Raw genomic sequence first — 121,887 nt, 5'->3', positions numbered from 1 at the left:
GTTATGGCATTAATGGGGCTTGCTGTGCCAAATTTAGTTGAATGTTTCAGCACACGGGTAAGATGAGCATGTGTTACCTACTGTTTTTCTGGGCAGATTCTGGCAAGGGTAACAGGTACTGTTTATTTAAAGCTGCTCTTATTTAAAGCTGCTCTGTTCACCCAAAGTTCAAACAATAAGATTCACATAGGTCAAAATAAGAATTAACATAGGGAAATGTACCCTTGGACTGAAAATACTGTAGCTATTGCATTAATATGCTTGACTTGTGTACATACCGGGTGAAAGCAACTGCAAAGCATGGAGAAATTAAGCAGAAAGGCAACATCATGAAAGGGAGAACTTAAAGATTTCCCTGGAGGAAAAGCAAATTTGAACATTGTTTGAGGAAGAGTGTTGTTTCTTTGTTAACATTTTCTAAAGAATGAGGATTTATATGCATTGCTTTTGAATAAATTGTGTTGTATAAATAAGTAGTTACTAAAGAGTCTCAAAAGAGCACAACTATGATGTCCTCACATCTTAAGTCCATTATGCACTGCCAGAGACTATGTGTGGGTACTACACAGACAATAGACTTTTCTAAAAGCATATTTAGTGGCAAACAAATGTACAATGAAACTTTAAATGAAAAAGACATCTCCCTAATATAGAATTATGAAATGAATCTTCACTAGTTAGGAAGGGAATCTGTGAAAATTCTGCACTTTATTTTTTATCCATAGCAGCAAGTATTAAATGAACTAAACTAAAATTTTAAAATATCAGCAAGTTTTTGGGGACAATGAAAAGCCGGTTGTCATACTGTCATAAAATTGGTTTGTTTTCTTCAAAAAATGGTGTGAATATTTGTGATGGCATGAATAATTTGGTCCATATGATCTAGCCTTTATCATGCTAACAGCAACAATGTGATTAGTAATAAAAAATGGGCATATTGTTTTTGCATGTACAATTTATTACATGTTAAGAAAAAGTCATGTACTCTATAAATATACTAGAACAAAAAGTAAAACAAAAGCATGAAATACTGGGATAAGGCAGAAATACACCAAGTTTTGTTATTTTAATCTTCACAAAATAACTTAATTGTGGTAGAATGGTAAACAGTGTTTACTATATTAAGGAAGAACAAAAATAGAGCAAGAAAAAGATGCATACTGAAATTAAATCAACTTTCTCTTATGTGCTTATATTTGGAATAAAGGAACAAAAAATATCATGTTGCAACACTAAATCATTAATGGTAATCTCCAAGAAATTATGCAAGATGCACAATGTCTTAGAAGATTAGAGAAGAGTTACATACACTTAAATCAGATTTAACAATAAATTTAATTTGGTTTAAGAGGGGAAAACCGGATCACATAATTCAATAAAAATATAATGAGAAATAGCATTGAATTTTGACTGTGGTGAAGTGATGTTTCTTTAATGCCTGCTTTGCTAATAGTCTTATTTTTTTAGCAGTTACCCAAACAGTATTAGACTCATTATACATTGTATGCTTGCACAGCAAGAACAAGCCAGATATAAATGTAACACTATTGCACAATTCAAGAAAGCCTTACTAAACTAAAAATCCTGACAATCTTTTTATCTTTCATCTATTTGTCAGATGCCATTAACAAATAGCAGTGATTTTTATCTTGAGCAGGAGCAGAGAAAACATTTTTCAGACCCAAAATTTTTCTTTATCTGATGGGCCTATTTAATTTATATATTCACTTTTGAACTCTGTGAGGTGATATACCCTGAAACAGGCTTTGAGTAACATATTCTGTTGACTGAGATGTACACTTAAACATTTGACCCAGGAATCCACTGGATCGTTATCAGACCCTCACTTCTTGAAGTGTTCAGTATCAGCCCAGCCTGATTTCATAAACAATTTGTAGGGACAGCTGATGCTAAAACATCTTTAAGCCTTGGCTAAACATACTCCAAATTAACACCGCAATTCATTACATTGTCACTTCATTATCCCATCCATAAAATCATATATGGTCTTCTGTGTTTAACGTTCCTCTCTTATTTCTGCTATACAAACTAAAAAGACCCTTTACTATCTGTGCCTCCTAGGAATCTGTTTTCTTTTTGTAACAAAAAACCACTTTCAATAGAGGGAGAAGACTTTTCAAGTGCAAATAATGCCAAACCTGTTATTTTTTCTCTTTTAAAAGAATACCATAATCTTTGGTATGATCAAAAGATGCAGAATTACATGACATCTGAGCAGATGTTGGAAGAACTTAGCCCACAGGAGGGAAGACTAGAGCAAGACGTGATAACAGTCTGCAAAGATGTAAAACATTGCTGCATGAAGGAAGGTCATAAATTACCCTACATAAAAACTTGGGGAAGGACAAGAAATACTGGAAAAGAAACAATGGAATCAGTTTAGCAAGGGAGAATTTGGTACCAGGAAAAAAGTTTCTTAATAGCAGAATTAAGTATTTGGACAGATTAATTACTGAGAGACTTAAAAACAAAATAGGAAAGCACTTGTCAGAAATCAGCCAAACTCATTTGTCTCTCCTGCACCAAGGATAGTCTTCAGGGTTTTCAGTTTACCTTTCTATCTCTAGAAATTTAGAAATATTTTACAAGTTTCAGTTCAACATTCACATATGCTCGTGAAAAGAAATAGAATTCTGACATTGATTTTCAATCTTTAACTGATATAACCCTTAACTCCGAAGTTAATTTTGATTCATAACTTCTCATTGGAACAGGTCTTGTCATCCATTTTGGATACCTATGACAAACTGAGCCGTTAACATGCTCTATTCTGACTCTCTTCTGTACGTGGCACTGGGGAGTCCCGGGCTGTTGATCAATACAAGTTGTTCAATACAAGTGAGTCTTGGGCACCTATGGGACACTGGGGAAAAGCATGAAAAAAGATGAGTGACTGCTACTGAAGAGCTGCCATGGGTCGCTCATGCACTTTGGTGGCCTCTCACCTGCTTTACCAGACCCACAAGGCACTAAAGCTACTCTAGGGGGAAAATATTCTGTAGTTCCTCGGGCCAGTCATCTAACCAAAGGAACGTGGGCTCAATTTAAAAAGCAAGCAAATTTGGTGAAAAACAAGACTCAGCCACCCTTTGCAACGTGAGCAAGAGAAAAGTGAGTTGTGAAGGAGAGCAGATTTCAGGCTGAGGTTCACTGACAGCCGGAGTCAAACCTGCAACGACCTCACTGTGTCCTATACCCAGCTGGGCAGGGCCTCCCTCACCCTGGAGCTGGCACTGGGTCTATACAGAGCGCACTAAGCAGAAATGTAGTTATTTTTTCCTTAATGTGCTGAAGCATCCCATAACAAGGTCAAACTAGATCCAGAATGGGGGGTGGTGGGAGTGATGTGTATAAGGAGTTGCCCCTCACCTTTTGTAGAATATTTCAGTGGTTTATACATCCCTCAGCCTAGGGCTAAAAAATTACTTTTCTGTAATTTCTTGGTGGTGATTTTGTGAACTCCTGTCAATTAGCAACTAGAAGATATTGTATGTTCCCTTTACTGTCTGTTAGGATGGGACCTATTTCTGTCTGAAGTGTCTCAACTGACTTCAGATAATGGTGTCCTGGAGATTAAATACTTCATAACCCATAAACCAAAAGCTCTGGTGTGAAGGGCAATTCTCTAGGTCAGTTGTGCAACATCAGCTTTGGGATTGTGAGACCTAGCCAAGGTTTCCTTGGAGATAAGGAACAGCTGACTACTTGAAAATTTCTCTCTTTTTCCACAATTCTGGGATGTTAAAATGAGAATAGCATACTAAAACAAAAGAGTAAACTACAGAGGCAAAGTCGTCATCATCCTGATAGATGTCTGAGTGAAAAACAGGAGCTCAGGAGGTCTCAGTCCTTGTTTCCAGTGACAGGGCTACAGGCCTTGCATTCAAGGGAAGAAAGGCTCCCATCTGGGAAATTGCACCCAAGGGTCCATGTCACAGACACAGACATCGCCCAGCCCTGGCTGATGACCCAAGAGCATTTGAACCTCAATATTTTGGCTGAGGTACAGCAAACCAGTGTACGGTCCATGACTTGCTGATTTACAGATGCACTCATCAACCTTTTGTACTATCCCTTAACTGCTTCTTGTTAACTGAGCCTCAGTAATCATTGGAAATAATCAACATGCATCATTAGACTATTGTTTAAATAATGGATTGTGTAAGAAAAAATAACCGATCCAGCCACACTTCCTGGATTACAGTATATAGTTATAAAAATAACTGGAAAAATGCCTGTTCTTTATATTATCTCTATGATGAGTCATTGTTTTTTTCCTTAGCTTTATCACTGTTACCTTCCTTATAAAAAACCCAACCACATACCACTTACCAGAAAGAAACACCTCGAAATATTTTCCACGGGTTAATACTTCAGGGAGCATCTGGACCATGCTCTTAGTCCTATGGCTTTGTGTTATGTAGTCCTGCAAGGAGCAGGGAATTGAACTCAGTGATCCTTATCAGTCCTTTCCAATGTGAGATATTCTATGATTCTATGATAATTTTCTACACCTTTTCAATCTCTTTCTTTATGTTGATTCCCTACCATACCTAAGTGCAGCATTTGACTTGAATATTTAAGAGAAGCATATTGAAGCAGAAAAGTTGGCAGCATGAATTTAAGACTGTTTTGTTCCCCCAGTAGCTATGGATTGGTGAGGTCCGGAACATGATTTTAAATATGAGTAACAAGGATATCTAAAAAATATCCCATCTGAAAAATGTCCTAATGCCAGCTCCCCAATACCAATTCATGGTCTGACCTACCTATCAGTCTCTATGGCAGTGGGAGGTATGCAGTAGTAAGTAAAGTTTCTTTACATCAGCTGGTAAGGCAGACACTGTAGCTCTTCCCCTCCTCACGCACCTTCCAACTACAATTGTATCAAACCTATTTTCTGAAAGAGGAAGGAAATTTCATAATTAACAGCACAGAAGCAGATAGAGAGAACAGAAATTCACATGGACTGTTACCAAAGGAATCTCTTAACTACAAAACTATAAAAAGATCTGTAGGGGTCAGTTTCTTTTTTCTGGGAAGTTACACACAGTAGTTCAAGTAGAGTAAAAGGAGCTCTAAGGGCTGGCTTTAATCTGAAATAGTTTCTGGATTTCTTTGTTATGAAGGGCATCTAAATCTATCACAGCTCTTCCAGGCATAGTTTGAGCATTGTAATATCACTGCAATGCAATTAGTTCTTTTAGTTCTTTTTGGGGTTTGAATTTATAGCTCTATGAGAGCAGAAAGTGGTTTGCCTAAGGCTCATTTAGTTAAAAATCAGTTCAGTTTACCTACTTCTCAAGACTGCCTAATCCTGAAGTTATCACCTTACTTAGCCCTGGACACACTACTTTGGCCACACCATTTGTGCAAAATTTCCTGTTTTGGAGAGAAAGGCACCTATCCCTTGCCTAAAGTAATCCATAGTTAGGCAAACAGTCGTCTGCCTGCCTAACAGAGAAGCTTGGCAGCTTGAACTAACAAGCTTGAAAAGAGCTACATGGGTGATGGTCATGGTTGAGATTTATGGCTCAGATCCCATTTGTAGGACAAGTTTTGTTTGTCTAGTTTGTGCTGACAACACAAACTGCATGTGCCACAGGGAGCTGGGGACAGGGCTTCAGATCTGCTTTAGCCCAGCCACCAGCCATGGGCATGAAAATGAGCCCATGCCTCAGAGCCACAGCCTCCCTCTTGCCTCTCCTCTCTCTAACTCATCCTCTCCTTGCTGCATGGACACAAAAAGAGTGGTGCAGAGTGTTATCTCACCTAAGGTACAGCAGGTAACACATTTAGGGAACTTTTAAGGGTTTAGATTCAACTTCTTTTACCCGCTGCTGGTTTTCCACAAATACCTTGCCTTTTAAAAAATCAGGCAGTCACTAATCTGCAGCCACTGCTAACACCTTGTAACCATCTTAAAAAAGGCTTCAGCAGACCAGAGCATGAAATGCTGAAGGCATCTAATGCTTCTTGTTAAGTCCTGCCTTCCCAGGGAGGGGGTAAACACCTAGCATAAATGTACCAAGCTATTTTCTGGGGATTTATATCCAAATAAATGTAGAGATAGGGAGAAGCACCCAATATACTACTTAGCTCTCTTTTAAAATGAAACCTGAGAAAATTGAGAAAAAAATTCCTCAACCTGGGCATTTCAGACAGGAAGGCTGGATTACACCCACTAATGTCAGTAGCCTGGGGAATTATCTAATGTAGAAAAAAATTACCAGGTTCTTCTGTGCATTGTTAACCGAAAAGTAACAATTTCTTCACTAAAGCATAGACAGAGAAAGAGGAAACTTAGGAACTTGAAAAGCTGAATCTTGCCATTCCTGTTTCTGCAACTAACGAATGATAAGAGGATGGAAGAGGAAGTGAAAAATAATTAAGAATGTAGGAGCAAGCTATATGTAGAAACATCCATTTGACAGACAGCTGTGAAATGAGCTGGTCATCTACAGCTGGATTTCCATGGACAATAACAGAATCTCTATGGTGACTAAGAAAATTTTGCACAGCACAAATCTGCCCTGATTTTCAGCATATCCTGACAGAAAATGTTAGATTCGTGTGTCTGTTCCCAGCTCTGCCCTTGTCAAACCTATCAAGCCCTCCTCCTTTCCAATCAAACCATACATCCTCTAATTTTTACATCTGCACCAAGTGATGTTGTTGTGAATTCTAACTGACCTCTATAAAAATGTTTTCAGCTCCTCAGATATAAGACCTTGTGTCATGATACATAGCATTCAAAACTGCTAGGATGGTTTGAACTACCTCTAGAAAGCTGGTAAGCCTTGGTCAAAACTTCAAGTCACAGCCAGTTCCCAACTAAAGGACTATCCAAGGCCACATTCTCTGCAGCCAATGTCATGCTTGTTTTCAGTTAACACTTATCTTGAAACATTCATCTAAGTAGGCACACCATCCATCAAAGTACACTTTTCTGGATGCTGTTCATATTGCTGTGTGTACAGAGTGCTCTTAACTTAGCTGAATTTCCATATTTATGAAGCCAATGTGCATTTAAAATGAGTTTGGGCTCCTGCCCACATTTTTAGTAATCTCTCTCTTTTTCTTGGCGGCAACAGTCTACCAAACTTAGGTCTGTTCTGGAAAGCTTCAGTGCAGAATGCATTTTCCTTGTTATTTTACATGAGGTGGTGTCACTGCATTCATGAGTGGAATTCTTCATACCAAAATGTGTGCATGCACTGTTTAAAGTACGCTCTTCGTTTCAGTAACTCTTTTCCAGCTGCTTCATTAGGAGGCACGAAAAAAACATGAGATGAGTAAATATTTGCAAGATCATTTCCTATACCATCAACATTGATTAGTTCTGCACAAGTTCTGCCCAACTTTGCATAAAACAACAGTACGGATTAAAGATCAAAACCAGATGTGCTGTCTGGGCTGCAGGATTAAAGAAGATGAATTTGATTAGTCTTAACACTTAGAGACTGGAGTACTGGAGAAATTTACAGTTTTCAGCTAACGCTGCTGAAATCTAGAAAGGTTTTTAAGCATATCAGAAAACAACAAACAGTATGAGAAAAAAGAAAAACCAAGGAAATATAAGCCAGGCAGACTAATTTGAATTCCTGGAAATGTAGTAGAAAAAATGGTACTATTTGTTAATCATGAAAGGATAACTAGATAGTAAGGTATCATCGTCAAGCCCTAAGGAAAGAGCAGTGATTACCAGTTTATGTTCATAGATTCATAGATTGGTCCAGGCTGGAAGGGACCTCCAAAGGTCATCTAGTCCGACTTCCCCACAGTCAGCAGGGACACCCCCAACTAGACCAGGTTGCCCAGGGCCTCGTCGAGCTTCACCTTGAATATCTCAAGGGAAGGGGCCTCAACCACCTCCCTGGGCAACCTGTTCCAGTGCTCCACCACCCTCATGGTAAAGAACTTTTTCCTAATATCCAATCTAAATCTCCCCTTCTCCAACTTAAAACCATTGCCCCTTGTCCTGTCACTGCAGGCCTTTGTAAACAGACCCTCCCCAGCCTTCCTGTAGGCCCCCCTCAGGTACTGGAAAGCCACTATGAGGTCTCCCCGGAGCCTCCTTTTCTCCAAGCTAAACAACCCCAGCTCCCTCAGTCTGTCCTCATAGGAGAGGTGCTCCAGCCCCCTGATCATTTTGGTGGCCCTCCTCTGGACCCGCTCCATCAGGTCCATGTCCTTTCTATATTGAGGGCTCCAGACCTGCACACAGTACTCCAGGTGAGGTCTCACCAGAGCAGAGTAAAGTGGCAGAATCACCTCTCTGGATCTGCTGGCAACACTTCTTTTGATGCAGCCCAGGATGTGATTGGCCTTCTGGGCTGCGAGAGCACATTGCCTGCTCATGTCCAGCTTCTCGTCCATCAGCACCCCCAAGTCCCTTTCCTCAGGGCCGCTTTCTACTACCTCATCCCCCAGTCTGTATTTATACTGAGGATTGTTTCTTCCCAGGTGCAGAATCCTGCACTTGCTTTTGTTGAACCTCATGAGGTTCATCTGGGCCCACCTCTCCAGCCTGTCCAGGTCCCTCTGAATGACATCCCGTCCCTCTGGTGTATCGACAACACCACACAGCTTGGTGTCATCTGCAAACTTGCTGATGGTGCTCTCAATCCCTCTGTCTATGTCTTTGATAAAAATGTTAAACAGTACTGGTCCCAGGATGGACCCTTGAGGGACACCACTTGTCACTGCTCTCCATCTGGACTTAAAGCCATTAAGTACCACCCTCTGGGTGCGACCATTCAGCCAATTTCTTATCCACCGAACTTTCCACCCATCAAATCCGTATCCCTCCAATTTGGCAAGCAGGATGTTATGAGGAACCGTGTCAAAGGCCTTACAGAAGTCCAGATAGATCACATCCATAGGTCGCCCCTTGTCTACTGACCTAGTCACTTCATCATAGAAGGCCACTAGGTTAGTCAGGCAGGACTTGCCCCTAGTAAAGCCATATTGGCTGTCCTGAATCATCCCCCTGTCCTCCATGTGCCCAAGCATGGCGTCCAGAAGGATCTGCTCCATGATCTTCCCAGGCACAGAGGTGAGGCTGACAGATCGGTAGTTCCCAGGGTCCTCCTTTCTACCCTTTTTAAAAATGGGTGTGATGTTTCTTCCAGTGTGGTTGAACTTTGTTCAAAAAAAACTGTGGGTTTTTTTTTTTCATTGGTTGGACTAGATGATCTTAAAGGGTCCCTTCCAACCTAGGTGATTCTGTGATTCTGTGAACTGGAAGGTGTCCTGACAAGTGTTTTGCGGAATGATATGGTGCTGTTCTGTATGCTAACAGCTCAGATAATGGCAAAAGGTGTATTTAATATAAAACTTGGCAAAGGAACTTAAATTAAACACTGCTCAGGAAAAGGCATTACTGCAGAGCTGTCTATCCTGTAAATGGATGTTAACACGTGCCCTTCACCCATGCCAGCGAGCGCTCCCCCAAAGGGATTTCTATATGTGCAGTGTTTGAAGGACCATTCCCACGGAGCAGTTTGAACACAGCCACCGGCAGCCTGTTATGGAGCAACCAAGAGCTTATTACTACCACAGATGTGGACTACTCTCGCCCAGTTATCCTGAGGAGTTGGTGTCATTGCAAATCACACTGACATTATAAGCATAGAAGCTTTGAGTGGGTTGCCCAGGGGAGGGGTGAAACTTTATAAGAGGTTGTATCTGTCAGCAGCTGCTTAGTTTTAGCTGACACTGCCTTTGGGCAGGACCTTTTCAGTTCCCTATTTCTATTATGTATATGATAAAAGGTCCCTATTCACAGGATACATAAAATTCTAAGATCTTTAACCTCGAAATTATGTCATGCCTTCTATTGCTTACTTTAGTATTAGAAGAAACTCTGTTTGCACTTTTCTTTTGGTGGCGTCCAGAAGAGAAGAGAATATGTTCATTCAAGAATGATTGAAATCCCTCCTAAATTGTAAAATTAGATACTGTTGAAGCTTACGAATCTGAAGTGATACATTGGCTCTCAAAACAGCTAGTGTGACATGGAAGTGACACATTCCACTGTGTCTGTGTACTGAAGTTTTATATACTGCTTGTTTTTATTAGACTGTGAAGTAAAACGCAATGCTGTCAGCTAAGAACTTGACATTTCCAGCATCACACCAGATTTGCACAGATGTTGTATGTTAGGAATTATAATTGTTATTTTTGCAATTACCTTGCTGAACTTCACATTTTGAGTATCTCTGAGCGATACCACTCCTGTGTGCGGACTAGAATGGCTGGATAACTGCTTCACTCCACGTGCAGCACCATCAGCTACTTGTCCTGTCCTGACATACCAGGCGAAGCACCTCTGTGCTTTTGTCTCCTCTGTTGCCTCTGTCTCTTTGCACAGACAGGAATTATGTGAAGCACAAGACTGAATCCATGTGTGCTCCTCTGTGGCAATTTGCTTTTGCAGAGACCAGCAACTAATGGGTGCTCACTGAGTGTCCCTTCACACTGGTCTTATCATGAGGAGACTGAGGAAAACAGGGCATTGGCAAGAAATGCGCAGGGGTTAAGATACTAACAAGAAGCAGAGGACTGAGAGGTAGATACCAGTCTTGGGAGGGAATCTGACACTAGGAGACAGAAGATACTAGGAGACAGACAGAGACTGCAGGTTGACAGTACATGTACAGCATGTACCCACAACCACTCAGAAATATGAAAAGGGGGAAAATATTACTTTCAACTCCTGCCTTCCTACTTTCTTTTCTCAATTGATTTCTTTGGTTTGTTTTGTTGGTTTTGTTGGTTGTTTTTTCTCACACTGATATTGTAATTAATTTCCTGAGGACATGGCAGCCCAATTGATTGGAGCCTCACGTCTGGTTTGGACCTTGATTTGGAATACCAGCTGCAACTTTTGCAACCTAGTAGAAGCGTTCATCTAATTGACCATAGGAGTTGAATATATGAGAGCACCAACCCAGCTTTCCAAGTTGGTTAATATAGTAATCATGGCCACAGGAAGAGATCCAAGGTGAGTATCTGATACAGGACTTTCTCCAAAGAAAGTGCCAGTGAACAATAATGGGTAAAAACGCATGCATATGGAAATTAATATTTTTTTATAAGCAGGCCTCTAAGTTGCTAAATTGGTAGGAATGATGGATTTGACAACTGTGCCTCAGAAGGTAACGCTCTATTTGTGGTACCCTGCTGATGAGCCCTGCACTCACCCACACCCTGAATCTGGATCGTTTGGCTGTGATGCCAGGCACAGCTTCACCTCCAAGCTGCTCTGAGCAAAATGTCATGCAGCAGACTAGGGAATCAAGCCTTGCACATCTTCAGTCTTGATAAGGACTTCACTCAGTGGTAAATAAAAGATGCTGCAGCTCTTAAGGGCGGCAGCACGAGAGGGAAGCCACTTGTGGTCCACATGCCAGAGCCAGAGATCCAAGCCTGGCATCACCTCATTCCTGTCTGCAAGCCAAAGCCTTGTGCCCAAGCTGATCTGCTTTAAACATGGAGGAAGGTGCCAGAGAGCCCTGTGAGCCATGCCTGGCACCCACTCTCTGGAGGGGCCATGAATATCCATGCCTGCTCTCATCAGCAGACTCAGAGCTACAGCAAACTCATTCAGTCACTAGTCAAGATCAGACCATGACTTAAAGGGACAGACAGCTTTCCCTGAAACACAATAAAAATCGCACAAATATTTTAAAGCATAAGGTAATTAATTGCTTTCTTCCGTTGCTATCTCTGGCCCTTTTTCAGCCACCACAGGACTTTTCCTAAGGCATTACCAGTGGTACAATATCTTTAGCTCACGTTATCTACAGATAAATTCACAAAATAGGATGGGTCTTCTAAGTATGATTCCAGATTTCTACCATTCTTATTCTTTATCAGTAACTGTATTTATTACTCACACTGGAATTAATGTGGCTGTTTCATTTCAGATATTTTTACATATAAAAATATGTAAGGACTGTTTTCACCAATATTTAGAAGAGGTCCAGCCCTGCACTTTCTGGGAACTTACATTTCCTGATGAAGCCCAAACAGAGGGGCACAGAGGGATGGCAAGAAACGTCCATAAACATAAATGCAGAATGAACTTCATAAAGAATATACAGTAACTGGCTTGTGAAATGAAATACAAAATTGACAATTCTTGTGTAAGGAAAAACTGACCAGAGAAAGTTTCCTTTAATGAAAGCAATAGTAAAGGATAATACATACACAGAGCTACCACTGCTCTTTGCAGAAAAGTGTGAATCAACATTTTAGTTCTCTGAACTAAACCAGAATAATCTACCATTGGGATACTTACAAAAAGAGAACTGTATTTTTTTCTTCAAAGATGCTTTCTTTTACAAGTCATAAATTGAAAACCCATGAGTCAAGCTGTGTTGGCACGAGAGCAGGAATTAAGCGGGATTATAGAATGATGCTAACTCTCAGGAAAAAAAACGGTATGTCTCTTCAAGGACACCAGATCTCTGACCTAGAAAATCTTTTCACATTTTGACACTCTGCAAGTTATGTTGCACTACCCTGAACTGTTCACCCTGTGGAGCATTTAATAGGATGAATTTGTCAGAAAAGAAATAAAATTTTGAAGTGGTAAGAAAAACACAGTGAAGACAACTGCTGTCAGAAATTGTTTAGATACGTGTGAAGTATCAGAACATCCAAAAGGATTGAATAGGAAGAAAAAAAAAAAAAAGTAAGCATGCTGAAGAAATTCCAAATACTTTATTTTTTTCTAAGTATTGTAATACTATGTATTTTCTCTGCTGGTTTCCTGGGCGGTTATTTACATAGGAAAATTTTGTGACAGTATACACTGAGTGTATTAGCTAGCCTGTTGATAAGGTTCTATGTGGATTTTTTTTTCCTATTCCACGCAAATCAGGGTAAATCACCTCACATTTATTCCACATTCAAGTATGTCTATTTGAGAACTTACTGTGGAGTTGCTAGAGAACTGTAAAATTCAAACCAAAGGTTAATTGCATGCTAATTTCTATATAGAGATGAATGCCAAGCCACCACTTCTGGCTCAGGAAACCACTCAGCTGTAAATGTTGAGGCCAAGAGAGGCAAATAAGGAGCTACCGCTTGATGTTTGCCAACTATTGCGCTCTTCATTAAGCACTGTCTTTTGGACACCACTAGGGACAGGATATGAGGCTAAGCAAACCTTCGATATGACCTGGTAGAGCTGTTCAGAAGTTGTGATAAAAGGGTGCTTGTGGCATCTGTGCTTTGATCTCCTGTTAGTGGAGAGCTTAAGCCTGATGTGGGTGCTAGCACTGCCCATACGGCCCATGCATCCAGGAGAGCTGTGCTGCTTCCTAGCGCTGGCCATGCCTCATCCCTGTCTCTGCCATGTTTTCTGATCACTTTCTTTACTTTTTCCAACAATACAGGCTTTAGCTCATCAAAAGCGCACAATCCTGTATACCACTACCGACCACAAAATTAGAGAATAGTTTACACTGGAAGAGTCCTCTGAAGGTCATTTGGTTGAACATCTTGCTCAAAGCAGGGCCTCAAAGCTATATGCTGTTTCAAAGGTTTCTAAGGACCTTTTCCAGCTAAGTTTTGAGTATTTCCACAAGCAAGAAGCACATTTCCATAGAAAAATGTATCTATGTTGACACACTAAGTGTGAGAACAGGCATAAACAGTTTACAAAATTCACTCTGAATGACACTTTAATTGTTTGAGCTATCAAACACCATATGAATAATTGAGCATAAAAAATACCTTATGAATATTTAGAGTGAGTTATGATCATAGAATCATAGCATGATAAAATCTGAAACTTCTGGCACTGAAATGATTCTAGGATTCAGTGCGATTTCAGGCAAATTATAAAAGTGCACAAGAAGCAATGGAAAGTAGTTAAAGGAAGACAATTCATAGAATGTGCTTGTCTCTTGTGATTCTTTAGCTGAATGCAAATAGTTTTCATGCAAAATTTAAGGATTTCCGTCCTTATTACTTATTTCTAGCTTCCTCATTTATTTAAAATCCCTTCCCTATTTTGTGTCACTATGCTAAGTTTTTACATCATTAAATTTCACATCTTCAGTTATAATGTACACAGTTTTTAGTGGCATAATCAATTCCCTTTCATTTTTAATCCAACTAAGAATGAACAGGTTCACTGTTGTGTGCTCTAAATGTAACTGCCTTGACAAATAATTAGTCAAGAAGTTAAATGGTCTCTTCTTTCGCATACATTTGTTATCGTTGCAATGTGTGGAGATTGCACATTTCTACACTCCCATTTCCTGTTAAAAATTTGTTGTAAACAGATTTTACTCTGAATAGATCCTAAATTTTTCTTGGTTTTAAATGCATCATTATGTCAGAGTACACAGCAAACAGGGCCTTTAACAGAAGCTTACTTTCAGACAGCAACCTAACAACCATCACCATCCCATGCAGTAGCTCTGAAATTAAAAGTACTATCACCAGCAGAAAAGGCTGCTGTTCCCACTGCCCAGTAATAAAAAACAATTATCTTGTAACATGGGATGCAGGAGAAATCTTTGAGTGTATGGGAGTTGTGTAATCAAGCCTTATTACTATTCCTCCTGCCTCCTGACAGCGGGTCAAGACCTCTTGATTCATCCCACTCACTCCCCGCACTGACCACAGGCCTTGTAAAGCCAATATATCCTTCCTTTGTCCCGTTTCTCTTGTTCCTGCCTCCCCCTCCCCTTCTCCTCCCCAGAAAATAGTCCCCAAGCTGGTCAGATCCAGCAGGTGGAATTATTGGCACCTTTTACTTTTCATCAAATTGAGCATGTCCCAGGACACCAAAGGGTTTTTCATTCCCTAACAGGTTGTATAGAAAAAATTCTCTCCCCTTTCCACAGTATCTTTGCAGAGAAAGTGCTTTTCGCTAAGATTTCTCTCAGTGGCTTCTTGGGTTGCAAAACAGCCCATAGCTCATACAGTTCCTCTGTAGCTCTCCAGGAGAAACTCCTTCCTTTCCATCACCCCAGAGTCTTCCCCACAAGTCCACTTTCTGTTCCTCTCAGGAAAACCCTGTTTTCCTTCCCATTCTCTGCACTCCATCACGATGCTCCAAGTCATCTCCCCACTCCCTGTGCACAACTACCACTCTTCAAGGAGAGACCATCTCCTCATCTTCCTAGATGCCTCTGCCCTGTGCAAGACCTCAGGAGTCAGAGCAAGGCAGAGAGGCAGCCTGTCTTCTTCCCTGATCCCCAGCTGTGGCCTTTCTAAAGAACACAAAGTACCCAGGCAAATCAGGAACAAACATACAGATATCCTACACCCTCTGCCCCCTCCTTGTCTGCTCGCGTGCCCTCTCCCCTGGTCTGAATGGCGCAGTTGGACTCCTGGGGCAACAGTTCCCTTCAGCTGTTTTCTTCTCTTGGCTCTCTCCTATGCAAAGCTTCCTCACTCCGCCACTGCTCTCCCATAACCAGGAGTCCTATCATCCTTCAGGAATCGTGAACCCCCTGCACTTCTCCCAGCTGTGTCTGCATTTCCCAGCCCTTTGCTTTGCTGAGCTACTGCTGACCGTCCCAGCCTTGCCTGCCTCTCCTGGGGACAGTCAGCACTTCTGGAACAGTTCAAACTCCTTCATTTCTACTTTTGCCTTTCCCTTCAATCCGCTTTTGTTTGGATACCTCACACTCTTGCTGTTATTTTGTATTTTTGTGCCATCCTCTTACCAACCCCAGTCTATGTTTCTCACTGCACAAGCCCCTGTTCCTCCCATTACTGAATATTACTTTCTTCCATCTCTGGAACTTCTGTCCCATTATTAGCCTCTTTTGGGGGACCGTGGAGCAACTGAAAGTCCTACATGTATATTCCTGGCTGTTGACTGTAAAGGAGAATTATGTCAACTAGTTCTAAAAGTAGGTGAGATGAATTTCATCTAGCTGTCTAAATCAATATTCTGGATAAAAAGGCAGTGTAATGGTTGCACGGTGTGCATTCTCCTGAAATGAGAGCAAATATTCCCTCAGAGGAACCAGAACCGCTAACCATACCCTAAAAATGCTTTACATATCATTATTTAACAGATAGTGAATTAAAAGTTGTGCCCTGTGGAATGTTGTAGAAGAGAGAAAGCTGGATATGTCAGATAAGGGCACAGCTGAGAAGAGATAAAATGAATGTTAAACTGTTCCTGTGTCCGGATATGGCAACATCAGGACAACTTTATGCTTATGGAGCAGTTCAAACCTTTCCTATTGACCCCGGAAAATCTGGCCCTTGCCCATTGGAATCTGGCCTGAAGGCATTAGTTCATTTCACAACTATCTTTCTATTCTGTTTGTATTTATAGATCTTTCTTACATTTTGTTCCAAATTACTTTTCACTTCCTTTTTCAGTCTCCTAGTTTGAGAAACACAAATGACAAAATTAAATACTTCCAGTTCATAAACTTCTTTTTAGATGCCTGCTGTAGCCAAGGAACTGCAGCTAATATTTTGTTTTCCTGTTCTAAGTTACTAGTACCGATATTGCCAAAGAGTTTCTCTGTAAATCGGTATTGTTTCACAGAAGGAGGATGTTCCATTCTCTGTACATCTGTCTGCCATGGCTGTGTCACCGTCTGACACGACAGAAAGTTACAACGGTGAATTCCTCCACAGCTTTTCCTTCCCTAAAGACAGATACTGCTTCTCACATTGTAGTAAGTTCAAGTTGAGAATCCATCACTTTTTCAGCCATGCTATAGTTGTAATTTAGGGATATAATGGAGTGAAATAGTGAGAAAAGACAGGACATTCTTTCTGAAATACTACCCTAATATAGAGAATGAAAGGGCAAGCAACTGAAAAAGTAGGTCTCCACATCAAGTCTATGTGAAAAGGCATTTTATAAATGCTGTTATGTTGCACCTAAGCCCAATTACAGAATCTATGTGGAAGCTGGACAAATTGACAAATTGTGATTCCCCAGACCTCTGTGTACAGCAGCTTAACCCTGAAGGTTCCTAGGCCCAGTAAAAAGCTTGCTTTTAGCACTAAATTTCCCCCTTATCTGTTTCTGGATATGTGCCCAAGCACCTCGATGTGGAAAATATGGGCAGCCCAGCACCTATTTCATACCTCCATATAAACAGTGTCTTTAAACTAGGTACTAGATCTGTTTTATCTGAGGAGCGTTCTTGGATCAGGCCTATTTGCTAGGATCTGGTATAAAATACAGTGGCAGCCACAGCTTTCCTTCAGAAATCTAGCTGCAGGAGAAGAATTTGGAATCAAAAACCTGAGAGGAAACAAAAGCTTTGAGAATAAAAAATATCATTTGGTACAAACCATTTGGTTTCTTGTTTACACTGATAGGGGATCGAGATGGGGGGAAATGCAGACCATAACCAGTACTTCTTAGAAATTTTTTTTCACTAAGCTGTTATTAGTAATGGAATCAAACTATTATAATAAATAGCAAGTAACTGTTCACACAACGCCTTCACTTCTTCACTCTCTGAGTTCACTCACAATCACTCACAGCTACCTGGTTGGAGTAATATTTGGAAACCAATCCCAGCTGTATACCCCAGTTGCAGGGAGCCATGCTGGCACTCCAGGGGCGTCTCAGATGTCTGGAAAGTCCTTCAGAGGGTCTGCTCTTCATTACCAGATAGCAGCCACTGCTCTCTTGGATGTGGTTCCAAGTTGTACAATCCCCAAGTTGTACACCCCACACACAGGCTTGTGTGTGCTGGTGGCCTTGTCCAGTCCCACCAAACTCTTGGTTTGCTTCTCATAGATGCGACAGGACAACTGTAAAGCTCATCAGTCCTTGGAAACTTTCACAAACTAACTTTTCATTAGCCACCTTTCCTGTCTTTGGCCTATTGTTTTCTATCCAAACCTATAGATCCCATAGAACCAAAGCAGACAGAAGGGTTCTTTCTAGCAAGTGTTACAATGGTGGATTAATCTTTTTGATCTTCTCAGTGTTGTTAGGATCTCACCTGAAATACCTCATCCACTAGTGCATCATTCTGCCAGAAGGACCTACATACCATAGAGCAAGGTCTAGAAGGGAACAGCAAAAAGGATTAGATGTCTGTAAGATGTAGCCAGCGAAGTAAAAAGGGAAGAACTAATGTTACTATCAGAAAAATACAGAGGGAAGATGTGACAAGAGCTATCAAAGATAAAAGAATCTGTCTCAGAGATTGCTAGAACAGTACAGCACATAAGTAGCCTGAAATGACAACACCTTCATTAGACACTTATTAGGGTAAACTTTGAAATGTCAGGCATAAAGAAGCAATGAGACACACTCACAGGATGGCAAAGACAAATTGCTGCTGGTGTTTAAGAACATGCTAGATTAGGAAAAGTGGATGCTTATTTGTGTATAGAAATTTAAGAATCCTATCCCTCCTTCCTGTTATTTTTACTTTTATCATAAATTGTTCTGTTTAAGAAGACAAACTTCTACTTAGAACCAGTCCTTTAATGAAATTTAATGAAAAACCAGTCCTATTTAATGAAACAAAGTAGAATAAAAACTTATTTACATATATTTCATACACATGTAAAATATTTTAATTTAAACACAATTAAAATCTGTCAAAAGATTGTAATATCAAAAAATATCAAATTAAATAAGGACCTTCTCTAGACTGGAGCTTTGAATCATTTGATTGTTTACATTTGGCATAAAACACACTGGAAAAGTAAAAAAAAAAACCAAAACAAAACAACTATATGTGAACCTACTGTATATTTTTAGGGTTTCTGAGCCCAGAGAATATACCAGTAGTCCAATATGACATGCAATGCTATCACCTCAGTCATGATGCAAGTCTGGAATGACACTCAAAGGATTAAAACAGACTTGGACAGGGGGAATTTGGTTAGCAATTAGAAAAGACTTTCTAACGGTAAGTTTCATTAGGCTTTGAAAAAATGGCCTGAAAAAGTATGTAATCTTCACTGCTATTGGAGATTTCAAGAATAAATTTTGTGTCAATTTTTCAGGTATGAATTAAGTATAATTCATCCTGCTTATTCCCTCCCTTTTGCAGAATCCTTTGAGATCCCTATTCTGTTATGTAAATGATAAAATATTCCTATTCACAATACATTCAAACCTCATTGCTTATGTTACAGAATTATAACTGAAAAAAAAAAAAAATATTTACACTTTCCTTTCTATCAGTCATATACAGAGGAGGAAAATGTGTTAATTCTGGTATCACAGGCAACACAAAGGGCTTCTGTGAGTACCTCAGTAGCAAAAGGAAGATGTGGACTCACAGCACTGGAGCAGGCTGCCCGGCTGGGGCAGGGACCTGGTCTTGCTTTGAGCAGGGACCTGCACGGCTTGAGTTGGAGGTCCCGTCCAACCTGTGCAATTCTGCCAGCCTGCTCTGGAGATCAGGGGTGGCATTTTCAGGATTCCTACAGGTATGCTTGTACTTTTTGGAGTGTGCTAAGGAGCTTATTCTCACAGTTGCCTGTGGTGAACGTTTCTTCTTGTGCCTAAAGGTGATGCTGGACCCGTACAGAGACTGGAACTGCCTGAGTGTTCACTTAGGCAGCATAGCTCCAGGTCTATGTCTATGCTCAACAGTCCTCCCAGGTACTACTTTTGTGAGCAAATCTCTAGATCTGCCTTGCAAGATTGCTTATTCCTGCTAGTACAGAGACGAAGAAGCGTCCTGTGCAAAATGAACTAGAATTTCCGTAGGAGAAAATAATTTTGCCTTAAGAATTCTTATATTTCAGACCTTTAATTCCTTTCAAAATCAGGCCCAAGTCTACCCTGCTTATTAAACTGTCGCCTGCTCATTTTCTTCTATATTGGTAACAAGACAATTTGATTCATGAGTTCCAGGGTCACCATCACCACGGTATATGGCATTGCCAAAACTAGCTGTAAATGTTTGCCGATCACGTCTCTTTTTATACAAGAAATAGAACGCAAGACCAGTTCCTGTTAGAAGAAGGAGGACCAGCATAACAATAATCCCACCGAAGCTACTTGAGGATGTAGCAGTAACTTCATTTTTTGATGCTGTGAAAGACAAAACAGAACAATTACTACAAAGGTCCGGAGACTGCTATTGCATACAACAAACATAAGTAAACCACCTGGGTGAACTTCAAAACTACTGAACAACCATAACAGCATTAAAATTGATGCATGTTCCAGATGGACAAAGCAAAATTGGGCTCAATCTCTTCTACATTCCTTTTAAAAGGAGCACTATATTGTACCACAGCATACCATGTGTAAAGCAAAAAAAAAAAAAACCAATAAGACATCCAATTTGAGAAAAGAGCTCTCCTTTTAAACTGATTTAAAGTAAAAGCATCTGTGACAGTTAAATGAGTATTTAAACAAAACTTTTCTGGAGGTGATTTTACTTGTAAATAATAAATGCCTATAAACTTATTGAAATTTCTCTTTAATGTGCTTATAAGAAATCAACTTACCTTTATTGACAGGTGAATCATGGGTTGGTTCAACTTCAGTAACTTTAAAATTAAAAAAAAAAAAATTATACACAGTTTGCAAGCAACCATTCAAAGATTAAATAAATCCTGCATACATAATTTTTACTTTGCTTTCCTATCAAATTTTAAATAATCATAGAATGGTTAGAGTTGGAAGGGACCTTAAAGATCATCGAGTTTCAACCCCCCTGCCATGGGCAGGGACACCTCCACTAGAGCAGGTTGCTCAAAGCCCCATCCAGCCTGGCCTTAAACACTTCCAGGGATGGGGCAGCCACAACTTCCCTGGGCAACCTGTTCCAGTGCCTCACCACCCTCACAGTAAAGAATTTCCTCCTAAGATCTAATCTAAATCTCCCCTCTTCCAATTTAAAACCATTACCCCTTGTCCCTTGTCCTGTCACTACATTTCCTGACAAAGAGTCCCTCTCCGGCTCTCCTGTAGGCTCCCTTCAGATATTGGAAGGCTGCTATAAGGTCTCCCTGGAGCCTTCTCTTCTCCAGGCTGAACAACCCCAACTCTCTCAGCCTGTCTTCATAGGAGAGGTGCTCCATCCCTCTGATCATCTCTGTGGCCTTCCTCTGGACCCGCTAGAGCAAATCCACATCTTTCTTATACTGGAGGCCCCAGAGCTGAACACAGTACATGGAGATGAAAAATATATGAAACCATTTTCCCTGACAATTCAGGCTGGATCTATCAAATATTCTTATTAAAATACATTCAGAAAGAAACAAACAAACAAACTGTTGTCTCACTATTAATTGCTTTGAACACTTTTTTTGATAGGGGAGACAGATGTTCAAAGTTTTTACACTTCCACAGTGTAAAGCTTCACATTTCACACTGAAGAACTCAATGTTTTACACTTGCAAAAATAAAAAGCACATTTGTACTTAAAAGCGTTTAAGCTGTATTTTGAGGCAACTTCCTCTTCCTCCCTTAATCACTTGGGGAGTATGATTCAGATAATTGCTTGCAGGACTGGCTGGCTAGGCCCTGCAAAGCTCATGGATGACTCCATTGCCAACCTGCCAATGTGTGGAGATCCACAAGCAGGAGACTCAATTGGTTCCACATTGCATCTATTTGTGCAGTGGATCTGTTTGCCAATGGCAAATCTGGCCTATTTCAAACTCTCTCCTGGTTGATGTGTGCAAACACAGCCGAATCTGTGTCTATATGGTGAGTCATGCCAGCTGCCAAAAAAACACAGGACCAAAAGTAACCATTAAAAATGAAAAGTCCTATGCTGTTTGGTTGCTTGGCATGTCTCCCCATGCCCGTGGCAGCAGAGAAATTAACTGGGCTCCACTGCCCAGCCTCACTTGACGCTTTCTGCTTGGCCATCCAGCAGATCCCAGCACACTTCAGTGCTACCGACCCCACCAGCAGCACAGCAAATGCCAAGAAATCAATGCTTTTAAACTGAGAAGAGGAAACAGTGACAGGTTCTTCTCCAACATTGCTTCTCATTGTCCTTAACAGAAGTTACTCTTGGCTTTGATGCAGATGCACATGCATCAACATCAATACACAAAGCACACCCAGTGTATAAGCATCTTGGCTTGATGTATACTAATCATTACTTCTAAAATAACTCAGTGCACAGAAATTCAGAACTTACTTTTGGGAATTTTGCAAATAAAATTCTGGTCAACAGAGCAGTAATAGTTCCTCCAGGTTCCACTTGAGACATCCATATCAACACAGTGTTCATCAAAAATTACTGTAGGCTCTCCTTTCTCCCAGTTGACAAATTCTACTGCACTTCTGTCTATCCATATCCATTCCCCTAAAATTAAAAATATTAACTAGTGAGTGAATGAAGTGGGGAATTGCTTCTAGTCTACCAGACACAACATTGGTTATGGAATTTACTAGTTGATTAAATTAGCATCACATTGGGCTCATTTCTCACTCTTTTAACAGTCAGAGGCATTCAGATGGGAGTGTACCAAAGGTAAATGCTCACAGACAAAGTTAACTGCATCAGCTTTCAGGGCCATGGCTGTCAGTGGTGTAAGGAGGACATGCCCAGGCTGCCCAAGGACTCTTAGCTGAAGGCTGTTCCCAGAATTCATTCGTTCTAGCTGAAAACTAACAGATGAACCTGGCCCACCATGCAACAAGGTGCCTGCTGTTGCTGGTGGTGAGAGACCGGGACTTGGGCAGCCATGGCCAAGGCTACTTACTGCAGCCCTGTCAAGACTCCTTCTGGAGATGTACTCTCAAAGTCTGCCATGAAAAACAGGCTTCAGGATTACAGTGATATAGCAAACAGGATCAAATTTGCATTTTAAAAAAAAAAAAAAAAGCTAGGTGAAAATAAAAACATTCCACCCAAAATTTATGAAAAAACCCTGAAATTTAGATTAAGAAATGTTGCTAGGCAGCTTATATGAGCTGCTATCCCCTGTGTTGTTTAGAAATAAATTTCAGTTTAAGGCTGCCTCAGCTTTTAATTACAAGACAATATTTTTCTTAAAAGACTAACACTGGTTAAATGCCAAGCACTTTGTGTAAAGAGAAGTGATGGGAAACATTTTAATCAACTACTGCAGTGTTAAGTTATAACCTTTTACAGGCTGAAATATATTCTAACTATAGTAAAGATACAAAAAGCATAGCCTTCTTGGTGGTTTATGTTTTAAGTTTTTTTATCAGAAAAGCTATTAAGCATTTAACAGTTGATTTCTCTTTGATTATTTTTTTAGTATTTAGTATATTAGTATTATTATTTAATATGTTAGTGTTATTTAGTATTCTCTGGTTATTTAGTATTTATTTTCATCTCAGTATGCATTGTGAAATAATTACCATCAATATTTTTGAACAATCCTATCCAAAACTTTCTGAATTCACTTGCCATTGGGGACAAATGAAGCAAGAGAAAGTTCAATTCATCTGAATCTTCTATGGAAACCAGAGAAGCACCTAAAAACGGAAATTAAATATTATATATAACTTCAGCAAGATTTTCCGTTAGAAATTAATTATCTCAGTAAAGGATTATGACGTTTTGTGATCAACTTTTTCTTATCGTAGAAAATCTTGATAATAAATTTAATTTAGCTATAGCTTATATTTGATATATATACACACACATCCATGTATTATTTATTGGTTCTGGATTAAAGAAACAAATACACAAACAGCCTGTAAAATATCCTAATTTAAAAAAAAAGTCACTTACCCATTTGAATACATGTCATGGAAGCATCGGGCCAGCTTTCCTCAGAAGTGGTGTGAACATAGTAGCAATGACCACGGAAGGGAATCCAAGATCTGCCACGCTTTGGCTCAGGACACTTTCCAGGAAGCTGTGGTGGTTCACTAGGGATTAACTCTAGTAAGGAGACACATAGGTTTCAGTGCGGTCTTAAAAGCCAAGGGAAACTTGTACTCCTGCACCACACATCAGCCCTACCAATTTGATAGTGATTCCAATAAAAGAAATATCACAGAGATTTCACTAATGATAAAAGGTTGAACTAATCATGATAAACTAGTAATATACCATACTGGTTGGAACTGATTCTCCGATCTGCTAAAGGAGGCTTACACCAGTCTTATCAGCAAGGCAACTTTTTCTTAAAACTTGTGAAACAGGATGAGGAATGAGCCAGTATGCATAAAGGATCTTGACACCACCACCACAAGACAGTGGCATGGGTCCAGCCAGTTCATAGCAAGGTCAGCCGGAGAAGGTGTCTGTACCTGCCCTCGTATGTACTTTTTTCCTAGGCTGTGTAAAAGTAGGATTAGTAGCCTATTGCATCACCTGATTAAAGTCAAAGCAGAGCTTAAATTAATGCAAAATTTGCTGTGAAGTATGGTGCAGAGTTCATGAATTTCATATATAATATAAAATACGTTTGAAAATCAGGTGCCATATTTGAGCTCTAAAGTATCTCGGTAGAAGCTTCCCAGGATCTTTTACTTTCAAATTAATCAATTTGGCTGCTACACTGACAGAAGTTTCTTACCTCCCAATTTTACAAAAGTTACTTTAAAATGTAAAAATATATCATTGATGTATTTATAGTTAGGGTAAAACTGATCAGTTCTGCAGTTCCTGACAAACAAGGAATCAGAAAAGATCTATTGCTTGTGGCATGAAACGTTGCGGTTGTCTTCATGATGCACATGTGTTGAATGGCCTGGGAAATGAAATGTCTGGAGATCATTCAAGACAGACTGGATCTGGGAGTTCTTCCTTAACTAAAGCAATATTTTATCACAAGGCATACAGTATCACAATCTTGGCATATGTGGAAAAGTTAAATTCAAATAAGGCCATGAATTTAAATTCCAGCCCCCCAAATCACATTTCTCCCATTCACAATTTACCGTTGGATTGTTTACAGAGAGATAAAAATGTTTCATTGCAAGAGGCTGTCTTCCAAAGACCATCCAAATCTAGATAGACACAGGCTGCATTCTTATTTGGCTCTCCACTGCCCCAGTTATGATACCTGCTCCTTCTTCTGTCTGACCATACGTAATGGCCATGAGTCTAAAAGGAAATGACAATAAAGATTGTGTCACATACAATGATTAGATTGAAAGAATATTAAGATTGCCCTTGGAGGTATGTGAAAGTTTGGAAATATCAGAATCGTGGTTTCTCACACAAAATTAATTTATCCCCTCTGTCATGAATATGCAACAGTCTGTCCCAGACTTCCACTCTCCACAGCAGTTAAGGCAGTGGTTCTACAGATATTCATTTAGAACACAACTTACGTTGTTCAATTCATACCATCCATCCTCTGCAGTAGATGGGCAAAGAGCCTTGCAGTAACAAATGTTAATGCACAATTAATTTTATCAAAGGGGTCCACAAATACACACAGATCAAAGATTGCAGAGAAACTATTGTTAGCACTCCTTTAACACATGTGTCTCTATATACTTAGAAAGCAAATAGAAAAAGCTGAAGTTCCACTGGAGAAAGGAATACAAGGATGTTTTTCATGGGGCACACACCACAGACCTCTGCTGCCCATGCTAACAGGGATTATGGTAGGTTTCTAGCTCTTGCAAGGACCGGCTATTGGAGACAAGCTGAGCATGTATTTTTTCAGTGGATTTCACCACTATTTGCAGAAGACAGACAACATAAGTCACAGCCATGGCTCCTGTCATGCCATCCTGCACAGCCTAGCCCCTTCTTCCTGTGATCTTTGCAGACAGGCTCCCATCCAGCTCTTTGTGCCAGTTCCTTTCCTGACTTTTTTCCTTTGAAGTCCTTGGCCATGTTTCATCCCAGATTCCTGCCTAATCCTGGTTTCCCAGTGCCTGCCCTCACTGAATTTCAGCTCTGGTTCCTCTCACCTCAGCACCTTTGCCCCCTCTGAGCCCTGTGTCCCACCAAGCTCCGGCTCTACCTCTCTTCTTTTAATTTCCTCACAGCTCTGATTCCACAAATATCCCGCTGCTTTATTTTATGTTCTTTTTGCATGCCTCTAATAGATGCTTCCCCTTTCATGCCTTTCCACTCTTTGCTGATAGTCGGTTGACAGTTTTTCACAAGGCATTGGCTTCAGCTCCAAAAACTAGCCTAAGCTGTCCTCACCGCCAGAGATGTGCTCCAGTCCCTATGTTGCACCTTGCCATTTCCCCTGTTGCTCAGCACAAGCCCTTGTAGTGCTAGGCTGTAAGTTAAAACAAGGCTTAAAATAACCTCACGAAGAAAGAACTATTTTAAATGCAAGTTGTTTCTGTGGTGTGCTCCACAACATGTGTTCAGAAACATCAGCATGTGGTAGACTGTGGTGTAGGAAGTGGGAACTTCACAGCCACTTTCACTGATGCAGCTCCTATCTACTGCAGCTACGTCCTTGGTGGCATTTGAAATGCAGGCTGTGGCACTACGGCCAAATGTTTGGGTTTGTGTAAAACCCCTGAAGCGGAAGGTAGTCAGGTATCTCAGCAAGACTTTGATGGCTGCCACACATTCCCAGACCTGCACTCACACAGGAGCAAACAGCACCCACAGCAGTGGATCCTGTCAACCTCCGAGCGGGAAATATGGCTGATCTACGGTGGCTGATCCAGGGTAGCAATATGTTTATCACAAGCGTTCAACGGACTCACCGTGTTGCTGCTAAGACCAATCCATACAGGCTCCCCGTGCTTTAGCATTTGTAACCACAGGTAAGATTCAGCATAAGGGTCCAAAACGCTGGCGAGTTCTGCAGACTGGTCTCTGCAGTTCTTCTGTGCTTCTTCCCAGCTCATTTTGTAGTTGATGACTGCATAGCGGTCATCACCATAATTGTTAAAGCCAAACATTGGAACTATGGGTTGGGAGTTTTGCAATTTGGGGTCTGTAATGAGCAAAACAAACAAAGAAAAAAAATCACACACTTTATATAGACATACAGCACTGAGAGAAGATCTAGTGTACTAGAGCAGTCAAGTAATTAAGAGAGGCTGGAATAACAAATAAAGATGCGCCCCAACTATCACTGCAGTGATGAAAGCCATATTTTCATGTTCTGTGACAAAATTTTCTAATCCTTGTTAGAATACCCTTTCAGCATAAATACCTGTATCACCTCCAGGAACATGCCCTGCAAGCTCCAGACCTTCCCAAAGCATATTGTCACTGTGTAAGGCATTGAAGGGAACAAACATCCCCAATTTTTCCATGATATATTAGCATTTGTTGTATTTGTGACAAGGAACAGGGTACAGTAAGAACATCATAAGCAAGCAGAGGAGTGTAAATGCTGCCAATGAAATTGCCTAAGTAGGACTGTAAAGGAAATCAATGAGGGAAGTTTTTCAGAACAAAGAAGTTGCAGTGCTTTTAAGTGTAACGGTAGAATTTCAGTTTTGAAGAATTTGCCCATAGAAGGACAAACTACTGGTCTTTGTTTCTCCCTCCTGATCACCAAAAATAGTAAAATACATGATGATCCATAGGCATAATTTTTTTTATTTACTGGTCTAGTCCTTAAAATAGTGATTCTTAAGATTTTTTCTCCAAAAAGGAAAATGTGTGCTCATTTTGTTAAAAAGGTCATATTGCGTGTGATACTGACAGATTGATTTCACTTAATTCAGCCCTTTTTGGGGCTGAATATGGGAAAGTCACTTTTAACACCAGTTTGACATAACCACAATAAAACAGCTGTACTAGAAAGTGGTGAAAGAAAACTCACCAGAATTTTTCTGGCATATGTAGCTTTTGCTTGCTTTACATTCTTCATCTTTCCATTTCCCTGCCTGTTCAATAGGGTTCTTCATCATAAAAACACAGTCATCCTACAGAGGAAATGAGATTAACATGAAAAACGTGGATGTGGAGGAAATGTTCCTTCTCCTGGTGGGTATACGGACTCACTTGTTACATGTGGTCACACACAGATGAATAATATGAAGATCCAATATATGAACTCATACAAGCAATGGTCAGGGGCAGTAATAGGACAATAAGCATTTACAACTCAGCCCTAGGAAAGTTTGCACTTGGATGATGGAGGGAGCTGCAAAGCACAGCACAGAGGCGGGAAGAAGTGTCTGGGACTATCCGCATGTGTATAATCTCTGTGCAGGCACATGTGTGCGGGCAGGTAGACACGCGTGTGCTAGGTCCGGGCCACAGGACATTTCAGCTCTGTTGTTTTCCTGAAGGCTGTGGGGAAACCCTCCTCCGCACTGAAGCTCTCCTGGAGACCTGAAATCCTCTTCCTGCCCCGATCCAGCACTGGGATCCGAAGCTGTCACACAGCGCGGTAGTGTAGAGGTTGTGACCAGAAACAACATTTTGTGGGGGACACCTCCCCTTCCCCTGCAATATGGGCTCTTCACCTTCCTCCTTTGCCTCCCCCAGCATGAGAAGCTGCTGCTGTGCTCTCTGCAGCGGGAGGCAGCAGCTCTTCCCACCTCCTCTCAGCCTAACCTATGCTACCTCCAACAGCCCTCATGGGCATTAGCACAGGGCTTGGCTGTAAGTGAAGGAAGATGTATGTGCAGTGACTCATGCAGGGAAATGGGCGCAGCCTTCTACAGAAAGCGTACACGTGTGTGATGGGGAAGCCCTGGAAATCCCAAAACCCAGCTCTAGCCTGGATGGCAGCAGAGGTTGGACCTCACAGAACTTTTGCCTGGTTTAGCTGGACTCAAAACAATTCTGTTATGAAAAAGAGAGAAACTTTGTAAAGCTAGCACAGGAGTATAGAAGTATTACTATCAGGTACAGTATTCTACATTAGCCATTTTATAATTATTAAACAACACTCAGTTTTGTCTTGCGTTTAAACACAAAATGCTATAACAGAGCCAAAAGTTTCAAAGCCTGCAGAAGATGTCTTTCGGAAGGAAGACTTGATAGAAGGTATAGAGGGAGAAGACAGAAACGAGAAAGGAAGATCCAGAGTTTCCTTCTTTTGAGGATTTTGTTCAAAGCGTTTGTCTTGAAAAAATATGTATGAAGTTGAAAAAAAAATGTATCAAGTTGAAAAAAAAAATGTATGAAGGTAGATCTCCCACATGATTATTCTGCTTTTAAAAGCAACAAGATTACTAAAAGTCTTCATAAAGGAAACTTTGCAGAAAATACAGTTGTAGCTACATACATTTTAATTATCTGATAAAAATATAATGTTTAAGGGATAAATAGAAATTAATGTTTACCTTACTGTAATAACTTCGGGAACCTTTTGCCCAATTGGTATAGTAAACTGGGCTTCCATCTGTCCATAAGTATGTGTGCTCCTGATTTATGTCATTCAGTCCAATCCATGCATCAGTTTCAGCAGTTTTTAAGGGGGACATGAGGAAAGCTGAATGAAAAAATAACAATTGTACAAGAAAGGAAACTCAATGCACCTTTCCCCAACAGTGCAGACTTTAGGGTGCCTGGAACCAGGATGATCAGTTTTGGTTTTCTCTTTTTTAATAAGGTGGTAACATTATGATAAAAATAAAAAGAATAGATGGTCATCTGATGTTAAAGTCAGAAAAAGTATTTGCAAACTCAAAGATGGGCAAGTTTTGATATATAAAATTGTTTTCAAAATTTTTTATGGAATTTATGTGTATACTCTTCTATGTTGTTTACCATCTGAGGAAACAGGGAAAATGTTTTAATGGTATTACAGAAATTAACACGAGTACAGTAAACCTTGGCACATAGAAAATGAGTATACAGACTCTGCACTCCCTTTTCTTCTGTGGTAACTTCTTTCTTAACCAGACCTAATAATTTCATTTCTAAATAGGCACACAGAAACAAAACTACTTAATAAACAAGTATGTATGTACTGAGATGTCAGCTTTTTGAAGGCGAGATGCTTTTTCCCTTAGCTCCTAGGCGGACTGACTTTCCACTAAAAGAATGTCCTTTTTCTGCTATAGAAAAAAGTATAAACCACAAGCACTGATGGAGTGAGCTGGGAGATGGTCCGTGTACAGCCTTCAGGACCCGAGGCATTACATTTCCTGAGCAAACATGAGGCCTCAGTGAAAAAGCTGTAAGATGCCAAGCAGCAGCAAGGTCAGCAGGCTGAGGTCCAGCAGAGCAAGGGGTAGCAGTGAGAAGTTGAGACTCCAACACTGGAGCCTTCTTCTGCCTGAGGATGTGTCCTCCACTGACCCCCACAGCATTTGGCTCAGCAGCCGGGAGCATGATGATTTGGTTTGGATATTACTCCCTTTGGGTGCTATTTTTACATGTACACTTAGAAAAATTAAAATATGGACATGTTATCATATGACAGGCCCCTAATACAAAACCTTAATATTTGAACAGTATGAATTCTTTTGTACGTCCTATATTAACCCGAAAGCTAGGATTTTAAAAGTTAATCAAGATACTAAAACATATGCAAACATTTTTCCAAGGGTGCAGTTTCTCATTCAACATAACTTTGTATTAATATGATATAAATAATAGCATATATTGCAGAAGCTATAACATCTGTTTTAATCTGTTTACCAGGAATTACTTGATGTCTCATTCAGTATCAAAATATTGGTACTTTATACCTTGCATTTCCTTTTTTGATATAGTAGCCAGGTTTCCTCCAAAATCAATACAATTGTTCCGCGCACCATGCCATGTCAATGTTTCATTTTCATTAAGGCCAAATACTTTGAAACACTGCAAAAGAGAAGTGTGCCAAATCTGTAACTGGGTGGCGTTTTAGTTTCTGGTGCAAGCATCTCTGGTTGTAACAAACAAGATAAACTGGATATTTTAAGCAAAAAGGGAGATTAGCTAATTTAACAGTCCTTTCTAGTCTTTAGGTCTTTATGAAAGAGAAGTTCTATATTAGGAAACTAACATAAAGTCCAGTATTTTAGCATTAACTTAGAAGGAATATGTCAGTCTAACAATTTCAGTACAAATTATGTTAGAGCTTCTGAGCACACTTCTGAGGTGTGACTTAGTGGGAGGAAAATCGAAGAAGACCTCAGAAAACTAGCAAGGCCAAGACGTGGTATGGAATCTAAACCTCTCAGCTTCTGTTGCCCTGTTTGTCAAACCAGGTTTGGTTCTCACAGGATAATCACAGAAAAAGAATGATTCTGACATTACAAAAAAAACCCATGAGTTTATCATTTCTTGTAAAATGATCTGTGAGATTTAAGATGCCATCAGACAGCTTTGTCAGAATCAAGCAACATAAATGTGCTAATTAAAGCATGCAACTGAAAAGCTGATGAGGAAATTCGGGAAAAAAAAGGAGGTAGGTCCATGACAGTGGGAAGGCATGTGTAAACACTTGGAGAGGAGTCACGGAAGGAGTCACTGGAAGCTCCTCTTCTAGGAGGTGAGGAAGAAAGAGACACTTTAGCTTCGAGAGCACCATGAAAAGAAACAAACTTTGAGTTTGTGACTCTTTTCCCCAGGACTGAGAGAGGGAAGGAAAGAGAAGACAGCAGCCAGGGGATCTCTAACAGAGGAGCTCTATTACACTGAAATCATATTTTGGTTTAGCCAAAAGAAAGACAGATGGAACTAGTTGAGGCAAGTATTACCTTCACTGCTAGGTGCATTCTCAACAGTATATACTGTTGTTTTATAGCTTTTATAGCTTGATTGAAGAAAGTCTATGAATTTTCAATACTGACAGTCTCTTATCCTGAACTTTTGTCTTAGAAGGCTAATAGTGATCTTACATAATAGTGTGGTGAAGATTATAACTGGATTATTTAAAAACCTTAACAGATGTTTGGTTATAGAAAAAACCTGACAAATCCGCTCAAGGGAAGGTGCCTTAGTAGCTTAAGAGTCAGCGCATAGTAGGTGAGGGACGAACAAGTGTCCAGGCAACCTGTGTCAGCCAGATAAGCTCTGCACGGTAAACATGAACATACAACAGCTCCACACAAGGGAAGTTGCTCAGCTATCCTCGGCAACATTAAACATGAGCAAAAATATAAGATGAATCTTTCTTCTTGTATGTCTCATGACCTCCCTCATAACTGCTGTGATCCCAATAGAGGCTATGATTTCTCTTTCAGGAATCATATTTTTAGAGTTTTTAAATATACACAATCAGAACATATTTTGTGATAACTGAAAACTCCGCTACAACTGAAAAACTGAATCAAAGATGGGTTTTATTCTGCTCTTTTTAAAATGCAATATACTGACATTTCATACTGCACCTTGTTATCAAAGAGGAGCCAGTCTTCTGGACACCCACCCTTGGGTGGTGGTGAAGTGGGAGCAACACTTGGACGAATAGTATTGTTAAGCCTTTCACAGATGAATAACTCAACGCTGCCACAGTTGAGATCATTCCATGTTCCTGAAAGCAAATTAGAACAAAAGAAAAACAAAATGCAATTGAGACTGTGATAAAAAGTGTCCTTTCCTAAAGCAAATCTATCACAGGAAAGTAGAACTGGTTACAGTATTTTTATTTCTCTTCCTGACAAATAATGGATAATTTTTATGTATGTTCCCTAGAAATATTCAGGTTTCCAGCAACATTCAGAATATGAATATTTTGTCTGAGAACAGAAATATATCAATATTGCAAAATCATAGCATTGCCAAAAGGGAGTTTTAATTCAAATGCTTAATTCACCTCTCTAAGTTCTGTAAGATCTCTAGAGTCACTCTGTCTGTATGAGGTACTTGGTCCTTGTTACCTTACTACCTGAGCTTCTCACAGTCTTTTGGTCTTCTGGGTATCTTTTCTCCCTATGGGAGTGTGATGTAAGAATATAACATTAACATCATTATCCCCATTTTACAGATCAGGAATGAATAAGAAAATGGCATTCATTTCATTAGCTGCAGACACTTACAAGGTAATTATCTACAGCAGAGCTAGTCATACCTTTTATTTAATGGAGATATTGTCATTATAATTTAGTGAAGTTAAGGAAATAATTCATCTTATCTTAAGAAAGATCTCCAAAACAGGACACAATATTAACTCCCCAAAAGCGTTCACTTCCTCCCATTGATCTCTAATAGAGCCTAGGAAGATTACCTCAGCTATAGATTTTGAGACTAGAAATGTTTAAAAGTAGAAGAGATTAACTGCTACAAATAAGACTAAGGGCTTGGCTACTGTAAGCACAATTGCTTGCAATGCTCTATATTAAATGGTATTTTTTTTCTTTTTTAAATTAAAATAGTGTATAACATTGTTTAGTAATAATCAAAGCCATGCCCAAGCCCTAGATTTTTAGGAACTGCACAGACGATGACAGCTGATGCTCTCGAGAGGCAGTCATAAAAAGGACAGAGGTTAGAGGAAAAACAATACTGACTCTATTTGCTGTTCTGATGCTTAACTGATTTGTTCAAACTGCAATTTTCTGCCAAAGCCAGAAATCAGATTGCAGGTGTAACCCAACGTGTTAGCTACATAGAGCTGAATTCTTTAAAAGTGCATAAATGAAAGAAGAGGCTATGATTTATTTTCCTATGCTTTTTTAAACACTCTATGAAAACTCACCCAGCCTTGCACATGCAACCCTCCCCAGCCTGTGCCATACCATGCAGACTGAATGTTGTTACAACACCCACCTGTTTGGGCATACATGATCACACAATTTTCATCATTATTTGCAAAATTGGGCTCATTTGGAGCCCAGGCAACATAGTTCACTGGAGTTCCATCCATCCACCTGAAAGAAGCAATTTGGGGTAATAATAATTCTTAGTTGAATTAGTTAATATTTCTTTATAAAGGATGTATTAGAGGTTTGTATTTTAAGCTTCCTAGATTTTAGCTGACAAACACGTCTTGTTCTCTGGTAAAAGAAAACCAAGACCTTCCACTTGGAATTAGTAAGAAATGTCTTTATATCAACTGCCTATTCTGTTGACCTGGACCAGGTCTGAGCTAGTCCTCTCAGCTGGTGATCCCAGCCTTTCTTGGTCTCTGAGCATTGACAGCCTGCAGGAAATACACATGTGTAGCATTGGACCTGGCATTCTCTGGAGGACAGAAACAGAAACCTGAGCTTATTTAGTAATTTTCTGGGGCCAAAAGCAGTAATAAAAGATCTTGTAGGGTAAGGCAGAGCCTTGAACCACTTGACAGTTGGACCATTTTGTTAAACAAAGGAAATCTTTAATATTATACAGCTACTGCCTTCAGTCGTGCAACAATCATTTCCTAGTTTGGTGATTCACAAATTTATTCTCAAAGTGAAAAAGCCTCAGTGTGCCGGAAGGAGGAAAGTCAAGTGGGCAAACTGCCAAGATTACGAGCCTTCAGACAGCATCAGCTACAGGGCAATTTAGTGTTTTTCCAGTTTTGGAGACTAAGCAACTGTATGTGTGTTTTTTTCAAGTAAACTACAAGTAAGGAATTCAACAGGATGCCGAGCTGCTTCCACTTGCAAATCTCCTGAGCCAAATATGAAAAAGCAGTTCATAATAAATTGGAAGAAATAATATAAAGACAAATAGCAGCACCATCATCCAGCAGGGAGGAGGACGAAACTAGTGAGGGAGCAAGGAAGAGTTGGACAAACATTTTTTTTCTGAGCAGTGGATGTGATGTAAAAAGCAGCAGCTCCAGGAGATGACACTATCCAGTCTCTGTGGCTTGTGGCCAAGCAAGGCATCCTGAGAAGAAAGGCTGAAATGAAGAGGCTGAGACTCGTGACCAAGCTTCAAATCCCAGGAGAAGGCACTAGAAAAAGAAGGGGGTGGGAGGTGGGCAGGGAGATGGAGAAGAGTGCCGCAGGAGAAATGTGTCTGTAACTCATCTAAGGCTCCGTGTGAGGTATATTCCCAGGGCAATTTGTTTTCGAAGACATCTGTAGAAGAATAATGACTCCATGCAGCCTGAAGCTGTCCAGCCCTGGGCTCTGACAGTGAAACTGTCGGGAAATTACCTCCCAGACAAGGGCTTTGCAGTACTGAAGGTTCACCTGTAGAAACCAAAATGATGCCTCACTGCAGGTTTTGTAGGTTTGGTTTTTTTTCTTTTTTTTTTGATCATTTGAATATTCAGTAATGTCTGCAAGTACCATCCGGAACTTCCTAGAAACCTCCAACAAATTTTATGTTTCATCTAACAAGGAAAAGGGGATGACACTGAACTGACTGTGAGTGAACGTCTCAGCCTCAAAATACAAAAGAAGGGGAAATAGTGAAAATATTATGGGAGAAGTGCTCCCCTGAGGAAGAGTCATATTTTAAAACTTTATGTCGAGACATGGCTGTAGACAGATTTTCAGTCATTGAACTTCAACAGTCTTTTACAGGCAGCCATGCCAAATATTCACGTTATGAGTCTGAAAAACTTAATTTGTTTTTACTTACCGGAATGTCCTATCAAGGCTCACACTTAAGCCAATGTAAAAGTTGTTTCCCCAGTCTTTATAGAAAGTCTAAAACATAAAAAGTAAGAGTTTTAATGAACTGTAAGAAAACAGATTTCAAATAAAATAAGCAAGCTCTCAAAAACTGCTTTTGTTTCAGTTGTGCAACTGTACAATATGCAAAGTACAGGGAGTTGGTGGGATTATGTGTCTGAATTGCAAAACTCAACATTTTCCCCTGATTTCCAGTATTTGATTTTTTTTAAAAAAAATAAAAAAAAGTGATGAAAAAGAAATGGAGCAAAAAGCTATGTTAAGAAGCCAAGAACCTCTTAAGCAGGCCACAAAATAAAGCAATATTTTTAAGAGTTTTAGGAAAGCATAATGAGAATTTGCCAAAAGGCTACAAGTAAATGGTAGGGTTTAGTACTTAGTCATGTGGAGGAAAGGATGGAATCGTATCTGGTTTTAATAGTATGAAACTATTTCCAAAAGAGTACATCATCATCAGGGTATTCTCTTTGTATTAGAAAATATTCTGGCGTAAACCTTTCACTGAAAATCTGAATTCTGTTTTGGAAAAAAAAAAGTGAAAAGGCTTTTCTTGAATTCTGTGAAGAAAATGAGTTGGAAAACAAAACATGCGCAGTAACTAGCTTTCAGCTAAACAGAGCAAGTTTTTTGAAATTTTCACCCTGAGAGTGTTTTTGAAAAGAAGCTGAGGACTTATCTATACGTAGCAATTTATCAAGATAATGATAATGGTAAAGCTCCTAAGTAGATAACCCCATGAAGGGTGGCACTGATTTTTTTTATGATGGGGACCACTTTCTGGTACTTCATAAGCCAGCTGAAAAAGGTACCTCAGTAAAGGACAGAACAGTGCATTTTTGAAGTAAAACATGTTTCTTACGTATTTCCAAAGAAAATTTTTTTCACTTTCACTCTCAATGACAGCAAGATCACCACCATTCTTCTTACAGAAGTCCCTAGCTTTTTCCATAGGCATTGGTTCCTTGCTGATGTAGTATTCCTTGTGATTATATATTATCCAGTCATCTTCACTAGCAACATATTCATAATCTGCAGGGTAAAACATTAAGCAGTCTGTAATAGAACTTAACACCATTATATACTAATTTTATTCTGTTATTGGAAGTAGAAGACTTACTGAATGTAGAATTAGGCTCTGGTTTCAGTGGTGCTCCTGCAATGTAAATCAATATCTTAGTGTTTCATGTTTCTCAGACATTTCTCAATTAAATATATTTATAGAGTTGTTAACAATTTAAAGTTTTGTTTTAATTTCAAGTAATAAAATGAATCTTAAGGGTATGCTTATTTTTGTCACAGAATTTCTCAAAATATCTGAAAAAATGGTGTTACACTGAGCAAAATACCATATTAGAGCCAATCACAAGTTAAGCTTACAGAAACTATGCCCAACCTTAGGCTGCTGTATTTCATTTCCTCAACATGCTGGGTATAAACCCCAATTTACATGTGTATCTCAGGGATGAATTCATAGGTTTCAACTGCTTTTTTTTAAATTGAAATGTATTAAGTGTTTCATCATGCTTGATGGCACAGCTGGATATAATACATGCAGATAGTGAGATCAGACCTGGGAAGGATGTTCATATCTGTCTCTAAAAGTTGCTTAAGGAAGAAAGTCATCTTACCTTTTTTGATTTGGCAAACGTAGTCCCGCATATATTCACAAAATAAATCATTCCAGTTCATATTATTGTAGCCACTAAACACGCCACATTTTTCATTTCCATCGTAATTGTTTGGTTCTCCATGTGCCCATTTTTCAAAATTTACCTAAAGTGGAAACACAGCTTTGTTACTACTTTCCTTTTAAAGTGAAACAATTGTCTTACATCATCCTGTTAAAGAAAAGTGTACTTCATTTGATTTCATTGTCCATCTTGTGCTTTGATGCCAGACCTTGTAAGGAGAAGGACATGACCCTTGCATATCAATGATTCCTCTGTGTATTTATAAGCCATGTTAGTAAGCAAAGAAGTTCTTGCCCTCTTTGTTATCAGGAGAGATGAAGTTCTCCTGACAAGCTCTAGAAAGAAGTATCTAAGTACCATCGTCTGACCCCTGGGTTGATTATCCTGCTCTGATGTTTCAATCTGAAACAATCAATGGCAGTCAGTGCTGCCATATGAACTCGGGCCTTGCAGACCTTGATCTACTTAAGATGGGGCAGGCAATAAAGCCTAGCTTGAGTAGACATACAAAATTATATCTAACAGTAAGTGAAAAATGGGATTATAAAGATTAGTAAAACTATATTTGCTTAGATCAAGAGATATTCCATCACCTTTGGTGTTATTTCATTACTCTAAATGTCATACTGTTATCTATAACTACGAACTATCAAAAGATAAAAACTAATTCCTAGAGTGCAATCAAGTAGTAAAGACTTAAGGTCACTTGTGGCTTGTATAGGAGGAGTTGTAAGAGCTATCTGCCAAGATATACGTGGAAAATTAGACAAAAAGATGGAATAATAAATAATTTACTCACTGGTGAGCCATCACTCCATATAAACCCGCCATCGGAGTCCAAGGCACTTAAACCCATCCAGTAAGAATATTGAAGATAATCTCTCTTTCTGAATCATTACAAATATAGACAATCAGACACAGTGTGAAATAGAGAAGAATATATATCATCACAGTATTCTCAGTGTTTTTATCTTTGAAGTATCATTTGAGACAGTCATATAAAGTGATCATTCAATTGCCATGTGGGGAAAAACACCCTGGCACTGCATGTGGCAGGAAGCAGTGAAACACAGAGCTTCATGGGAAGGGTCACAGCTGTCATGAGTTCACAGATACTGAGTTAAATGGAAATATATTTTAAGGTCTTGGTTTGACCAAGTAGCTTAAGCATCCAAATTCAGACATGTTTGTACTCATAGGCCTGATTTAAACATTTATATAAGCACATCGCTAGGTCAGACTAGGCTTTCCCTAGTCTCCCAATTCTTCCCCTTAACTAAGGAAAGAAAGCAGCACAAACTATTCCTTTAATCAAGAGTATTTCATCTACTGATCAAAATGAGCTAAAAAGATCAGTTTTATCCTTTCGAACTAAAATCAGTTGAAACCAATTTTAATGATCCTTCTTTCATTTTTGTGTATGTTCAGGGCCACTTCAATGCATGGCACCACCTTCCCAGAGGCCTGCCAAGAGACCCTTCTTCTCACCTCTTTCTACCCAGTTCCTTCTGCCACTTTGCAAAGATATACACAGTCTTTGCAAGGTAGAAACTGATCACCAGAAGTCCCTTATGTCTTTCAGAAAGGTCATTTTTTAAATGTCTTTTTTTCCTCTACATTTAAATGACGCACTGTGCAGATACTTACAAGCTAATTATTAGATTTTGTTCTTCTTCACTGTGGATACATGCCAGATCTCCTCCAATGGCTCTGCAAAAATCTCTTGCACCAAACCATGTTTGCATTTTCTCCCTTCCTCCCTGAAAAATCTAGAAAAAGTGGACAATTAATACTGTGTTGGGTATTACAGAAATTTAGAAACAGCATTATGGCCTTCTATCCTTCATCTGGTCTCCTGGTCTCTAGGTTTTATCACTTACTATTTGGCTGCGCAACCATAGGCCTGTGGTCCTCTATCAAATAGGTCAAATATCAATCAAAGTTGAAATAATTTTCAACTTTGCCTTTCATACCATCACCAAGTCCCAGTGACTCCAGACTTAGTTTAAACTGCATACAGCACTTTCCAGCACTTCCCTGACACACCACCTGGGGATGGCTGGAGACGTGTTACCGCAGAGAGGTACCAGGTAGGCAGGGTAAAATCCATCTTCCACGCACACATGAAACATGTTCTCATTTGAAAAGACAAAGGTTTGCATTCAGAAGTTGAACACCTACTTTGAAGCAGAGGCTGCTCTGAGGAACAGATTGCCACCCCTCCGGGCATGATGGGAGAGGGGGCATCGTTGGAGGAGGAGGGGGAGTCACTCCCTCTACCAGCTGCTTGCAGAGAAACATGTTTGTTTCTTCACAGTTCAATATATCCCATAATCCAGCTGAAGTTCCTGTCGTCATGGCCACACAGCCTGACTCCCTTCCTGCACGAAACATAAAATTTTCAACTTTATCAATAAATAGCGGCATCTTCTCAAAGAATATGCTATTTAATTAAATGTAACCTGTCCCCACTGTGTTTGGATGCCAATAGATCGCAGTAGCTTGCATGCATCTCAATTAAAACATAAATAAACTTTATCAAATTATTTTCACATTACACTATGAATCACCACCCATCAAAACCACCAAACAACAATGAGTGATACCAGCAGACACATATAATCCCACCTGGTCTACTGGAAGGAGCTACCATGATCTCTGGTTTAATCCCTTTAGCACAAACAGAAAGTTGCAAAGTTGGTTTTTCCACTTTATGTTTCTAAACCACTATTTAGCTTCCAACCCCCCATTTCTTGGGCCTCCAGAGTAGAAATTCAGTGGCCCTCGTGGCACATACCAGGCATCCCCGTGTTCCAGTGGGTGAAGGTGACGACATCCCCGCTGGCCCACCTGAACGTCCCCTGCTCCTCTGTATCTGAGAGACCAATCCAGAAATACTTTGCTGGATTGAATCCGATTACAGAAGTCAAAAAAGCTTGTTCATATCTGTGAAGAATAAGTACCAAACTGATGTATTGCGTTTTGTTGTAATTTGTTAGTTTCTTCAAACAATTCATTGTAGTAAATCTGGTAAAGTATGGATTGAAGCAAGGGTGATGATCTTACTTTAAGAGTTCTAACTCTTATGTAAATTAATTTTTATTCTATATTTTGGTAATGTAAATCGTGTTTAGAATTTAGAGTGATTCTGTTCTCCTTTTTTACCTCACAATGAACACCACGAGCCAAACAGTACTGGTGTTAATGCATATATGCTATTCATTTTTATAAATAAGTACTACACTGTTTTACTGAGCTTTGTGATAAGGTCTAGATCTTTAAATCTTTGTTACTCTGGGGCAAAAATTCTACTCTTATTCTAAAAGTTTCAAGATCCGACTGTTACAAAGAAAAGGCTGAAAAGCTCAATTCCAGAGGAAATAAATAGTTCTGTGCTTATCTGTTAATTTTTAGTACAATAGATTTTAAAATAATCTGGCAATTTGGGGTTGTTGGGGGACTGATGCAATTTTCTAATTCTTGGAGTCAACAACAGTGCAGGCATGTGGCCTGAATGCTTGGATTGATGACATACAGGCCCCTGACATATTTTGTAATACTTCTTCAGTTCTACCATAAATTTTCCAGCCAAGGACTGGTGTCACATGGGACACTATGAACATATGTAAAGTAAGAAGGGTTTCCTGTTTGGCCCTTCCATCCTGGTTGCAAGTATGAAAGGACAGGAATTACGTTTCCATACCTGTCTCTCACAGAAGCCAGGTAACCTTTGTTTTCTTCACAGATTCTTTTTGCTTCTGAGAACGTTGCTGGTAGTTGCCCCACGGAGTAGCAGTAAAAGCCGTGCCTCATCCAGCCCTGTCAGCGTCAACAGCAGAGATGCACGGAGGGGCTGTCAGACCGTGCACCACAGCACACTTCCAAAAGCCACGTTCACACCACACCCCAAACCAAAATTAATCTCAGAAATGGTGAGAGGAAATGAAGAAGATAATCAGACACAGCTTGTGTAACCACAACTGTGTGTCTTGCCCCTTGATGGAGGACACACAAGCTGTGGTGAGCCTTCGTTGTGACTTGGAGCTGGCAAGCGTGCTCGCAGCCACTGCCTGGCTCCTTGTGTAAAGCCTGCCCTGCTTTCTCTTTGTGTAAGTCTAGCTGTTGCAAGAGGCTCCAACAAGCTGCAAAATAGTCAGCTCAAATATTCGTGCCTCCTGTGGCGGATTGATGAAACTGTGAAGGCTGCGCACAACCCAACAATGTCATGCGAAGAGCAGCTTTTGGGGGGGAAAAGTTCTGCACTGGGAGAGAGATGAGTGAAGTGTGCATGCAAGGGAGTGAAAAAAAAAATGAAGTCAATCTAAATTTTGTTTAAGTAAAGAAAACAATTTCCCCATTAGTCTGAGATGTATAAATGCAGCCAAAATTAACAGGTTTTTTAAGGCTCCATCAAGAACAGTCAAAATAATTGACTTCTGTGATGCTCACTATCATGAGGGTGAAAGCAAGATGCAACAAACTTTCACTGCTTTTCTTTTACACTTACTTTCTGGCAGCCTGGGTAAGTAACCTCAGCTTCCCCTGATTCTTCTGCCAAAGGTTTCCTTTTACAGACATAACCGAGTTTCATTTCACAAGCACTGTCAGCCCAGGATCCATCCTGAGGGTGGTAAGAAGAAACCATAAAGGGAAATGAAACCTAGAGAAAATCCAGATCCAACAGAAATATTCACCATCCTCAGAGAGAATCCTTCTCTCTTCGCATGGCTTAGACTGTCTCGTCTCTCTTCCTTGCCCTGATGCTTTCTCCAAATCAGGAGACACAATAAAGACAGTGAGGGCCACATTTCCCTAGAGCTGTGAGAGTTGCATGTATTAAAGGTTCAGTGGCTGATGGGAGCAGGAAGGAAACACACTGCTCCACTCTATTCTCACCAGCACAGTATTTATTATGAAAAATATGAAAAAATTATAGTTTAAGACTTTTTCCCCAGTATTAGTATATGTCATTTTATGCTGAGTATTAAATAAGATAGAACTTTTTGTACCTTATTTTTTGCGCCTCCAATAATATGAGCCTTCAAAGTAGCTTTAATAAACCTATATTTTAGGTGGTTTAGGGGAAACATAAGAACGTCCCTGCTCCAAGAATATAGTCTGCAGCTATGATCAGCCACTTCAACCAATTTCAGATGGCAGATTTGTTGTAACTGTTGTAGAGCAGACCAAGTCTCAGGGCAGTGCACTGCTTCTGGTGCTCCACCTTCTTCTGCTCTCCAGTCTCCCTCCACACTAAGATATTCTGAATTAAACCAAGTTCCTAAAAACCTTTAAAATCCTTGTCCCTTTTTACTTTTTTTCTTTTTCTTTTTTTTTTTTTTTTTTGTCACAGATGGGTTTTTTGGGGGGAAGCACAAAGGACAGAAGAAAGTGTGAAAGTGGGAGAGGGATTTTTACCTCCCCCTTCATAACGATGCAGTCTGCCTTATTCCGTGTATGGGTCGGCTCTCCATGATGCCATTTGGTATAAGTCACAGGTGTCCCATCACTCCATTCAAAATACATTTGAACCCTGAAGTCATTTAGACCAATCCACAGCTCATCATCTGGCTCTGGGAACACAGAGGTAAGGGTATGGCTTAACGTGGAACAATCACATCTCACACCCACTTTTGACTGAATAAGGACTTTTTAAAAAACATTTAAGCTCAAGGTTAAAATGATTAAATGAATAATAGCAATAGTACCATTCCAGATAAAAAAGTGACCTGCAGGAATACTCACTGTACCCAAGCTGAGACACTGTAAAACTGTACTCCTCAATATTATGAATACTCGCCAGCTCTCCATCTTCTTTTCTACAGGAAGACTGTGCTTCTTTCCATATTTTGGGCGTTTTGTAAATTCTGTAGCAATGACCTGCATAGGCCACCCATTCCCTGGGGCACTTAAAATGCTTTAAGTCACCTGAAAAAAGTTATTTCAAACAATTAATGAGCAGTCCTATTCAGTGCTTTCTTTTAATCAAAAAGAAAATCACCTGTACTGATATGAATTTTCAATATTGGAGCACATACAGGCAGAGGAGGAAAGCAAAGGTCTGAGAATCATAAAGATTCTGAGGTCATAAAAAATACAAACCAGATTTTTTCCATCCAAGTTGTGCTGAGAACTACTCAAAATCTCTTTTCAGTGAATGAAATAGCTACTAAGTAATTTGGCACGCAAACTTGCAGGGCACAACACCACATTAAATCCCCCTCAGTGAGGCTCTGGGTACAGCCACGTTTTACAGAAAAGCACCTCTTTTCCTGCACAGGGACTTGATCTTGGTGAGTTTTGGAGATTTTGGATGTTTTTTTCTCTGGGAACCCCAACTGCTTGGGAGTCAGTTGGAGCTCCTGTAGAGCCCAAACCATATATCAGAGAGCCCAGACATATTTACATTATACCAGACGTGTCAGAAATCCCAGCTGCACAAAAATGCCACACACTTGGTTCTGTGGCTATTTCTTGGATGTGAATTTAGCATGAGCAGCCATCTTCCACTGCTTTGAAGGTTCACGCGATCTGCACCTATAAAGTAAACTGAAGAGGGCAGGACATGTATCCAGCATTGGCGTGTGATCAACCACATCATTCAATGCTTCCTGGACCTGGTTTTGACCTGTGCAAACTCGCTTTCTCCTAGGCAACATCCAGTCACGGCTTGTTGGGTAGCATGGGTCAGAAACCGTTCCTAGTAAGATGTCTGGAAGCAGCCAGAATGTACAGGATGCCAGCTATGATGTGCCATTCATCTCCAAAACCATAAAATAATCTTATATACTAGTATATATGTAGCTGAAGGAGTTACTGTAGAGTTAGTAACATGCTGGGAATTCCCAGGTGAAGTAACTTCCATTGCCTTCACATAGATGAGATCTAGTTTGCCTCAGGTGCAAAGGGAAGTCAATTGAGAAAAGGTGCCAGCCCCATATTCTGAAATTTTCCTTTCAGAATAGAGCAAAAAGGGTCAGAGACAGCAGGGAGAACATGAACTCTGTCTCACATCTTCTTGCAGAATACATTTTTAGTGTATTTTTCAGAGCACAGGGTATTCACCAGTATTTTGTGGCCTAGATAACATGAGTAAACACATAATTCTGCCTTCTTTAGTACCCTGGGATCTTTTCAAAATTATGAACATTTAGACATCATCTTTAAAATGAACCAGAAAATTAAAGTCTTCTCAGCATTTGACCCAGTTCAACAAATGTAACCCCTTTGTTTTCACCATATATTGTCATTTCATATACGGCATCCTCCCGGTATTTCTTACTCATTGCAAATTTAGCCTTATTTTTTGACCAACTTACCAGAGGCAATAGTGGAGGAATCTGAAGAGGAGTTTCTCTTTTGGCAGATATATCCCAGTTTCCGATCACACGCCTGGTTTTCCCATTTGCCGTTCCTACCTTGGAAGGTCCCACATATTTTTCCAGATTCCATAGAGGGATTTCCTTTAGGAAAGAGGCACAACGTACAGAGAATACCTCTGTTAACACTGAAAATTTTCACGTCATTACAGGAGGGAATGCACAAATCCTTTGCAGCTGCAAACCCACTGGCGTATTATTCTTCAGAGTGATAATTCCCAAGAGAGGAGATGAGGGAGCACCACTGGGATGGCCAAGAGAGCTGACATTTCAAACACAAGACTTGCCCTTCTCCCATGAACTGCTTAAGAAGAAATTCAGCGTGTCTGAAGTACTGCACCATACAGAAAAAAAAAAAACTTCATACAAATAAAACTTTTATATAAATTCCTTGTGGGGTGGTAGTATTGCAAACAACTCAGCATCCCTTACTGTTAAATACTGGGTATGAAATGCATATTTAATTGCACAGGAGTGCTCGCCCTTTGGATTTCCCTGTAGTCACAACAGCCATTATGAAAATACATTAATATGGTAACGTGCAAGATGGTGACTTAGATCCTAAGAAAAAAGTGGAAACTTACTAAGATAATGTACATCAGATAAATGTCATAAACAGTAACTGAGTAGAACAATTGAAAATATTTGTTATGCAATGTTTCTCTTCAGGTTTTCTTCTCTTTTCTTCACATTCTCTTTATATCATTTTTCATTAGTTTAAATAATGTGCCTGATGAGAAAATTATGGGTGGAAAAAAATATGGAATGATCTGTAGATATTTGTTTTAAACTATTTTGTTAGGTGAGCTATCTGCTTTTTCTGGGAAATTCAGAATTAATGGTGATCCATTAATTGGTGTTATATATATATATATATATATATATATAGCTGGTGTTATCCCTATTACTGTAATATCCTACCGTTTCCATAAACCCCTGTAATCTGTGAAAATTCTTTGAAACCAAAGGAATAAGGTAACAGGAATTTGGGGAAAAGAAGAGAATATTGGCCCAGACACTGATTTCAGTGGTTTCAGATACGTGCACTCACCTGGAGCCCAGTTTAGGTATCTGAAAGGACTGCCCCCAACCCACTGCCAGCCACCATCAAGTGCACTGAAAAGACCGGTCCAGAGCTTTGCACTGACACCCAGGTCACTGGTGAGCCCTAATGGGCAAAAGAAACCAACAGTTATTAGATGCCTCTGATTCTATAGGCTGTTCAATAAAACTTGAAATAAAATTTTAAAGTGTGGAAAAAATGTCATAGTGATTTTTTTGGTATAGGTCAGATTTGTTCCACTATTTTAATACATTTTTTGTGAGAAAGTGACAAGCTTTTTTAAGAATGCCACTAAGACCTATTTTTACAAGATAAATATAAGAATACGTGTTATTCTGACCTACATTTTAACCATACGCTTTAATTTGTTGATTTTTTTTACTTTACCTAATAGATACATTCCTTCATGAAGGTCTGTGACACTTAATAATTCTGCATTCTGCTGCTGGCAGCTTTTTCTTGCTTGGTGCCATGTCAAAAGAGACTCTGAGTTTATCTGATAGTGCATTTCTGTCACGGGATTTGTTTTCCAAAGGTCACTGCGGATGGTGTCTATAAAACATGGTAACAGCAACTTGACGAGACAATCATACTTGCTAATGCAGAAAATAAAATCTTCATTGCAAGAGAAATGAAACTATGTACCTGTATGATTTAGTAAGTTTTTACACATACTTCCCCCATATATATACCTTGTATATTCAATGTTAATAATACATAAATGACAAAAGGAATTATTTCTCCTTACAAACATAATTTTTCTACATTCACCATGTTCTTTTTTATTTATGTAACTCGTCTACCTCTCCCACAGTTCAAGCCACATTAACCCACTCACTGATATATTCTACCTGTACACACACATTTCCCTATTCCCTACACAGAACATCTTGGTCTCTGCATCGATTTCGTATCTTGAGACCCCTCTTATGCTCTCCCAGACCTCCCAACATGACAGAAAAGATAATTTCCAGTCAGATGTGAAGCAGGCATGAAGGGGTGGGGCATTCGTGCTGGGGTTACTAGAAAGCTGTGTTAGGTGATTTGTGGGCGTAAGGAACACCAAGGACAAGTGAAGGTCACTACCCGTCTCCTGCACCCTTACATTCGCTCCAGCCCTCCTCTTCTCTGCTCCATCCTGTGATACACCACTGCCTCTTCCTTCCCTGTGTCTCACCTTCCTCATCCATCACACTTCTTTCTGCCTTTAATTTGCCGTTTTTTCTCACCTACTCCTAGGGGGTTTCTATTCCTTCTACCATCAGTCCCCATCAGACCTCACAATACTCCCTGTATGTACCAGTCTCGGGAGCGCTGCAGAACTGCTTCTCATCTCAGCTGGAAAAACAGTGAGAGTGAAGAGCAGATAGCTCATTTTATCATTGCAGAGCTCACCAGCAAACTAGGCTAGCCAGAATCCAGCGCACTGTCCAATGCCACTTCACATCCCAAGGAGATTTTGACCATGAGAGTGGATGAAACTTTTGCTCAATGCCTTTCCTGAAGTCTTCATAAATAAATTACCTTTTAGTGGGCAATTTCCAAAAAACTGGTCTTTATCAAAATCTGAGGAAGTTGCACACCAGAAAGAGCTCGCATCGTCACTGCGAGGGATGCACTCGGCATACCATCTACCGTTGAACTTAAAAGGGAACATGCAAGGTGCACCAAAGGCATTTCCTCCCAGTGTGTAGATATCTATGGAGAGAAACACAGAGCAATAGTAGTCAGTTGATGTCAGATGTTCACCACACTGTGTGCTCATAGGCAGCTCTCTATGGACACAGCTGAGTTGTGCAAGAGCTCAACACATCAGTGCTTCATTACTATAAAGCCTTCCAAGGCTGTTGTGCCAATTAGACATGACTATGGCAAGATATTCAGAATTGTGACTCTAAAAGAACCCTCATTTGGCCATCAGACTAATTTCCGACTATTTTTTTCTTTTCATTGCTGTCTGGACTGCTGTGTAAGAGATGTTTGTGACTCAGTTTCTCCCGTTGCATAAATACTTCTGTCCACGGAAAATTTTTAGGATCTTTTTTTTTGTTTTCCCCGTATGGTTGAAGAGGTTTGGAAAGGAGATATCAGAATATTTTATTAGTTTTCATAAGAGGAAGTTTTATCTTAAAATTGCATGTGACTGCTGGGAAGTGGCGCTCCCATCTCCATGCAGTCTAATTTGCTACTATCTGAACAAAATTATGACAAACTTCATTCCAGCTGGAACTATTGTAGGGCAATGCAAAAACTTCATCCCTCCTTATTTAACTTCCCACCCTACCAGAGGGATGCCCAATCTACATATCCAAGAGGGATAATAATGCAGGAAAAGGTGATCTGGCTCTCCAGCAGTCCTTTGCCAGGGCATTAGGACTTACTGCCTCCTGAGCCTTTAAACACTGTTTTTCCTTTTGCTTTTTCCTAATTCTTCTTCTCACTGGGCCTGGGAAACACCAGCTAAACACTGTTAAAAATGCATTACATCTATGCTAACAAGAAATTAACTTCTTAGAGATAGTACATGCTCAAACCAGGTAATAGCAACAACAAATATTTAAATATAGCACAATTGTCTCTTCTACAAATTGATCAGGCATATTTTGAAACATTCATAGATTTCTTCCTGCTGTTGCTGTACAAAGAGAATTCCCATTCTCCCTTATGATTACATCGTAGGCCTTTGTCATTTGATTCTTTGGTTTGGCAGAATTGCACTTTTCAAGTTATGCAGAAATGTATACAGTCATATTTGCCTTTTATTTCTACTTCCTATTTGTAGTCAGCTCCGCTACTGATGTCACTGTAACAAAAGGGTTGCTGAAGGACAGGCAGGCAGTGGAATACTTTGTAAACAGGTGCAGCCAAGTTACCTGGAAATAGAGATTAATTTTTAGTACTCACCCTCATAGCGCTGGGAGCATATGCTGTCTGCGGTTCCATGGATTTTCCACCTGCTCCCCTTGCCCGATAATTTGGACAACCTGATTTTCTTCCCCTTCCCTTTGCCATAGTTGAAAAATAAATCCTTGCCATAGGTTGCAAGTGTCCCATTTCTACATTCCCACCACTGGAGCTCATTCGTCCTGTTGCAGGATTCCAACGTGATGGCAGCCTCGTCGTCCTTGGCGAGCACTCCCAGGCACAGCTTGAGGGCCATGCTCAGCAGCTGCGTGGCAGAGACCCACCTGAACTTTTGAAACTCACTATGCTCATCACAAGTCGTAGTTATGACTGAGCTAGAGTTTTGAGCTTGGGCGCAGAGCTTGCTATCTTCATTATAGATTGAAAATATTCCGCTACCTATAAAATAAAACGAGAATGCAAACAGGAGATATTTCATAGGAGATGAGTCAGCTACTTCTATTTGACAGTCTTCTACAATAAAAAAATCGAATATACAGAGTATATAGACAAAGAAATCAAGGGAAGTTCATCATGAGTATGAAGGATATTAATCAAAATGTTCTTAAGATGGAAGCAACACAGAAGCTGAAAATATAGCTCTTTCAAGAGAAATTGCTCTTCTTCACTTCCCTCCTTAAAGCACACTGTTCTCAAAATGCCATTCAAAAATGACTTCTATTAAATTTCAGGAGTTCTTCAAAGTTCCACCACCACACAGCATATTAAACAGGCTTTAATTTTGCAAGTACAAGGGCTTTTTGCTTTAGACCTATTAAAAATGTTTTACATACTCAAAATGCAACCTTTTCTATGTGGCCCGCAATAACATTGTGGTTTTCAGCTCATCAAGCAAGTGGGGTATTTTTCATTTTTGGTTAATGCTTTGGGAAATATTTTGAAAATAATGCTTTTGCAAAAAGTCATTTCTTCACAGAATTCAGCTTGTGAGTTTCTCAGGAGGGAAGCCAGGACTTGCAGCATCATCACTTCAGTTCTGAGCACAGCTAAGTGAACTAAATATCCCGAGTGCCATTAATAGCTACACTAGTAAATAGAAGCCTGAGACTCTGCGCAACAGGGTTGTGTTTCTTAAGACCAGCTTCAAAAAAGCGGCACAACTTCAGCCTGCTCCAAACCTTCACCATTTTTTCAGCTCTCCTTGCAGCCCTGAACTCCCCTCCAGGTGACAGCAACATCAGCCAACTCGCTCTGCTATGCCATTGAGCTTTACCGACACCCAAGGTCCCTTGCCAGGGGTGGAATAGTTAAATGGGGCTTCACAGCCGCCACTCCACCCCTCAGAGCTGCCAGGGAGCGGTTGAACAGCCTAGGTGACGCTTCTCTGAAAGGCTGCAGACACGAACAAGCCAGGTGCCATTTCCCCCGGCACAGCTCTCCTGCTGCAGCAGTTCTTCAGAAGGTTAGCAGAGGATGGGTTAGAGCTAGCTTGGTCTTGCCCAAAAACATGCACATAAGAAATTCTCCTGTAGTGGATCAAATCAGCATTGTTGGCTAGTCCCTGCTGCTGTTCAAGCATTGACACTGGACTCCCTCAGTTCTCCAGCTGGGAGCTTCCTGGGGGAGAGACCTGCAGACACAGCATCGTGTTTTTTCCACTCAGCAGTAGCAGCGTATGAAACCCAACAGACAGCAACTCTTAAGACCCTTCCTAAAGCCCATCAGCTTGGAAACAGGACTCCAGTATGCAACGATTAGTGTGCCATATTCTACATGAGCTGTCTAAGAAACTCAAGGCACGCATCTGCCAGTGGTTCTGTGTATGTTGAGAGGACACTTCCCTGGCCACTGGAGCTGCACTAACCCCTCCAGTGGAGTAATTTCAGATCAGCTTTTGTCCACATCCAGCTGCCTGATTTTTCAAGAATCAGCACTGCCTAAGTTATGCCCACATCTGTTGACATATTTCTTTCACTCATACACCACCTTGAAAACTGGGCTAAGGAAACAGAATGCCTGTACAGATACCACCAAATTTAAGAGCTGAATAAAACTTTTTCATATTACATGCTGTTATTAGATCTAAACTCCCTTTCCACCAAGAAGGACATCAGGAAGGCATGAGAAAGAACTTGCAAATCTCCACACAGTCAGCAGAGGACAAAGACTTACCAGATATTTGAAGAGATGTGCTAAAGGAGAAGAGAAAAGTCAGGAGCAGGTAGACAGCCATGGCCAAATGCCTCACTCCCTTCTCCCTTCACCTCAAATTTATGCTGAAGATGAAACCCTTGCCTGGCAAGAAAACTCTTCTGCACTGAACCAGATTGACAAATCCTTCTCAGTTTTTAAGGCCCGACAGATACAGGGAAGTTCTGAGCTGCAAATAAGGAACTGCATCATGTCACATGAGTAATTTTGAAATAATACATTAATGAATAAACTTTGCTTTCTAAGCTAGTTTCTCTACTATATAAAAGTTTTCTCTTCTGTGGAAATATGAGAGCTAAAAGGTAACATTGTAGTGAGGATTTTTGGAAACATACCTTACAAATCAGGATCATTATTCTTATGAAGAAGATGACATGAATGTCTCTTTACCAGAAACAGAGCAAAGGGTAAAAAAGAAGAGGACGATTTGTCTGTATCAATAAATGATGAAAAAAGCCAGAGTGCAATGCAGTACTATGAAAACTTGGCTGAGACAGTATGCAAATGAAGTAACTATGCCATTGGATTGAAAGAGAACCAGAATTTCCAATGTCTGCAGTTCCACAGAAAAGAGAAAAGCTCTAGAAAATACAACCTGCCTTCTTCAGGAGGAACCTGTTGCTTCTTTTGCTCCATTCCTGAGTATATGCAGGAGCAATGCACTCAAACTGACAGCAACAAGTGAAGAAATTCTGAAAAGAAACCACACAACTCTAGAAAGAAGATAATTTGCAACTGGAAATTATGGATTTTCAATTATTGCATGAGAGGAAAAATTAAAGCGGTAAGGAATAATGCCACATTTTTCATCCCGCTGGTCTGTGAAAGTTTACACCCCCTAAAGTGCACACCCTCCAGGCATTCTGACAAAATTCTGGTGTTTGCTTTGAAAAAGTCATGATAGGTAAAAGAATTAGAAACATGTAGAGGGGTAGGGAAGAGAAAAGGCACTCCTGTGGAAGGTTTACATCCCTTTTTGCATATGGCCTTTGAAAAATTTCAGTTCCCAGACCTCAGGAGAGGCTGGTTTGGAATTACTTCCCCAATATTGTATTTGCAGCAAATACTCTTTAGGATCTTTCCCCGCAAATTGCTCCTGTCGTAGGCAATGAAAACCCTGGATGCCTACAGGAAGATATGGGATCCTGCTTCTATTGTTCTGACTCAGATGCAGATGGACAACTCACGGAGTCTGAAAAGGTACACAAGGAATTAGAGCAGAGTAAGAATTACAAGTGAGACAAAATAGTGGGACCTGAAGGCCAGCAGGTCCAGCTAGGCCTAAAACACGGAAAGAATGGGAGCCTGAGAAGGACACTGAGACCTGAGGAAAGTGGGAGAAAAGAGAAGGCTGCCTCAAGAAAGCAGCAGGTGGTCAATTCCTCAGGGAATTATGATGCATATGCAAAGATGGGTACACCGAGTCTGCAGTACAGCATTCTGGTACTCCTCAACGTGGGAACATCTGGCTCTGCAAGCTCAACTTTCCAACTTTCCTCGCTTCCTTGTTCAGGAGCTCCAGATGTGCAGATAGAAAAAAACATTCTTATTTAGGCAGGAGAAGTGTAACGTCTTATGGTTCTGCAGTATACAACATCTCAGCGTTTCCAAAGCTACCAGAGGCAACAAGTACAATTACAGTGGGGAAAAAGAAGAGAAATATGAAGAAAGATTGGTGTTTGGGGAAGGACTGTTATCGATGACCTGCTGAGAGAGGCTGAAAAAAGTAAAGCATACTGAGGTCAGCTTCACCTCAGTGTTTGTATGTTGCTGTGAGCAGACCCCATCACAGCCCAGAAAGTGGGAAGGAAAATCAGAGGATTGCAAAGACGCAATCCAGCGTCTTCCACTTGACAAGGCACAGCCTGAAATTTTAGAAGCGGCGAGGAAGAAAGGCTGCTGGGTTTTGTGTTGAGTCAGCATTGTTCCTCTAGCAATCTCTGCTCCCAGGCAGGAAGTTACACTCAGAGTGTGCAGATTCACCACCTTCTCTCTGAAGTCTGAACTCTTCTGGAGAAAAGGGGAAACGAAAATTAAGCGCGAAGGTATCAAGAAATGTAGCAGTGTGCAATGAGGCAAACCTTTACACGCTACTGAATACTCCTCAGCTGCCCACAGAAGTGGATGGGTGAGTCCATCCAGGTTCAACCAGATGCTTCCCTACATAAGTTAAATAATTCATTTTCAAAAAACACTGGTATTAAAATCCGAAAGAATTTTGTGATCATTCAGCCTGTTAGTCTGATATAAGATTTCAACCCAGAATCTCCACATACAGCACAATTGCAGTTTCGAACTGAAAACATTTGAAAAATAATAATAATAAAAAGACACGCTGTAAACCTCGGTAGAAATATTCTAGCCTAAAAAAACCCAGAGAGTGAATAACCTTTCTATTTCTCTAGACAGGCTCAAAACATACTGAAAGAGCAACATAAGGCACTTTCATGCTACATTTTCATGCTACATATCAATTTTTTTTCTCTTTCATTTATCTAAACCACCATGATCAAACATAAGAAATCTTGGCAGAATCAGAGGATTATGGACATGAATTATTAGTGATCAGTTTAAAATTTCCTTTTCTTTTCTATCCACCACTTATGTTTCATCTTGTTTATCAATAAATTATTTTCCTGGTTTTTAAAGCAAGACTATTTCAGAAAAGCAAGATCTCAATTCCTGTGTGAACGTATATTTATGCAACATAGAGCCTAAAACCTCCCCTAAGCAGTGGCATCTACTCAGGAGACAAAATTGGGGATCACAAGAGCAACAGGGCGGTTTTAAGGCAGCTGAGGGATCCCGAGGACTAGCAGCCCGCAGCAGAGAATGGCTAAAAGAATTGGTGATGGATCAGAACACATTAAGTGAGGGCCACAAAGATGATCAGAGAGATGGAGCACCTCCCCTATGAAGAGAGGCCGAGAGAGCTGGGGTTGTTCAGCCTGGAGAAGAGAAGGCTCCGGGGAGACCTTATAGCAGCCTTCCAATATCTGAAGGGAGCCTACAGGAGAGCCGGAGAGGGACTCTTTGTCAGGAAGCGTAGTGACAGGACAAGGGGTAATGGTTTTAAATTGGAAGAGGGGAGATTTAGATTAGATATTAGGAGGAAATTCTTTCCTGTGAAGGTGGTGAGGCACTGGAACAGGTTGCCCAGGGAAGTTGTGGATGCCCCATCCCTGGAGGGGTTCAAGGCCAGGCTGGATGGGGCTTTGAGCAACCTGCTCTAGTGGAGGTGTCCCTGCCCAGGGCAGGGGGGTTGGAACTCGATGATCTTTAAGGTCCCTTCCAACTCTAACCATTCTATTATTCTATGATTCTATGAAATTATATTGCATCTATATGAAAGTGAGCAATTTCCAAGAAGCTCCACTGCTTTCTTTTTAGTCAAATAGAGCAACACGGATAATTTCCCTGGCCCAATCTTCAAAACTTTTTTTACGCAGTCGGTCACTTGTCAGGAACATCACAGCTTGGCAACGGGAAGAGGACATAATGCCAGATCCCCAGATGGTGTTCGGTAAAACCGTTACACAAGAACTCAGTCCAGGGAAGATGGAAATAACATGAGGGTATAGAAAGAGAATACTAGTTTGGAATCTACTCTCAAATTTTTTTGAAATTGTATCATCAGTTTTGTCACGAGTACGACCAAAGGAATGACAACGGTAAAAGCCTGGGACTGGACTCTGTATTCAGTGCAATAAACCAGTTGCCGTCACTGAAAGGTACTAACCCCACCAAAACAGAAACAAAACCAGAAATCCTGCATTTTATAATGAAAAGTCCCTAGATAAAAGCCTTCCATTTAATCTTATATTAATTAGATATTGTTTAAAGTATTCAAGCTTAAAAATTTCTCTACATTCCATTGAAAAATTCCTATCAGAGTTTGTGTATAAAGTATCAGTGCTGGATTGGGAGGAGGGGACACAGCCGGGACAGCTGACCCCAGCGGACCAAAGGGATATCCCATACCATAGGGTGTCATGCTCAGTATATAAAGCCGGGGGAAGAAGGAAGGGGGGGGACATTCGGAGTGCTGGCATTATGTGTGAGGGAGCCCTGCTTTCCTGGAGATGGCTGAGCACCTGCCTGCCCATGGGAAGCAGGGAATGAATTCCTTGTTCTGCTTTGCTTGTGTGCATGGCTTTTGCTTTACCTATTAAACTGTCTTTATCTCATCTCAACCCATGAGTTTTCTCAGTTTTATTCTTCTGATTCTCTCCCCCATCCCACCATGGGGAGAGTGAGAGAGCGGCTGCGTGGTGCTCAGTTGCCAGCTGGGGTTAAACCACGACACGCTCTTCAGCTGCAAAGACCTACCTGGTAATTATGACAAAGCACCGGAAACAAGACAACCCCTCTAGTCCCACATTGGCACGTACGCATGTGATGAAACGTTATCCGGCAGAATCACTGGGAGGGCAGATACTGCCTGAAGGTTGCGTGGGGCCCCAATGCAGGACTGAACTTCTTTTGGGAGGAGAATGCACCTATTTGTTGTTCGCACGACAGGCAGTGCGGGGAGGCCAGGCCTCCAGGCAGGGCATCCCCACATCTCACCCTCCCTTTCACACACTTTTCTAGTTGGCACCACTTCTCCATCTGTTTGAAACGATGCCATCCTATACGTCATTCATCAGTCAGTCATGTTTCTGGAACATAAGGCACATCAGGTGGTGTGAAGAACCATTAGAAGTGCTAGTCCTTGAAGAGACGTGCTCAAACAACTGGGCATTAAAAACATATGAAGTAGGAGTAGGAACAGAGGCAAGGAAACAACTGGGAGAAAGGAAGCAGAGCCAGAGAAAAGTTCCAGGGCAAACTTCTCCATCTTACCTACACGTGTGTGGCATGCAGGTTTACTATGTTTTTACTAAATCAAGCGTTTTACTAAATCACTCAGCTGATATTTTTGTCTTGGTTTTAAGCAGACAATCCCTGGACAGATTCAGGAAAATATGGTCAATATCTTACCCGACCACAACTTTGGGTGGAATGTCCCCACGGTTGCATCATCTCCTTTTTAACTTTACCCTGTTACAGAGTCTTCTATAGACAAGACTATAAAATGAGAAAACCATTTAAAAAGTCAAAGTGAGTTACAGTTTATTTCATGGAACAAAACCTGAAACCACAAAACAAAACCTTGCAAACCTTTGTATGCAAGTGAGGAATCATGCATGATTTGCACGTCACAAGATTTACAAAAATTAAGGATATAAACTCCACATTGGAGAATCTAAGATTTCCATAAATAGTAACAGACCTAGCCATTTCAGAAAGGGAATAAAATCAGTAGCAACTAATAAATCAGTAAAGCTATATTGTTCTTGACTTCCAGCACACACCCCACAGACCTATGCTACTTATTGAGAGGCTGCAGGAGAGCAGCACCAACAGGCGATCACCAGCAGAGCCATCCAGTGCTCCTATAAACCTCCAGAACAGGCACGGAGCATGTTCCTCCCTCTCCTCAGTATCTGTCGTCCTGGTCAGAAGGAAGTTTGCCAGGACCTTTATTACCTCTCCCAGACAAACCCACTTGTGTCCAGCCAGAGCACTGGGAGTTAACACTAACCACACTTTTCCATTCCAGAGGTCTGCCCCCAGATTCTATCTGATTACATCCTAGAACACATAAACTACAAGAACTACATACTTGGCTCTCTATGTTGCATGAAATTGTGGGAACTGAAATTATATCTGAAATAAAAGGATTTTTCCCCCACATGGTTCAAAGAGGATGTGCCTAAATACAGAGCAACTACGCCTGTAGTTAAGTCCCTAGGAATACTTCAAAGATGGTAGAATTGGAGAGATGTTTGCTGGAGAGTTGGGCAGAGAAATTCAGAAACCTGATGAAATTCAACAAGGCCAAGTGTAGGGTGCTGCACCAGGACAGTTTGGGGGCTGACCTGCTGGAGAGCAGCTCTGAGGAAAAAGACCTGGGAGTCCTGGTGGACAACAGGATGCCCATGAGCCAGCAACGTGCCCTTGTGGCCAAGAAGGCCAATGGCATCCTGGGGTGCATCAGGAAGAATGTGGCCAGCAGGTCGAGGGAGGCCATCCTCCCCCTCTGCTCTGCCCTGGTGAGGCCCCATCTGGAGCACTGTGTCCAGTTCTGGGCTCCCTAGTTCAAGAAGGACAGGCAACTGCTGGAGAGGGCACAGCAGAGGGCTACAAAGATGATGAGGGGCCTGGAACATCTTTCTTATGAGGAGAGGCTGAGGGACTTGGGTCTTTTTAGTCTGGAGAAGAGAAGACTGAGGGGGGGATCTGATCAACACCTATAAATACTTAAGAGGTGGGTATCAAGAGGATGGGGCCAGTCTTTTTTCAGTGGTGCCCAGGGACAGGACAAGAGGAAATGGGCACAAACTTGAACATAAGAAGTTCCACCTAAACATGAGGAGGAACTTCTTTACTTTGAGGGTGGCAGAGCCCTGGAACGGGCTGTCCAGGGAGGTGGTGGAGTCTCCTTCTCTGAAGACATTCAAAACCCACCTGGACATGTTCCTGTGCAACCTGCTGTAGGTGGACCTGCTTTGGCAGGGGGTTGGACTAGATGATCTCCAGAGGTCCCTTCCAACCCCATATCATTCTGTGATTCTCCCAAAATAGCTTGGAGAATCTGTACATTAGCATGGTTTGAAATAAAGCTGGTGCAGAAACTACAAATCTTGGGAGCCTTCTTAAGTGGATCTATCTACATTTTACTTCCTTTATTGCATCCATTTCTATTGTTTCACTTAGTAATCTCTTTTTATAAGACCCACACTCACCAGTGTGACCCACACTCACTCATCAAATCATGAGATCTGAAATCTCTCACACATTATACAATGGTTACACAATAAAGTAACTGCTGCACATAACATTATGCACACACTGAACCTACAGTATTTGCACATGAGAAAGTAGCTTTGGCTTAATTCTAATTGCATAATTTTATTAAAACAAGGCACATTTTATTTTATTACATTTTATATTACATATTACATTACATTTCATTTTATTACATTACAGTGCTGCATGTTCATTCTGTTCTATGTTGGTCACAAGATCCTTTGTGTCACTAGTTCCAGGAACTGCGTCGCTATTAAAATACAAATTGTTCTCAAAGCTGTCATTTGATGACAAGCGATTCTTTCTTCTTTTGTAGAAGAAATAGCCTGCAAGGCCACTTCCAACTAGGATGAGGATGACAACAATAACTACAACTCCTGTTTTACCATGGTTCAGAGTAGGAGCCTTCTCGTCCTTGGTCATTGCTGAAAACAAATACAAAGAAATCAGGAGGATGCTACATATCCTTTAACTGATTACTGGAAAGAGTTTTTTTAGAAAGCACGATATTTTAAGCTGAAGTGTTCCATTTGTTTCAAAAGAATGAGAGACAAAGGTAGCAAGATTAAGTTAATTTATTTTAAAACCCTAACGTTGCATGTTATACTACAAATTACTGGGTTTGGATGTATGGAGTATGTTGTATTCTACTAGGAAATAATATGCTCCTAGGAAACAGATATGGTACTTAGGTATATCAGAAAATGCAAGGGACATAATACTGAATATGATTTGTTCTGTTTATGATCTTGCACGGGAACTAGTTTTTGTACACTTGAAAGACAATATTCTTACCCTTGGTAGGCATTTCAGCTGGTGGCATTTCAGCTGACGGTGGCATTTCAGTTGCTGGCATTTCAAAACATTGAAAAAGAATTATGTTATTATATTATTCTGTTATTTATTTCTATATTATTTCTTATTTATTTCTGTATTTGGAACATACTGAAAACCATATTCAGGGAAATATATGGTAACAAATATCACTAAATACTGAAAACACTTGGGTTTAGTCCATACAAAGACATATACAGCTATCAGAAGGCATAGCACAATGGTGTATGTACTCTAGTCTCATATGTAGGTATTTACATAAACTAACAGAAAAGAGGAAACATCAAAGAGCTCCACAGAGACAGATCCTGACATCAGTGTAAAACCACAAGAAAATCTACACAACATCTTCAGGACAGAGATGATCAAACATAATCCTCAATATAATCACAAATTCTTGCAGTATTTGTTATCCTATATAAACATCGCAAGTGTAATGAATTTGGTCTGTCGGAAGACTTTAATGGCCTGCCTACACAGACAATTGAAATCACTCGTCAATTCCAGAGTGTCTAGCACGTCACATCCAAACTAAAATGTTTGTAGCTCATTTTAAATTTAGTGTATGGACCACATAATCTGGCTTGCTGGGAAAACTGGGCCATTGTGTAAGATGAGGATCCACACTTTGCCACGTGGAGCTAAAATCAGTCTGTAACTAACTCTTGAATCAATGCAACACGTTTCATTCTGAAAGAGGTGAGCCCAAGAAGTTTAATTGTTTTACCAGTCTCCTCACTTACATTGCCTGATTTCATTAATAATCCAACAACCGCAACTTCCAAAGATTTTCCAGAACTCTGCTGGAGTGTCTGTTAGCCCAGCTAGTTTTACACCTAGAGACAAGTATTACCCTATACCTATCTAGCTCTTCAAAGTAAAACCAGACATAATTATTTGGATGTTCCCAAGAGTTTCTATCAAGAAAAGTATCTATTAATGCTGTTTACAATAAAAAGCAACTTGTTACTCGTCTGCACTATACCAGCATACAAATCTATGGAAAACAGGGAATCTGAGCACTTTTAAAGTGCTTGCTGGAAGCATTGCATGTCCTGTCCAGTTCTGGGATCCTCGGTACAAGAGAGATAGAGAGCTACTGGAGGGAGTCCAATGAAGGGCCACTAATACGATGAAGGGACTGGAACCTATCTTACATGAGGAAAGGCTGAGAGCTGGAACTGTTTAGCCTAGAAGAGAAGGTTCTGCGGGGGATCTTATCTATGCATACAAATATCTGAAAGGAGGGTACAAAGAGGATGGAGCCAGGCTCTTCTCAGTGGTGGCAGGATCGGGTGGTGACAGGATCAGGGGCAATGGGCACCAACTGAAACACAGGTGATTTCCTTTAACATCAGGAAACACTTTTTCACTGGGAGGGTGACTGAGCACTGGCACAGGTTGCCCAGGTAGGCTTTAGGGTCTCCAACCTTGGGGGTATTCAAAAGCCATCTGGATATGTTCCTGTGCATCCAGCTTTAGCTGGCCCTGCTTGAGCAGGGGATTGGACAGATGACCTCCAGAAGTCCCTTCCAACCTCAACCGTTCTGTGATTCTGTGAAGATAATGCCACCTTATGTCCAAAAGCATAGTCTCAGAAATGTAACAAGGAATAGGAGGAAATAAATTACATTATGCAAATTTGGAAAATACTCTTCTGGCTGCATTGCTTCATTTGGCTGGGAAATTTTTGGAATATTATAACCTAGACACTTTTTCCTTTTCCTCACCAAAAAAATGTTGACTGACCAAGTTAGGTATAGCACTGATCATGCATATTATGCACATCACTGTTGGGTTTTGGTATGAGATGCCTGCATGCTAAACCTACCTACAAGCAGTTAAGCAAAAAGTATATTTAGCAATATGAATCTGCTACTCATTGGCACTGGCATTTGGCTGTCTCCATGGCATTCCAGCTCAGGAAGCTGAACTGGCTGAAGCTAATCCTAAAAAAGTAACTAGCTTTCATCTGCTTCAGCTCCTTGCAATGGCTCAGTATCAAAACAGCTGAATGCCGGTACCAGCAAAAACAGGTGAGCTGAATGGTCGAAAAGGAAGGGTGGTCATTGATTTTAACACTTGTTACCTATATTTATGACTATTCTGGACAGAGAATGAAAATAAAGTGCCTTTTTGTTTGTTTTTCACAATGTAAAAAGACCGTTGACACCAAATAGTTGGTTATATCTGACAGTTCTGCACTATTTCCTGTAGAAGATACAGTCATCCTTACAAGCATCTGAGTAAGTAAGAAAAATTTTGCGTGAGAGCGAATTTATAGAAACGATAGCAGAATTTCTCTCACTTCCAGTCTTACAGAGGCAGTGGGCATATTTCAGCTACTACACGCATTTCATTCTTCTCAGTAAACATTAGTAAGAGATTTCGATATTGCAACACATGCTGGAAGAAATGATTACGATGATTTTTAGGAGCACGTATGCACTTTATGTCCTTATTGTCAAATTTACGCATTCAGTTATTTCAGGACACCTCCAGTTTAGCACATCCTGGCCATGTTATTTGCTTTGCTTTTCATTCATTCACCTTCTCAAAGCAGGAGAACGCAGAGACAAAAGGTCCAAAACTGTTCATCCATTCACAATTCATAAATACTCAACTCACAGAAACACTACTTCATGCTCAGAGAATGCATACATATGAGACTTCCAAAGGGAAATAAGCAAAGGGTATTCCCCAGGCTGAGCAGAAGGGATACCCTAAGGAACATATTTTCAAATAGATGAGAGAAATCTGTGTGTGCAAAGCACAGGACTAACCGTTATTGATACAGAATGTGCAAACTTGTTAAGCGTATACACTAGGTACAGCTAAGATAGGAACACAGTCTTTTTAAAACAATTCTGAAGGGACTTGGACACTGGCCAGCACTTCTACTTTCTGACAAGAGTTATTTTTTTCTTTTTGTTGGCATGTAAATGTGTATCCCTTGGCATTTATAAAACCCGAAAACACCCAGCTAAAATGCACTGTGTGTAACGACCATCCACTAATACTAGCGCACGAGACGCTTACTCCATACATTAAAAAAATTCATAAATGTAGCACTTACTTTTTGGCTTTTTACAAACATAGCCTTTGTACGAAGAGCAATAGATATTATTCCAGTACCCACTGTTTGCATACATTTCAACGCAGTGCTCGTTTTGCTGAGGGGAAGGTTCTCCTACATTCCAGTTGACAAAATTCACTGCAGTGTTGTCTAGCCACAGCCATTCTCCTAGTTGGAAAAACATTGGATATGGAAAAATAAGATAGTATTCATTTCCATCTTGACACTTGCTCCACATTTACTGCCTTCCTGAGAAATCTACTTGTGGCCACTCTTGGAGACAGGCCACTAGACTAGTTAGATTTTTGCTCTGACACATCATGTTGCCCTTAAGTTTTTATACAGATGACACAACATGACGTTTTAGGAAATGGCAGGCTAATCTGGCTTATGATGTTACAAAGGTAAGAAAGTTTAAAGAACTATCTCCCACAATTTACTGCAATGGCGCAGTGTCAATTATTTATTCAGTCTACAGAAATTACTGCTGTCAAACGTAATTTATCTTCATCAGAATGCCCTTTATTCCAGTAATTTGTACAGAGGTTTTGTATTACTCTTTTCAAAGCCCTCACTGAAGTCTTTCAAAGTTCAATTTTCTTCCATTTGTTTTTCAGTTTCTGCTCCATCCCACTGACTTTACGAACACAATTTTCCTTTTTAAAGATCTGCTCAAAAATCTTGTTATCACTGTTGTCCAGCTATGCTGGGATTTCTATCTCTTCCTTCCTGTTCCTTTTTTCCTTTCTTTCTTTTAATAGTGTTTTTTGTTTAGAATAAATGTGCCTCTTGTGACTCTTAAGTTGTACTCAAACAAGTCTTAGACTAAGCATGAAAGCTATGTTTTGTTTTCTTATAAGATTCTTCACATTTTGTTCATGTTTTTCTACCCTTCCTCCCCCCCCCCAAATACCTGCCACTCTTTGTGTCAGGGAAACCACTTTTCCAAAGATATGAAATTTAGGTCACTATCTAGTAATACAATGACGTTTACTTGCTGAAGCAGCCCTTGTGTTTATGATCACTGTAAGAAGTCTATTGTTCTACACCTGCTCTAGAACCACTTTAAACAATATTTCATTTGTCAATTAACCACATGAGTAAGCCTCAGCTTTTCTTTATGTCTTAGGCTTATGAATCATTACTCTCTTCAAATTTTTTCCTCCTCTACTGAAAAGTTTCCCTTTTCCTGGTTAAGATTCAAGTAATGTAATTGAATACTTGTCTTCTCCCCAACTATTTCGCCATTGAAGTGGTTGAGCAGGCAGTTGTTAAAGAACCCCACCCCAAGTCACCTGAACTATTCTGCAGTCCTGCCTCTGACATTGTTATATGGGAGATTTTAGCCTGAATAGCACAAGGCTGAAGCAACCTTTAGGTCTATCATAAAGACAGAAATACCTATGTAATTGAAAACTAACTGTATTAATAATAAAAAATAATAAAAATAAAAAATAATAAATAAAAATATAAAATAAAATAAAAATAATAATAATAAAAAAAACAATAATCATCAAATTTAAGATTTAATTAAAGCAGCCTGTTGCCCATTCTCTCTTACCTTATCTTCCTTAGAGTGAGACAGAAAATAGAAAAACTTGTGTTACACAGTTCCAAAGACTCAAACAATGCCAGCTTCAAAGTGAAGCTGTTCTGAGGGACAGCTGTAACTAAAGATGGGTGATTGGTCATTCCAGGTAATTCTAAAGACTAGAAGTGATGTTAGCCACATTATTTTCTAGCTCAAAAATTGGATTATCTCAATGACAAGCACATCAGTCCAAGGCCTCACACTTTTGAGAAGAACGATTTTACTTTGGCTCAGCTACCAACATGGTCCTGTGTGTACATGCACTTTTGTGCCTTACTTTGTTGTGAATTACTTCTTTTGCTTTAAGATGAACTTTCTGTGCCTGATCTTTCTGTTATATATTACTGGTTATTGCTTGATTACAACTGACCAGATTCCCCTATTATGATAATATATTACCTTTTCTAATTTCATTTTTTTTGTATTACAGAAGTATAATGTGACATTTTCAACACCCGTGTCAAACAGCTTCTGACAATTATTGACCAAACAAAAAGATGTCAAAATCAAAGAAATTACCATCCACATTTCTGTACATTCCTGTCCAAAAAGTTGATGTTTTCCCTTCAAGTGGTTCAATGGTATATGCCAGAAAGTTGGCTTCAGCTGAGTCTTCAACCGACACCAAAGAGGCACCTGGAAGATACAGAGGAAAAAAACCATGTTTCACAGTGGAAAGAATTCTCATTGTCCAGACCAATGTCAGTCTTATTTTTGCCACTGGTTATCTGTGCCAAATTGCAAACAGAGCTGATGTCCGAAACAGAAACTAATTTTGGATAATAATTTATGAAGCACTTTGGCATTGTTACTGATATATTTCCTATCATTTCCATGATATTGCAGTAGCATTTTGTTTGTTTCCTCATGCACTGGGTAACAGCAACATAACTGAACAACAGCTATAGGCAAAATAGGCCAATATGGTACTGAGCATAAACTTCTAGGAATGTGTTACTATTCTAAAAATAGAAAAACAAACAAACAAACAAAACCACTCTAGACAAAATTAAAAGTTTTTAGTAAAAAGTATTTATAACTTCAGTCTGTACACCATGTAACCACGTTAACGATAAAATGTTTTCTGAGTCTTTATATAGTTCATGTATAGCACAGACTTTGCTGACTTTCTGAAGCACAGTCCTCAGTGTAACTTTTTAACCAGGTCTTGTTAATTTTCCTACATTCTCTGTGCAGCCATCAGAGAAAGAAAGATCATGCTGGTCATATGTTGCTCAGATAGTGAAGTACCCTGTAAGTCATCCACATAAAACCCTAGACATTTTGCCATAATGATTCATTCTGTATGATGCTCTAGCAAAGCCAAGAAGTCACAGCATGGAGCCAGCAGACAGAATGAGCTGCACAGCTTTGTATGTAGTGGCATTAAACACTGGTGAAAGCGCATCTTCAGTTCTCTTTAGTTTGGGGTGGGAATCCAGTCAGAAGGTATGGAGTCGTAGCTGTGTTTGGCACTTGACTGTTTTGATTTGGCTGTTGAATTTTTGAAGGTTTTTTTTTTTCGGGAAAGGAAGGCACAGTTACAGAGAACGAAAATATAAAAGTCAGTTGAATCACTGCTGAGCTACTGATAATTCTACTATGAGTTCAGAATCCTACTATGAGTAAGATATAACTGGAAAATGTCCAGCTGCAAGCCAAACCCAGAGTGCAAGCAGGAACAGCAGAATATAAGAGAACATGGAACGTTCCTCTTTTTTCACTGTAGTCTTTATGTTTTTCTAACTGTTCCTCTTTCGCTGCACAGTATCAGATGTTTGGTAACTGTTAAGTTGTGTGATAAAAAGCTTCACCACACATCCACAAGGGAGTACAAAAGGACAATGGCAGATGGGGAACCCTTTCCCTGGCTACTCCCAGGACAATCACAAGAGCTATCAGCCCATTAAAGGCCAACCTCCACAAGCCCAGAGCAGCAAAGAGGCACAATTGCAGGGCAAGAACCCTAATTATGGACTCAGAGGATGGGATATCCTGCTCAGGGCCCTCCTAGGGCTGTTACGGGACAGCTTCAGCCCTGGTGTCCATCCATGAAACCCACCAAGACAAGTCAACTTCAAAGTATATTTCAGACTGAGGGGGGTTACCCCCTAGCGGTATGGGACACGTGATGGGATACAGATAAGCATTTCAAGATTGCACAAGACTTATGATGAGATGTTCAGGGGAGGAACCAAAGGCAGGGAAAGGGATGTTCTTAGATGATTTGGGAGGAATAAGCATGGAAAAATAGAGGGATAAGGGGATAAAAAGGCTGGTCACGCGTAAATAGTTTGCTGGTTAGTATGGTTGTCTGGCCATGCCCTGTGCCTGATCTGCGCAGACAATTGTATCTTCTTATTAAACTCTATTTCTCATTATTTTCATTGGTGAAAGACTCTTCAGTCTGTGTACATGCACGTGCATGGGTGTCTAGGCACCAGCAACTGGAGTGGTGTCCATGGTGCCAGCAACCGGAGCAAGTCCAGATACACAAGTGAGGGTGCAATCACTAGGGAATAGCCAGTCAGCGTAGACAGCAAGTAGGTGAGCCAGGTGTGTGTGTGCACCACCAAGGGTGAGCCCACAAGCTGAGCTGGCTATCAGAGGAACCAGGGGAGTCACAGTCAGCTGCTGGAGGGACCATAAGGGCTGTGGGTCTCTTAGGATGAGACCCACTAGTGTGAGTGCATCTCTAAGGATGCAAGGAGGGAATGGCTACTGAGGGAGCCATTCAGGGAATGGGGAATTCCAGCTAGCTCTGTATGTGTGTGTGTGCCTGTGTGTCTCTCTACTGGTGAGACCATGAGGGATTGACTGCTGGAGGGACCAGTGTGTGTGTGTGTGTGGCAGGGACAGGGTCTGTACCATCAACAGAAGTCAAGCTGGTGGCCGTAGGGGCTCATATTTCCAGGTCCCAGCAACTGAGGACACTGAGATCCATGGGCCAGCTACTGGGCAAACTGAGTGTCTGAGCTTAGCTGCTGGAGGGATCTACATTGGTTTTCTGTATGCATTCCCACTAACAGACCTTTATCCTGATCAACCTGAGAGGGGACTACAATAAGGGTGTTGGTGCAGATTGTGTTCATGTGAGTGCCCTGTGTGTCTGCCCATGTTGATTCTGTGTGGCCAGCCATGAATATATGTATAGATGTGTTGCATGTGTGTGCATGCAGCTACAGGGAACACATGCTCAGCCTTGTCGCTGGTCGGACTTGGAAGCACAGAGCTGTGGCAACCTTGCCTCTGCTGGGCTGCTGGATTCAGCCTGCCCTAACAATAACCATGAAAGATTAAGGGTAATATCAGCGACGTGAAGTCTTAAGTATACTAACATTCAAATTTTAAATTCCACATAATACCATTTTTTTACCACACATGCTGAAACAAATGGTCAGCATATTTTTTCGGGAATTTTAGTTCAACAGAAAAAGGCAATTCTGATGTAACTGCAGATTCCAACAACTGATTAAGAAGGATACTTACCTAGTCGAAGACATTCTAAAGAAGCCTGGGCCCAGTTTCTTGTAGATGAAGATTCAATGTAGTAGCAATGACCTCGGAAAGGGATCCAAGACTTGTGTCCTTCTGATTCAGGGCACTTTCCTGGCAGCTGAGGGGGCTCAGTGGGAGCTTGAACTGTTTAAAACAAAAAAAAAAAAATAAAAAGAAAGCACAACATTTAAAGAAACAGCTTCTTACATATTCTTTTATCATTAATAGATTAATCTAACTAAACACTGGAAAACTCACTCAGACCTTTAAAAAAAAAATGTTATCTTGGTAGTCTACGCTGCTTACTTCAACACAATAATGGGAAAAAAAGTCCTAAATCTATGAACAAAAAGTACTGCAACTGTCATCTCAAGAAACCTAATTTAGCAAAGAATCCAAGCATACTTTCATCTTTTAGCACATTCTTAAGTTCAGCTCAACCCTTTACTCACAAACACATTTTCACACCTGACTGCTTTGCTGAATTAGGGAGATGAACTTGGTCATGTGGGTTGTGACCTAATATGGAATGCAGAAGGCATTATCAGATGATACTAACAGGAGTTTCAGGTCAAAAATGCAAGAGAAGGTGGTCTGAAGAATTATCCTTAAACATCTTTATATCACCTGTAGTTTGTTATTCAGTTATAAAAGGAAAACCTGGAAAGCTGTTACAGGTAAACATTCCTTGAGACACCTTATGGCTTAGTCATTCAGCTCTTCCCGCTTCAACACCACAGCTTCGTGAGTGCTACGTAACATTCATTCATTCATTACCTTTTGAGGTTTTTGGTCTTGTATGCTTACTCAATATCAGAACAAACAGCAGAGTAACATCAGTCTAAGCTTTGCAAAATATATCTAATGTCATTAACGTAAAGTGATGGCTATTCACAGTCACACTAGCTCTTTCTTTATATGTGTTGGCCCGCATTTTAAAGCGGCTCCATTCAACCCAAGTAACTTTTAATGATTTCATCTATTTAGCTCTTGAAATAAAAACCAACATCGAAGTATATATCAGCAGACCACCCAGCACAATGAACTCTAAAGAGATAATAATTGTAATTACCATGGCTAGATTCAAGTTCTTACCATCAGTTTTTTTGCAAACAGAGAAGTAACTTTCATTGCAGGACCCTGTCTTCCAGGCTCCAGCAACATCTAGATAGACACAGCCTATTTTCTGCTTTGGCTCCCCTTCAGCCCATTTAGTATACTTCATTCTCCAGTTATCAATCCATTCATAACGCCCATTGGTCTAAGAACAAAACAAATCAACAGGAATGATTAAACTCTAAGCATTAACCATTTCCTTGTCAGTCAAATGTCTGTCTGTGCAGCACCTTGTGCTAGAATTTATAGTTTTTTAGAAATCCTTAACAAATACAAATGGCTCAAACTTTTAAATTTATGTTGTAACAAGTAGCTATTCATTGAGAAACACAACAGGACAACAAATGCTTTTCAGCAAAAGGAAATGCAGAGTAATGGACATTGAATTAATTTTGAACTTAACAAAACTGTTAATTTGGGATTAATAAAAAAAATAATAATAATTTGTAGGAGTAAAAGTCTGAGGACTAATTTTTGTACAATCTGTTTCCCCCCCAACTTTCAAGAACTGTAGACTATTTTAAATTAAAGTATATTTAAAAACTTAATCATTCCCCACCAAAGCTGGTGAAATCAGTGAACCATCTTGTTGATTAGATTAGGGGAATTTTTTGGTTTTTAGGAAGTGGTGTGTTATGTTCACGCATTTACATTTCTTTCATGTGCTCAGCCAAATAGAGTGAATGCGGGACAAGTGTCTGTGCCAAGAAGAAAGGGTTGTGCATTTTAACATCCAGAAAGTATCGAAATATCAAAGAACTGGGAGAGGAGAGATAAATAAAATTAAATTAGGTAAACCAATTAATTATTTGGCTAATTATCACAAAAAATGTTGAGAGAGTCATAGCAACAGCACCTTATTCTATATCTGAAAATTAGGTATTTTATTTAGAATAAATGCTTTGCACTGTACATCTTGAGAGATGTCGATCTTATCTCAAATACAGCATATATACAAAGAGATATTTCAAGATACTAGCCTAAAATGTCTTGTTTGGAAGTGTACGGAGTGTAATATCACAGACAAAGTATGAAAAACGTCTAATATATACAATTTAATCACAGTCATGGAAGAGGATGGATTCCTACGTGTAAATGTTACAGCACAGAAAAGTATTTAGGACCAAGATTAAATTAACATGCTAAAGTAAAGATAGATAATAAAACTTCTCAGTTTCTGATTTGTCCACAAGGGAAGCAGCTTCATATTCAATTAATTTGACATTCTTACCACATTACTGTTAAGACCAATCCACATAGGCACCCCATACTTTAACATCTTTAGCCACAGGAATGCATGACTGTAGGGGTCTAAGACACTGGAAAGGTCAAATTGATCACGTTTGCAGTTTTTTCGTGCATCCTCCCAGTTCATTTTGGTATGGATGAACAAATAACTACTGTTACCATAACGGATAATGCTGGATGGGGATGAACTTGTAGAAGGCAGAAACTCAGCATCTGTAAAATAAAGGATGAAAAAAGACTCATACTTGTTCAAAAGGCGATTATGGTTTCACCATGGTTGCAAATAGAATTAAACAAAAAACCTTTTATTCTTGATTTCACATTCCCTGACTTTTGATCAGCCTGGGTTAGATATGCTATTCTTTAAGCCAGGATCAGTAGTAAAAATCAACTACAAAGCTGTAGAAAAGAAAAGAGCTGCTTAAAGCAACTTCTGACAAGGAGTAAAGGAGCATTCTGTATAATCCTCCAGAATAGCATTACTGAAATGAATTAGGATTAGATTAGGTCACAATTTCTTTAACACAATATTTTTTCATCAAAAGAAATGCTTTGCAGAGACTGTGTTGTTTTCCAGGAATTTTTTTGCCAGAGAAAAGGAAAACTCCACAACAGATCGGTCCTTAAAAATCAATCAGATATTTAAATCCAGGTTTTCACTGTTTTTTAATTTCCTTTTGTGGGGTAAGTTAGCTCAAATTTGGTGTGGGTGAGTTACAGTCACGCTCCAGACAGTTCATGCTACATGTACAGGTCAGTATATTCCAGAACACGTTTTGAAAGACAACGTGTTCAGAAAATGACAGACAAAATCATGGAACAAACATCACATGAAGGGTCATACTAAACACAAAGATGTAGATTCAAATTCCAGCTCAGGAAGGCAGTAACATGGCAGTTACTGGGAAGGGTCAATGGAGAGTAGAGGCTCTAACTGGACCTCTGACACATATGACCCTTTTGTTCCTGCCTGAAAAACAATTTGTGGATGCATCTTTATTGGAAGTGAAATGATGTTGAAATCCATACACCCAAACAATTCCCTGAAAAACCAAAAGGTTTGATTGTGTTTTAACCAAAAAGACAAGTACCTGCATTAATTTGGCATATATATCCTCTGTTGTTATCACAACTCTCATCGGCCCACTTCCCTGCTTCCTTAACAGGATTGTTTCTCATGACAACACAATCAGCCTCGAAGTAAAAAGAAATAAAATCACTTACAAATAGCTAGAAAAAGCAAATAAAAAATTTTGTCCCTCTTTTACATCTTCAGACACAAGCAATGCTGTAGTTTTACTCTTATATCCTTGTAACATTTAACAGCATAAGTTTTACGATGTAGAGGTTCTGTTCCTCTTGCACTTTACAAATTTCTTGATGTTGCTGTCTCTTGTGCAACACTGGGGTGGATAAACAGACCAGAGAAATTCCAGTATTCTCATCTCTCCAGGCATACACCATAGACAGAAGGAAAGCCACAGACAATTTAAAGAGAACTGAAATCAACTATTGTAGAAAAGACCAGTTAAGTTTGCCCCAGAAAAACCCTGGATCCTGAATGGGCAATGCAACATTTCTGACATATCAGTCTCTTCAAATTTATTGTGGCAAGCTGTAATAGTACACACAGCAAAATCAGAACTGTTCCTGCCCAAAGGCAGCCATTGATCTGTCAGTACCGCCTTTACAGTGACATTTCAACTTCTCTGACGTGGACACAATAGCTAGAACCTATGTTAGAATATATTAAATGAACAATGATGAATGCAAGGAACTGCACATGTACTAATGGTTTGTGTAATGTATCATCCATATTTCTCTTATTCTGTTTACTTATTTGGTTTTGATATCCAGGAGAAGATGCATGGAGAAATACTTCATTTATGAGTGAAATGCATTAAGACTTAAATCTTTCAAACTGAACAGCTGCATAGTATTTTGTATTAACTATGATTACTTATTTTTTGCTAAGGTCAAGTACACTTAAAAATAAATCTGAAATTTATAAAATAGGGACTTCATAAGTTTTCACAGAAGACTTCATAGAAATCCTCCTACTTTGCATAAAAAGACAAAAATATATATTATTCCTCCCAAAAGTGATATTTTAAACATGCTTTCTCTTTTGAACTTCTAATTATTCCAAATTTTCTCCTTCCATTAGAGATAACAAGCTCAGAGGTGCTACTTTCAAAAACAGGAAAAAGGACATTATACATAAAAGTAAGATTTCTACATTAAAAGTATCATTCAAAAGAAATAGAGCTAGTACTATAGTATGCTGTAGTTTGATAGCACAGAACTGTCTAGAAACTCAAGATCAGAGAGAGGAACTGAATGACCTATCAGATCTGTTTGTACGACAGAGAAATAAGGGAAGTGATTTTCTTTTCTTTTTTTCCTTTCTAAAAAACGGATGGCTGTCTTTTTATAGAAGCATGTCCTTTCTGCAAATGTGACTGACAGAATTTGCTGCTATGTAAGACATGGCTGTTTGAGGGGAATGTTTGTAAGTGCTCCCTGCAAGCTACATGCCAACTGAGAAACCTGCTATGTTCAGGCACTAATGTGGTCAGAGGACTAGGACAGTGTGCTCGTTCAGTGTACTTTTGGGGCAAATGCCACGAGGCAAGGAATCCCACTGTCCTCTTTACCAGAGCCTATGAGAGAACATGGGGTCAACACAGAAGCAGTGTAGCCTTCAGGGACACACAAAACTGAAATCTGAAAACAGTCTTTGTATAAGCCCTACAGCTGTCACCAGATAATAGAGCAACTGCGCAAGGGCTCAAAACCATTCAGTCTATTTGTATTTATATTTGACATGTATAAAAGTATAAAAGTAGTAAGTCAAACAATAACATGTCTCAGATTCTAACAAATGCATAAATGCAATCTAAAATCAAATTTCAGTGAACAATTTCTCATTGCTATTTACCTGGCCATCATATGAGTATAAATCCATATGTCCTAATGGGAAGCCTTTGGCCCAGTTTGTAAAGTAAACTCCTGTTCCATCTGTCCAGAGGAACCTCAGTTCATGATTTATATCATTTAATCCAATCCATGTATCAGTAACAAAATCTTTCATATGGAAGGTGAGGAAAGCTAGAGTAAAAAAAGGCAAAGAGAAATACTTTTAACGAAGGACAACTGAAAAGTCTGGCCTCACTGAAACTGGTGACATTAAGTATTTATTTTTTCTGTAATACAGAACACTGCACTGTTGACAACACAAGCAGTAAGATGAAAAGGAGGTGACTTTTGAGCTTAATGAACAGGGAACCAGATATATAACTGTGGCTTTGGGCAAAATACATCAGCTAAGTACCTAACCTGGTACTGGGATGAATCCCAAAAGTATGACAGAAATACTTTTTATAATGTCTCAAGACAATTTTGAATCTTAGTCCCACAACTGACTTAGAAATATAGAGACATGTAGAAACACATACATTTTTGATAACCCCACCAGAGTGGTTACCCCCCAGTGGCATCAGATAGCAGAAGCAGAAGCAGTGCTGTTACAGAACCCCGAGTGTTTGCTCTCTCCCTGGAACATCCAGGCAATAGCCTGCACTGTCTTAGCAGAGAGCAGAATGCACAAGAAAGCTGTTTAAAATGAGCCTCACCAGAACTATTCATCACAACCAAATCAATTACCACAGCTTTGCACAGTCCAGGAAGGTGCTTGTGTGCCTTAGTGCGGCTAGCTCAAAAATAGAGCAGGCTAGGTCAGCTGGCATTCATCAACCCACTAATCCACAATATATCAAACACTGTGATAAAATGAACATATCATGGCCTTTGCCAACTGCTACAGTCATTGTTACGAGCTTACTTTTCTCTGCAAACAATCGATGACTTTCTATCTGCTCTATCAACCATTCACCTTCCTTTAGTCTTTTAAAATGAATGCAATTTACACTTCCAGGAATGAAACCTGTAGATTTCTTTGCCAAATGTTAGTATTGCTGCTCTGCCAGAAACTGTAACAGGAACTCAAGCCTTTATGCCTACATTGCCAGCAATAACAAGTTTTGTGCTAATAGCTTTACTGTTCATTTCTCTTTTACCTAGAATTCAAGCTCTGTGCACGAACCACCTGAAATCTGTACTGCAGAAATTATGTTGAATAAGAATTTAACTATGTTTGAAAAGTGAAAGTTTGATTTTTCATTTCTTGACATGTGGAAAACTTAAGTAGTACTAAGTTAGTATCATCTCCCCCAGTTAGGGATGCAGCTCTTAGGTTGATTAAAGTAAGCTCCTCTAGTGAAAAGAACGGTAAAGCTACGTGGTGAGTGGTGGGGAGGTGTATGAGCAGTTAAACCTCTGCCCCGAGCTGCCCAGAGACAGCACGTTCTGATCCTAAAGGTGTTCTGCTTGAGTGAACAGGAAAGCCATGCAGCAAGTTAATGCCACCTAGTGAAACTACATCGTTTGGACTTGCTGGGTCCAGCTGGCACCATGCGTAAGCAGAAAAAGCTCTACTTTGGCTGCCAGGACAATATACATGTGTGTATATATAGATATATCTAAGCCAACATTAAAATTTGGTAGATTCAGGTTAAGACTTCATTGTAAATTTCAAATAATTATATGTTTTGGAACAGAAATCAGATGTGTAGTCATAATTCAAATCCTGTCCATGGTCACACAAATGCAACAGCCATCCTGTAAAGATTAAATGTCATCTCATCTAGTGCTACAAAACTATACACAGTACCTTGCACTTGTTCATTAGGGATAGTGGCCAGGTTTCCTCCTAAATTCATGCAAGCTGTTCGTGCAGCATGCCAAGTGACACGTTCATCTTCTGTAGATCCAAATATTTTGTAACACTAAAACATGAACAAATTCTCTCTATATTATCTTTACTCCAATATCACTCACAATTTGAAAACCACTACTTTATGCAAAGCAGCACGGAGAAAAGGCAGTAAAAGAACGCATTTATCTGAAAAAAGCCCCCACATTCAGCTTAAAATGAGATTTTTCTGCTGGTTCTTTTTCTATATAAAATTGAGTATCTCAAGGAAGTATTTTGCTCAACAAGGCACATACTAGATTTGATCTGCTAGAAAATAAGCAAAAACTGACTTTTTACAGACAGTCAGCTAACAGTGGTAAGTTACACATGACTGATATTAGTCTGCCTGTTTATTAATTTGACTCTACAAAATACACCACGTTAGTAAAGTTAAGGAAGAAAAAATGTATTCAGTCCCAAGAAAAGCATTGTGGTTTGGTCAAAAAAAAAAAAAAAAGATCAAAGCAACAATCATTCAGGAACTCTGGCTAAACTCTTTAGGAAATGCAAATCAAAAGGTTTGAAGAAATGACTAGAGAATGACTTTTGGGAACTGCAACAGAATAGGCTCATCTGCCACTTCATTAGAAGTATCAAAAAAGCACCTTTCCCGCAAAACAGTGGAGGTGCAAACAAAGAAAAGCATGCAGGCATCAACCAACTCTCTGCAAAAAAGAACAATATTTTACTTTAATAAGAAACAATACTATTAAATAATTCCCTTGTTTTCTTTGTAATGCTTTGCCAAACATCCAACACGCGCTGTATTTGTCATGGTACCTTATTACGAAAGGAGAGCCAAGTTGGATGACATCCTCTTGGTGTTGAAAATGTTGTTGGAGCAACAGTTGAATTAATGGAACTGTTGTGCCTTTCACATATGTAAGGATTTGGATAACCACAGTTTATATCATTCCAAAATCCTGAGTGCAAGATAAATGGGAAAATGTATGACACCGCATCCGGAGATGGTTAAATGGAAATCACTTTCACTCATTCTTACACAAAGTGCTTTCAGTTGAAAGATAAGGTCAAATCCTCAGAGTGCCTCAGTTTATTATCATTCTAAATCAGCATCTAGGATAAATACAGCACTTTATGCACACTGTAATTACACAATGTTAAAAGCAGTGTAGAACCGGGTACTATAAATATCAATTTTATAGTGGCACTTTAGGCCAATTTTAACAATAAATATAAAACGTTTGTATAGCAACCACAAATCACAACCATGGACATCTATCAGAGCTTCCCCATACTAGGCTTAAGGTAAACGCAAGAGTCCTGAATATAATAACGTGGTCTACTTGCATAACATTTTGCAAAAGAACAAAAAAAAAAAGGGGGGAGGGGGGGGGAAGGGGTGCCTCTCAGAAAAAAAACCAACAAACAGTTGTGACACAAAAACACAAATAATGAAATTCTGGAACAAACATACAAAACTCACCTAAATTCTTATACATAACTACACAGTTTTCATCATTATTTGCAAAGTTAGGTTCATGTGGTGCCCATGCCAAATAATTCACTGGAGTGCCATCCATCCAGCTTAAGAAAAACAATCCAACAAAACACTTTAACATACAAACAGAATTGCTTCCATGTTAGAAAAAGTAATTTTGCAATATGTTTAATATAGTCACTCATAGTTTAAGGTGTACAAGATTTTTTGACCTATTTGCCTCTTTGCTAATTGCACTAAACTTACTCTCTGTGCAAAGACATAGGGTATGTTGTTTTCACTCTGCGTTTAAGCAATATGCTGACACTTTTGCAACTGATAGGACAATACTTAATCATTCAAGACACCCTGAAAGCCAGATGTCATTTCAGCTTGAGAGAGCCCAGATGCTCACCATTTCCCCCAAGTCATACCTTTCCTGTGCCCATTACAGAGATAAGAGATTCTATGGGTAACACTGGTAAAATGTTTGATCTTTCCCCCATGCAGAGGAAAAAGGCATGACAAACCACCTGCAAGAAAATTCCTGTGACAATGTGCCTTACCATAAGGTAAAATACAAGCTTCAAAAAAGTTGTACATCCATGTAGAATAAACAATAAAGAACAAAATCATAATCAGGAATCAAACACTTATTAGGAGAGTGTTCGCCCTTCAGGCACATACATATGACACTTCACTTAAAAGCATATTCATCTTAGGGTCCCTACAAAAACAACGGAACGGCAGAGAGCCCTCATTTTCAGAAGGTGATCTGGCCCACCTGACATCCTAATTATCATCTGGAGGGTCCTCATTGTCACTGTGGACTAGAAGGAGATCCAAGAACTACTAAGCATCTTTTCAGGCACTTCAAGACCTAGACTGAACTGAATCCAGGCCTAGGTTAACATCACATACAAAAATCAGTATGGTGCTGCATATTGACATTCAGAAAAGCTTGCAGAAAATTTGCTTATCCTCACAGTGCAAATGAAGTTATATAATGGATCATGGAATCATAGAATATCAGATTGGAAGGGACCTCAAGGATCACCTGGTCCAATCAGCTGGCAATAATAATAATGGCAACAGCTTTGTTCTACAAAAATAAAACAGGTTGCATTTTCCCCTTTATTACAGTCTATTCCCAACAGTTAAGGAGGGGGAAAAATAATGTTTTTACCTACCAAAAATCTTATATATTTTGATTGGGTCATCTATTTATATTTTCAATATGTCATAGAATAAAGGAAAATAGAAATCCTGAATAAAACCACAAAAGACATTATCTGCAGTCTATTTTTTGTGCTAGCTTTGGGTAAACTCTATTTAGGAAATGTGGTATTTCTCCTGGATAATCTGGAGCTAAATTAACATGGAATTAAACCACTTGAGAATACCAGCATGTTTAAATTAAGACTCAAAACTAGGTATGTCCTTTGAAAATCCATGCCCTATTGAGTTAACTTTTTTAGTCCCACAGACTACAAAATCTTAAAACAAACAGTAAAGCAGAACTTTCCAAATCTAACACACCTGATATAAACTCATAAAAACAAAGTTCATGCTTTTCTATCGTAAAAGAATAAGTCAAGTTTTAGGGTTTATGGATCTACTCTAGCTTCTGTGATGTCAAGCAGAAATTCCATTTATTTGAAAAGGACTTGGTCTTCTATGAAGAAAAAATTTCATCAGCATCAACGGGAAATACTTTTTTTAAGTATGAATACTTATATTAGCTATACTTTATTGGAGTATGGACAAGGCAGACAACAGCTGAGGGCAAAATTGAAACCAAGCTCTTTTCTTGCTATAATCAAATATAGAATATCAGTAGTAATAGTAGGTGAGAATGCCTAACAACAGAAACGGGATTAAAAAAAAAATAGTGGATTAAATATAATGGCACATAGTGGTATATTTACTACAGAATACATTTTTACAACCTTCATAATCAAAAAACTAAGCATGAAAGTCCTGCAGAATTCAGAGGAAAAACATTATCATTTGCTTTGACAGGCCACAACTTCACTCAGGCACTTCATTAATTTTGCTCCACTCAATAGATTATTTAAAGCACGATGCAAACTCGATAGTTTTAGTTGACCTACCTTGTCCTTTGGTCAACACTCAGTTGTAAACCAATGAAATATGAATCCTCTTTGCCATTTTTCAAGATCTAGAATGTAAAGATTCAAATTGTATAAGCATCCTCTTTTTATCACAGAAAATTATGTTAACAATGAATAATATACATCTGACTGACAGAGGATGTGAAATGCTATATTACCTAGCTACAACATTTAAGTTAAAGCGGCTCACAGCTGACAGTCCAGAGTCAAACTTCACCATTGGCTAAAAGGTTTGGTCACTTTACCAACACTTCTCACAGTCTTACTTGAAAGCCACTGAAATCAGCACCTCTTGCAGTCTCTGCAGTGGACATCATCTGACAAATTTCTTGCAAGGGATAAGCCTTCCTACAATTTGGATAGAAACCGATACAGGCCCTTGTGTCATCTTGCTGCCGCTCTTCACCCAGCTTAGAAGTTTTATGTAGTTCAAATCTAACTTTTAAGCATATTCCTGATAAAAAGAAGGTGCCTTCAAGACAGTATAAACAGGGAACCAACCCAAGTCACTTAGGAAATACCACAGAATCACAGAATACCAGTTTGGAAGGGACCTCAAGGATCATCTGATCCAACCTTTCTTGGCAAAAGCAGAGTCTAGACAAGATGGCCCAGCACCCTGTCCAGCTGAATCTTGAAAGTTTCCAATATTGGGGAATCCACCACTTCCCTGGGGAGATTATTACAATGGCTGATTGTTCTCATTGTGAAAAATTTTCCTCTTGTGTCCAATCAGAACTTCTCCAGGAGTAATTTGTACCCATTAGCCCTCATTTCTTTCCATGTGACATCTTGTGAAAAGGGAGTCTCCATCTTCTTTGTAGTCATCCTTTAAATACTGGAACCTGATGATAAGGTCTCCCATTTAACAGCTCTTTCTCATGCCGTAATCCATACCTCAAATTGTTCTTTCTGCATAACTATATTCCCCCCACAAGGAGAAGGAGGAAAAAGGGGCAAACTTGAGGACCAAAAAGAGGCTGCTAGATAGAGTACATCCCAGGTACACTGACAAGATCAAAAGCCAATGTTCTGAGTGTTGCATGTAAGCCAATATCTGTTTTGATCCACTTCTTAAGATATCTTGAGTTTATTTGTTGACAAACTTTACTTTCAGTTAACTCACCCACCTTACAGAATCATTGCCTTTTCAGCTTCTTGCTAAAATGAAGCCACAGATTAAAGGTAAGCATTAAGATTTACCTTAGCACATTACCAGTTGCAGACAGATACAATGTGGTGTAACTGCCACATTGAATATGAAAAGCAGGTAACAATCTGTTTAATGCTTACTGTGCTTATTTCTATACAAAATACCAAACTAAAGTTGTCCTCGTCTCAGCTATGAAAAAATCTAAAAAAAGACTTGAGCTTTTTCTTCATATTAATTTGGCTTAATGCTACTGCAACTTCACGATCATAAAACTTGCAGGGTGAACACCAGCATGAAAAGGATTTGTGCCCATGCTCACTTGTTTTGGATTATTTATTCCATAGTATTAATGAATTTTCTTACGTATCGCCAGAGGAACTTTCTTTCACTTTCACTCTCAATGACGGCCAGGTCTCCAAAGTTCATTTTGCAGAACTCCCGACCTTTTTCCATTGGAACACTCTCTGTGCTGAAATAATATTGTTTGTCTTCATGTATAATCCATCCATCCTCAGTAGTCTTGTATTCTGTGAGATAAATGATAAGCTGACCATATTGTTCCTGATATAAGACATTCTCATTAGTAATATTTTTAAAATGTTTTCAGACATACACACACACAAATGGTAATAGCAATAACACTTACGGGGTGCAGGAGATTCTGTTGGTTCAGGCTTTACGCTTGCCCCTGTAAGTAAAAAATATTTATTATGATTGTACACTTTCTGCTGTAAGAGAATATTTACTATGGCTGATAGGCATGCTTTTCTATTGACACTGAATTTTATGGTTAGCAATGGACTTAACACCAAAAACTAGAAGGAACTAAAGAGTCTAAAGCTCTTATTTTCGGTACACTATTCAAATTTAAACACATATTCTTGTTCCCCGAGGCTTTAAATATGAGCTATTCCTAACTTACAAGGTGTTATAAAATACCTTGAAATTTATCTGAATTAATTATTTTTGGAATTCACTGGAGGCGGTAAACCTTACACCCCAAAGCATTAACCCTACTAAGACAGCCCTGTACCTCCCTCTTCCTCCTCTCCCCAGGTCACTTAAACATGAATTCTGGCTTAAACCAGAGGCAGCAGGAATGCAGGCCAGGTTATCTTCTTCCGTGGTGTCCCTGCTACTACAGAGTGAGGTTCTTTCCGTCCTTCTCTGGTTGAGAACTTCTATCTGGATTCTAAAAATTTCCCTAGAAAAAATCTCACTGGAAAAGATCCCAATAAATTAACTGATCCTTTCTGAAAAGAAGACCTCAGGCTAAAGAATTCCCCTGTTTGTTTTTGCTATGGCATCATGCAGATGGCATCCTGCATGCCATCATTAGTGTCTCAGGAAAACAATTTCTAATACAGGAGGTCCTGTCTTTATAGGTTTACCAATTCATTTTGTGCCAAAATGTAATCTCACAGAGACTGAGGTTTTAATAAAAAGTTCCCTGCCTAAGAAATTTTTTTACCAATATAAAGCAGAGCTGGTACTTTATTGTCAATATTCTAATACAGCATTTTTATTTTGCTTCCCTCCCTCCCAATATACGAATGTGGTAAAATGTTTAAATAAGGACTTTCTAAAATACTCAAACTCAGGTAGGTGCACTGGTTGTGGAACTTAATATTTCCCTAAATTACAATTTTTTTCTTGATGTCTTCATAAAATAAAAAGCATCCAAACTCAAATCTCAAGAGAATTTAGCAAGAAATCAACATATGAATTTAAAACCCAGTCAAAGCAAAATAAAGTGTCTCGAAACCAGGCTCCATCTTGCAACTACAGATTCAAGCAGCTAGAAAAACAGTACATCAGCCAAGTAAAGGAGGGAGTTTTCACACATAAAAATTGAAGCATGTGAGCTCATTTGTGAACTATTTTCTAATAACTTGAAACTCAACTCAGAAAAAAAAAAATCCGAAATAGGATTTGTTGGAGAAGGCATGACCTTCTCAAAGAGAAAAGTCAAAAGTGAATGTGAATATTCAAAGTAACATTTCCTAGTTTCCACGTATCACATTTCGCCTTCTGAAATCATAGAGAAAGATCAGTGAGAAGTCCCAGCAGGGTATCAAAGGCTCTTTATCTTTAAATGCACCGAAGACATGGAAATCCTTATAACACCTTGATATTTCACATTCCACAGGGAACCATTCTGATAAACGGGTTTTCAAATTTTTTATTTCTTAAAGATAAGGAAAAAAAAAATCAACTGAGAATCTTTTCTTGTTATACTAATATACAGGAGTAAGCAATACCTTTTCTTATCTGGCAAATCCATCCATATAGATAATCACAGTGCCTGTCATTCCAAAGCATCCTGGAATCGCCACTGATCTCTGCACAAAGTTCAATTCCTTGATAATTATTGGGTTCTCCAAAGCCCCAGTTTTCATACCTCACCTATGACAGAAAAGGTTTTGTGAAGATTCTGTTATACAGAAAGAAAATAATGAAGAGGGAGGAGACTTCAAACCACAGGCCTACAATTTGTTCCTACTGTCAGTTTAAAAACTTAGATAAGAAGAAACCAGAAACTCCTCATGCAAATGCTGACATTTAAAACTTTTTTTAGATTGTAACTGAACTGCAGCTCAGATAACAGTTGTTTCTGATCACACTTGGAAGAATACTGACTTTTTTTTAGGACATAAATTCTGTAAAATTCATCTAATAACAATGATGGGGCATGTTACATGTTGGCATTAAATTAAGTAAATATCCTGTATGAGTAAAATAGTAGGACATTATTGAGGCACAACAAAAACATTGGCATTTTTCTCAGAAAAATACTACTGCTATTCTAATTTTCCTGTATAAATTCCAATTTCAGTTTTCTGTATGATAAACTTCCATCAACATACTTTCACCAACCTTCCCTGAAAAACCCCCACATCTCCAAAACCGCTTTTTTTTCTATAGTTTTGTATCTTAGTCTAAAGTACAGTCAAGTCACACTGGCATAAAACAACTGCCCTCAGCTCCATGGAATCATAGAATGGTTAGAGCTGGAAGGGACCTTAAAGATCATCTAGTTCCAACCCCCCTGCCATGGGCAGGGACACCTCCCACTAGAGCAGGTTGCTCAAAGCCCCATCCAGCCTGGCCTTGAACACTTCCAGGGATGGGGCAGCCACAACTTCCCTGGGCAACCTGTTCCAGTGCCTCACCACCCTCACAGTAAAGAATTTCCTCCTAATATCTAATCTAAATCTCCCCTCTTCCAATTTAAAACCATTACCCCTTGTCCTGTCAATGGAATGATGGAATGTAGCCCATCTCAGATAAAGATCTAATTAGCAAAAAATAGAAATAGTAAAGATGAACGATTTTATTGAAAAAATCCTTGCATTTATAAGAACATCCTCTTAGTTTGTATGAATTTAATTTTCTTGTTGATTCAGTTGCACATTTTCTTATCAAAAATCAGTATGTTTCAGTCAAAAAAATCAAGCCATTAAATTACTATTCATAAGCTTTCCTAAAGAGAGCATAACACAGTAGAAGGTTATAATTAAGCATAAAATTACACAGAAACACATACACCACACACACTTGACAAGCACAGGGAATGCAAAATAACAGCTGTGGAAAATTAAATCACTCACTGGAGATCCATCACTCCAAACAAAGCCATCATCAGGATTCAAGTAATATAAGCCCATCCAGAAATGCTGGTGGTAATAGCCATTGTTCCTAAAAAAAAATAATCCAAAATAAAAAATGTACCACTTAGAAGAAGTTTAAACATAAAACCAAAACTAATAAAGGCATTACAATATTTTTAATAATTCTTAATGCTGTTAGAAGCAATAACAACCAGGGTGGAAATTAATTAATATGCGACCACTTCTAGCTGTTATCACTATTCATTAACTCAGACAGATTGAAATACTGACCAAGAAAATGTCCAGATCCAATCCAACTGCTGAAAATAAAGTGGCTTAATACTTTTGTATAAAGGTTCAATAGCTACTGATGCTCCATTTATCAACTTTCCACTTTCTCTGTAAAGGCACTTACGGTTTCCAAACCCAAAGTAACTTGCTACAGTTGAATCACATTTGAAAAATAGCACCTAAAACTAGTTCTTGTCTGCAAGCAGACACACTTTACAGATTTATCTGATTTTGTTGAGTCAATTTGTGGTAATGAAGCATCTAAGACTACTTCCTTATTGTAAACACATAGCTGGGATTCTATTTCGGTTGTAGCATTTTGCAAGTCTGCCATATTTCAGTCTTGCTTCCCAGTTAGAGAGAGATGTACAAGTTCATTGATCCCAGTCTATTCAGGTTATATTCCAAGTGTTACCTTTTTAAGAGTATTTGATCTCATTCAGAAATCTCACACCTGCTTTTTAAAGTTCAAGGACTTACTAACCTTATTTGCATTCCCTGTGTAGGAAACAATGGATCTGAAGTTGCTTCTGCTTTCTGATTAGTTCATGAAAGTGACAACCAACACATTGACCAGATTTATATCACAACTTTTACCCTATTTGTACACTTGCTTACGTGAAAACAACTGGTATCTGTGGTAATTTTACAATATCCCCAAATCCCCAGTAAATACTTTTATATCACATGATAAGTGTTTCCTCAACGAGATATCTTGCCAATCTCATTTTAGCATTAGCTTCTGGGGTGATTGCCACTACTCATACAACTCCTGCTATTTCATGAGCTGTTTTTTTGCTGTGTTTAATACAGTTGCAGATAATTAATCCTGACTGGCTTATACTGAAGTAAAAACATACTCTTAAAATTAAGTATTTCAGAAAGATCAAAAGGCTAATTAAAGTGAATGGATGACCACAGTACAAATACTCACGCTATAGAATGCCATATCACATACTGTTCTTCTTTACCATTAATGGAGGCCAGATCTCCTCCTATAGCTCGACAGAACTCTTGAGATTCAAGCCACGTTTTCTTTTGCTCTCCTCTTGAAAAAGGCTAAAGAGAGTGTTTTGCAATCAGACAAAACAGACCATATAGATCACAGGATCAAGAAACATCAGCTACCCAAAAGCAATTAATTTACAATTAACTTGCTCTGTGGGGATTACAGAAACTTTGAACATAGGGTTTATAAGCATTCACTTCTATGTAACACTGGCTTAGTATGAGTGTCTTTAAGCCAAGTTAGCAAACTGCATTGCTGACAAGAGTATCTTCTGCAAGACAACAAGTGGGACAAAGGCACTTTTAATTTTAAAATTCAGTCTTAGAAGAATGGGGAATTAAGAGCAGAAGATCAGACTTAAAGATCAGACTTTAATGGAATAAACAAAACCATGAGCATTTCAATAGAGAGGAACAAGACCACTACATATAACCCGTAATTAAGCTTATGAAACAATAGGACATATGTATACCAATTCTTACTGCATGTATGTGCAGCAAATAGAAACTACCTTAATGCAGAAATAAGCAACATACTTACTTTGAAACAGAAGCTAATACGATTGTTTGAGTCCCAACCTTCTGGACACCGGGGAATAGGAGTTGTTGTAGGAACAGGTGGAAGTGTCACTCCCTCTGCCCACACTTTGCATAAGAACTTTGCCTTTTCTTCACATTTTATTACATCCCACAATCCCCCTGAAATTCCAGTCCTCATTGCAACACAGCCTGGCTTTCTTCCTGGTTGTAAACAAAAACGCACAAAAGCAACAGTCAGGGATTCATGAGAATTTAGAAAAGTTTATATTCCATCCTGATGGAAATTAAGTTTTTGTACAGAGTCAAAAATGTTTCTAATGTTAAAGTGGGTCCAGAGCAGGGCAATGAAAATGATCAGAGGGCTGGAACACCCCTCCTGCGAAGCATGGTTGAGAGAGTTGGGGTTGTTCAGCCTGGAGAAAAGAAGGCTCCAGGGAGACCTTATCACAGCCTTTCAGTACATAAAACGGGCTTATAAGGAACATGGAGAGAGACATTTTTCCCAGGGCCTGTAGCGACAGAACAAAGGGGAACAGTTTTAAGATGAAAGAGGGTAGATTTAGATCAGCCAGAATGAAAAAAATTTTATGATTAAGTTGCTGAGACACTGGAACAGGTTGCCCAGAGAAGCTGTGGATCCCCATCATTAAAAGTGTATAAGGCCAAGTTAGACGGGGCCTTGAGCCACCTGATCTAGTGCAAGATGTCCCTTGCATCCCTGCAAGATGGCAGAGGGGGGACAACTAAATGATCTTTAAATGTTCCTTCCAACCCAAACCATTCTGTCATCCTGTGATTCTAATTCATGAAGAAAGAACAACAGCAGCAGCAACAACAACAAGAAAACACCACCAACAACAAAACAAAAAATAAACAAAAACCAAAACCAACCAAACAAAAAACAACCAAAGAAACAAACAAGCAAAAAAATCTGTGGTTCATCCACATCTGAAACACTGAATTGTGCCTAACATTAAATCACCTCCAGTGGCTGACTAGGAACATCATAACCTGTGATCCAACAAATTCTCCCTTAAATGGACAATGTGGTTATAACTAATTTCTCAAATTTGCCTAATTTGACTATGATTTTCAACAATGAACGTGCTATATATAGGCCTAGTATTGGCTCCATGGTCTACATAGCCTTACCACTCCATCTGACACATTCAAATCATCATTTAGGCACGGAAATTAAAGAGAATCTGAGAATTTCCTGAAAGGCAAATGCAACACACCAGAACTTTGAAGGCTGACGAGCAGCCCCTTTCTGATGTGATCATGTCAGAGCTGACAGGGGCATGTTTAGTTTGGAGAAGAAGAGGCTGAGGGGAGACCTCATTGCCCTCTACAACTCCCTGAAAGGAGGTTGTAGAGAGGTGGGTGGTGGCCTCTTCTCCCAAGGGAATAATGAGAGGACCAGAGGAAATTGTCGGCAGTTACGGCAGGGGAGGATTAGATTAGATATTAGGAAGAATGACTTTACTGAGAGGGTGGTCAGGCACTGGAACAGCCTGCCCAGGGAGGTGGTGGAGTCGCCATCCCTGGAGGTATTTAAGAAACGTGTAGACGTGGCACTTCAGGGCATGCTCTAGTGCCCGAGATTGTTGGGTTGTGTCTGTTTGTGGGTGGGTGTGGGGTGTGGTTGTGGGTGTGTGTTTTATGTGGGTTTTGTTTTTGTTTTGGTTTTGGTGGGTTTTTTGTTGGGTTTGGTTTTTTTGTTTTTGTTTTTTTTTGTGGTTGGACTCGATGATCTCAAAGGTCCCTTCCAACCAAGAAGATTCTGTGATTCTGTGAAATGACCTCCCACGCCCATAATTTTATTAGAACAGAAAAAAATGACAATATTTTCATCAAAAAATTATTAAATAAGGAAATCGCAATTAATCTAGTAAAGATAATAACTAAAGAAATATTAAACACAAATCTTCTTGTCCTTGGCCCTCTTGTCCTTTCCTACAATCCAATTTTCTCTAAGACCAGAGATGCTTCTAGCACGCTGTGATCTCACCCACCTCACAACATGCAGTGAGCAAGTGTACTATGAGATATGGGTGAACAGGCAGGACTTGCAAGCAGGGCGCAGTATGCCTGCAGAGATTGCTCTTCCAGAGCAGTACAGACACAAACTTTCCCAGAACAGACGCAAATCAGAAACTTGATCTCCATTTGTTTCTTCCCAAGCTCATGTTAAAAACTCATTTCAGTGCTAAGCAGGAAGTTAGCAACAGCACTGCACGCTTGAGAAAGTAGCCAGATACATTTGAGATCAATTAGTCACTATAGCATCATGCGAGGGCTAAGGAATGAAGTAAAAAAATTCAAGTAGTGAGCAATGTATTTTGGGCACTGGACTCATTGAACACTATGGAGCCATACCTACCAGGCATTTTGGAATTCCAGTGTGTAAATAAGACAGATTCCCCATTAGCCCACTTGAATGTTCCCTTCTCTTCTACATCTGAAAGTCCAATCCAAAAGTATTTTTCTGTTCTCAGCCCAACTAGGCTAGTCAGATAGGCTTGTTCGTATCTGTTCAAAAGAACACAACTGTTAAATTAATACTGTTAAATTTATTTTTTAAAGTTGCAAAATGCTTGTTATTTTCTCAGAATTACTGTTGTACCTTCTTGAAAGCACAGCTTGGATGGATTTACTTGAACAAAGCACATAACAAAACATTACACAGTAGATATTTTGTAAGCTTGAATATCAACAGTATTCTGCCTTCTCTTTGGATGTCCAGTAAAGAAAGTGACATAATCACAGACTGACATGAAATTGGTGGAAAAGAAGAAAACTAACATGACTTCTGTGTTAAATCACTGTATTTTTGAGGGTTTCTAGTATCTTTGTACTTTAATGACTTTTTGTTTCAAACAAATCCACAACTGGAAAAGAAATCTCAGCATTATTGAAGAAATATACAAAAGTAGAGGCTAGAGTAGTACGATACTAAATTATCAAACTAAAGAACACTGTAAACTAGATCCAATGATCACACAGGAAAAGTTATGTTTTAGAAAGAAAACTACATAGAGGTAAAGCCTGTCATAGTTCATTATGGTGTTTAAACAAACAGCTATTAAGAAATCAAAGCAAATAAAGTATCCCCTTAAGAAGGTATAGTCTGAAGACCACAGTAGTGTTAAACCATTTTTATGACAGCTGCAGTGCTACCTTCATTCAGAGAGCTACCATCCACGACAGCCAGAGCTTTCACAATAGAACTTACCTATTTAGATTATATAGATACAAATAAGAGAAAGTGTAAATCATTGAGTCAACTGCAAGCAAAATAAGCTTTGTTTCTTAACCCTAACTTTCATTTTCCTAATATTCCACATTCAGTAATGTGCACCAGTTGTTCAGAAATTTAGCACACACTGAACTCTGCTTGAATTGCGATGGATTTTCAGGTACCAAGCACTGTTATCATCATTTGGTTTCTTACTTATATTTTTTAATAGTAGATCAATTCTGAGAAAACCAGATAGGTGAAATTTATATCCTGTTGCTAAATTGAACTACCTTTTGGAAGGGATTCAGAGCCATATCTCTTAATTTAATAATAAAAATTGGATTCTGCATTCCTCACTCAAGTAAAACCCATCCTCAAGCCACTACAATTAACAAAATAGAAAACATAATTTTATTTTTCTTCCTTGACCCTCCACAATTTCATAGCCATCACCTATTTTTACTATAAACTGAATTCCTGGATTTGAATACACATGCAAAAACTGTGAGAAGTTCTGGACCTACAGATACCTGCCCCCTCTAGCAAGATTTTTGTCCAGATGAGAATCTTTGTTTTAATATTCAGATGATGCTAGATGGTAAATCCTCCTGAGATCTTCTCATGCTAGTAGACTTTTACATACCTGTCTTCAATAGTTGCTAAAAAGGCCTGATGCCTTCCACAGGTTTGATTTGCTTGAGGAAATGATACAAATGTATTCCCAATGAAGTAACAATAAAAACCATGTCTTTTCCAACCCTGTCAAAATAAACATTATATGATCACATATGTTCCAGTTTTTCAAAACTTTAAAAAAAAAGAAAAAAACAACAAAACAAAACTGATTTATACCACTGTCAGCCAAACATTAGAAAAAGGATCAACTGAACTGAAAAAGCCAGACCAGAAACAGGCAGTTTCAGGATCAGAATTTTTAATCAGGGCATTCCACTTGTGAACGCATGAGAGGCTTTGCTGCACACCTTTAGTTCTCAGTATAGGATTATAACTAACACATAGGCATTGTGCAATCATGAGAATGGTCTTGAGAAGCAAATTTCAGCACGGAAATGCGACCTCAAACAGGTTTGTTTATTATTAATATTAACACTCTCTTCTAATGTTTTGTCATTCAAATGTCGTTAATTCAGGAGTGTGCTTACAGAGGAAGAGTTTGTTGTGGCCAGCCACAACTGACACAAATTCTCCTCTGATGGTTTTCAATTTCTCACCTATGAGAGACTTTTTCTATGAGCATGCTCTTAGTTCTCTAGGTAAGGATAACATCCAAAAGCATTAGGATCCCTTTATCTTCTCCAAGAGTTGAGTATTTGTAAGGTTCCCGGGTACTCTTTTATGAATACTGGGAATAAACAACAAAGACTTCCTTTGCAGCTGTGTAAAGCAGACTTGGGAGAAAAGGCAATTTCTTCATGGAAGACAGAAGCCCAGTAAGATTCTCTATGACGTAACAAATTACAGTAGCTTTTTCAGAATTACTGCATGTAATATTACCAGAAGGCATCACCAAATAAAAAATATATCCACTGGCACTTCAGAAGGAGCATAATGGACTCATTTTGCTTGGGCACTCATAACAAATTCTTCATAGAGAGCACTACCAGAGACCACAACAAAGCCTTGAGAATAGTATGTAGATGAGCACACCCTTCCTGTTGTGAATAATTTTGAAGAAAATTGTAGGCAGAGCTGAAGAGCAACTGCTGGTACTGGCAAATTCCCTAGGAAGGCTTGAACGCCAACCAAGGGAAAATGGCCTGCTGCAGGGACTACAGGTTTGAGTTTTGGTTTAAGTTCTGGAAAAAGAAAGGGAGAATCAAGCACCAAATGATAGTCAGAGTCTAGATTTATTAATAGGTATCACCGATCCCATCTGCCATAGAAATTAGGTCAACTGTTCTGATGACAACACAGAACCCATTTTTCCTGTTTTTTCTGTCACCTAGGTGGCATTTTCTTCTCTTAATCATTCCTAGCAGCCTATTCAGATCAGACAGCTTTTTCTCCACTTACCCTCTGGCAGCCCATGTCAAGAGTTTCCTCCTCTGCAGAAGCTTCTGACACAGGTTTCCTTTTACAGATGTAGCCAATTTTCTTTTCACAAGAATGGTCTGCCCAAAATCCATCCTGAACATAAGAACAGAACATCACTGTCAAGTGGGACTTAGTCTTCATAAAAGGTGCTTTATGCTTTTAGGTATTTAATTTTTTTTTTCTAGCTTTAAAAGAAGCAAAACCTACATCTAAATTCTTCCACGATTCACCATTGTCTTACACCTTCTTTCATTACCTACCTTTCTGAAAAGTGAACCCTTGAGGTGATAGCAACACACCATCTTTACAAAGATTACTGATCTAATAAGCATGCAGGAGGAAAGGGAGATGTCACCTCTCCCCACAGAAATCCAGTTGCAACAGAAAAAAAACCCCAGAAAACTATATCCCTTACTTAATATTTCTATAAAAGTTTTAAGATGCAAAAAGTTCCTGGTCAAAGTTAGAATTAACATTGTTACAGATTCTCAGAAGAAACTATTATGCAGAAGAAACTTTTGTGCTCTTGCATAGAAAAAATCCCAAATGATAAATAAAATGATAATTAACTCAATAGCTACATGGCTTTACCTTTCCCTTCATAACAACACAGTCCTCTTGCCTGTTGTTTGCATGAGTGGGTTCTCCACGAAGCCACTTGGTGTAGGTGACAGGTGTCCCATCGCTCCATTCAAAATACATCTGAACCTTGAGGTCATTCAACCCAATCCACAGCTCATCAGCTGGCTCTAAAACATACAATTAACAAAGCTGGTAACAGTCCTTTTATATGATGTGAACTTTTATCTTCATGGAACAGAAAATAATTTATTCTTGGGAAGGTTAAAAGGCAGTCACAGGAAATTAAGGCTCCCTGTTTCACAAAGAGGGCAGATCATTCCTCATATATCAACTCTAGTCTTCAGGAAAGGCCACTCACTGTAGTGGCAATACAGCAAGAGTATTTAACTTTGTGTAAAACTGTTACGGTTTTGGCTGGTAGTGCATAAAAAAGTCAGGAGGAGATACAGCCAGGACAGCTGACCCCAACTGACTAAAGGGATATCCCAACCATAGGACATCACGCTCAGTAGATAAAGCTGGGGGAAGAAGAAAGAAGGGGGGGACATTTGGAATTATGGCATTTGTCTTCCCAAGTAACCATTACGTGTGAGGGAGTCCTGCTTTCCTGGAGATGGCTGAGCACCTGCCTGCCCATGGGAAGCAGCGAATGAAGTCCTTGTTCTGCTTTGCTTGTGCACATGGCTTTTGCTTTACCTATTAAACTGCCTTTATCTCAACCCATGAGTTTTCTCAGTTTTATTCTTCTGATTCTCTCCCCCATCCCACCATGGGGAGAGCGAGAGAGCAGCTGTGTGGTGCTTCGTTGCCTGCTGGGGTTAAACCACAACAAAACCAGCGAAAATGCTTTGTTGAATTATGCTGCAACACAACTAGGTTCATTCCTTTCTTCCAGTTCAAAACTCTTGGAAGAAGATATGAATAAACACCTAAATAAAATGACACTTCCCCTTTTCATCCTACCTTTAGTTTAGTGAAGTGCCCTCTTTTCAAACACTCAGACCCCAGTGTTGTCTTTTAGAGTTGACAACCACAGTACTTGCAAGTCTTCCCATTACATATGTTCCTATATTTTATTTTATTTCATTTCAAAGCAAAATGAAATTCATGTAGTTGTTGGACTTTTTTCAATTTACAGTTAATGGAGTTAACTTCTGGGTTTTGGCTGGAAGGAAAGTGCAGGACTGATAAAGGATCTTACTTTACAGCAGCTGTTCCTTAGAGGTTTATTTTTCTGTGCTTAAAATCCTCCACTCTAACACCTTGCGACTATAATGTTCACACCTAGTTTTGTTCTGAATAAACTATTTGAATAAGGAGGATTAAAAATTCGGACATTTATAATCAGTCCGAACTCCATCATCATCAAAGGGCATCCCTCTCTAGAACTGCTTGTATTACTTTGCTCAGTGCAATTGGCATTTTTTAAATTATTATTTAATTACTTATTTATAGCCTGTCATCCAGCCTATGCTAAAGGCAGCAGGTGTTTCCTTTTGTCCACAGCACTATGACTCAGTTTACACTGACCAACTACATGCACTGTCCTTTCCTTAGATAGGAGTCTTCCAAGCAGAGTATCAACTACTTTGTTGCTAGAACTTACTCATTATGAGTATTTTTCACAAATGCTAGGGAGGCTACTTTTTAACAGCTTTTTCCATTGCTTATGACCTTGCATTTCTACGACCCATCTACAGCACTCAGAGGTTTTTCCTATTCAGTTTGTTATCACAGTTCTTGCCTTCTTCCATAAGTCTTCCTCTAACATCCTCTATCCAGACTGACCACAGTCAACCTGACAATGAAATCACCCACAGAAATTAAAAACTGGATTGTGAGCCCACCCCAAAAGACATCATCTGCGGGAGTGGGTCCCACAATGGGACTGGAACTGTTTCTTTTCTGTTGCTGCTGTCACTAGCAACACAAGTTCCTGTAAACCAGTTAAAAGTCATTGCCCCCAAGGCAAACATTTCTGATTAACACATTTCAGATGGAGGTTTTCCGAGATACCCCCACAACTTAAAACTTTCCCATGGCATTTCTATCATCTGCTAGTTACAGGAACATGGAGGCTTCCCATTTTAATCAATCAAGATGCTGCAAAAATGACCCTCCCAGCCTGTCACTTTAGCGAAGTAAACTCTCTCTCCTTTCTCTTCCCCTCCCGTCTTTATTATACTCAAGTACAATCAGCCCTCATAGCTTATTCATACCTTCCTTACCATCTCTCCCCCAATAAGAAGGGCTCAGATTCACAGGACATCAGGCGCCATTTTCAAAAAGGCACCTTTACCTCTTCTTCCAGACTGCTCTTCATGTTCAGAAGTCCCCCAACATCACATCTCAGTACCCTCCTTTAAATGCTCCTCTGTTACCAAAATTGAAACCTGTTCCAATTCCAATGCCCATAATGCTCTCATTCCCTCCTTAGCTACTGCCATCCACGCTCTCTAATTTCTTTTTTTGTTTAGCTACCTGTTAAAACCTTTCTCTTTGTGTTATTGAGGACCTAGCATAGCAGAGGCCTCATCCACAGCCGGAGCTCCGACTGTGGCGGGCTCACACCATGGTAATACAAACAATGAACAGCACTCTTTAACAAAATGATTACACCAAAGACATCTAAATAAGCCATGCAAATCAGAAATGCTCAAGAGACATTTGTGGCTCTGTGGAGACTCTTCCTGCATAATATTTTCTCCTCTGAAGAAGAAATGCTGTCATAGAGTTTTGCAATCATCTCCAAAGCTGGGTGACTAAATACCAAGAATTTTTTTTTTCCCAGCCACTTGCAAATAAGTTCTTTCTCACTCTCTCAGACATGCACTGGGCCACGTTTGTGTCGTATCACATGCTGGAGTTCTGTGTAAACATCCAGAATGCAGTTCTTTATTCTTGTTCCTCTCTGAAGTTCTCCTTTGTGGGCAATGCCAACAAAAGCTTGGCTACTATGACAATACTCTTCTCATTGTACCCCTTATTCCTTTGTTTTATCATGGGACTGTGAACTGTTTGGCACAAAGACAGACTTTTGTTCTTTCTGTGCAGCACTTATTGCAGCAGAGTTCTGATGCAAACAAGGTTTTCTAGGCACTGCAATATGTGGTGTTCTCATTTCAGAGGTGAACAAGGGTAATCTGATACTGTCATAAACTGCCTTAAAAGGCTTCTTCAGTTGTTCCAATTTTACTTCTCTGAAAAGAATGCTTTCAAAATAGTCTGTTGCAGTGAGTGTACCATATGTGAAAAGCCTGGTTTCCTTCAAGACTATTTGCCTTTCAGATACACTCACTTTTACAAAAACAGTGCAATGCAGTCAGTTCAGGAAAGGTCTTTGGAAAAGGCATTAAACTGAAACAATCTACTTCTAAGGAGTAAGATGAAAATACAATTAATTTCCTTTAGAACCTAACTTCTTTCAAATGTCCTAATGTCTCATCAAGAGGTCTCGCCTTTCCTAATGATCTCCTTCCTTTCCAACTCTGACAATTCCGTGATTCCGTGAAATCGCTTTTTCAGGAATGTGAGGGCAAGCACAAGTTGCTATAGAGTTGGCTACGACACAACAAAACTAAAACATACCAGCTATTTTATAATTGCCACTCCAAGACTGCTGTTACACTGCAGCCCAAGGCAGCTTACTGCACTTTCAGTGAAGGATAAACTAACTCACACTTACCCGGCCCTAGAAACACACATAGGATCAGATACTGCAAAGAAGCACACATAGGTGTGAACATGTTCCTCCCATCAAAAAGCAGTAACTGATCCTACATCCAAAATCTGGCCCATGATAAAGCAATAGCAACCACAAAATTGCCTCAGTGTCAGTGTGGTTGCATCTCCCCTAATGAACACATAGCATCTGTAGCCTAACTTGCCTTGCAACAATTTGAGTATGCGCTGAAAAACGGAGAACCTAAGTACCATGCTTAATTTGGGGCACATCTGAAGCTAGATGCTGGGACAGACAGCTTCCTTTCTTGGAAGAAACACAAGCAGCATGACTTGAAAAATATGGACATGGCAGTGCTGTAATAGGACCCAGATCTTCCCAAACTGTTTTTGACCAACAGGCTTTGCTTCCTCTCATCTGGTTGTTTTTTTTTTTAAATAGTCTCCTCCTTTTATTAATAAATAAAACATATTTAAAACTCTTTATTTTCTTAGTAGAAACATAGATATTACTGTAAAAAAATACTCACGGTACCCAAGCCGAGAAATAACAAAGCTGTACTCTTCAACATTATGGATGCTCGCCAGATCCCCATCCTCTTTCCTGCAAGATGTTAAGGCATCTTTCCATATTTTGGGGTCCCTGTGAATTATGTAACAGTGACCGGCATATGACATCCATTGATCAGGACACCTAATAGGCACATTAGTCTCTGCAAAGAAAAATGACCATAACGAGTTTCAGAATTCTAGTCTTAGCTAAAGACTGAAAATCACATATGGAAAGATTTAACAAACAAATTAATCACTTTTTTTTTTTTTTCATGAAGAACAGCAGAGCTGAAAAATATGTGCAGGGATAATAATCTGTAAACGACTAGAAGTTGAAACTTCCAGATTCTTTTAAATGAACACTACAGTTGCAAACAAGTGCTTGCAACTTGTGAATAGACAGAATTAAAAATTACCATAAAACACAGTTTTGACTTCTATCTGCATACAAACATACTAAAAGGTAAGGTCTGCAGAGCTGTGCTTTATCATTTTTCTACACTCATGTCAGCATTTCTCTTCCTCCTCCAATCTGTATAGCTGTATAAATTAAGAACCTGGGCTCACAAGACATATATACAAAGATAATTTTTTCCCAAAACCTTAGGGATTTTATGGATTAGCCCCCTTTGCCAGACTAGCAAAGAAAAAATAACTGGTTCTGAGGGATCACGAGAGAACCCAAATAAGAATACTGCTTTTAGGATTCCTTTTAAAAAGCTTCATTGAGAAAATTATGCTGTCAAAATAAATGATTTATGGTTAAAACTTGTTTTTAAAAGTTCAACAGAGTACTGCCAACAACTACATTGCAGCTCAGCAAACAATTCTGCCTTGGGAGGAGTGACACCCGAACTTATAATAAACAGAATACTGCTGTTGAAGAAACAACTTATAATCCTTTCAGCACTTTATTTATGATCAGCAGATGGGTTTAGCAAACACCAATATATTGGATTTAGCAAACACCAATAGCAGAACAAGGGCAGCAAGTTTCAGAAATTCTGTCAGCAAAAAAAGTTGTGAATGCCAAGGAAGGAGAAGTGATGTGTTTGTGTATGAATGTGGGGTATATTCTGTAGAAATATTTAAGTAGGCATTCAAAGACACGACCAGTCAGGCCCAGGTTGCAAGCACATATCCTGTTTTAATTGGAATATGCTATAAACAGCTATAAAGATAGTCTTTGCAGACCTGCCTCAGAAAAGTGCTAGCATGTTCTCACGAAGTTTAAGTAGAACTGAGCTTTGTCACCCCTGCTCAGGAGGCTCAGTGTTTGGTCAGAGCCCTGTAAATCCTGCCACAGGAGAGGAAGAACTGGAATAGAGAGTGCGGGAATCCCATAAAAACAAACTGAATGTACATGGTGGTTGTATTGGGAGAAACAACAGAGGACAGAGGTCTGATGCTTCAAACAGCTGCCTAATTTGTCCTATTTCTGGTCTCAGCTCTGAGCGTACACATTCTACAGTGATTTGCTGTAACAGTCAGAGAATTGCTTTGAAAAAAATCTGGGCATATATGCACCTCCAACACACCTAGTGTACCCTTCTGCAAAGTGTAAACACCAAATAGAACAGACATCAGCAGTTCAGACATGGCTACAAGGACAGTCCCAAAGGTATTTATTCCCTACTGAGTTTGTGAGAGTCTCTTTTTCAGACCAAAAGAGACTGTGATACTATTACTGCAAATGCTGAAGCAGCTATGGCAGGGTGGGAAGCTCTTTTACTTGTAAACATCTGGGAATTTGTTTCAGGCAGCAAAACAGAAAAAGCAGCTGAAAGTCCAGTTTCTTTGGTGCGAGTCTTATTGAATGACATAGCTGGGGATTTCTCAGTAACAGAAAGTCTTTGGTTCTTAATTTCCAGTACTCAGCAAAAATGAATGCTGTGCTTCCCTATTCTCCTTTTAAAGAAAATACATGACAACACAAAGCCATACAATCTATTTTTCATCCTAATGGAAAAAAGTACTACTCCCTGAGCTTCATTTGAGTTAAGCAAAAAAAGCAATGCAAATTAAAACAAGTAAGATGCAACAAAGGAAATCACATTAATGCGTAAGAAGTGTTACCACAAATGTAAAACTGATGAATTTACCATGGAATAGATCAAGATACAGAAATCAAGTTTGTAAGCGTTGAATGGTTATTCCTCAAACAGAGAGCAAATGCTTTTGTAAACTATAAGCCTTGCTTCCTGAAGTCTGAAGATGTCACAGTGATTGGCTTGGGTCTCTAAAAGGTTGAAATCACTAGCTGAAGTGTGTCTCGTGATTCAGGCATTCAGTTTTCTCTCTCTCACACTCATTCTTTGTCATCTGACAAGAAATAAGTCATACAGCAGTCACAACAGTGACACTAAGAGCATTTATTTCCTCTAATCGAATGTTTTATGAAACATTAGAAACTTGATAACTTAAGATCACTACACCTTGTGGATTGGGATGAAATCTATTTTGGCAGTCACTGGTGGAGGTAGACAGATAGCCTTTCCTTAGAAAATTAAGTTTAAAAATACGCAAGTTTTGAGGGGGAAATTAACAGGTTCCTATTAATCCACTTTGCTGTATTACAGGACAAATGCTTTGAAGCCCAAAGATTCTGCATCACTTAGATGTATAAAATCATGTGGCCCCCGCCGGAAAAAAACCCTTTGCTACGAAAAAAGCTGCACCACTGTTGGCTTTGTGAAAATCTTCATCTGCAACAAAAAATAAATGTTCTGTAAAGATTTTTCTTTACTTGTTTTGGACACAAGCATGATTATATTCTGTTGTAAAAGTGTTCTTCTGTCCCACAGTCCTCACATATTATTGCCTTGTTAGACTCAGTCATAACTTCTAGGGTTAAAACTTCAAAGGATTGCCTCTGTGTTTAACGTTAAGTGCACAACTAAGTGCCTGTATGAATTTGTGAACAATTTATTTTTTGACTCAGTAGCCCTAGTCAGGAAAACATCATCTACCATGAGTTTCCCCTTACATCATTAGAAGCTGAGGGCATTTAACACCTTGCATGACTGCATGCTTATTCCTTTTATGACTTCCCCCCATGGGACATTCTGGAAAATATTTTATGAAGTGAATCACTGTCAATCTCTGGTTAATCTCTCACCATGTTTACTCAGCAATTTCTGTACAATTGAAAACTTTTTACTCGTTTCTGTTCTTCCTCCAAATTACTGGCAAACTTGGTGGAGAGGGGAGGTGTCAAAAGCCTAATGCAGAAGAAAGAAATGGCCATTAGACCCCCCAAAACTGAATTTAAATCTAAATAAGATAGCAGCCAGTATTGAATTGACAGTATATTTAGGGACATCGGTGTTTAAGAACTGATGTATGAAACCTGAAAAGCTGAGCAGCAGCCAATTGAACAATCTAAGACAACCTATATAAATTAAACTATCTGGTTATCAGCTGTATACAAATATTAACAAAACTTAATTTAGGAAATAATTAAAATATCCACTGAAGTCCTCCTCAGCTAAGCCAACAAATATACTTGATTTCAATACTGTAGTATTAGTTTAAGCATTACATCTTGATTTCAATATTTAACTAATGAGACATGGTTTATTAGACAATTTTAAATAATGAGACAAATGGTTTAATTAATAAGAAAAAATGTGGGTTTTTTCTCTTAGCAATAAAGAAAAACAAATGAGGCAGAAGTGTTTTTGACTGGACTCATACGTTGGCAAAAGCAGGAAAAGCATTAAAAACAAACATAGTTTTTAAGACAAATGTCAAACACTGAGTTTCCAAAACATCTGCTTTGCTAATAATGCATATTAATAAGTGGACTGGAAATCCAGTAACAGGTCAGCTTTCTGCTTCTAAAACCTATACAAGATAATGCCAGTGGATTTAGGAAATACCTAGAAAGAAACTTGGAAAGAATAGAAGGAAGGAGTGATGAAACGAAGGAAAAAGTTACAAGGTTTTTATAGTACACAGACAGCTAATAAGGAAACAGGTCTAAATAAAGCTATGAAAACGTATCCCTGTTTTGTCTTTCCTTTGTACATTAGGCAAGAGCCAGAATTACATTCCTTCTGAAAAAGTGTCTGTATGTCTATAATTTAAATAATTTCATAAGTTAAATATTATATATATACAAATAAATAATTGTATATATCGATATATAAATATATATAAATTATTTAACATTCTCAAAAGAATTTTAAAGAAAATCCTCTAGTCCACTACCAACTTGCACTGGCAAACTTACTCTATTTCATAAGTAATAAAAATGACAGCAAGAAGAAACAGATTAGTTTCACTGAGTACATGGGGCTTTAGATGGTTAAATAATTTTTTGAAACATTAAATTATTTGTCTTTTCATTTTATGAACAAGATCTGACAGTTCTACTTGTTTGCTGGAAAAGAGAACCTCCACCATTTCTGCAATTTAGAACTCGGAGCTACTGAAGAAAGATTACTACACAGGAAGTAGGGAGGCCAGAACAAAAAGGAAGTACACACTGTTCACTTTTACAGGGAATCTTGATCAAGCCACAGTCTGCAGAGATCTTTTCTTGGTTTTACTATGTGCAATAACAAATACCTATTGGAATTACAGACAAAAACCACTGGTCATTAATAATTTGTTGAGGGCTTATTACCAAACTTACCTTTAGGAATAATGAACGACTCTAAAGTAGCATTTCCCCGTTTACAAATATAGCCAAGTTTCTGATCACATTCCCGGTTCTCCCACTTAGCACCTTTCCCAGGATTTAATGCTGCACAGATTTTTCCAGGTTCTGGAGAAGGATGTCCTTTAAAAACAAACAGAAGAAAACCTCAACAACAACAACAAAGTATAAGCACATAATGATTATCCTCCCTATTACTCTCGCATTCTGATCTGTTACATGCTTTAACTGTAAGATACATTAACATACAGACAATTGTGATTCTCCACAGTCCCTTAGAATAAATGGGGTAATTCATTCCCTTAAGACATATTTTTTCACAGCAAACACAAGTTGACATATTTATCCAGTTCACTATTTAACAGCCTCTTTGCAGGTTCAAAGTCTTGATGAAAGGTATTAGAGCGCACCTACTTATTTTGTTTGGATTTTTTCCTATTCTAAATGAAGAATATCTAAACCCCAGAGCAAAATATTTAGGTGAAAAAACTGTCCAGTAAGCTCATAAAATTCTGTACTTTATATAACAGTAAAGACAGAAAAATAATAGGTAATTATTTTGCTAATGTGAACTTCTTGTCCACTTGTCTAAACAACACGACAATAGCAGGGTATTTGGATATTTTCAGTTGAAGATTAGCATTAGCTCTAACAGAAACATCTAGAAGAGAAGTAGAACCTGCAGAACAGAACAAATTTCTGTAATAATCTGGGGGAACTTTTCAAGATCTGGTCTCATGTGATTAAACTTAACATGGATTTTCTTTCATTTCTGAACACATGCCACTATACTACATAACAAGCAGGGGTCAGTATAATTCGACAATAAACACAGCAAAACAGTATCTTTTAGTGTGCAAGATTGTTCACTCAAAATTTTCTTATATCATTACGATTTCATTATATTAGATTATAGTTAGTCTTACATTTGCAGTCATGTTATATATTCTTCCCATAGCAGAAAAATATATACTTACTTCAAAAATACAAATTTAAATTGTTTTAATGCACAAAAAAAGAAGTTCAGCTGTTGGCAGTTAGCTCTCCCAAATGCCTAACCAGCATAATTTTAGTTTAAATGTTGATAATGTTGATAACTTAGTTCCCGTGTTTTCCTGTTATTTATTTAGGGCTAGTGAGATGGAAGAATATGAAGCTTCCACAATTAAAAAACACAACAAAACAAAACAAAATACTAGTGGAAGAAGAGTCAGCTCTTGAACATCCAGGGTAATGGGGATGAGATAGAGGTAGGCTGACCAACATAAAGTCATGAAGGAGATAGCACAAATATAAAATAGTTTATATGGACTTAAAGACTATTATCTTTGAATGAAATTAAGGAACATGAGGAGTTAAAGATAAACGGAGCCCATTTTGGGTACACCCAAATGCATCTAATTCTTTACAGGACAACTGAGAGTTGTCTACACTTTTAACAACCATGAACATCTCCCCTTGCTGCTTCAGCTCCACCTCACAATCAGTTTTCTCCCACTCTTCATGCATGCAGATCCTCACCTCATTTGCATGACAGACCTATAAATACCTTCACAGCAACTTGCAGTTCAGCCCATCTGTTTACCCTTGTGTGCTCACTCCATTGGAGAGCTGTTTATAAAGCAGTTCAATTCACTCTTCAAAGCCTACCTACTCAAGGAGTTTTTCCACCTTAAAATGTGCTTTTGGCCTTATCTACACAAGGAAGCCACTGGGTGATACGATGGAGCATGCATTTATAGTTACTCCAGATTGAATACATGTGGCATGCTCAATGAAAGTAAGAGTATTTACACGGCATAACTTCAGATATCTACTTTAAATTAGTCTCCAAAGGCTTCCTGAATAGCCAGTGAAAGGGAACAAGCATCCTGCAAAAAGACACCTTAACATAGGCACTGTGAATAGTAAACCAGAAAAGCACCTCTTCTTCGCCGTGCGTGCAATTGGCATAGAGACTAACTTTTTAATAATGGCATCAGAATTCAACATTGCAACTACAAATGTGAAGTAGCTGAGTTTGCTTCAGAGTAGAGTAGCCTAACCTGCTCAGTTTGATACATATTACTGCCATGGGCAGGTTAATCACAAATGAAAATGAAAATCTAATCTTTAAGCAAATAAGCAAAACAAATTGAAAAGGAATTTTAGAACAAACAAACAAATAAAAATTTTTAAAAAATTAAAAAGCAACACACTAACCTAAAAAACCTACACTGACCAGTCTAATCTCACAAATGAAGACATCTATAGCATCAGATTTATTCTGTACTCATACAGAAAAAAGTAAATTAAGAAGATATGCAAATGAAGTGTAAATAGATGACTTCTAAAACTTTCCTCTGGATTTTGATGCTACCACTCCGTTCTGAGTAATAAATTAAGCCCAATGTGTATTCCTAGCATAAGGGCTGTTACTCACAGTGTTTGTAGCCACAGTCAGAATCTTTCAACATCAAACAAGGTCAATAATTGCAGAGAATAGAGTATTAGAAAAGAAATACGTTACACAATGACCAAATTTTTGCATTTTAAACTGAGTAGCAATATATTTAACCTTACCTGGAACCCAATTTAAGTATCGAAAAGGAGCACCACCAACCCATTGCCATCCACTGTTGAAATTCAAACTGTTAAGACCAAACCAGAGAGCAGCACTCAGTCTGCCCGTCAAACCTAGGTAACAGAGACAGAGATACTGGAAGTGCACAGCAAGAGCAAACACTCTCAAAACGAGAGCTGAATTCTAGCTATATCATCAAGTCAAGTAAAAAAACTGTTCACATTTTATCAAACTACAGTAAAATGCAATCATCCCAAACATTATCTTTCTAACAGCGTACCTTGTACATTTTTCAGACTCATCTGATTTCACTTCTTTAGCCAATAAGTCAGGCTTCTAAAAGCAGTTCCAAATTAATCCTCCAGTTCTGAAAAGCATCTAGAAATATCAGGCTTATGTATGGTCCTACTGAATTCTCCAGCATTCTTTATAGTCATTATTAATTAATTGTCTATCTCTGCCTTTCTAGAGGACTTGGAAGCCCAGCTGGATGGCTGCTAATTTTTTTTTAGTTAAATGTATTACTGCATAGCTCACAGAAAATCATTGCACTATATATATTCTTATTTCTGCTTCTATCAATGGCATCATGCCAGTAATGTAATTTTGCTCTATATATTTTAGTTGTCTTTGACACCATGATTACAGGTAGCACCTGAAGCATGGCAAGGTTGAAAGGAGGGGTAGTTAAAACACTGAAAAGGATTGGAACGTCATACCACAGCCTGATTTGGCACCAACACATTAACATGTTCCAGTACCACTTCTGTACAAACAAGCTGTGCTAAGACAATCAAGAACTGAGTATGATAGGTAATCCTGGTTCTGCCAGGAGAGCTAAAGAATGAAAAACTGATATTCACATACATTTGGTAGCAACATCTACTAGTTTGCAATTAAAACACACCTACTATTAACTCACTTCTACATGTCAGTGCCAGATTGCACCCTTGAGCATTAATTTCAAAAATAATTTCATCACACTCAATAAAAAAAAAGACCCATGTTTTGACCAAATCCTTAAATTGAAAACAAAAGTTTAGACAGAACAGACTGTTCAGAGCATTAAAAATACATTTATCGTTCCTCTAAATTGGAGAAATATGGATTTGATGGATAGACTATTAGGTGAATAGGGAATTGGCTGGATGGCTGCATCCAAAGAATTACAGTTAATGGCTCCATGTCCAAATAGAAACCAGTAACAAGTGGTGTCCCTCTAGGGTCTGTGTCAGGACCAATACTGTTAAATGTCACCAATGACATGGACATGGGGTCGAGTGCACCCTCAGCAAGTTTGCACATGACACCTGAGTGGTGCAGTTGACATGCCTGAGGCAAGGGATGCCATCCAGAGGGACCCTGACAGGCTTAAGGAGTACGGCCTGTGTGAACTTCATGAAGTCTAACAAGACAAAGTGCAAGGTCCTGCACCTGGGTCAAGGCACTCCCCCACACCAATATGGACTGGGGACTGAACGGATTGAGAGCAGCCCTGCTGAGAAGGACTTGGGGGTACTGGTGGATGAAAAATTGAATATGAGTGAGCAATGTGCACTTGCAGCCCAGAAAGCCCACCGCATCCTAGGCTGCATCAAAAGAAGCGTGGCCAGAAAGTCGAGGGAGGTGATTCTGCCCCTCTGCTCTGGTGACACCCCACCTGGAGTGCTGCATGCAGTTCTTGGGTCCCCAGTACAAGAAAGACATGGATGGACCTGTTAAAGTGAGTCCAGAGCAGGGCCATGAAAATGATCAGAGGGCTGGAACACCCCTCCTGCGAAGAATGGTTGAGAGAGTTGGGGTTGTTCAGCCTGGAGAAAAGAAGGCTCCAGGGAGACCTTATCACAGCCTTTCAGTACATAAAAAGGGCTTATAAGGAACATGGAGAGAGACATTTTTCCCAGGGCCTGTAGCGACAGAACAAAGGGGAACAGTTTTAAGATGAAAGAGGGTAGATTTAGATCGGCCAGAATGAAAAAAAAATTTTATGATTAAGTTGCTGAGTCACTGGAACAGGTTGCCCAGAGAAGCTGTGGATCCCCATCATTAAAAGTGTATAAGGCCAAGTTAGACGGGGCCTTGAGCCACCTGATCTAGTGCAAGATGTCCCTGCCCATAACAGGGACATCTTGCACTAGGTGATCTTTAAATATTCCTTCCAATCCTAACCATCCCCTGATACTTACGGTTCTATAAATTACATAGCACAGCATACAGTTTATGGCATAGAAAAGTTTATCTTCCAACTGATAGAATATTTTTTAGTCCATTTAATAGATGAATTGGTGGACTACTTTATGTGTGCACACAGTCTAAGAAGGTAATGAAGAGGAGACTGTCTCATTGCGGAATGTAAATGTATTCAAGTACAAATTCATGACTGAATTTTCTCAGAGGAGAAGTTTGGAAATTACTGCAAAAAACACTCAAGGAGATTGAAAATAAAACAAGCTATTTGTACGTCTTTTTGTTTATTAGTTCTTTTTCTTTCTTTTCATATTTTAGCACATACTGATGATATGACAGCTTTAAAGATATAGGCCAAAAATGCTGACTAGTACATACAATAAATAGAGCACAAAAAGGACACAATTTGGTATCTGCATCCTTGACTTACAAACGATTTTCCATTTTCCTGCATTCCAACATTCATTCTTTATTGCTTGCATTACTTAATTGTTGTATTTTTTGTTACTGTAAGTTTCTGGCATTATTAAATCAGGATAAAATAATCATTACCTGTCTGATTTTTCCAGCTGAATTGTTCAAGGTAACAATTTAAATCTACCAATTACCAGAAGTGAAAAAATATCCCTTTTCAAGATGGAATGTGCTCCCTAAGTGTCACTGTTAAAATAATGCACTTTTAAAAAAACCTGATGGATAATATTACCCTACCTGTCAGGTACGTTTGTTCATGCAACTCTGTGATGCTTAATAACTCTGCCTTCTGTTGTTGGCAGCTTTTTCTTGCCTGGTGCCATGTCAGAGCTGCATCGGAGTTTATCTGGTACTGGACATTTGTTAAAGGATCTGTATTCCACAACAAATCAATACTGTTAACTGTAGGGAGAAAAAGAAATGCTGTAACTGATCATGAAGTCGGAGCCAGATAAAATAGAGAATAAATTGTGTAGCAAAAATACACAAAACTTAAGCACTGCTATGGACAACTGGTTTGAAAGAACTCCTGAGGCTCTCTAATGTGTTAGTAAATCCAGGGCAGAGCTAAACTATGACAGCTGTGTTGGACAGTACATTGGTAATGAAACAGCATCACTGTTTTCTCTGGTATAACAAAGCTGCTTTTTAAGGTAGAAGATGCTTGGCTAAAGTCATGCTAAAACAGTTGATTTGTCACTGTGGAGAAAAAGACTAAAAACTCCCAGACTCATGCTAGCTAAGGTATATATCAAGCTGACCACTTTTCTGAGATAAGAAACCCCAATTTTGTTACTAATTTTGGGTACTATGTAAAGCGGCTATGGATTTTCTTACTGTGGGAGAGGTAATGAGACATGAGCACTGAACGCAAAATTTACATTGTCAGGATCCATCACCCACTTTCCTGCAATTCCTGATTTGTCTTACGAATGTACCTGACATACCATCACGCTTTCTTGTCTGCCATGTGACCTCACTGTGATCTCACTGAATACCTGAACTTGGCACTTTTAGGCAATGCCAAACCCGTGAGAACATCATCCAGCAGGGCCCAACTTTAGAAGCAGCCCGAGAAGGTATCACACTTCTTACACTGCTGCAGCCTCTCCTGGCTCATCTCAATTGAATCCCCACATCAAGCAACAGACAACAGTGCGATCTTGCACTGCCAAAATGGAATCTACAGGAGGCCCTGACACTGATCTAAATATCACTCCATAAAGAGATTAAAGTTGCACAACAAAACCAGAATGTAGCAGAGGTCACTATATGTCTGCTGACAATGGGAAAATGACTGAAATTCCTGCAGCTTGTTTCAGAGTTTCTCAAATTGCAAGCTGTGAAAAAATTGAGAGAAAGAGGTCTTTTCCTTTTCCGAATTCAGAGAGCTCAGAAGATCTAAGTGTGCAAATAAGAGGAAAACAGCACAATAAACAAAACTCAAGACAAAGGATGATACGTGTTAAATGTCAGCAGGTCAGTAACCAGTTCCATTTTTTCCTGTATTAAATCTGATAGACTATAGATAATATGAAGTGCTTCTTTTCAAATTAGCCTTAGAAAACAAAAATCAAACATGACCTACTGCAATACTGGCATTTGACTAAAAATGGGAACGTTCATCTCATTATTATTATTATCCACAAATGAGCTTCTGTCTAAAATATTTCATGACTATGAGAAGGCAAAATTTCTTTGCTACACTATATTCTACAAGACCATAAATTCCTGTGCACAAGCACAAGCCTGGGATAAAACAGAGATCACAAAAATATTAAAATCTATATTTCAGTGAAGAAAATTGGCTCTGACTTGATAGAAACGGTTTTATAAGTCTTGTACAATTATTACAGAGGAAGAGGTAAACAAGTCTCAGGCATTTATTCGACCTTCCACCTCACTCCCCCAGTCTCATAATTTATAGCTGACTCGCATGTGGAGCTCTTCTGTAGAACTTTGGTCTTTCATTAAAAAAAAAGTTCATTTCTGAACCTTGGAAAAAAAAATTAACATATTTGAGTCTGATGAGGTCAAACGCCTTCACAGAGCAGGGAGCAAGATTTTGTAAAATCTATATTGTATTGGTTAAAACTTATTATCCCCAGAGAAACCAGAAGATGAATCACTTTTCTGGAATAATATATTTTAGCATCTAAACTAAATTAAAGTTAAGCCACCCCTGTCATTAGTACATAACTAGAATAAGAATTCAAAAGCTGAACTTTATCCCTACACAGGTAATTTCAGCATGCATTTTTGTATACACTGAAACTAGTGAGATCTAGCTATTTCCATTATGATTACTATCAAAATCCCAAAAGTACAATATAGTAAGGCAGATTTCATTCGTGCCCTTGAATGTTCTCAGCCTTTAAAGCAAAGCAAAGCAGATAAAAAAGGCATTTAATTTCAAGCATAGCCCTTGACAGACAAGTTTAAACTTATAGGAAAGTCATAAAGTCCTGACCAATGCAAATATTTATTACATTTATAATGTAAAAAAGGCCAACATTATTATCATATCAAAATATAGCATTTGTCCTGTATTAGGAAATGGAAGAATCAGGAGATTGGTAATGGTCTTGAGAGATTTTAATTTCAAAATTGGAAGCTGATATATGGCCTTTGACTCACAGTAGCAATAAACTGTTCTTGTTTGTTTAGTTATCCATCCAAAAGAACTTATAATCTCAGATCGATACCCTTGGAAACTGCATGAATAGAATCACAGCAAACAAAAGCTGGATATAAATCTTGTTAGACAGTCTACAAAATAACTGTCATTGCTTCCTTTCTGAGCATACAGTAGGGAAGGAATCTCATAATAAAGACGTTACAGTTTATGTGAATTTATAACATAGTATATAAAGTTATAATGCTGTCAATAGTAAAAAAGTCTAACGTATACTAAACTTCCTTCACATGCCTATCTTCACTTAGATGTCTTTTGCTAAAATGCTCTTCTCCTTTTTTTTTTCCCTAGGTAAATTTGTGAGGTCCAAAGTCAGGTTATGAATTTCAGATAAATCAGAAGAAACAACACAAATCACCCCATACAACTTAATTGACCGATTCACCAAGCATTTTGAACCAGACATAAAACCACAATGAAAAACCTTTCAAAACATCTTTAAAAAGTAGCATGAGGAAAAAGCCTGTCATAAAAAATAAATGCAGTATTCGTGAGCGAATACGAGGATGTAGATTTCCCCAATGATTAACATACCAGGCTAAGAATATTTAAATATTTCCTCATTCTCTGCAGTATTTATTTCTTCCAAATACTCTACAAGTTTTATGCATCACTTACAAGGCTTTCTAAATTCTTCACAGAAATTCTAGCTCTTTCATCTGTCAAGCAAGGGGCCTCAATGGACTTTTGCCCACTTGAATACAGCTATAGGCACATCTCATGACTTACTCTTCTAATGATGTTACACTCTGCAACCTGTTTTCTTCCCCAAAACACACATTTACATTGGAGTGCAACGTACAGCTCAAAAAAGACACAGTGTAACCTGTAAAGAACCAGTATTTCCTAGGCTACTAAAAATTGTCTGATGTAGCAATACTTCTTAGCTTCTTTCCCTGGAATTTAAGTTTCCACTGTTACTGTATCAGCACATCTTTTTAAAGCCCCAAATTAGAAGCACATACTCCATACCGGTCAAAATTCTGCACTTTTTTTGAGTAAAATAACTGTTATAAGTACAGCCTTATGCCCTCTTCGTTTTGGAGTACATTTGAGACAGTTTTGCTCACAATGAGAAAAAGTGACTAGTTCAATCATACTTTCAGTGTATGTATGTCCGAGCCCCAGGACGAACAGTTTTAATAGTTTGCATCACATATTTTCCTATTGGTACCTTTGCTCCCCCAGACAGTTTAAGGAACAACAAACACTTTAATCTTATTAAATAAACTGTAACATACAAAGACTCAAATGTTCTATGTTTAAAGGTGCTGTTGAAGCTTATTAACATCAGTCTCTCATGCACTGCATTCCTCTTTCATAGGGCTGACTAAAACTTTTGCTACCACAGCTTATCTCTCATTAAAATATATGACCTAAACCTGAATATTTTATGGCCAATACTGAAGAATCAGGAAGGAAACATGCAGGCAATCAGCATAAAGCAGCTTTTTCCAAAAACAATCACAGCCATCTGAATGGATTTCCTTGAATTATGCCAAAGAATTAAACAAAATTTTAATGATGCCTCCTATTTGCTTTACTGAAAGAACACTAGACAGGTAGTGTTCGTAAGTTGATCTTGCATGTGCTGTATTAATGGTATTGGTATTCCCAACATGTTTTTAATATCTTGAAAATAATACTGGCACAGGGGAAAAAAGTGCAATTTTTATTTGTCTAAAATAATGAATGTAACATTCATGGCAATCAGGCAAGGATGCAGACACTTCATCATCAAACCAGTTAAGATCAACCCACACTGTTTTCTTCACAACAAAGGAAAGACAAATTTTTCTCCTTAGCTCTGACTGAAGTCAACTGGAGCTTTATAGCAAAACACAGTAATAAAGAAGGGAGGGAGAAGTGCTACCTCTCTCAGCATGACAGAAAAAGCAGCAGCTTGCAGAGAAAATGCTTAGTACATGTTTTACAGAAATTCAGAGAAACTTTATTCAAATTTAAAATAATTCAAATACATACAGGCATATTACTCCAATTTACTGAAAGTAATATCGACGTTTCTAAATAAAGTTCTGTATATTCATAATACTACAATTGAAACTATACTCAAACCAGGGAATTTAGAATATAAATACTTCTCATTAATTTTAAATACAATGTAGCACATAGATTTGGGAAATACTGGGGTTTAGTAAAAAGTGTGTGTAAGCTCCTCCATGTTTAAAATGCAACTCATTCTACAAAGTAGTCTTAATTTTCAATTAAGCTATATTCTACCTTCCAGTTCTGCTGCATAAATTTCTACATGGCCTTTTGCATACACTAATGTAACATCTTTACATCTAATTAACTTTCTATTTAAGTAAATGGTGTAATTACAGATTCCAGCATACGATTAACACACTTTCACTTGGATGTAGTTGGCTAATTATTTCTTCTTTATGCTGAGTCCTACATTTGCATATTTAAGTAGTTCCTAAAAGGATAGCAGGATGCATGGAGACAGAAAAATGCAACATTTCAAACTGTATTTTGTACACTAAAGCACATGATAAGGACAACAATATTACCAGGCGGCTGAATAACAGCACATTAGAATCTCGAACATACAAAACTTACATTTCAATGGGCAAAATCCATACATCTTGTCAACATCAAAGTTCGAAGTGGTTCCACACCAGAACCAGCCATCTGATCTGCCAGCATCTGTGCAGTCAGCATACCATTTACCACCAAACTTAAAAGGGAATACACAAGGTGCTCCATTGGCATTTCCTTTTACTGTGTAGGTATCTAAGGAGACACAACAATTTAAAAATATATAAGCAGTAATAAGCATTGGATATATATCAGTTCAGCTTTATGGCCATATTATGGCATATTATAGCAAGCAGAGCTTGCTAGCTTAGTATACAAACTGTACGAGAAATGGGACATTGATAACTTTTACTCTCTAGGTCTAAGCTGATACCAATGTCCACAATGAGACAAATTTTTATTGCTTAAGGAGACCACTGACCAGAACTGGCTGAGAAAAGACAAGTACATTCCTAAGCTAAATTTTACATGCATAACAATCAAAAGTATAAAATTCACACAACTGTGGATTTGGATCCACATAAGAAGCAATTTTCTTTTTAAGCATAACCAACTGCTGATTATTCTAACAACCCACTCAGTTGCTGATACTTTTAAACAGGGAAGAGCATGTACATGTAAACTTGAAAGATATATACTGCAGAGCGACTCCAATATATTATGCCCGAATAAAATTTCCATTGACATCTAAAGATTTTTTTTTCATCAGAAACCTGACTCAATGAAACTTATCAAAGTAACTAAAGCAGCTTTCTGTGTGTGCCCATATCACGCACATACATAGATGGGAGAACATACAAAGGAACACTACTTGACAGGGACTGCTGGAGAGATCACATACCAAGGTCACTGTCTCACAGAGCTGCTGGAAAACAAAGGAGGGGGGAACTCCAGTATTGCTGCTTTCACCAGAAGGCACACTCACTGATCATCAATGAGATGAAGGAAATTCTCCTACACTTCTAAATATTTTAATTAGATACACATAGAAATGAGTTTGAAATACAGAAATTAATTTACAGAACTTTACCTTCATAGCCTCGAGAACACAGATCGTCTGTGGTTCCGTAGACTTTCCACCTACTCCATAAACCAGATCCCTTGTACAGCATAATATTCCTTTCCTGTCTGTTTCCATAGTTGAAAAACAAATCTTCCCCTTGGATTGCAAAGAGAGTCTCATTTCTGCATTCCCATCGCTGAAGTTCACTAGCCTTGTCACAAGGATACAGAGTGATCGGAACCCAGTCTTTCTTCGAAGGCACTCCCAAGCACAATTTGAATGCTATGCTCATAAGCTGGTGATCTGAGACCCACCTGAATTTTTGTGACTCATTTTCTTGAATGCAAGGAGCAGTAGTCACTGAATTAGAACTTTTAGCCAGTACACAGCGTTTGTGATCTTCATTATATATTAAGAAGATGCTAGGATCTGTAAGACAAAAAACACTGGAATCATTTGGTTTGAAGTAATCTTACCTGCTGTCTAAATGAAATACGAATCTCGACACTGCCCTTGGGGTTAAAATCTCATCATCTGTTCAGCAAAAGGAGGTGTGGTACTCCTGTGGTCTACACCTGTTAAAGTGCAGGCAAGAAGTTCAGATGTGAAGAAATTTCAACTATTTTGTATCTCCACTCAAAAGTGCAAGGCAGCAGAGATGCAGATCTAGCGTCTCCTGTAGCTTTACAGCATGGCATAAACTGAAGAGAAACACCACATTCACGGTATAATTCCAAGCTTTAGCCACAGGAGTTACTGAAACAAGGGAGCAGGCACACCATACACTGCAGATCTTGACACTGAGCACCCCAGGAGCGCTGACTCCTTGATCCCGGCTCCCAGGCGTAAGGAGATAACAGTCATTAAGTTCTTCAGGCTCTGTTTACCCACAGTGGGGAGTTCTGTTTCCATAAACTCTGCTAAAATCCTTAAAGTCTGAACTGAGGGGAAAGATATATTTTTAAGCTTTATACATAACTACTTGTAGGGCTGGAACAGCATATTCATTTTTCACTCAACTGCAGTAATCAGTGATTTCTTTCTCCTTTCTTGCATTTCCCCATTATGAACAAAATACTGACAACAGTGGGATTTGCCATCACCAGGTATGCCTCTTAATGACTTCTGAAAATCTACGAGGCTTTTCATAGCTCCCAAAGTTACTTCTCCCTCTTAGTAAATGGAGCTTCACAGCATGCATCTTCATATATTCCAGGTTTATTTCAAAATTGTAACCACTAGAAAAGTTTTCAGCATCTCTTAAGCTTGGATGTACTACGGAATGCAACATTTCTGAGCTGGTCTTGCCCAAAGACTAAGAATTTCTCCTCTCTGATCCTCTTGAGATACATTTTAGCATGGTAACTTTATTAAGTTATTAAGAACTATTGTTCTCTCTGATACTGGATCGCATAATGTAATAGGATGCACAAGGTCTCAAAACTGTGTTTTAACTGGGCTAAAAGTTAGGAAAGAGAAAAATTAATTTATGTGACTCTGGGGATTTAAGCTAATTAAAACATTATTTATTTCAGTGTATGATTATTAAGTTAAACAAATTTTATAATGGAGAAATATTTAAGGGGAAAATAGGTTAACCACAGAAAATTTTCCTTTCTCTGCCGAGGCTTCAATGTGGAAATGATCGTACTTTTCTGCAGCAGAACAACCTGGGAACAAATAACCCCTCTCAGAGAAAGAGCTGACTTAGACTTATCTCATCCACGGTTCAGTTTCCTTCTCCTGTCCTTTGGCTTCCAACTCACTGGGAAGTAGTGTAAAACTGATGAGCACTGGAGACAGAAATTGTTGCCTTTTGCCAATCTGTTTTACTCACAGACAATACAAGGAAATATATAATTATCACTGCTGGTGATAACTTTTTTTATTCTGCTTTTCTACTAGCATTTAGCACAATGATCTTGTAAACTGATATATGCAATGCTTGCAACTCTCCTTTTCCTGAAACGTTTTTTAAAGTTTCTGGGTAGAAGAGCTGACAGGCATTTTCACATGTGGGGAAAACACTGCCTGATCTTTCCAACTACTAAAATTGTATTTGTGACCTAAAATAATGTCCCTTATTTCATGCAGCTTTTGGTGTAACAGAGAGGATGCTGTGCAAGTGAAAAAGCTGCCCCAAAGTCAAAAGCCTGGATTGCTGCACACAAGCCTGAAAGGGTGTGAAGTTTTGGCTTCAGAAACAAAGTTAGAAAGCTGAACAAAGAGGTCTGGCCAGTGGGGAAAAAAAAATAAAGGAAAAAAGAAAAAAGACAAATCCTTGGTCCTCTGCTTTTCTGACTGCACCTCTACAAAGAGTTAGCAGTCTGTAAACACAACCCGGCTGCTTATACAAGGGCCCCAGTGCACGCAGGGCCCTGACAGGGAACTATACACAGGTAAGCAGCTAAAGGGCCAACACAGAAAAGCAAGCATTGAACGTAAGTTGGCACCAAAACAGGAGGACAGAACAGGAGGCAGCAGGATGCAGGAGCAACTGTGGCTTAGACCGTAGTTGCAGGATTTCCTTCCCCTCAGAGTTGCTCCCATCTCATCCATGACCATACAGTAGACTTGTTGCACAGTCCTGTGTTGCTCTAGTTTACAGCTTGATTTCTGTGTTCTGCCTGCTTGGAAACCAAAGAGGATTCCCATACGACACTTCCTGTGTGAGTTATCAGATAGTCTAGAAGAATATGAAAAAGCCAGGTATTTGTGCAACACTTTCTATGCCCTGCCAACTCTTCTCTGTATACACTTTATACTGCTCCTGTCAACATGGTGAGTTGTGTCTGTAAAATGGGCTGAGCAGAATGACTCATATAACTGTTATTGGGTTTTACTGTTCTGTAGCAATATTTTTATAGAGGTCCCATAACAGGGTGCCATTCTTCACTATAGATGAGCTGCAGGTGGTACACTTAAAGGCCCACCACAGCGTGATCATGAGTCTTGGTACTTTCAATTATATCAATTCCTAACAGACTAATCCATATTTCGAAAATTACTCCTGGCAGGAGGTTCTTTAAAATGCATAGGAACGTACCAGGCATAGGAACAAACTTACCTCACCATTATAACCTGCTCAGGGAGGTCTAGCATCTTTTCCCTCAACTGTCCCAAGCAGATACTAATAGAATTTTTCTCCCAGGCTTTCATTTTTCTTTAGCCACTACACTGTGACTATTTGTCTACCTCTGGCCCTGGCTTATATCCAAAGAATTGTGCCATGTACTGTAAAGTCTCACTGGCCAAGTCTCTTTTCCACAGTAGAGACTTCCAGTATGCCAAGGTACCTTCACACTCTGCGGCGTTTGCAAACTATCATGGATTATGCAAGTGTAAATCAAGAAGTAATTCACAGAGCCAGTGAAGCGCTACCAGGGTTAAACACTAATGGAGAGCACCAGAAGAGCACACCACAAGCCAGAAGCAAGAGAAGGGGGAGCAAGCAGGTAGGATGACTGTCTTCTCCACGCAGACTCTCACTTACCAGATAGCCTACAGTGATCGCTGCTAATCACACAAAGCAAGAAAGGTCACAAGGCAGTGTTAGAAAATTGTGCTTCAGTAGACCTCAAACTGGAGAGGGGAGCATGCTGAGAGGCTTTTGGGAAGGGCAGATGCAAAACTTTCACTGAAAAATAGCAGTGCACTGGAAATCACAGTAATTCTGAGAGTGATAGAGTGTGAGCTCCAGGATTCACCAAGAAACACAGCTTTCACCGGTTTTCACAGCTCTAATCCGTGCCAATACCTCAGCAACCTTAACATCCCCCCACGAAAGCCAGCTGCCAAAAGCAGGTCCCCAGGCCCATTGAAGACCAGAGGACTGGAGTAAAGCTCCAACACTTAGGCCCTCCCTCAGATGCCAGGCGGCATCTGAGGGAAAGCCGGGTGGCGGCATTAAATTGATCGGGCGCTGAGTCCCCAAGGCAGCGGGGCGGAACTGAGGCACGGCGGGTGACGACCCTGTTTGGCACCCACAACGCCTTGGGCACCAAAAAGGCCACCTTGTCTTCGCCCACCCATCACCTCAGGCTGCAGGCGAGGAGGGGGAGACAGTCGGGGCAGGCGGCTGAGGGAGGGCCCGAGGGGGAGGCTACCTTCGCCGCCTGCCCCGCCGCACGGAGGCTCCCCTCAGGCAGCATCGGCGGGGTTAAAATGCCGGCGGGCTTCTCCACCTGCCTCCACGCTCCCTCCCCCTACAGCCCCAGGTCAGGCTGGGCTCCCTGCCCGCCGCCATCCCGCTCTTTTTGGCGTCCCGTCCCTCAGAAGCCTTTGCGGGCACTTACCCAGCAGCGGAAAAACCCGGGGGAGAAGTGGGAGAAGTGGGAGAAGAAGCAGGAGCGGGGAGGGAGCCATCGCCGCCGTGAGGAGAGGGCTTCCCGCCGGGCAGGTCCTCCGCGCTTGTGAAGGGCTGGTGGATCGGGGGGAAAGCCCTGGGCTCGAAATGATAAGGAAATATCCTGTCACATGGGGCGTTTTGAAATAACAGGAATTCGCTGTTCAAACTTTGCTTTCCTAAGCTGATTTGATTTCCCCCCCCCCCTCAGCGGAGGGAAGAGCCTCCTTCCAGGCACATGCAGGTGATAACGTGCTGATAGCTGAGAGGAGGGCTGCGGTTTTGGGTTTTGGTGGGTTTTGTTTTTTTCTGTTGTGGTGTTTTGCTGTTTGTTTTTTTTATTTATCCCCTTTGCGACCCTGTCAGCTTTGCATGTGGGTCAGCGGTTTGTTTTCCAAGCAAACCAGCCAAACCCGCGCCGGGGAGCGGGACGTTCCCCCTCCTTTGTGTCGGAGGTGAAGCCAAGCCTGGAACCAAACCCCCGCTCGGAACCGCCGGGTTCCTCCGGGACTGAAGGAGCGGCGCAGACCTACTTTTGGGAAACTGGGATTTGAGTTGTCCCCTCTGTCTCCTCCCCCCCTTGCCAGCAGGTTGCTCCAGCGGGGACGGGGACCGGGACGGGGACCGGGACGGGGCGGGGAGGGGGGGCGCCGCGCAGCCTGCGCCCGCGGGTGGGACTGAAGAACCGGAGGGGACGTGGGGGCTTAAAAAGAAAAAAGCTCTTAACGAGGCATTTTCTGAGCTCCAATAATGGAAATTAAACCGATTTATTTATTTACTTACTTCTCGGGCTGCGATGGTTACATCTGCTGTTAACAGGAATTTAAACCTTGTGTGTGAATGGGAGCACAGGGCAAAACCCCACCTTGCTTGGTTTACCCAAGCTGAAGCACCCACTGGGAATCCAATAGCTTTTCTGAAAAAGTGGCCTGAGAGCACAGTCTGCCTTAAGGTTTTGATGGCTTCTTCCAGTGCTAGGTGGGAAGACCTCTCCATGTGGTTTGTTTTGGGTTTTTTTGTGGGAAGCAGCCTGTTATTCTTGAGAGGCCGTTACCAATATGTGATCTGAAAGGCCCCAGATGGGTTGAAACCATCAGTGCTGTTTGACATATAGAGGCTTTTGTGAGGTATGGGACTTGCTGAGCGTTGTGGGACAGCATACAGGCAAACCTCCCACGCGCGTGAAGCACCGTGTACAGCAGCTCCCCCTGAACTGTCATGAACTCGGAAATCTCTGGTAAGTATTGAAAAAATCTCCGAAAGCCTCCTTGCTGGAACTTCTGGGTGGGAAAGTAGAGTGCGCCCAGGGAACCACCAATGTGAGATTAGTGTGGGAAGAGTGAGAAGGTACTTTGGCAATATTATTAGAGGAGAAGAAACAATGGAGATGAAGTCCAAGCTGATTTGAAGTCAATGATGAAACTTCCAGTAACATCGGAAGGGATTCCAGCCAGGCACTTCAGCTATGCTGGGCCCTGCTGTGGACTTCGTGTGGGGAGTGAAGAAGTTCTTCATAATTTCTCTTGACATCCGTGAAACCACACAAAGGTCAGGAGCACCCTGGCCCAGGGACAGGACGTGGGATGTATTTCAGCCATAATCAGCAATGTTCTGCATTGATATGTTGATGAATTCTCATCTGGGAAACTTCATTTATTGCTGCAGAACATGGCAGATATTTATTATTTGCTAACTATTTGCAGTGGCCTTTATGCTGAACAACTAAAAGATCTGAGTGCTTGTACTGAAGAGATTATAGCTAACCCTAATGATCATAGTACAATTCAGAAATGAAGAATTCCTCCATATTCTAGCACTACGACCTTCAAAATATTCAGGCATTCAAAGCACGTATGAAAAGTGTTTTTAGGGGGGGAAGAAAAAATATTTTCCTAAATCATCTTAATATGTGTGTACATATTTATTTTACTAGCAGTTAGCAACAGCTGGAAGCACAGGAAAGTAACTAGTACTAGAAAAAACAAGTCAGAAGATGGACATGCAGATGCTGCTGCCCGAACAGGATACTGTTATTTGTAAGACCATCACTAAAAGTTTGGGAATTTGTGGTATTCTTTTTGGCCCAAGATAAATAGAGAAGGGAGACACTGCGTGAAGTCCAGTCTCAATGTAAGTAAGTACAACTGCCACAAAAGTCTTTAGATCTAAGCCAGATTATTCAAATAGCAAAGAGGGCCGTACCTAACTTAAGTGCATACGTGCATCACACAAATGGGCAGAAAAATGGTAGTTAGTAGTTGAGTAGTTAGACCTATTTGGCAGTCAGTGGCTGTACCAAGAATGAGCAATACTCTGAAGTGACACAAGGACCTGTATTAGGCCGTTCTTGGAGATTCTCAAAACTAAACTGGACAAGGAGCTAAGCAATCCAATGTAAATTTCAAGTTAGCCCTGCTTCGGGGAGGGGGTCATACGGGATCACTTGCAAAGGTCCTTTCCAACATCACAAGAGCTCCTTCCAAGACAGTATTCCAGGATCTCTTGGAACCAAATTAGCTCCCTTCATGATCTGAAAACTGCCCTTTTCTTGTACCTTGCACACACTGGAAATACTGCCACTTCAAAGTCATTTTGAGTGTGACGTGTGTGTATATATATATCGCTCTATATATATACACGTGTGTATATATATATACACACACACCCTTTCTAGAGCAGCACAGGTCTCTGAGCTTATTCACATAGCTTCCGTGTCTCATCTGCAGCATACTCCTCAACAATTATGTCTGGATCTGGCTTGATATTTGGGAATCATCACACAAACACATGAATCGTATATTCTGATCTGATATCATTCGAGGGAGAGATTTTCTCTCTTTCGAGACGAAAGGATTCAGCAAAGTCTCAGGCTATAATGATTGTAGGCAAATAGTTACCAGAAGTCAAATCTGCTAAATAACTAATGACGGGATATACATGCCCTAGATAGACATATGTTTTCATCTCTCTCTGTGGGTAGCAAGCCAGCTGCCATTTACATTTGGAACAGAAAGGCCTAAATTCCTCTGAAACAGGTTGGACCCTCTGCTTCTGGCACATCCGGTACTTGCAACTGGTGACTGTTCCTGGCAAAATACCCTGAAATCCTGAAGTTACAGTAGCCCTTGGCTTTGGAGGATAGAAAGTTCAGTCTAAATGAAATCATATCCAGACCTGAAACATAATGTGGCTATTTTTGTTTGTGTTGAAGCAAAACAACTAGACTGTTACCCGTTCTTTCCCATTTACATCCAAGATGTGTTTTGATGTTTGATGTGGGAACTTATATCTCTCAGATGGTTTTCAGTACTCTCAGGTTCAGTAGTTTTCTATAGATTTCTAATGTCTGCATGGTCATATATAAAAAACAAATAAGAAAAAAATGTGCATCATTGGTAATACCTATACTATGTTAAAAACCTATATACATTGAGCATGGAAAAAAAAAAAAGGAATTGGCAAAGTTAATATTTCCTTTTTATGCAAATCAGATTACTCTGAAATGTTATCCAACAACTGATTTTGAGGTTTCTGATGTCTATAAACAAAATGTAATAAAATATTTTAAGGAAGGAGAACAATCAAGGCTTTAATATCTGTCACCAGAGAACCTTTACCTAGTAAAAGTCCCTTGAGGATACCATTAATATAATGTATAAGATTCACTTTAAATTAAACTAATGCAATCTTCTATTTATTTTTTAAATTTCAAAATTTATTTTTATTCTTTATTTTTAAATTTAAAAACCATTAAAAATCCCAACATTCTGCCTTCACTGCAAAGCAAGAATGTCATTGTTCCTTGCATATACTTTAATTGCTTTATAAATATACATGGCTATTGGGAATGTATGTATACTCCCATGATTTCTAACATTTCGGGTTCGGTTTATGCTTGACCCACACTATGAAAATAAAGAGAAATATCCATGCCCTTGAATTTCTAGTTGCTGCAAATGAGTGTCATCTGCATAGTTAAAAGCCACAGTAAATAGAGCCCAAAGTTTTCAGATGCTCGGGCCAAGCAGAGAAATTCTAGAAGGTTTCTGCTTTCTGTCATCATAGAGGAGTCTCAAGTGGCAAAGGAGAGAAGATCCATGGCTGTAGAACACCCATTGGCCCTACACAGATCCTGCCATCTGCCTTTTATCAGTTCTCATTTGATTTTTCCATAGTGTTCTGCTGTCATGTTTCAGAAATACACCTAGATACTGGATTGTGCGGTGGGCAGTATTTTGTATAAAAGACAGATAAAAGGACCTTAATTATAAAGCCTTAAAATTCATTAAAGGAATTCATCCAGTGCTTCCAGCCGTCTCCAGGAAAGCAGGGCTCCGTCACACATAACGGTTACTTGGGAAGACAAACACCATCACTCTGAATGTCCCCCCCCCCTTCCTCCTCCTTTCCCCGGCTTTATATGCTCAGCATGATGTCCCACGGCATGAAATACTCCTTCGGTCAGTTGAGGTCAGCTGTCCCGGCTGTGTCTCCTCCCAAATTCTTGTGCCCCCCATCCCCTAACCCCCCCCTAGCTTCCTCGCTGGTGGGATGGTGTGAGGAGCAGAAAGGGCCTTGGGTGCTCAGCAACAACTAAAAACCCCAGTGCGCTCTCACACTATTTCCCATCCCAAACCCAAAACGTAGCACTACACCAGCTGCTGGTAAGAAAGTGAGCCCTATCCCAACTGAAACCACGACGCTCGGGAAGTAGCCGAACACCTGCCTGCCAATGGGGAGTAGTGAATTAATTCCTTGTTTTGCTTTGCTTGTGCATGCAGCTTTTTTGTTTTACCTACTTAACTGTCTTTATCTTGACCCACAAGTTTTCTCATTTTTACTCTCCTGCTTCTCTCCCCCATCCCACTGCAGGGGAACGCGCGACGGGCTGTGTGGAGCTTAGCTGTCGGCTGGGGTTAAAGCACAACAGACACAGGCTAAAACATTATTTATGAGGATATTTTGGAGAATTTACTATTCTATACATTCTGATTAGTATATAGCAGTAAGAGAATTTAGCTTTATTTAAACCAGAATCTTTTAGGGGTTAAAAGCCAAGAGGAAAATCACAGGTAATTGACAGAAATCTTGAATTTTCTCTAAGAATTTTCGATGACCGACAAACTAAATGTAACTCTCAAATCAAGGGAAAATTATAGCACTGTTGTGTATGAACTAAAAGCCAGGACACAAACCTATGGATGCTGACCAACAGTCACCAGCGCTGATTTCAAATGTAGCTTAGGTTGAATCAGGGCCCCTTCCTCCGTACAGGAGCTAGTAGAAAGAAGGTTATGAAAACTTTCAGCACTTCTTCATCTCATCTCTCGCTTTGTAAGGCTTAAGCTCATCCTGTTAACTTCTGCAAGCACAAAAAATGAGACAGCTAATAGGAACAGTGAAGAAAACAGTGCATAAGTTCAGAGGATCCAGTTCAGCACTGCTTTTATAATACTGTTGTCTCAACAAGAAATTTTGACCACTGGTGTGAAACAAAAAAAAGTGAATCGCTGCCAAGAAAGTAGATTCTTTGCTCTGTAATTACTTTAAATCCCACCAAAAAAAAAAAAATCTCTAAATACTCAACTGTGTCCAGCCCACCTACACAATTAAGACAGCAGTACAATTATCCTAACCTCCCTTTGCTGTCAGGGGAGAGAGGGAAAGGAGCAATTTGGCTCTCATACCCTTCCATGAACGCCTCAGATGTTCAGTCTTACCTAACTTCAGCCTGGGCCTGCATTCCTGAACAGGATACATACATTATGACATGCTCTAACATGCTCTAGGCAATCCTGCTTCAGCAGGGAAGTTGGACTAGATGATCTCTATGGTCCCTTCCAACTCTAAAAAAATTCAGTGAAATTCAGTGAAATCATTGTGCTAAGCAGAGCAATAGAATAAATACTCAATCTGAATAATCATTTTGTTTTTCTCAAGGCAATACCTCAAGCCTTTATTGTGGAGCCCTACAAACCTTTTTTTTTAAACTACCTTTTTACCTTTCAGTTGTCCAGCACCAAGAAGATGGGATTAACTTAATTCCTCTATCATCTACCTACAAGATAGGGCAGGTTATCTGTTGTATGGGTAGAAAATAGCTCACCGCTGATTTAGGAGTTAAAGTACCTTAGTTCACTCCCAGAACAGAATGTCTCTCAAATGTGAAATCCATAGTAGAAATCCCCTCCAGCCAGGAGGCAGAAAGGGAATGCCACTGTAGTAAGCATTGGTTGCTCTTCACCTTCTATTCAGTTTTCTCTCCCATTCTGTAATAATAAAGCACTCCTGAGTGATAACTGCGGGAATTTTGTTTTAATTACAGTGCTCTGCATGGCAAAGAGCTGTACACAAACCAGAGCAGAGGGACCCACGGCGCTGTTATCTGCACAAGAGACAATTATAAAGCTCCGGACTGCCATTTCTCATTTATCTACGTGCTGTAAGTCTTTTGATAATAAAACTACTTCTCAGTTAACAAAATGAATACACATCTTTAATCCCCCTCATAACTTTCCAAGTACTCCAGTGGTCTTTAAGTTTTCTTCATGCATAATAATATCCAGCTATGTGGATATTATTGCAGAGTCAAAGGTCAGCAAAATTTGGAACTCCGTGGGAGCTGAGCAGAGCACACCTTGAAATTAATATAATGCCATAACATTCTGATAACAGTTACGAGCTTTGAGCTGTTCACTCAATTCTAGTTATTTATCATGGTTAAAAGGAGACAAAGCAGAAATGTGGCAGTTCACAGATGAAACAGTGCTTAATAAAGGATTAAGAGATTTTCTTACCAGGAAATATCTTTTTAGAAATGAAAGGCGAAAGATGAGACGCGATAGAGAAAGCTAAAAGGATAAACAGTACAGAGCTGGTTTGCCAGTCCTTTCTATTTGCCATATCGTGGTACAAGCACAAAAAGTCCAGTTTAAATTTCAAAACAACAGTCTTCATATCCATTGTCACTATTAACTCAAAATATAACCATAGACATGAGCTGTCAGAGATCTTTCAAGAACTATCATCCTTTGGGACAGAAATAAATCAGTAGGAGACTATTTAAAAAGAAACTTCTGAGCAGGTTATGGGATAGACAGGTAACTGTCAGGTAGAGAGTCTGGGTTGGCTTTGTTTGCATAGAAGAGGGTTATTTGGGGGTTTCTTCGCTTGTTTATTTTTTTTAACTTTACTTTAAATTATCTAACTTTGGATGAAATCATAGGTCATGCTCCATAACCACAGATTCGATCCTGTGTCACTGGAATAGGAATACTATGGCATTCCTGTAAGTATTAAGAGGATACCTGAGAAGTCTTTAAATCATTCTCATCACAGCTGTTGGGTAGTAGTTGAACAACATTGCAGTGTTCTTTATTATAAATAAAAGTCTACATCCATGATCAGTATACCAGTTAGTCTATGCCATCATGAATATTAATCCCTAATATTAGTCAGATTATTGTTAAAGAAGTTAAACATATGCTTACCTCAAGTTTATGAAGTATTACCCATAGTACAGGGTTTATCCATGGGCAGAAAGTTAGATTTTTGGAAGGAAAT

The 121,887-nt window shown here is 39.4% G+C and overlaps 2 protein-coding genes across 4 annotated transcripts; both read right to left on the bottom strand.

Annotated features, from left to right (window-relative positions):
- Positions 1-18,476: 18,476 nt before the first annotated feature.
- LOC141471263 (macrophage mannose receptor 1-like) lies at positions 18,477-50,616 on the bottom strand. The gene is made up of 30 exons (XM_074157697.1): positions 50,470-50,616; positions 48,337-48,735; positions 46,957-47,130; positions 45,820-45,984; positions 45,421-45,537; positions 44,310-44,453; positions 42,736-42,918; positions 42,409-42,563; positions 41,498-41,611; positions 40,694-40,809; positions 39,788-39,936; positions 39,172-39,371; positions 38,638-38,759; positions 37,790-37,877; positions 36,928-37,072; positions 36,417-36,452; positions 36,159-36,328; positions 35,247-35,314; positions 33,495-33,595; positions 32,117-32,259; positions 30,488-30,602; positions 29,135-29,283; positions 27,661-27,763; positions 26,588-26,820; positions 24,839-25,004; positions 23,682-23,834; positions 23,306-23,422; positions 22,113-22,280; positions 20,464-20,505; positions 18,477-20,041 (listed from the first exon to the last, which is right to left on the bottom strand). Exons 1-30 carry the CDS (start codon positions 50,528-50,530, stop codon positions 19,797-19,799), a joined length of 4,341 nt encoding a protein of 1,446 aa, XP_074013798.1. The 5' UTR covers positions 50,531-50,616; the 3' UTR covers positions 18,477-19,796.
- A 6,921-nt stretch (positions 50,617-57,537) lies between these two features.
- LOC141471262 (macrophage mannose receptor 1-like) lies at positions 57,538-114,344 on the bottom strand. 3 transcript variants are annotated; one of them, XM_074157693.1, is made up of 30 exons: positions 114,275-114,344; positions 110,007-110,408; positions 108,998-109,171; positions 103,957-104,121; positions 101,058-101,171; positions 98,472-98,618; positions 93,811-93,993; positions 89,609-89,766; positions 88,997-89,110; positions 87,606-87,721; positions 86,105-86,253; positions 83,723-83,922; positions 83,108-83,232; positions 81,883-81,970; positions 80,533-80,677; positions 78,918-78,959; positions 78,635-78,798; positions 77,098-77,165; positions 74,990-75,090; positions 74,323-74,465; positions 73,459-73,573; positions 71,668-71,837; positions 69,818-69,920; positions 68,710-68,939; positions 67,458-67,623; positions 66,354-66,506; positions 63,384-63,500; positions 61,268-61,441; positions 58,159-58,212; positions 57,538-57,788 (listed from the first exon to the last, which is right to left on the bottom strand). In XM_074157693.1, the coding sequence occupies exons 1-30, from the start codon at positions 114,342-114,344 to the stop codon at positions 57,538-57,540; spliced, it is 4,401 nt and encodes a 1,466-aa protein (XP_074013794.1). The 3 variants fall into 3 exon arrangements, with proteins under 3 accessions (XP_074013794.1, XP_074013796.1, XP_074013797.1); XM_074157695.1 differs by having other exon boundaries at positions 61,274-61,441; XM_074157696.1 differs by lacking the exon at positions 114,275-114,344 and having other exon boundaries at positions 61,274-61,441; positions 110,294-110,312.
- Between the last annotated feature and the right edge of the window lie 7,543 nt (positions 114,345-121,887).

Source organism: Numenius arquata, chromosome 12, assembly GCF_964106895.1.
Source record: "Numenius arquata chromosome 12, bNumArq3.hap1.1, whole genome shotgun sequence".
Lineage (NCBI taxonomy): Eukaryota > Metazoa > Chordata > Aves > Charadriiformes > Scolopacidae > Numenius > Numenius arquata.
The sequence above is the reverse complement of the archived record's forward strand: the minus strand, read 5'-3'. Positions and strand labels throughout refer to the sequence as shown.

Excerpts from the sequence above, each read along its gene's own strand:
- LOC141471263 (XM_074157697.1), bottom strand. The coding sequence starts at position 50,530 with ATGGCTGTCTACCTGCTCCTGACTTTTCTCTTCTCCTTTAGCACATCT. Across the intron at positions 39,937-40,693 it reads CTGGCTTCTGTGAGAGACAG|ATATGAACAAGCTTTTTTGA; the intron begins GTATGGAAACGT and ends TATTCTTCACAG. Across the intron at positions 29,284-30,487 it reads ATCAAAAAAGGAAATGCAAG|CTTTCCTCATGTCCCCCTTA; the intron begins GTATAAAGTACC and ends TTTTTCATTCAG.
- LOC141471262 (XM_074157693.1), bottom strand. The coding sequence starts at position 114,344 with ATGGCTCCCTCCCCGCTCCTGCTTCTTCTCCCACTTCTCCCACTTCTC. Across the intron at positions 81,971-83,107 it reads GTGATATGGCATTCTATAGC|GAACAATGGCTATTACCACC; the intron begins GTGAGTATTTGT and ends ATTTTTTTTTAG. Across the intron at positions 61,442-63,383 it reads AATGTACAGAAATGTGGATG|GAGAATGGCTGTGGCTAGAC; the intron begins GTAATTTCTTTG and ends TTTTCCAACTAG.